This window comes from Podarcis liolepis (genome assembly GCF_965112155.1).
Source record: "Podarcis liolepis genome assembly, chromosome: 2".
In the NCBI taxonomy this organism is placed as follows: domain Eukaryota; kingdom Metazoa; phylum Chordata; class Lepidosauria; order Squamata; family Lacertidae; genus Podarcis; species Podarcis liolepis.
The window spans coordinates 110591456-110733649 of record NC_139555.1 but is presented as its reverse complement, the minus strand read 5'-3'; the positions used below and the strand labels follow the sequence as shown (position 1 = coordinate 110733649).

The 142194-nt window shown below is 44.6% G+C and overlaps 5 protein-coding genes and 5 long non-coding RNA genes across 23 annotated transcripts in view; 5 read left to right on the top strand and 5 right to left on the bottom strand.

Moving 5' to 3' along the window:
* Positions 1-3247: 3247 nt before the first annotated feature.
* On the top strand, positions 3248-14502 carry LOC310701962 (C-type lectin domain family 2 member D-like). Of its 5 annotated transcripts, none has more exons than XM_083493541.1 (8): positions 3248-3658; positions 5686-5742; positions 6564-6632; positions 8578-8670; positions 10433-10628; positions 11354-11457; positions 11851-11884; positions 11994-12110. In XM_083493541.1, the coding sequence occupies exons 2-7, from the start codon at positions 5724-5726 to the stop codon at positions 11868-11870; spliced, it is 501 nt and encodes a 166-aa protein (XP_083349667.1). In that variant the 5' UTR covers positions 3248-3658; positions 5686-5723; the 3' UTR covers positions 11871-11884; positions 11994-12110. The 5 variants fall into 5 exon arrangements, with proteins under 5 accessions (XP_083349667.1, XP_083349665.1, XP_083349666.1 ...); XM_083493539.1 differs by having other exon boundaries at positions 3254-3658; positions 10433-10617; positions 11994-14502; XM_083493538.1 differs by lacking the exon at positions 11851-11884 and adding an exon at positions 3787-4004 and having other exon boundaries at positions 3262-3658; positions 10433-10617; positions 11994-14502.
* A 2661-nt stretch (positions 14503-17163) lies between these two features.
* LOC310702138 lies at positions 17164-21964 on the bottom strand. Its single transcript, XR_014523284.1, has 2 exons — positions 21901-21964; positions 17164-17378 (listed from the first exon to the last, which is right to left on the bottom strand). It is a non-coding gene; the product is annotated as an uncharacterized lncRNA (long non-coding RNA).
* LOC310701935 (killer cell lectin-like receptor subfamily F member 1) lies at positions 17374-28438 on the top strand. Of its 3 annotated transcripts, XM_083493492.1 has the most exons (6): positions 17374-17623; positions 19339-19428; positions 23456-23581; positions 25976-26130; positions 26780-26889; positions 28226-28438. In XM_083493492.1, the coding sequence occupies exons 1-6, from the start codon at positions 17539-17541 to the stop codon at positions 28344-28346; spliced, it is 687 nt and encodes a 228-aa protein (XP_083349618.1). In that variant the 5' UTR covers positions 17374-17538; the 3' UTR covers positions 28347-28438. The 3 variants fall into 3 exon arrangements, with proteins under 3 accessions (XP_083349618.1, XP_083349619.1, XP_083349617.1); XM_083493493.1 differs by lacking the exons at positions 17374-17623; positions 19339-19428 and adding an exon at positions 21107-21952; XM_083493491.1 differs by lacking the exons at positions 17374-17623; positions 19339-19428 and having other exon boundaries at positions 22404-23581.
* A 6941-nt stretch (positions 28439-35379) lies between these two features.
* Positions 35380-36638, top strand: LOC310702100. Its single transcript, XR_014523234.1, has 2 exons — positions 35380-35869; positions 35980-36638. It is a non-coding gene; the product is annotated as an uncharacterized lncRNA (long non-coding RNA).
* Positions 36639-37601: 963 nt separating this feature from the next.
* Positions 37602-50490, bottom strand: LOC310701934 (C-type lectin domain family 2 member B-like). Of its 5 annotated transcripts, XR_014523130.1 has the most exons (7): positions 50338-50490; positions 47461-47980; positions 44178-44291; positions 43006-43196; positions 42803-42909; positions 41322-41771; positions 39153-40161 (listed from the first exon to the last, which is right to left on the bottom strand). XR_014523130.1 is itself a non-coding variant. In XM_083493487.1 (6 exons), exons 2-6 carry the CDS (start codon positions 47609-47611, stop codon positions 37652-37654), a joined length of 702 nt encoding a protein of 233 aa, XP_083349613.1. In that variant the 5' UTR covers positions 47612-47980; positions 50338-50487; the 3' UTR covers positions 37602-37651. The 5 variants fall into 5 exon arrangements, 4 of the variants coding, with proteins under 4 accessions (XP_083349613.1, XP_083349615.1, XP_083349614.1 ...); XM_083493487.1 differs by lacking the exons at positions 39153-40161; positions 41322-41771 and adding an exon at positions 37602-37790 and having other exon boundaries at positions 50338-50487; XM_083493489.1 differs by lacking the exons at positions 39153-40161; positions 41322-41771; positions 50338-50490 and adding exons at positions 37602-37790; positions 48447-48470.
* A 199-nt stretch (positions 50491-50689) lies between these two features.
* Positions 50690-63563, top strand: LOC310702125. Its single transcript, XR_014523271.1, has 4 exons — positions 50690-50852; positions 59657-59875; positions 62657-62922; positions 63122-63563. It is a non-coding gene; the product is annotated as an uncharacterized lncRNA (long non-coding RNA).
* A 5819-nt stretch (positions 63564-69382) lies between these two features.
* Positions 69383-82387, bottom strand: LOC310702155. The gene is made up of 3 exons (XR_014523303.1): positions 79360-82387; positions 71856-73787; positions 69383-70670 (listed from the first exon to the last, which is right to left on the bottom strand). It is a non-coding gene; the product is annotated as an uncharacterized lncRNA (long non-coding RNA).
* A 3585-nt stretch (positions 82388-85972) lies between these two features.
* LOC310702172 lies at positions 85973-90294 on the top strand. Its single transcript, XR_014523320.1, has 2 exons — positions 85973-86316; positions 89686-90294. It is a non-coding gene; the product is annotated as an uncharacterized lncRNA (long non-coding RNA).
* A 32159-nt stretch (positions 90295-122453) lies between these two features.
* Positions 122454-142194, bottom strand: part of LOC310701925 (killer cell lectin-like receptor subfamily B member 1B allele C) — a 50030-nt gene continuing 30289 nt past the window's right edge. For both annotated transcript variants that reach the window (XM_083493468.1, XM_083493466.1), the window contains exon 6: positions 122454-122928. In XM_083493468.1, the coding sequence (XP_083349594.1) occupies positions 122808-122928 (121 nt within the window). In that variant the 3' untranslated portion in view covers positions 122454-122807. The remainder of the gene's footprint in view (positions 122929-142194) is intronic.
* The window catches only part of LOC310701918 (C-type lectin domain family 2 member D-like), a 6550-nt gene continuing 1371 nt past the window's right edge, over positions 137016-142194 (bottom strand). The window contains exons 2-6 of one of the 3 annotated variants that reach the window (XM_083493453.1): positions 140847-140966; positions 139925-140115; positions 139716-139822; positions 138984-139139; positions 137016-137261 (exon numbers count right to left, since the gene is read on the bottom strand). In XM_083493453.1, the coding sequence (XP_083349579.1) occupies positions 139028-139139; positions 139716-139822; positions 139925-140115; positions 140847-140966 (530 nt within the window). In that variant the 3' untranslated portion in view covers positions 137016-137261; positions 138984-139027. Of the gene's footprint in view, positions 137262-137564; positions 138744-138983; positions 139140-139715; positions 139823-139924; positions 140116-140846; positions 140967-142194 lie in introns of those variants that run through there. The other 2 variants (XM_083493451.1, XM_083493452.1) reach the window with 2 other exon arrangements.

The window sequence follows — 142194 nt, the reverse complement described above, 5'->3', positions numbered from 1 at the left end:
AGAGAGGGAAAAATAGTGGAAGTGAACAGCTGGCTTCGCAAGTGGTGTAAACAGGAACGGTTTGGATTCTTAGATCACGGACTGCAGTTTCTTGAAGATGGACTTCTGGCAAGCGATGGGCTGCACCTCACAACGGTTGGGAGAAATGTTTTTGCCAAAAATCTCAGAAACCTCATCAGGAGGGCTTTAAACTGACTAATGTGGGGGAGGGAGACAGTGCTCCTGAAGGTAGGAGTCTATCAATTGATGAAGATGATCATCCAAATGTCATAGACCAAATGGAGCAAACAGCACGCAGACCTAGTGGTGGGAGGAAAAAATCCTTAAATAAGAGACACGGGGGAATGATTAATGGACTTCAATGTCTGTACACTAGTGCGCAAAGCATGGGAAATAAACAAGATGAGCTTGAGCTCTTGGTACAGCAAACTAAATATGACATAATAGGCATCACTGAAACCTGGTGGGATAAGTCCCACGATTGGAATGTAATAATGGGGGGATACAATCTATTTCAGAGAAACAGACCAGACAAGAAAGGAGTAGGAGTGGCGTTATATGTCAGGGATGTGTATACCTGTGAAGAGATCCAAGTTTTAGAACCTCAAAGCCAAAGTGAGAGCATTTGGGTCAAAATTAAGGGAGAGAAGAATAACAGAGACCTCATTGTGGGAGTTTACTATAGATCCCCAAGCCAAACGGAGGACATAGATGATGCCTTCCTGGAACAGATGGCCAAGCATGCAAAAGGAAGGGAGATAGTAGTAATGGGGGACTTCAATTACCCGGATATTTGTTGGATGTCAAACTCAGCCAAGAGCATAAGGTCAAACAGATTCCTCACTGGCCTTGCAGACAACTTCATTGTCCAGAAAGTGGGAGAAGCAACAAGAGGAACAGCCATTTTAGATCTGGTCCTAACCAATGTTGATGACCTGGTTAGTGGGGTAGAAGTGGAAGGATCATTAGGCGAGAGTGATCATGCTATTCTGAAGTTTACTATACAGCGGAAAGGAGCAGCCAAGCATACTAGGACTCAATTTCTTGACTTTAAGAAAGCCGACTTCATAAAACTTAGGGAAGTGCTGCGTGAGATCCCATGGACAGTAATACTAAAAGGAAAGGGAGTTCATGATGGCTGGGAGTTTGTTAAGAGGGAGATAGTAAAAGCACAACATCAGGCAATACCAATGAGACGGAAACATGGAAGGTGCTTAAAGAGGCCAGGGTGGCTATCTAAAGAACTTTTAACTGAGTTAAGATTAAAAAAGGATGTGTACAAAAAATGGAAAAGGGGGGAAACCACCAAAGAGGAATTCAAACAAATAGCCAGCACGTGTAGACACAAAGTCAAAAAAGCTAAAGCACAGAATGAACTCAGGCTTGCTAGAGAGGTTAAAAGCAACAAAAAAGGCTTTTACGGGTATGTTCGTAGCAAAAGGAAGAACAAAGAAACAGTGGGGTCACTCAGAGGAGAAGATGGTGAAATGCAAACAGGGGACACAGAAAGGGCTGAACTCCTCAATGCCTTCTTTGCCTCAGTCTTCTCCGATAAAGAAAACAATGCCCGACCTGAAGAATTTGGAGCAAATGATTCAGCAAAGGAAACACAGCCCAGAATAACTAAGGAGATAGTACAAGAATACCTGGCTAGTTTAGATGTATTCAAGTCTCCAGGGCCAGATGAACTGCATCCAAGAGTATTAAAAGAACTGGCAGATGTGATCTCAGAACCACTGGCAGTCATCTTTGAGAATTCCTGGAGAACAGGCGAAGTCCCGGCAGACTGGAGGAGGGCAAATGTCCCTATTTTCAAAAAGGGGAAAAGAGAGGACCCAAATAATTACCGCCCAGTCAGTCTGACATCAATACCAGGGAAGATTCTGGAGCAGATCATTAAGCAAACAGTCTCTGAACACCTAGAAAGGAATGCTGTGTTCACCAACAGTCAGCATGGATTTCTGAAAAATAAGTCATGTCAGACTAACCTGATCTCGTTTTTTGACAGAATTACAAGCCTGGTAGATGAAGGGAACGCAGTGGATGTAGCCTACCTTGATTTCAGCAAGGCATTTGACAAGGTGCCCCATGATATTCTTGTAAAGAAGCTGGTAAAATGCAGTCTTGACTATGCTACCACTCAGTGGATTTGTAGCTGGCTGACTGACCGAACCCAAAGGGTGCTCATCAATGGTTCCTCCTCATCCTGGAGAAGAGTGACTAGTGGGGTGCCACAGGGTTCTGTCTTGGGCCCGGTCTTATTCAACATCTTTATCAACGACTTGGATGATGGACTCAAGGGCATCCTGATCAAATTTGCAGATGACACCAAACTGGGAGGGGTGGCTAACACCCCAGAGGACAGGATCACACTTCAAAACGACCTTGACAGATTAGAGAACTGGGCAAAAGCAAACAAGATGAATTTTAACAGGGAGAAATGTAAAGTATTGCACTTGGGCAAAAAAAATGAGAGGCACAAATACAAGATGGGTGACACCTGGCTTGAGAGCAGTACATGTGAAAAGGATCTAGGAGTCTTGGTTGACCACAAACTTGACATGAGCCAACAGTGTGACGCGGTAGCTAAAAAAGCCAATGCCATTCTGGGCTGCATCAATAGGAGCATAGCATCTAGATCAAGGGAAGTAATAGTGCCACTGTATTCTGCTCTGGTCAGACCTCACCTGGAGTACTGTGTCCAGTTCTGGGCACCACAATTCAAGAAGGACACTGACAAACTGGAACGTGTCCAGAGGAGGGCAACCAAAATGGTCAAAGGCCTGGAAACGATGCCTTATGAGGAACGGCTAAGGGAGCTGGGCATGTTTAGCCTGGAGAAGAGGAGGTTAAGGGGTGATATGATAGCCATGTTCAAATATATAAAAGGATGTCACATAGAGGAGGGAGAAAGGTTGTTTTCTGCTGCTCCGGAGAAGCGGAAATGGAGCAATGGATCCAAACTACAAGAAAGAAGATTCCACCTAAACATTAGGAAGAACTTCCTGACAGTAAGAGCTGTTCGACAGTGGAATTTGCTGCCAAGGAGTGTGGTGGAGTCTCCTACTTTGGAGGTCTTTAAGCAGAGGCTTGACAACCATATGTCAGGAGTGCTCTGATGGTGTTTCCTGCTTGGCAGGGGGTTGGACTCGATGGCCCTTGTGGTCTCTTCCAACTCTATGATTCTATGATTCTATGATCCCTAGCTAACAGGACCAGTGGTCAGGGATGATGGGAACTGTAGTTCCAAAAACATCTTGAGGGCTGAGTTTGCCTATGCCTGATTTAGGGAGTGTTTTTGAACCCTCCCCTCCCCCTCTGCTCAACCATTTTGGATTCTAGACATACAAAATGATTGATTTATTCCTTTCCAACCTATTTCCAAAGAGGGTGGGAAGTATATGTTAAATGTTTTTAGATGCTTTCAATTGTTCTTCGGTGTTTTCAAGACCGTTTTCAGCGTTTTCATTTTGTTCTTTCGTTGTAGCTTTTGTATGCACGATGAACCTGGTTCAAACCATGGCGTCTCCAGTTAAAAAGACTTATGGCGGTGCTGGGAAAGACCTTCGTGAGATACCTTGGTGAGCTGCTGCCAGTCAGATCCTGCAGAACTGGAGTGCAAGGACCAAAGGGAACATACAGTCTTCTACAGCCAAAGGTAAGGCTCGGCAACTTTTCAAATCTGTCTCTGTGGCCACATTCTGTCAGTGGTCATCTGTTGGGGCAAGCACCCCTTTCCCTCTCTCTTTTTGTCCTCCTCTTTTTCCTTCTCTTTTCTACCTGCAGAAATGCAGGCCTTGGTCCAGGAGCTGTCCTCTTTGCAAGAACATGTCCAAGACATTTTTAAGCATGTAGAGTTGGAAGGGATCCTGAGGGTCATCTAGTCCAACCCCCTGCGATGCAGGAATATGGAGCCATCCCATACGGGAATCGAACTCGCAACCTTGGCATTATCAGTGGCATGCAGGGATGGGGGAGAAACTTGACTCCGTTCACCTTTAAAGGTAAACCTAGCAACTTTCTGAAGCAATAATGCAAGAACATTTTTGAATTTTGCAGTCCAGTTGAGTAATGTATACAGAAGTGTGTGTGTGTGTGTGTGTGTGTGTGTGTGTGTGTATATATATATATATATATATATATATATATATATATATATATAGTAAAGTGTGCATAAAAATGCATATATTAATGAATATAACTTATAATGTTTTATACTAGGGAAAATTGCTTAGCAAAAATGCACATTAGGCAACATTGCATATTTTGTCATATATTAGGAGAAATCAGCAATAAAATACAGGTACTTTTCATGCAGACTTTTTTTTTTTAATCACAAACTGACATGGAGAACTGAAGAGTAGAAAAGTGAGAAACTAAGAGAAACCCAAACTGGGTTGTGCCAGGATGCTGAAAATGGCAGCATAGCTTAAAAAGCTGTGTTGCAACACTGGAAACATGAGGGAGGTTATTCGAAATACAGGATTTGCCTGAGGAGTCTAGTTAAATAACTTCATTCACCTTAAGTCTCTAAAGTCACTTTAACAACAAGTGCCTAAACAACAAGGGTGTCTCTGGACCTTAAATTGAGGCTCATAAAACAAAAAATAATATTTAGAATATACTGGACCCCATTACGTTTGTTTAAAAAAGGGCTATCTAAGGTATCTAACTGTTGGGGATGCAATAGGGATAATGCTTCTCTAAAACACTTTTTTTTTTCATTGTCCTATATTGAAAGATTTTGGTAGAAGGTAACTGAAACGATCAGCAGAACTGTATGGAACCACCTTACATTTACAGAGCAAAATATCCTTTTGAATTATATGCCCAGCGCATGGTACCTTACAAAAGGACAATACGAGTGGACTCTCTGTGCCCTTAGCACAGCAAAAAGTCTGATACTGATGAATTGGAAAAATAAAAATGCGGCTCCCTTCTACGATTGAAGACTTATACAAACTCGCAACATGTAAACATCTTTCATATAAATGCAGACTTGCCATGGACAAATTCAATGATATTTGGAATCCATTCTTACAAATACTGTAATAGGTTAAGATCTGAAGTACAATACCAACTTCGTAAAGTATACAGTTTTGGGTCGTCCCCCTCTTCCCCCTTTACTTTCCCTTCTACACGGGTTCTGTTTTTCTTTTTCTTTTTCTCTCTTTTATTTACCTATCACCATGTTTAAAAAGATAAAGGACCCCTGACAGTTAAGTCCATTCGCAAATGACTCTGGGGTTGCGGTGCTCATCTCACTTTACTGGCTGAGGGAGCTGATGTTTGTCCACAGTCAGTTTTTCCAGGTCATGTGGCCAGCATGACTAAGTCGCTTCTGGTGAAACCAGAGCAGCACACGGAAATGCCGTTTACCTTCATGCCAGATTGGTACCTATTGAGCTACTTGCACTTTGATGTGTTTTCAAACTGCTAAATTGGCAGGAGCAGGGACCAAGCAACGGGAGCTCACCCCGTCATGGGGATTCGAACCGCCAACCTTCCAACTGGCAAGCCCTAGGCTCAGTGGTTTACACCACAGCACCACCCGCATCCCATGTTTAGTGCACATATAATTATGTACTTTTTAGCTTTCAATAAATATGTTTGGTTAAAAAAACCAAAACCCAAGTTGATTGATTAACACTGCTGGTAACAGGGACCTCTTTGTCTTCCCTGAAGGTTGAGAGCTGCTGTACTCAGCATGGAAAGATCCCAAGATGGCAGAAGATATCACAGGTGAGGCATAATAATCTTGTTTGTTTCACACAGTGGAGAACTAGAGGTGGCAGGGCAAAATCTTGAGGGCAAACCTCTCTCACTGACCCAAGGGATGAAACTTTTTCTATCCCAGAATGTTTTATCGGAGAGAGGATTAATTCTGGGTGTGGTGAAAAAGATACTTCCTTTCAGATACATTTGATGCCCCAGTATCTCTCTGTTACAATTTATTTACAGTCATACCTTGGTTGCCGAATGCCTTGGAACGCGTACATTTCAGCTCCCGAACGATCAAAAACCGGAAGTGAGTGTTCAAGTTTTTGAACAATTTTCGGAAGCCGAATATCCGGCGTGGCTTCTGATTGGCTTCAGGGAGCTCCTGCAGCCAATCAGAAGCCGTGCTTTGGTTTCCGAATATTTTGGAAGTCGAACGGACTTCTGGAACAGATTCCGTTCAACTTCCAAGGTACGACTGTATATTGTATAGAAACTCCCCAAGATTGCTTTGAGAACTTAATTGAGCCATTTCCCAAGAACCTATGACCATCTGAGACCCACTCGGACCTCCTGAAACTTCTCAACACAGGTAGTAAAATCCCTGAGTCAAGTCATAAAATCTGGGAGTCTTTGCTGTTCTCAGGCACCAGGTCATTTTCTGAACTGGCCCCAAACCTACCATAGTATACTGAATTTTGGTCCTATTCTAGAAATGCTTCCATCCCAGCTGGCACCTGGAGTTTTGTCCTAATTCAATTACAAAAGGTGAGGGGGATTTCATATGTGGTGCCACAGATGAGAAGATAACACTGGTTCTTGATGACTTATGCTTATTTTTACAGATAGAGCCACTGTCAACAGTGAACTGATGACTCCTGAGATACCTGCTGCAAGGGAAGCAGGGAATGCTGGTAGATGTGTTTTCTGATTGTATATATGCTGTGCTTTTCCTCTGAAGAAGCCTGGTCTGATTTCTTCAGCATGGGGCTGAGGGAAAGTCCTCTTGCTTGACATGCGGGAGAGTCCCTGCCAGTTTGCAGAAACTATACCAGCTTAGATGGAACTGTGGTCTGGCAGTCAAAGAGAAATGTGGGGGGGTGACAACTCACCATTGCTAAGAAGTAGCACAAAGAAAGAACAGGCAGACTTCATTAGTGGTGCATTGGGTTGGGTTGGAGCTGCAGAGCTTCTCTTCTGACACCGATGTTGCTTCTTCCTCGCGCAGGACTTCTGCTGACAGAACTTGTTGGGTGAATTCCACCACCATCCCTGGTATTTAAAGCATTTTAAAATTGCATGCCTTTCCCCAAAGAATCCTGGAAACTGTACTTTATCCTCTCATACAGCTGCAATGCTCAGCATGCTACAGTTCCCAGGATTATTTAGGGGAACCCGTGTGTTTTAAATGAATGGTATGCATGTGACCTGTTTCAGTCTTCCATCTTTTGGGAAATCCTCTTCTGGGAATCACCTCTTTCTCCACAGAGGAAAGCGAAGGGGGAGGGAGGAAGATAGATTGCCTGAGCCTCCATAATCACATGCCCCGCTCTTGATTTCTCCCCCTAGGGACAGGCCTGAGAGGAAAAACTACCCAAATAAAGATGACCTTGTGTGCTCCTTTAATGCATTAACATTTGTTTGTTTATATTTTCATTTATAACAAATAAACATTTTTTAAAAACCAAACAATTCTCACATATCAAACTTCAATTTCCCTCTCTCTCTTTCAGTGGTTCCATAAATTTGCCGTTTTTTTCTTTTTCAGCATATCCCAATTAACTAGTCTCCTATAAAAATCTGGGTTTTTTTTCTCATTTGGCGCATATACGCCAATTAAAAATATTTTTTCTCCCTGTGGTGTTATCTGCTTTACGTATTCTTCCTTGTTTGTCTTTAAATAGTTACTTGGAGTCCAACTCTGCTTTATATACATTACAACTCCTCTTTTCCCCCTTCTTCTTATGTCAGAGGTTACAAAGTCCTTCCCTAGCCTTTTATGAATCAAAATCCTTCTATGTTTCTTAGCAATATGCGTTTCTTAGAAGCAGATTACGTCCAAATGTAACTTCTTTGCTACATGCTCAATTTTACTTCATTTTGTTTTGTTATTAAGTCAATTTACATTCCAAATTAAGATTTTTAATGCCATCTTGTTTTTTTTTTTTAATTTCACTTTGACCTCTGTTGAGTCTACCTCTTCCTGTACTGTTCCAGTCCAAATGCCCTTTCTCCTGCTAGCTCTTTCCCATATTTTCTCCAGAATTTATCTGCTTCTGTGGATCCTGACACCTTTGTTTTCTCCCTTTATACATAAAAGATACTCCCTCTGGGTATTCCCAACGTTACGGGATTTTGTTGTATCTCAGTGCATCCATCAAATACTTATACTTTACTCTTTTTTTAAAACAATCTCATTTGTAGTCCAATGCTCTAGGACAGTAATGTTCTTGGACTACAAATCCCATCATCCCTGACCTTTGGCCATGTGGTTAGGTATGATGGAATTTGGAGTCCAACAACCACCAGAGCACATGATGTTTTGGGATGACTGTCTTAGAATACATCTCATGGAAAGCAGGCAGCTAAGGCAGGCATACCCTAAAGTCGTGGTTTGGAATGAATTTGCAGTGCCTTGTCTTGAATGTCAAATTCTCGCAAAACTAGCAACAAACAGACTGATTTGTTTGCTGTTGTGATCATCATTCACTTGGGTCCCCAATGTTGTTGAACTACAACTCCCATCATCCCTAGCCAGCAAGGCCAGCGCTCAGGGATGATGGGAGTTGTAGTCCAACAACATCTGGGGACCCAAGGTTGAGAAACACTGCCTCAGACCCTTTCCCTTCTGTTTTTCAGTTTTCATCCCAAAGTGCATTAAAGACAAAAAATATACATTAGCAGCTGTTGCCGTCATCACAGCTTTGGTCATTACTATAATCGCATTGGCTGGTGAGTAGAGAAAACCTTGTGCTTTAACCCTGACATAATTATTTATGATTTATTGCTTCTTTCTGCCTTTGACTTGTAGATTCATTCCCTCACCGAACTGCATTTCCTGCCTCATAATGATCCAATACAGTGGTACCTCGGGTTACAAACACTTCAGGTTACAGACTCAGCTAACCCAGAAGTAGTACCTCTGGTTAAGAACTTTACCTCAGAATGAAAACAGAAATCATGTGGCGGCAGCGGGAGGCCCCATTAGCTAAATTGGTACCTCAGGTTAAGAATGGACCTCCGGAACAAATTAAGTTTGTAACCAAGGTACCACTGTATAGAGTTCTACTTTAGAGTACATTCTCTGGCTGCCATTGAATTGAGGTAGGCTTTTCGTGTCTGCACTTCAGTAAGCACCATCGTGAGAATGGATTTCCCAGCCCTTATGTGCAGCTATTTATTTATTTTAAAAACTCTTCTAACAGGGTCAGTGCTGGATTTTACGTATAAGCTAAACAAGCTATAGCTTAGGGGCCCACTCTCTTGGGGACCCAAAAAGAATTTAAAGGGGGGGGGGGAACTGGATGTACATTTCCAAAATATAAAATAAAAAACAAATAAAATAAAACCTACATACAGCAACAGTGTTTTGTGTTGTGTCTGGACCTATGAGGTCCATAAATTACCATACAGCATATATTCACCACAAAAAACAGCGACAATTTGTTGTTGACAAAGGATAGCTGGACATATAAAGGGCTCCATTACCTTCAGTAGCTTAGGGCCTCATCAAACCTAAATGCAGCCCTGAACAGGGTATTCAGCTGCGTTCTGGAAATTTTGATGAAAAACACTAACCCCCCCCCCTGCAAAGTCGAGGAAGTAAAGGAGAGGAAAATGGCTCCCTAATGATATCGGATTCGATGTTCTTTGAGATTTATGTGCTGTCTCCAAAACACTGAAACATCCTGCTCCATAAAATTCATTAAAACAGGCAACAGATGAACTCTGCATTTTCTCGAGCTCTGCTCTCCGCAACATAGCAAAAATTAGGTTAAAACAAACTGATTAAAAATCAGTTAAAACTAAAGTTATAAATGAGGGGTCTGCTGAGCTGCGAGACTGGCTGCCTTTCCCAGAGCCATCTTGAGAACTGTTAACAGCAAGACATGCTACACGCTTGAAAGATTAAATATTAACTGAGAATACAGTGGTACCTCGGGTTGCATATGCTTCAGGTTACAGACTCCGCTAACCCAGACATATTACTTTGGGTTAAGAACTTTGCTTCAGGATGAGAACAGAAATCGTGCTCCGGCGGCGTGGCGGCAGCAGGAGGCCCCATTAGCTAAAGTGGTGCTTCAGGTTAAGAACAGTTTCAGGTTAAGAACGGACCTCCGGAACGAATTAAGTATTTAACCCGAGGTACCACTGTACTGAGCTAGATGGTCTGACTTGGTGCCAGGCAGCTTCCTGTGATATTTTTATCCTATTTTTCCACTCGTAAATTTGTATTTGCACTAAGCAATGTGAACCACAGCAGTACAAATACATAATCTTTTAGTATGGGCACGAAATCTACCTGCACCATATACATACATAGTAGTAGTTGTTTTAAAAAAAGAAAAAAAGATCATGGCTTTTCCAAAAGAACCCTGGGAACTATAGTTCACTGCTACCCATACTACAATTCCCAAATGTTTCCCAGCATCTGTCCTCAGTGTTACAGAATCATTGTGAGCTCTTACACTTGGGCAAATTGTTTCATTTCCAGTTAAAAAGCCTCAGCCCTGTCCGCTGTGTCCTCCCCCTGTCGATGCTGCTTGCCCAGATCGCTGGGTTGGGTACCTAGGGAAATGCTATTATAAATCAGAAGACAAAAGGAACTGGAGCGACAGTGAATCTAGATGTTCCTTCCTTGGTGCCTCTTTGGCTGTGATTGATACCAAGCCGGATCTGGTAAGGAACAAGTATGTATCCTCACTTGTGGGCTCATCGCCGGAAGCAAACAAGTACAGCTCCACCTGTAACTTATATTCTGGGTTTAATAATAATAATATACTAAATTTACAACAGGGTTCATGACACTTCGCAGAGCAACATAAGCAAAGTGCCCCAAGGAATTTGCAATCTTATCTCTGCGGCAGTGGGGAAGACAGCAGAAGGAGAGGTGGAAAGGGAGCAAGGAGAGGTGAATGGCAGTAAGAGATGATGTCAGGAACAGGAGGGAGGGGCATGGTGGTGGGGAGAGCAATGTGTAGCTGCCCCAACACAGTGGCGTAGCGTGGGGGGTGCAGGGGGGCCGGCCGCACCGGGCGCAACATCTGGGGGTTAGGGTTAGGGGGCGCAAATCCACAGGTTAGGGGGTGCAAATTACTTGCCTTGCCCCGGGTGCTGACAACCCACGCTACGCCACTGCCCCAACAGAGCCAGTCTGGCACCCCCGCTGCTGCCCTTGCACCCTGCCAGCCTCCCTGCAGCCTCAGCCCTCGCCCTCTCGATAAATGGCAAGGACACACATCCTAGGAAGTGGACATTGTAGTTCTGTCGTACCAGACAAGCTGCTACGGAACGGAAGGTCCCCTTTTTGCGGTATACCAGATACGATGATGCTGATAAAGATGAGATTTAAGTATTGAGTCCTAGAAGGTGGTAGAGGTATATAAACCACTGCTTGCCATTCCTTTCCTGCTAGGATTTTTTGTGGGATTTTACTCGTCCCTCTCATCATTGGATTGGTCTTTCAAGAGAAGCAGATCAGCCCTGGAAATGGCCCAATGGGACAGAGTTTGGAAACCAGTGAGTGATTTCCACCCCCTCTTTGCCTGCGAATACGTGCCTGCTTTGGGTTTGGATTGTAAAAGTTGTCTTTTGCATTAGTTTCCAGAGCTTATATACAGTACCCACAATGCACTGTGTGGAGCTATAGCTGGAGACACTTTTTTATTCTGAATTACCATGCAGGAATAGGGAATATGTGGACATGGGAGCGGGGATGAGTTTTGTTTAAATTAGTAGGTCAGAGTATTGCTTTGGTTATTGGATAGAGCTTTGCTAATATTTCCTGCTGCTGTTTATGCAGCCAGTGTCTTGTTTCCTCCCCATAAGTTGTAAGTTATGTGAAATATTGACATATTATATGATCCTCCCACCCCCCTGTGGTATAATGTATGGGTATATATTTTTCTTTAGTGTCACTTGGAGACCTTTGAGTGATAAGCAACTAGTAAGTTGAATAAATTAACAGATATTTGCTGTCATGTTTAACTCCAGCCCTGCAGATGTTGCTTTAATGAAGAACAATACCTGCTTCTTCTTGTTGTTGTCTGTTTCAGATTTACAGTGCGAGGAGAAGGCTTTTGCGCTTACATAAATGACCTTGGGGTCAGCAGCACCAAGTGCGCTGTGGTGAAGAACTTTGTCTGCAGCCTGGCGGATGCTTGCACCAAGAGGAAACAAAACTTGTGATCCTCATTTGTGTAAGGCGAGCACTACTGGCTCTTTAGAGTCTCACTGGTAGAACCACTCTTTCTGCAGCTAGTTCCAGATATAATGCTCCATTTTGTTATCTGCATATAAGAGAGATTTATCAAGAATAGCGGCAACAGTCTTGTCACCGTGTTTGAACCTCACCTATGCCATAAACTCACAAGATGGCCTCAGACTACCATTGCCTTATCAGCCATGGGCTGTTGGACTCCCAGCAGCCTCTGCCAGCACGACCGGTGGCATGGGATTATGGGAGTTGTAGTCCAAAGCACCTGAAGCTTGTTGTATGAATGAACTGAGGCCTGAAAGGCACAGTTCCTAAGCCAATCACCAGCTGAGAAGCTGCCCTCCATCTTGTCTGAGGAATAAACTGTGAGCAGAACACCCAGCGATTTGAGGCTGTGTGGACGCTTGCCCAATACACAGTGCTTTGGCCAAGGATCCAAACATGCTTGCCAGACCTACTTGAAAAGGAAGAATTACAGGAGACATGTAAATGATTGCTGACCCAGGCGAATGTAGTCCCTGCAAGCCTTGAATCGCCACCGTCCCATGGTCTTGATGTGCTCAGGGTCCATGTCCCAGGCAGCAGTGGTTGTGGCGGCCCCAATGTGGAACAACTGACCAGAGAAGTAACTGGGGTTGCGCCGCATGCAAAAACAACTTTTCTCAAAACTGCAGTGAATTGGCGCCTGGACACGGGTTGTGTGTTAGCGTGAATAAGAAGGCCCCCCCCCCCAGTGGGCTGGCCTGACCTTCAGGAACCTTCTCGTGTCGCAGACTGGGCGAGGGTCGCTGCGGGAGGAAGGGTCCAGAATCAGGAAGGTGCCTCGACACAACTGATCAGTTTTGGGGGAACATATTCTGAATTGGAGGGAGCCCACGTGGAAGCAACAAGCCTGCATGGGATGATGCAGCCGTACCCCCAGTGCGCACGCCAATACGCAGAGCCCCGAAGAATGCCAGAGAATATGCGGCCCAGAATAACTTCACCTCAAAACTGGACCAGGATACACTGTGCAACTTGCACCAAATAAGCCACCATGTCTCAAAAAGTAATAGGCTTTCTAGCATTTAGCAATGGCGAGTGCCTACAGCACCATCCCTCAATGAGCTTTTTCATGTGAAAATTATTATAAGGGTCGGGCAGCCAAAGAAAACATTGGCTGAAATAAGAAATAGCGGCCCTGTGAAGGGTCATGGTCTTAATGGCCAAGCCTTTCTGCTCGAGGAAGACCAGGTATTGTAGCACATCAGACTTTGCTGCTAGGTGCCTGTGAGAGGAGCCATGCCTGGCCCTGAATGCTTCAAATGTGGACCAAGCTCTTATATAGGCCCTTATCTTGTCCAATTGCCCATAGCTCTTCTGGGAAAGTATCTGGTAGCTGGGCAGCCTTGGGCACCAGGTCGCGGAAACTTTCCATCCAGAAGTGAGATAAAGCATCCGCAATGTCATTGTTAAGACCAGGAACAAATTTAGCTGAAAACGTGATGTTACGTTGAAGGCATTCTAACACAAAAAGGCGACACAACCTGCTGACGCAATGTGATTTGCGCCGGGTCACAACCATCTGTTTTTTTGGACCAACTCATTGCTCCATCTGCACTTCAGGATTTCCCCCTGAAGCTGTGACCACCGTCGCGGCCTAGAAAACATTTCAACAAGCTGAATGCAAGAGGGTCTTATTTATTCCCTTCAGCTCTGTTTGACTTTTCACATTCCTTATCGCACTGCTATTTACTTTCCAAGTAAGCACGTTCAGGCCTTATCACTTTCTTGCAGAGGGAACGTTACTCCAAGCTAGCGTTGCTTCAAAGAACAGTTGCCACCTTGTGGTTTGAACTTGCCAGTGCTGGTCTCAAGTGTGACTTTAAGGGTTAGGGGCAGGTCATTAATACGTGGGGACCAAAAAACTCTCTAATATGAATGTTAAAAACTGCTGTGTAAATATGTTTATAGAATCAGGTGAATGTGGGGTTGTTGTTGTTTTTTCCAGTCTTGGCAATGATTCCAAACCAGAAGTGAGCAGAACCAAAGTCAAAAGTAGGCAAGGCCATTCCTTCTTATTTTCATCCATTCCTTATCTCTTATACACACACACTACATATCTAATTTTCTACAGTAGCTCCCTATCTGTGGAATACTTTCCCTAAGGAGTCTCACTTGTTGCTGGGAAAAAACTTTGGTTTTCTCCTGGACACAATGATTAAATGCTTTTATTCTGTGTTTTAATATTTTTATACATTTTTTGCCTTAATGTTGCTCAGGTCTAACTTGTTTGCCTTAAGGTAAGAAAGATTAGTGCAATTCCCACACACCCCTTCATGAAATAACTCATGAGAGGGGTCATATGTGTAAGAAAAACATCCTTCCTTCAGTGTCTGTTCTGTTATGTTCCGTTAAGAATGTCAGTTAATAGGGACCAACTGCCACCTTTTGATTCTTGCCTCAGTGATTAAAAACCTATCTAGTTGCAAGCGGTGGTTTTTAAAAAGTGCAAAAGTGTGTTACATTTCTTTTAACGATCTGACACGTTTCGTTGAACTCTGCTAAGAATATTTGTTGTTGTTGTTGTTGTTGTTGTTGTTGTTGTTGTTGTTTTTGCTTTGTTTAATAATAAAAAAGGTGGCAGCACCACCACACAGAAAAAAAATCTCTGGTTTTATGTGTTGGCATTAAGCAAAGGTTAAAAGATTGTTTAGGACTCTTGACTAATCCCCAACAGTTAAGTGGCTGGATTAACTTCGTCCTTAAAACACTGGGTTACCCGGGTGGACTCCCAAATACGTAAAGCCCAATCAGAGGCCTGTTTAACTTCACACAGAGAACTATGTCAACACCTTTGGACCACTCTCCAAGCAACCCAGGAACAGAACGGAAGTGAAGTTGGTTGCTTGGTTTGGAATCCCCCTCTCTCTGCAACCGCTTGGAAGATATTTGGCAAGATCTCTTTCTCCATGATATTTTGCTCAATAACTCTGGGCAATCTCCCCCCATTTTCATCACGATCATCATCATCATCACTTTTAATTTGTATACCGTCTTTCTATCTTACAATACCCAAGGCAGTTTACAGACTGAAGAAACAAAGAATGTACACCTTATAACAATCTAATGCAATACAAAAATGTGATACTAAAACATAACTTTAAAATAAGCAACCTACATCAAATAAAGTAACATACAACAATCATTCGAATAGTATAGAATAATATTAAATATCAGCATATAAAAACAGAAAACTACTCTTAACAATCACAATAAATAATTTCAAAACTACAATCAATAAAACAACGGCAAGCCACAGGGCATAAAATAATACAAATTGAGAAGCAGAGACTGGAGGGTGGGGCAAGGCATTTTCTTTATTTTGAGTCCCCCCAAATAGGGGGCGTCTTATACACGGGGGCGTGTTATACACGGAAAAGTACGTTTTTCTTTTTCTTTTTGGTAGCTTTTATTTCTCTACTTTTTGCTAGTTTCTGAAGAATGAAATACAGTGGTACCTTGGGTTACAGACGCTTCAGGTTACAGACTCCGTTAACCCAGAAATAGTACCTTGGGTTAAGAACTTTGCTTCAGGATGAGAACGGAAATCGAGTGGCGGCAGCAGGAGGCCCCATTAGCTGAAGTGGTACCTCAGGTTTAGAACAGATTCAGGTTAAGAACGGACCTCCGGAACAAATTAAGTTCTTGCCTGCAGGGTTCTTGCTGCAAATCTAAAGCAATCAACACCTTCTTCTCCCTCCGCCTACAACCACATCCTCCCCCAACAAGACCATTATGTAGAAGACGCCGTCTCCAGTATTAACAACAGGGCTTGTCTATTTCCCTGTTAACATGTGCTAACCACTGCGGCCTATGGCCTTTCTGCCTGTCCACCAAAGGTGTCTGACTCATTTGTTCCACTGCAAACAGCATCTCCACTGCTTTTGCATATTTCGTGGTCAAGGTGTTTATCACACAGGTTTCCATTTCATGTTTAGCTTTCTGCTAAGGGGCATATTCCCCCCCCCCTTTATTATTTGAATTTTTAAAATAAGAAAGTGTTCAAGAAATTACAAAGTTTAGGTCACCTTGGCTCCTTTGGGAGGAAGAATGGGATATAAAGTAAGTATATAAATAAACAATCTAAAACGTCAACATAATTATGCCAAGATGCTCATATTCATAATTCTTTTAAGTCTGTTATTAACGCATAAATAATGACTATATGTAAGTTACATATTTCCTTCTGTTTTGTTTTTTGCAAAATATTACTTTAATTACTTTAACCATTTCCCCTATTTTTATTTGGCGAGCCAGCATTTTATGGCTCTCAGTCGGTTATAAATCAGTCTTTTAGACTAGACCACAGTAGCTATCGGCTGTATTTATATTGAATTTTGCATTACAGTGGTACCTCGGGTTAAGTACTTAATTTGTTCCGGAGGTCTGTTCTTAACCTGAAACTGTTCTTAACCTGAAGCACCACTTTAGCTAAGGGGACCTCCTGCTGTTGCCACGCCGCCGGAGCACGATTTCTGTTCTTATCCTGAAGCAAAGTTCTTAACCTGAAGCACTATTTCTGAGTTAGCAGAGTCTGTAACCTGAAGCATATGTAACCTGAAGTGTATGTAGCCCGAGGTACCACTGTACTTTCTATGGGAAAGCGCACCTTGGTTTTGGAACACTTTGGTTTTGGAACGGACTTCCGGAACGGATTAAGTTTGAGAACCAAGGTACCACTTTACTTTGCTTTTCCAAGGAATCTGGGTAAAAGCTGAATCCAGTAGAATTAATCTGAGCCTTGAAAAATACAGAGGGCTGAAGAAAAAGCCACCCTCATCACCTTATGTCCAAGAAGGTAGTGATTGGTGGTGGTGGTGGGGCTTAGAGACTTTGTGGCCACCAGGGGGAAAGGGAGCACCCCCATACTGGTGGCCCCTGCTCTAAGAAGATGCTTCACTCAGGAATGGGTTTTCAGCACTAGAATTAAGCTCCAAGTCCTTCCACATACAAAAACAATTTCTGTATTTTCTCCCACATTTTTCACCACAGAGCCTGATTTTTAGAAAGCACGCACGAACGCACACACATCCCTTTTTTGCTGCTGTTCTCGTCAAACAGTTGGGAGACAGGATCCCTTGGAGATCTATCTAAAGCCCTGCCAGGAAATCCAGATCCACCTCCTCCCTGCTCGTGCTTGTTCCTCTTGGTGATTCTAGCTCCACAAGACTCGGGTTGCCCTCTGAAAATTTACATGAAAAAATGTCAGCCCCGCATTCAAAGAGGTGTGATTAACACTTCCTGATTTTGGATTGCCTTGGTCAGGCTGGTTCGCACGCCACTGCTTGCAGGCATTTCCCCTTGTTACGGAGAGCTTAGCGGACTCATGCACCGCTTCCAGGATGGCTGAGGACATACTTTATGCTGATATAAATTTCACTTCTCAGACAGGCTCTTCAAGCCTGCACAGCCCATTGCAGCAACTTGGTGAGTGGTAGTGTCGCCTGATTGCTTTTAAATATTGGTGGTTGTCTTTGGGACATGGGGGCTAGAAAATAGGCACTTGAAACTTTCAGCAGGATGGTCAATTGAGCTCCGCTTAGACCCCCATGTTCCTGTGCCATTTCTTTATGGCTGCGATCACGCAAAATAGTTGGTGCAAGTGTGCGGGAAAATTGCCCCGGCATATGGAAGAAATAGAATCCTGTACAAAAGGTTGCATCTAAGCAATGAAAAGTTGCCCTAAGTTCTGCTTTAGGGCAAATTCATTGAAATTGACGAACCCAAATTAGATTCAGGTAGGTAGCCGTGTAGGTGTGACACAGTAGAAATATATATAAAAATAAAAAACTTGTCTAGTAGCACCTTAGAGACCAACTAAGTTTGTTCTTGGTATGCGCTTTCGTGTGCATGCACACTTCTTCAGGTATCCTAAATTAGTTATGTCCCTTAACTTCCATAAACATGAACTGGTCTGCTTTGAGTAGGAATAGCATTCAATGCAACCCACAGAAACTGAAGGGTGTATATGAACTGCGCCTTCGGTTGAAGTAGCAATGCATGCAGTTGTATTTTTGTGGGACAGAGGGAAGGATGAATGATGTGCAAAGGCTGGGGGTGTGTGCAAGTGAAATGTCAATCTTTGTTAGTAACTGCCTTGGAAAACGAGAATTCCACACGTATCTGCTTATTAACATAGATCAACTTATGCTGACAAAATTATCTCAGTTAATCCTTGGAATTCAGCGCACAAGCAGTGTTTGGAGCTCATACCATCTAAATGCTTTAGATTAAGGCAGTCTATGGCCCCTTCAATGTCTTGTTTTTGGCACTTGCTAAAAACTTTTTTATTTCAGCAAGCATACCCAGGCATGTAGTTTTATCATGTAAGTTCACGCCATGTAATTGTTTTAAATTTGCTTGTTTTATTTATATTTTGATTCAAAAAGATGTGTTTTAATGCTTGCCTTTACTGGTATTTTAATGAATATTTTAGATTGTTTTTGTGAACTGCTTAGAGGCTTTCTATTATATAAGCACTAATAAAATAAATCAGAACAAATAAAAATGGGGTGTTTTTATTTTTAAAAAGAAAAGCAACTGTGATCTCTGGTTATTGTGCTGCTAATATTTCTGCTTACATCTATAGAGCAGCACATTTGGTGACTATTTGGCATATTGGTGTGGTAATAAATTCATACGGGGGAAAGTGTTGTGTGCGTAACATTGCTTATGGGTGGGAATTTTGGCTTTCCCACACATCATATCACTGCCTTTTTCCTCATTCTGCAATCAGTTGGAGGCAAGCTCACTTAACACTGTATAAACACATCCTCCAATTTCAGGGGTCAGCAACCTTTTCCAGCCGTGGGCCAATCCCCCGTCCCTCAGACCATGTGGTGGGCTGGATTATATTTTGAAATGAAAAAAAAAAAGAACGAATTCCTACGCCCCACAAACAACCCAGAGATGCATTTTAAATAAAAGCACACATTCTACTTGTGTAAAAACGCCAGGCAGTCTCCACAAATAACCCAGAGATGCATTTTAAATAAAAGGACACATTATACTCATGTTAAAACATGCTGATTTCCGGACCATTTGCAGGCCGGATTTAGAAGGTGATTGGGCCGCATCCGGCCCATGGGGCTTAGGCTGCCTACCCCTGTCCAATTTCATAAATTAATCGTCACTCTTTATAGCTGCTCCCCAGCATTCCCATTGGAAACAGATCATTCTGTGGACGTCATGCATTGGGAATGTCATCCTCGTGATAGCTGTGATAGTCTTGGGTGAGTATGAAAGTATATGTATAAGTAGCTGTGCTTTTATTGGGGAAAAAGTACAGTGGCACCTCGGGTTACATACATTTCAGGTTACAGACGCTACATTTACAGACTCTGCTAACCCAGAAATATTACCTCGGGTTAAGAACTTTGCTTCAGGATGAAAACAGAAATCGTGCAGCGGCAGCAGGAGGCCCCATTAGCTAAAGTGGTACTTCAGGTTAAGAACAGTTTCAGGTTCCTAAGGTTTTTTATTATGAAATGACCACAGCATTTTTTGACCTTCAGAATGGGACTCCTCAACACATCAAAACTGCACATTTGTTTTCTGTTTTAAGACAGTTTCCAAGAAGTTGGTTAGAAATCATGTTCCTGATTAAAGGAAGGCATAGACTTCTTGGTAGGCTAGTATGCTAGTTTCTGAGATCTAATGTGACAGGAAGTCAATGTAGCCTGCAACTGAATCTGATAAAACCAATACATTTCCAAGTAGCCTTGAACTGTGGTGGGCTTAACTAACCACATGATGCAAGAAATTCAAAGCCTCATGCACACATTCTAATTCTCTTTTGAAACCCTGACCAATTTTATGCACTAATGTGGGATGAATCATAATGTGTGTTTTTTTAAAAAAAATTGTAAGTCATTTGCCACATATGGTATTTAATCACGGTGGCTGGAAACATTTTGGGAAATCATTGAAAAGTGAATAAATATTGAAAATCATTAGTGGGGCACAATGTTTAATTGTGTCCAAAATCCAGTTTTCAAGGCTCAGTAATTGAACAGTGGGAAGGTTATAAATTGTTTCTACTCAAGGGTATTGTGAAAAAATAGTGGTTTTCACTTGGGCTAACAACATTTTCAAAATCTTCATTCAGAACGTAAATTTAAATTCTAAATTGTAGTAGATGTTTCAAAATCCTACTCCAGTCATATTAACCATTAACTCAAGAAAATGTTTATCTTTGTAATTATCATCAAATGTTCTGAGCCGCTCAGCTTTTAATATTCATATAGGAGAACCAGCATGCCTCTCCATGGCCACTGTTGCTGGTCTTCTCCCTTGGGCAGGCTTGTAGAGGCTGCTGGAGAGCAGGTGAGGAGGAGGGGAGGCTGTGTCCACTGAGGCCCAGCCCTGCATGACGTGCCAGATCTGAGGTGCGGGGGAGTGAGAAATGTCCCCATTTGCATCTGAGGAATTTTCCTGATGAAAATAGGGACATAATATTCAATCATCACCATCATCATCTTACTTTTATTATTTATATCCCTCCCATCTGACTGGGTTGCCCCAGCCATTCTGGGCAGCTACCCACATATATTAAAACATAATAAAACATTAAACATCGAGGAACTTTCCCATACAGGGCTGCCTTTGGATGTCTTCCAAAGGTTGCATAGTTACTTATCTCTTTGGCTTGGTGGGTGGAATAACTCCACACCCTCCAACATTTCTCCATTTCGTCCTAAGGAAAAGTGGGACATTCAGGGATCAAATCAGAAACTGGGATGGCTTCTGTAAATCTGGGACTATCCCTGGGAAATACAGTGGTACCTCTGGTTATGAACTTAATTCGTTCTAGAGGTCATTCTTAACCTGAAACCGTTCTTAACCTGAGGTACCACTTTAGCTAATGGGGCCTCCTGCTGCCACTGCGCGATTTCCATTCTCATCCCTGAGGTAAAGTTCTTAACCTGAGGTACTACTTCTGGGTTAGCGGAGTCTATAACCTGAAGTGTTTGTGACCCGAGGTGTTTGTAACCCGAGGTACCACTGTAGGGGCAATTGGAGGGTCTGCTATCAGCAACGGTTGGGGTAACAGGATCCTTGCTGGTGGAATGACATTTCCCTCACCCTAGGGCTCCTCCACATTTTACTCTAAAGCGGGTGTGAATCCTCAGTTTTCTTCAGATTGAGTCACTGTAGTCCCCACATGTGTGCATTAGGCTTTGTAAAACGGTTTGAACCAGCTCTTTTGTGTTGATACTGATTTCCAATTCCCCGTTTTGATCTGGGCTATGTCTTCTTGTTTCCAGCTCTTTCTTTGTTAATAACCCTTAAACACCCACCCACCCACCTATGGAAGTATGCTGTCTCTCTGTGTCTCTGTTTGGTGCTGTGAACAATATTTCGGCGACTTACGCTGATATCAAAATGCAGCAACTGTCAAAATTTGAGGCATGGTGCTGTTTACCATTGCAGGCCTGTTTAGCATTTGCCGCTTGGCAGGGCCAGCTCAAAACATCTTGCCAATAGAGGCAAAATGCCTCACCCCCACAGATCTGGGTCCCTGCCTCAGCCCCATCACCGCAACTGCACCTTCACCTGTGGCTTCACCCATGCTGCAAGAGTGCCGTGGTGAGGGTGCAGTGGCAGGGGTGAGGGCAACAGGGCTGCGTTGGCAATGTGGGTGAAGCCCCTCAGGGCTGGGAGCAACACAAAGGTGGGGATGGGGTGGAGGACAGATCCATCACCTGAAGCAAATGGCTTCACCTCGCCTCATGCATGGGCCACCCCTGCTGCTTGGTAACAGCTTCTGAAAGGAGACAGAGAGATTATCGTACTTTTGATTTTTTTAAAAAATACTTATTATCAGTGCTTTCTTCTGGGGGGGATGCAGAAATACGCATACCCCTAAACATTTTGTGAATCTTTGTACTTTTGTCCCTTTAATGTATTTATTTCCCCCGATTTGAACTATAAAATGGTGGTTAAATATAAGCACTGCTTATTGTTAAACGTTTTACAGTGGTATCTTAGGTTACATACACTTCAGGTTACATACGCTTCAGGTTACAGACTCCGCTAACCCAGAAATAGTGCTTCAGGTTAAGAACTTTGCTTCAGGATGAGAACAGAAATCATGCTCCAGCGGCGCAGCGGCAGCAGGAGGCCCCATTAGCTAAAGTGGTGCTTCAGGTTAAGAACAGTTTCAGGTTAAGAACGGACCTCCAGAACGAATTAAGTACTTAACCCGAGGTACCACTGTATTAGTTTAGAAAAGTACATGTGTTGCCTCTTTTAATGTTTTTAGACAAAACTTGGACCAGGTAAATTCATTTTAAACTATGTCAGTGAAGCAACTTATTCCGATTGGCTGTCAGTTGGGAGTAGACTGAAAGGTGAGGAGAAGTAATGCCAGTTGGGAAAGTCAGTGAGGGAGGGAGGTGTGAGGCAAAAGCTGAGGTAAAAATGGGTATCTGAGGCCTGAACAAGAAGCTGTTCTTCCCGATTATGTTAATACTGTAATGGTTTGCTGGTAGATATCAGAAGAAGGGAGCTGGTGTCTGTGTTAGGCCAAGATGCAGCCCAGATAAAGATTTTGGCAGAAAAAAGTGGAAGAAGTGTGTCACCTCTGCTCATCCTATATATTTGTAAATAAATGCAACTATTACAATAACGCTGTAAGCCTGAAGGCACCTTCTTCCAAAGGAAGCTGAAATTAGGGAAGCACTGAATCTTCGGATCTTCTCAGTGCTTGGAGGAATACAGTGCAAAAAAGAGAAATATCTCACAGATTCCAAGAATGACAGGTTACTTATTTTTGCAGTATGCTTAAATTGCAAAGGACTCATCCTTTTTCTTGGCATCTGTGAGGTGTTTTTTTGCACCTTATTCTTGGATGCTTCCTGGTTTTGTGTTTTGGGGGGGGGGGGATAGGACAATTGCAACAATATATTCAGTTTTGAAAGCAAAAAGCTTCAAAATCTTTCTGTCCTTAAAAATGCTGATAGAAATCCCATTGCCACATATTTTTGTCTAAAGAAAGCAGGGATTCCCTAATGTTTGCATAGGAGGAATTTGGGCAGGTGTGTTTACTTACATCCCTGCATGATACTATGTTCCTCCCAAATTCCCTCCTCTGCACAATGAGTAAATATACAAGTGTCCTGATCTGTTTTGCAGCTTGCCCTCATTGTCTTATCATAGCCATCCTTTTCTCCCCATTCCTTGGCCTCCATAATTTCAATTTGTGCCTTAACATTATGCCCATTCATTTAAATGACTTTATTTGTTTTGCGGGGGCAGCTTTGCCATTGGGAGCTGAACAGGGAAAACTCCTACTGAACAATGGTGGATACAATGCCTCAACAGACAAGTTTCAGGCTTTCCTAAGATTCAACTTCTGCAATCAAAATCAGTATAGTTCCTCAGGTAGAACTGATATATTGTACTGCTGTCTCTTTTAAGCATAGCAATTGTATGTAAGAGCTTGCTTTCATTTCACATCTATGTTGTTTTGAGGCATAAAACCTTCTGTAAAGAAACTCATTCATTGTGGGTGAATCAAAGACTTACAGAACTGTAGAGCTGCAGGGAACACCAACAGTCTCCTTGTGTTAAGCTTTGGGTGAACATATCAGACGACACAGCGATTCTTCAAACAGCTCTTGTTTATTCACAGGCCAGAACAGAACTGAACTGAAGGGTTCAGTCACCCTGCTTATATAGAGCTCCAGTACAACGTAACTGTAACAATTTTCTAAAACTATCCAATCCCTGAACGTCACTTTCGATCCCTTATTTGCATAACTATCTACAGTATTCCCCCTGATGGCCCAGGGTGAGAACTTCAGTACATAACACCTTGCAATGCAGGAAACTCAGCTAAAGCATCCATGACAGATGGACACCTAACCTCTGCTTAAAAACCTCCAAGGAAGCAGAGGCTACAACCAGTGGCGTAGCGTGGGGGGTGCCAGGGGGGCCGGCCGCACCGGGCGCAACATCTGGGGGGGGCGCTCGCTGCCTCCGGAGTCGCCGAAGAGCCTCGGGCGCAGGCTGTAGCGGAGCCGCATGTCTCGCGGAACCGACGAGCTGTGCGCGCGTCCAGGCTGAAGGCGCCCGGCAGGCAGCGGCTCTCAGCGCTCGCCACGGAGGACGCGCCAGGCAGCCCCTCCTCACAGCCCCGCCTCCGCCGGTGCTGCTGCAGCTGCTGGGCCGTTGCATTTTCCTCGCCTCTCTGCCCCCCTCCTCCTCCGGGCAAGCGGCGTCGTTTGGGCGGCAGCGCCAGCGGCAACTCACAGGTTAGGGGTTAGGGGGGGGCGCAAATTACTTGCGTTGCCCCGGGTGCTGACAACTCACGCTACGCCGCTGGCTACAACCTCCCACGAGAGACCGTTCCACTGTCAAACAGCTTCTACTGTCATTTTTCCTGATATTTAGTCAGAGTCTCTTTCCTTGCAACTTGAATCCATTGTTTCAGGTCCAACCCTACTGAGCAGGAAAAAAACAGGCTTGCTCCATCTCCCGTGTGGCACCACACATTCCAGCTTGTCAAAATCCTACTTAAATTGTGGCACCTAGAACTGGACACGGTACTCCAGGTGGTGTTCTCATAGTTTGGTGGCAGAGCACTGATCTTGGATGCAGAAAGTCCCAGATTCAATCCCTGGTGTCTCAATCTGGTGCTGGGCAGTGTAGACAAAATTGAGCTATATGAACCCCACGGTCTCCCTAAGAATAGGGCCGCTCCCTATGGTCCTGAATGATCAAGCATTGGTGGTTTCATTCTAGAGCTAACGTCACACTCAACTCTGGCCATTGCCTTTCTCACTAAGAGCCAGGTGACTGAGGGGGACCTACCCATTTGCCCTCTGGCGCAAATCCACTTCCTTTGTTATACCAAGAACAGTATTTCAGGCTATTAACTCACCTGGCTAGTTAATATGGAATCCTCCATTAGATTTTAACCTTTTCTGGATCCAGGACCCCAGGAATTAGAAGGGACAGGTATAATGGAGACTGACAGCCCCCCAACCCCCCCCCCACCTCACCACAGTATTGTCGACACGGAACTACCATGAGACAGACTGTGGTGACCAACATGGACATGTAAGGCTGCAATTTGTCTTGTAAACTCCATCTCCATCTTTGTCCTCTAGAGGGCTCCAGTTTCCTCTCTCTGAACTCATTCAGATGCAAAAACTAGGCGAGTAATGAACTTGCATTTGTGAAAGGCCTAAACCAAGCATGATGTGAGAGATCTGTACTTTGATCTCTGTATGTTTTTATACTCAAAGGCATTTTGAGTGTGCGGGGAGGACTGAATTGGATCATGACTATAAAAGAAGCTTTAAAGGGGGCCAATCTGAATCAAGCTGCACGCCTGTTTCCCCATAAAAATTATCTCCTCACCTGACAGCTATTGTCTCGCCTCCCCCCATTCTCCCCTAAAAAACCCCTTCTGGCTCAAACAGAGGGCATGGTTTTGTGTGAGAAGCCAGCCCTGAGACCTGGTGGAAATTGGGAGCGTAATCCGGATCAGGGCTCTTCCTCCTTCAAAATAAATGTGGCAAATGTAACTACACTTTAAAAAAAAGAAAGAAAAAAAAAGAAAAGAAAAGAAAAAAGAAAAAAAGTGAATAACATAAAAAGTTGTTGGACCCCAACTTTGAGGAGTTTCAAAGAGCACCTTGCAAACCATCAATTTACTGGACAACTTCACTCAGCCGAGAGACACTGGGTCTTTACTGTTGCAGAGCAGTTACGTTTATACAATCGAAATGGAGGCCCAGTCATAATCATTAAGTGTCTTTTCTTCCACAGATAATTCTACTTGCAAAGTGTGCCCTTTGCAATGGCAGCTCCACAGGGACAAGTGCTACTGGCCATCAGACCATATTAAAACCTGGAATGAGAGCCAACATGACTGTTCAACAAGGGATTCTCAACTGCTGGTCATCCAAGACAAGGAGGAGCTGGTAAGGGGACAATTGCATATTTCAGGCAATGCATTCGCATGCAGGTTAATTCTTAAGGAAGCCTGAGTCCAGCTGAGCTTAACTCTAGCTTAGTAGCTCTGCAATGATATCATGGTCTTGAGAAGCATGTGGAGTATGGGGCCTTGCTTAGTGCTTCATCCCATTCCCACCCATAGCCAGTTCTTCAGTGTCTAGAGAAGGCCTTGGGGAGCTTGACTAGTGAGAACCAAAGTACCGGCTGCAAGCAAATCCCAAGTCCTCTTTTTATTTAGAAAGACTCTTTAGGAAGGTGAGGTTGGTGCTGGAGCAGTGGCAGAGGAGGAGCTGGTGTTCCCCTTGTTTCCCCCCCATTCCACACGACCTTTCAGCGGCTTTTCCCCATGGATGCTTTAAAGCGTGTTTGGAGGCTTTTTCAATGGTGTTCCCACTATATGCAATTTCACAGTTCCTTGCAACGTAACCCCTGCATAAATGGGGAGGCCTGCATTATAAATGCTTAATGCTGCTTTGATTACTGTTCTTGGTGAATGTTTCATTATAATTACTATCAACTTTCACATTTTACTACTTTATTTTATTTTAGTGTAAGATTTTTTCTGAAGTTATCAACTTGAACATATATAACATATATAATTTCTCTCTCATACAGGATTTCATAAAAAGCATTACAAAAGAATCAGTTTACTGGATAGGACTCTCACGATCAAAATTGGAGAAGAAATGGATGTGGATTACAGGCTCCCAGCTTGATCAGAGTCTGTGAGTTGTTATTGTTTTTAATCAAAGCAAAAATTCACACACTTTTTAGAGCTAAGATTATTTCAGTGTGCAATTGAGGCATTGATTTTTGCACTGGTTCCAATTAAGTTGCTAGCATTCTCATGCAAAGAGAGGGGTAGCTAGGGACTGATATTAGAGATGTTGCCAAATTTCACATTTAATTTGCACTGAACATTTTCTCTTACCTCCTTATAAGCTAAAATTTTAGTAGGCTAAGGGAAAAGATTGCAGAAGATATTTTTTTGCTTCTTCTATTGGCTGCTGAGAAGATTCCCTCACTTGACTCCTGAGAAATCGGGAAAGGTCTGGGGTGGCAAGTTTTCATTCCATGAAGACATGGGGGTAGTTCTATTTTTATTTTTATTCACTGGCCACTTTGCTCCCCACTCATGGTCTCAATTGAAGTGCCCCCCCCTTGCTCCACAGCACTGGTTCCTGGGGGGAAGGAAAGATTCTTAGGGGCATGAATGGAGCATTTCCCCTTACAGTGGTACCTTGGGTTACAAACACTTCAGGTTACAGACTCTGCTAACCCAGAAGTAGTACCTCGGGTTAAGAACTTTACCTCAGGATGGGAACAGAAATTGCGTGCCAGCAGCAGTGGGAGACCCCATGAGCTAAAGGGGTACTTCAGGTTAAGAACGGTTTCAGGTTAAGAATGGACCTCTGGAACGAATTAAATTCTTAACCCAAGGTACCAGTGTATTTATAAGTGCTGTATGGAACCACAGTGGCAGGAAGTGGAGGAGTAACAAGGAGTAACTCTTCCCACTTCGCTCACGATCTCAATAACTGCCTCCCCAGTATTGATAATACAAGGAATTCCGGAGGCTGTTGTGGAGAGTCTTGCACAGAGCAGCTGGTGAAGTTTTTGAAAAGTGAAAGAATAGTAGAAAATCCTTGTCGTAACCAGTGACAACACCCTTCTCCATGGAATTCTTTTAAAAAACCCTCACCCTGTTTCTATTTTCAGTTTTCTTTCTCTCTTAACACACACAAATGGTCAAAAAAAGTATGCCCCGGTCCCTGGTGGAGCATTCCTCACTGCTGCAATCCTCCTTCCCAGGCCCCAAACTAAATTACTTGGTCTTGGAGCAGGAAAAGGGGGAGATGCTGTTGCTCCCACTATCAAGCTCAGCATGACTTTCTTCACTCTCTCCACTTTGATGCTACTCATCCATGTTTGGAGGATTCAGATGCATACAAGCAGTTTATTGTACATTTCGGGAACACTCATGTTTTCTGTTAAGAACATGAAAAAATATTTGTAACAGACTTCTGTCCTGATATTCAGATGTACCCTCTTCTTCCACAGATTTCCAGAAGCAAACTATGCTAAAGGAAACTCTTGTGCTGCAATAAAACAAAAAGTCACCTCTGAAGGCTGCAGTGGTGAACTTAGGTGGATTTGCCAGAAAGACCCTCTCCTACTCTGATATTTTAGTTTGATAAATGCAATAATTATGTGGCTTTTTGCTATTTGCCAGGAACACAGAATAAAAATGTCATTGAGTGACTGAGAAGATTATGTAAAGGTATTATTCTGTTGTCATCAAAATACCTCTTTGTGAATTCCAGAGGTTGCTGTTGTTTAGTCGTTTAGTCGTGTCCAACTCTTTGTGATGCCATGGACCAGAGCACGCCAGGCACTCCTGTCTTCCACTGCCTCCCGCAGTTTGGTCAAAATCATGTTGGTAGCTTCGAGGACACTGTCCAACCATCTCGTCCTCTGTCGTCCCCTTCTCCTTGTGCCCTCCATCTTTCCCAACATCAGGGTCTTTTCCAGGGAGTCTTCTGTTCTCATGAGGTGGCCAAAGTATTGGAGCCTCAGCTTCAAGACCTGTCCTTCCAGTGAGCACTCAGGGCTGATTTCCTTAAGAATGGATAGGTGTAATGGTTCTAGGGGTTGCTCGTGCGTAAATCGGTGCCAACACCTGGCTGGGTTGCCTGAGTGAACCTTTTCAGTCCGGACAGTCACTCACCCATGACTGTCTCAATCACTGGCAGAATCCGTCAGTGGGCGTTTCTTGAACTTCTTCCAGCATAAAAGTTCTTTGACGCCTAGTCTCCTCCTACTCTCCCTGCGCGGAAGCCTTCTGTGCAAGAAGGGTGTAGGCAGCGGGAGACCCTCACTCTCCCTGCTGGTTCCCAGCAAGGAATCATGGGACTGCCTCGCTGATTCCCCCATCTGCCCCCCTTCTCCACTGGTGCTACGCTGCTTCCCTTCCCCAGAAGACGGGCTGCCTCTCCCCATCCCGGGACGCTCTTCGGAATCCCTCTGGAGCTCTTTCTCTCCCTCCGTCCCTGATGACAGTTCCCTGACAATAGGTTTGATCTTCTTGCAGTCCATGGGACTCTCAAGAGAAGTCAATTTATTTTGGTTACTAAAAGATTAATTTTAAGTCACAATTGAGGATCAGCTGTAGAATTTGACAGTGCAAAATAATAATAAACAGGGAGGGTGCCACTGGTGAGAAAGCCCTCTGGCTGGTTCCCTGTAACTTCACTTCTTGCTGGGAGGGAACTGCCAGAAGGCCCTCAGAGCTCAATCTCAGTGTCCGAGCTAAATGATGGGGGTGGAGACATCTCAAGGAATGGGTGCAGCTGTGTCAGGCTTCAGGGAATTGGCTTCCTCCCCCCCACCCCCGGCAGTAGATAAACAGAACAAAGAGAAAGGAGTCTCTTAGCAGTTAGAAACTTTAATGATCATAGCGAGAGAACAAAGAATCCATTACTAGGAATGAAGGTGCTCCCAGTTAAGGGTCCCTCCCACTTCCTCCCTAGTCACCCACATCACTACCATGTCTTGCAACCTGTTCTCGTAACCACTGTGCTTTCTGTGCTGCCACCTTATCTGCTCTTCTTGACCTCGGGCTGATCGGATGAACACTTTCCAGTGACAGTGAATCTGTTAACTCTCTTTCTCCCAGTGCTTCTTCTCTTAGCTGTTTCCCACCCAGTATTTCCCAGCTTCTGCCTTCTGAACTATGTCCCTCTTCTAACCACTGTTCCAAATCTATACTGTCCACCTGCTTCTGGGAAGATTCAGGAGCAGGGGGAGGGGGGATTCCACCATTCCTCCTCAGCACAGTCCCTGGCAAGCTGGTGCACTAGATTTAACTGTGCAAATGCACTTCTGGCCACACCAGAGACCTGGGCATCTAGGCACAAGGCTGAGTCCAGGAAGTTGCATATCTATATGACACCCAGATCTGTCTCTCTGTTCCATCTGAATGAGGAGAAGCAGCTGAGATGTTAGACTAGAGCTTGCATGTGGTGATGGGTTGGATGTGGGCCAATAAACTGAAGTTGAATCCTGAAAAGATGTGTGTCCCAGGCCTCAGGTCCAGGAGGTGGGACAATCTGCCCTTGGTATGCTAGCTATGACCCCTTTTGGATGGTGATGACTTGGCCACTGTGCTCCATGCTCTGATAGCTTCCAGAATGGATTATTGCAATGCACTGTATGTGGGGCTGCCTTTGAAGACGACGACTCAGAAGCTTCTTTTGGTCAAACATGCAGCAGCCAGATTTCTGCCTGTGGTTCTGTATGGATCTTATAGTAACTTCATAGCATCACTCAGAAATCTTGCCACGTTTTCCACAACGTCATTCCTACAATTGTTCAGCAGATAAGACACCCTGGAAGAGTCAGTGTGATAAATTTCCTCCTTCAATAAGGGGGCCAATTACTTATCACACATTTTTGCATAAAATGTGTATGATGGATTTGACATGTTTTGTGCCACAGGCATGATCAGTAGAAGTTAGAGGTCTGTTCGGTGCACATCCAGTCAGAGCAGTAGCTAGGTGATCTTGCGCCACTGGCAGAACTGTCCAGATTGCGCCCCCTAGGTAAAGGGACCCCTGACCATTAGGTCCAGTCGTGGCCGACTCTGGGGTTGCGGCGCTCATCTCGCTTTATTGGCCAAGGGAGCCGGTGTACAGTTTCCGGGTCATGTGGCCAGCATGACTAAGCCGCTTCTGGCGAACCAGAGCAGCGCACGGAAACGCCGTTTACCTTCCTGCCGGAGTGGTACCTATTGATCTACTTGCACTTTGATGTGCTTTTGAACTGCTAGGTTGGCAGGAGCAGGGACCGAACAACGGGAGCTCACCCTGTTGCGGGGATTCGAACCGCCGACCTCCTGATTGGCAAGTCCTAGGCTCTGTGGTTTAACCCACAGCGACACCCGCATCCCATTGCGCCCCCTAGCCACTGACAAATTAGCTCTTCTTTCTGCCTCTCCTCCAACCCCAAACCCATTCAATTCCTCATGCACCTTGTAATGAAGTCTTCCACAGAAAATCCAATATTTAATTTATTATTTCTTAATAAAAGGCTTCAGTCAAGAAAATTACATTTTTATGTGAGTAGACAGGGTTTTTATTATGTAATTCAGTTGTAAAACAATACACAGACAGGCCTAAATGAAACATACAAACAATATCTGATTTGTTCCACAATGATAACTTTACATTATAATACTATATGATTTAAAATGGCACTACTTTCACAATATCTGTGTTCTTTGGTTGATATAAAGTAAGAAAACTATTCTTCACAAGTCACAAGTTCTTATTCACATGAGTTGTGATTTGATTTTTAGTATTATTTTATTTTAAGCATAGCTGTCAACGTTTCCCTTTTTAAAAGGGAAATTCCCTTATTCCGAATAGGATTCCTTGCAAGAAAAGGGAAAAGTTGACAGCTATGATTTTAAGTCAAGTTAGGCCAACTCTCTGGCTTTAGGTAGCAATCTCCTCAATGAAGGAGGAGGCTCCTTGCGTTGTCATTAAGGTACTACTGTAACAGGAAAGGGCACTCTGTGCATGACTTTGCAATCCACAGCTGCAGGAGGCGGTTAGGCACTGTTATTGGTAATGTTATGTAGACGGGGGGGGGGGGGGAGAAAGCACCATCACCTCCTCCGCATATTGAAGGGTAGTCCGATAAAGGATTCCGAAGGGCATGACCCTGTCCGAAGCCTATGGAGGTGAGGGCCTAAGGCACGCCCCCGAGCGGTGACCCCGGGGGAGTTCCTAGTTCGGGGGTCGGCAACCTGCGGCTCCGGAGCCGCATGCGGCTCTTTAAAGCCTTTGCTGCGGCTCCGGGGCGGAGGCGCGGGGCGGAGGCGAGGGGACGGGGCGATGGGCGGGCGCGAGTGGAGGGCGCGAGGGAAGGAGGCGAGGGGCGGGGGCGAGGGAAGGAGGCGAGGGGCGGGGGCGGAGGCGAGGGGAGGGGCGAGGGCGCGAGGGAAGGAGGCGGGGGCGGGCGCGAGGGAAGGAGGCGAGGGGAGGGGGCGAGGGGCGGGCGCGAGGGAAGGAGGCGAGGGGCGGGGGCGGAGGCGAGGGGAGGGGCGAGGGCGCGAGGGAAGGAGGCGGGGGGCGAGGGGCGGGCGCGAGGGAAGGAGGCGAGGGGCGGGGGCGGAGGCGAGGGGAGGGGCGAGGGCGCGAGGGAAGGAGGCGGGGGGCGAGGGGCGGGCGCGAGGGAAGGAGGCGAGGGGAGGGGGCGAGGGGCGGGCGCGAGGGAAGGAGGCGAGCGGAGGAGGCGGAGGAGTTAGTTGCCTGAAGCCACTGTTCAAAACTGGTCACTGTTTTGAAGGGGAGTGAAGAACACACACTCAAAAAAAGGTAACTTGTTAATTTAATTTAAAAATTCCTTCCAGTAGCACCTTAAAGACCAACTAAGTTAGTTCTTGGTATGAGCTTTCGTGTGCATGCACACTTCTTCAGATACACATTAATTTAATGTTTATTATGTTTACTGATTTGTGCTTTGTGACTGTTTGAGGTGGGTTTTTTTTCTTGGGAGGCTGGGCGGCGCGAAGAGAGGGAGGCTTGTGGTAGCCTTGTCTCTAGCAAAGTAAGTCCTCGCTATTTGGTCACATGCGCAGTGGCTTCGGAGCTCCAACACTTGCTTTGCCGGCTGCTTTCAAAAGCGTCAGAATCAGCTGTGCTGTTGCTGGGTAACCGGATCTTTCCAGCAGCCATCTTATCTGCCCATGTGGTCTTCTGAGGCGGCCGCCATCTTACTATAGGAAATTCCACGTGGGAGTTAGTTGCCTGAAGCCCCTTTTTAAACTTAAGCAGGGGAAAGTTTTGGGGGAACGTTATGCAACAGCTTATTGCTGGTCTTTGTCGTCCCGCCTTTGTAAGCAGGCTGCATTGAAAGGGGGCGTATACACTGGTCACTGTTTTGAAGGGGAGTGAAGAACACACACTCAAAAAAAAGTAACTTGTTAATTTAATGTTTATTTCTATGAGGAGGAGTAATTCTGAGGGGTCAAACAAAGAAATAATAAAAAGTGTCAAAAAAGGTATTTTTATAATGATGAATGCCTCATTATTATATATTATTTACATCAGGCACTGATTTATGGTAGTTACACTGGGGCCCTGATTAATTTTCTATGGCATTTTGGGGCATTGGTTATTGGGCATAGCAAGTTGCGGTCGCGTGGAATTTGTGCTTTGTGACCGTTTGAAGTGGGGTTTTTTTCTTGGGAGGCTGGGCGGCGCGAAGAGAGGGATTATTTTTATAATGACGAGGATGACATTGGGCCCTCATTATTAATTATTATTTACATCAGGCACTGATTATGATTTATGGTTCACTGGGGCCCTGGTTAATTTTCTTTGGCATTTTGTGGCATTGATTATGCGGTCGCGGTCGCGTGGAATTCCACGTGGAGTTAGTTGCCTGAAGCCCCTTTTTAAGCGAAGCCCCTTTTTAAACTTAAGCGGGGGAAAGTTTGGTGAAAGTTTGGTGAATTGCTGCCAAGGAGTGTGGTGGAGTCTCCTTCTTTGGAGGTCTTTAAGCAGAGGCTTGACAACCATATCTCAGGAGTGCTCTGATGGTGTTTCCTGCTTGGCAGGGGGTTGGACTCGATGGCCCTTGTGGTCTCTTCCACATATGTATGTGAGCAGGTCTTCTCCAACATGAACTATATTAAAAACAAACACCGATCACGCCTCACAGATGACAGCTTGCAAGCCTGTGTGAAAATGAAGGTGACGTCTTACAGCCCTGATGTGCAGACACTGAGCACTGAGGTTCAGGAGCAAAAGTCCCATTAACCTGGTTACCTGGTTGTAAATTAAATATTTTAATTAGCTATTAATTTGTCCTTTTTTCTTGAGATTGACAGCTGACTGCACGATCCTGTATATATAGCATTAAGGCCAGAAACAATATATGCAGTGTTATATTTGTTTTAAATGTTGCAATGTTTTTGCGGCTCCCAGTTGTTGTTGTTTTTTTCGGAAACGGGTCCAAGTGGCTCTTTTTGTCTTAAAGGTTGCAGACCCCTGTCCTAGTTGATGTGCATCAGCAGGACTCCCCCTACTGGTGGTTAACCCTTCCCGGACTTCAAGCGAACAGGCTGAAGCCGGATAGTCGGTTAGGACCAATGCCTAAGCCAATACCGCTCATCCAATAAACAATGTAACCAATAAAGTTGTGGCCATATTTAGCCCATTAACCTTAAATATCTGTGTCATGTGTCTTTATTTCCCCTGGGGGGAGGCAGGAACTCGCCACGCAAACAGGGTAACAGGAAAAGGCACTCCGTGCATGACTTTGCAATCCACAGCTGCAAAGATGCAAGGGAACTTTCATGGCTCGTCCAGCCACCTTGCCCTTTTTAGACAGGTAGGAAAATAAGCACCTATGTGGAATATGGATACCGCCCCCCGCCCCCCCAGCAATGGGGGAATAAAACGTGCTCTTCTGGAAGATTAGTATGCTTTCGAGCGGGACGGAGTCCTGGTGAAAAGTAAAATGCGAGCTGGATCGCCACTCCGGATTCGGATTGCTTACCTCTCGACCCTGGACTCTTGGGGCCACTGAGTAGCACAACTTTAAAAGTTAAACTCAAGACGCCCCTGCTTAGGTCTACAAAGGTGGGAGGGAGGAAGCACACAAGTCTGCGTTTTGAAGAAGAATGTATAAAATTGTTCTATGATTCAAATGCTTCTAATGATGAAAAAAAATGGCCAGAATATACCGTATTTTTTGCTCCATAAGACGCACTTTTTCCTCCTAAAAGGTAAGGGGAAATGTGAGTGCGTCTTATTGAGCAAATGGAGCCCCTTCTGTTCCTCCTCCCGCTTCGCTGAAGGGGCGCTGCGCAGCTCTCCCTCTTTGCGCAGCGCCTGTCCTGCGAAGGTGGAGCAGGAACAGAAGGGACTCCATTCGCTCAATAAGACGAATGCCAATAAGTCCCTTCTGTTCCTCCTCTGGCTTTGTGGTGACGCGCCTGTCCTGGAAACCGGAGGAGGAACAGAAGGGTCTCCTTCTGTTCCTTCTCCAGCTTCGCTGAAAGGGCGCTGCGCAGTTCTCCCTCTCTGTGCAGCGCCTCTCCTGTGAAGGAGAGGCGCTGTGCAGAGAGAGAGAACTGCGCAGCACCCCTTCAGCGATGCGCCTGTCCTGGCTTCTGCCTTAGCTGTGCGCAGCCTCTTCGGGCAGGGGGAGACTTCATCCCGCTGCCCTGAAGAGGCTTGGCACGGTTATCCCAGAAGCCAGAACAGCCACACGGTATCCCAGAAGCCAGATCCCTCTTGCTGTTCTGGCTTCTGGGATTCAGAATATTTTTTTCTTGTTTTCCTCCTCCCAAAACTAGGTGCGCCTTATGGTCTGGTGCATCTTTTGGAGCGAAAAATACAGTACATTTGGTTTATCTCCTGCTGTTTAACACTGTCCACATGTAGGACAAATATTCCCTAGTGCTAAATGGCCTCTAGCATTCTGTTGTTGTTTAGTTGTTTAGTCGTGTCCAACTCTTCGTGACCCCATGGACCAGAGCACGCCAGGCACTCCTGTCTTCCATTGCCTCCCATAGTTTCGTCAAATTTATGTTGGTAGTTTCAAGAACATTGTCCAATCATCTCGTCCTCTGTTGTCCCCTTCTCTAGCATTCTACAAACTCCAAATATATATCCATTCTTATTAATAACAGTGATGGTGATAATATTTGTTAATTGCTTGTTGCACATAAAACAACTTGCAACATATTTAGAAACATAAGCATAAATAAAAATTCACTATGGGGATAAAGTCAAAAAAAGCACATGCAATTTATATAAATACTCAAAGCCACCCTCTAGAACAGCAGCAGAAAGCTTTTAATGGTCTTTTATTTAAAACTTAATAAATGCACACGATAATGTTCACTCCAAAGTTGTATCTTATGCATTGTTAGGAATGATTATGCCCATTTATTTAAACTAATTTACTGATGCCTAATTCTGCAGAGGATCAGACTGTAAAAGAATTACCATAGGTGTTGTCAGTGCTCAAATTATTATTGCCCGCAACAGAGAGATTTGATGCAGGTGCATTGGGAGTTAGGTCCATAGCTGTGACACCACCACAGAGAAGGACCCCTCCCTGTAGCCACCTTTCTTGACACAGGGTGGGCATGCCAGCAGAGTGTCCAAAGCAGAGTGTCCTAAGGTATAGGCAGGATTGAACAGGTGCACGTTTTTTTTTAGTACTCTCTGAACTTTTTGTACCCAGCTGTTGGAAAGCGTCTTACCGAGCTGCTTGGCATACTGATTTAGCTGAAAACTCTTTTCATGGCAACAGCAGAATAGCACAAAGACCTTTTATAAAGTCAAAAGTACAACAAAGAATTCTGGATAACTCCAAGGCTTTCCACAATTTTGTAACACTCTGGTTTGTCCTAATACAGGTTATTTACATAACTCTGCATTTTGGAGGGTTTTTTAAAAAAATGAACTAACAGGGCTCCCTTTGCTTTTTTAAAGTGCCGTCCCCCTCACCCCACCGGCGTCAAGGCTATGCAGTGATAAACTCTACCAGTGGAATTTCCAGCCCATCTTGCTGTAGTTAAAAGGCAAAGAAGCCTGGCCGGCAGGGCAGAGGCTGTTGGGGGAGAAGAGGGGGCAGCAGAACACAAAAAAGGAGGCGCATATATACTTGCTCAGCCTCAGGATCATGAGGCAAAAGATTTCTAGCACTGCAAGTGGGTTGGACTAGATGACCCTCATGGTTCCTTTACCACTCAACCATCCTACGAATTCCCACCAAGGCCCATTCAAGGGATGCCTTGCCACTCTCCCTTCCCACTTCCTCTGAAGCAACACAGCCTGCCTATTCAGCCGGCACGGGCAGGGGAAAGGGAGCCGAGGAGGCCGGTGGGAGGAGACGCACTGCCACTGCTGCCGGCTGCTGAGTGAGCTTCTCCCGCCACCTTCTGCCTTGCTGCTGTCTCCTCCTCTCCTTTCTCGGCTTCCCCAGCTGAGCCCTGTCTCTCAGCAGGGCTGCGTGGAGGCCGAGCCTGCACAAAGGGACTTCTACTGGGTCTGCTCACTTGTCGTGGGAGCTAAATACAGAACAATCTTCTTTATTTGGTGGGCAGGGATAATAATAATAATAATAATAATAATAATAATAATAATAATAATAATAATAATATTTTATTCATACCCCGGCCGGAGCCGGGCTCAGAGTGGGTAACATCATAAAACTAATGCAGTATAAAAAGAACATAACATAAAACAGGCAATCAATTAATTAAAATACATCTTAAAATGAGTTAAGAGCAAATTAAAATCTCGACAGATGGCAGTCCATGGGTAAAACTGAGAGTGGTTAATTTTCTCCAGGGCCAAATGTTACCACTGGTCTTATAAAGGATAGTGGTGGCAAGCCAATTTTGCACACACACCCTCTCGCTTGCAATCCCTGGTGGGGGCCCACCCCACCACCCCATAGCTATAGCCCTGCATCTGCTGTCCTTTCTGATTTGTGAAATGGTTTGCTGCAGATCCAGGGTTCTTCACGTTGGCCGCTGGAGCTGGCAACACCTTCATGGTTCATGTAAGCAGATTTTTCTCCTCCCCGAATTCCAAACCTAAAATTTCAAACAGAGCATATGTTGAAATAATCGTAACAATAATTTTTTGTTATTTGTTAAATCATTTTTATTAATTTTCCAATAAAAAACATCCAATTAACATAGCAAATCATACTCCAATAAAAATAAAAAACTTAAATAAAAAAGATCAAATTATCTTCCACATTATAATTATTAATTTTCGGGACTTCCCATAGTCTAGACCTTGAAGCATATCTCCAAATCTCAATCCTGCCTCTCGTCGTCGTTTCCATATTTCCATATCTCAGTTTTAACGCTCTGAGCTTCTTTGTCTCTGGCTCTGTGATTCTCAATCATGTCAGAAATCGTATATCCTTTTGTCCGTCGAATACAGCTTTGTTTGTGTATATATACTTTTCCAACTGTCTTTTTACTAGCGCCGCTTCATCTGGTTCCATTCCAATCTGGGCTGTTATCCAACTCTGTTATCTGAGGTCTCTGAAGTTTGATGACGCAGCAACTCCCAAATCGTTAATCCTTCCAGTCTGGGCTGTTGTCCAAACCTTCCTTTTGAGATTTAATAATACAGTACCTTCCACATTGTTGAGTTATTCTTCATAGTTATTAAGCAGACTGTTTGCTATATTTCAATGTAAATAAGCTGTTTTCCACAGATATCAGTCACTTGGCGATCGATCAGCCTTCCTGGAAACCACCCAGTCCCCCCTCCGGGCCCTAGAGGGGGGCTGCTAGACATCCATTTAGCCTTCTCTCTTGCTCATAATGAAAAAATATTTTGCAAACAGCTGCACTGTATATTATCCAAAATATTGTCTCAAATCATTGTAATCAACCAGGAAATAGTTCCTGTTTCTCTTAATGAAGGGAGGATTTCAAATTTTCCTGTAGTACTGATGAGCGCCATCTTATTCCTTTCTTCTTCTATCTCTAATAATAATAATAATAATAATAATAATTTTTTATTTATACCCCGCCCTCCCCAGCCAAGGCCGGGCTCAGAGCGGCTTACAAGCAATAATAAAAACAAGAAGAATGATTACAACTTAAAAACAAAAATAAAATACAACATTAAAATAATGGAACATTAAAATATTAAAATGTAGCCTCAATTGCAGGAGGAGAAGGAAAAAAAAAAGAAAGAGAGGGAGGGAGGGAGGGAATCAAATTGATTCTAAGCCAAAGGCCAGACGGAACAACTCTGTCTTACAGGCCCTGCAGAAAGAAATCAGATCCTGCAGGGCCCTGGTCTCATGAGGCAGAGCGTTCCACCAGGTCGGAGCCAGAGTTGAAAGGTTAACAAGCGTTCAAAGTCTAAAATAAAGCTGCGCATAAATCCCCAATTGTAAATAAAAGTCCATCTGTACTCTTTTTTTAAAAAAGCAATTTAAGTTCTTAACGAGGCTTGGCACTAAAAACCAATTGTAGATGTTAAGAAAAGAGAAAAAAACCCCCACACCAAACAGCTCTGCAATACACACACCTTGATGAGAATCTTTTTGAAGTCTGAGCTTATATACCAGAGACTGTACACTTCTGCAGGTTTTTTTCTTAAGCTTCTTTGGTCCAGGCCATTTCTGTTATAGATTATCAAAATCTATTCATTTTCCCAAACAGATGTTCCCGGCTATAAGAATGGTGTCAGAGAGTGCCAGCCGTCCCATGCTCTTTTGACCAGTGTCCTGCTGGCTGCACCTTGATGCAATCTCGGACAATCCGGGGGTCTAGGAGACAGTCCTCCCCCACTCCGGGGAGGCTGTCAGGGCTAATTAACCCCATATCAGCCCAGAATTACCAGCACGGCTGGGGTCTGGTCTTGTGGGAGTCAGCCATTTCCCACGGCCGGAAAGAGGAAACAATAATTTTATTATTAATATGCCAGCCATCTGACTGGCTTGTCCCAGCCACTCTGACCGGCTCCTAATAAAATATTAAAAACATAATAAAACATCAAACATTAAAAACTCCCAATACAGGGCTGCCTTCAGAAGTCTACTAAAGGTTGTACAGTTCTTCATCTCCTTGACATTTGATGGGAGGGTGTTCCACAGGGCAGGGGCCACTACCAAGAAGGCCCTCTGCCTGGTTCCCTGTCACTTCTCGCAGTGAGGGAACTGCCAGAAGGCCCTTGGAGCTGGACCTCAGTGTCTGGGCAGAACGATGGGGGTGGAGATGCTCCTTCAGGTATACTGGGCCGAGGCCATTTAGAGCTTTAAAGGTTTGTTTCCTGCTTGGCAGGGGGTTGGACTCGATGGCCCTTGTGGTCTCTTCCAACTCTATGATTCTATGGTTAGCATCATAGGAGCCAACTCCTAGCTTCCGAGATCCCTTTGGCCCCCCCAATAAAATATTTGAGGGGGCTGCCCCCCAAAGCTAATGGGTATTGCCACTCAAATGGTGTGCATGTGGGGGGGCCACTAGGGGGCGCATCGGAAGATAGCTGACAATAACATCTCTCCGACCCACACGAGGTAATTTGGAGGCTATTATGGGAGTAATTAGCCTCCCTACCCCCCCCAGGATGGTGGGGGGGACTGCCCTTGCCTGCTGTGCCCTATACCACCCCCGAATTTGTGGGGGTGGGGGCACTAGGCACAAAGCCCTCCTGTGGGATTCCGGCGCTCCTGGACGCCGTCCCTAATCCGCGCCACTAGCTGCAAAAACTTCAACAATTTGGATGAAGGAATGCACATATTTCAAGGAAGGAGGGGGAGTAAAGACTGCTAACAGAAGAGATCTCTGACAAAACAAGACAAGAATAAAACATGAGAAGATACGCCAAGACACGGTATGGCAAATGACTGATGGGGGAGGGGGAAAAACTTTCCTTTCTTTCCTTATGTGATAAAACAAGAATCCCCTCCCCTCACGAGTCAGAAATGCCGTTTTAAGGACTTAAGCTGTGGATTTAAGGCTGTGTGGAGATAAACTTTCGAACCAAAGCATGTTTTAAGAAGAGCGTGGAATGTATAAGAGCTTGGGAATGACGCAGTTAAAAATGCCGTCGCCATATTGGGAAGTTCTGTCGGAGGTCTTGAGTTTGGGAGGAGAAAGAGAGAAATAGAGCTATTTATATATTGTGGGTGAAACTCCTCAGAGCGACTTAAGAGCGACAGTTTTGCGAGATGGAAAGAGCGATGTTATCTATGAAGGCGATGATATATGGAAACCATCTCGATTTGAGGAATGGAAGAACGGAAAATTCACACAGGATTATTATTATTATTATTATTATTATTGGTGTTTATCGGCTTAAGGAGACTATCAGAAGAGATCATAAAGAAAAAAGAGAAAATATATAAACAAGATGTGATGTGGAAACAGCAAGATAAGACTGGATAGAATTATGAACTTTGTTTGGACTGATTTGGGCATTAACGCAGTAGCAAGAAGACGATCAGAATCTCCCTTCGGATCTTGAAATATGGGTCCCCCCAACAAAATTTAAAATTCGGCTTTGTAATTCGGAATTTATGTAATGTGATTTAATTTGATTTGATTGGCCGGTTAATAAAAAATATTTTTTAAAAAAACAACAACAAAAAAAACCACAAATGGTGTGCATGTGTTGCATCTTGTGATCAGTTATATGAGGCAGGTCCAAGCAGGAGATAACCAGAGCATGCAGCACTCTGGTGAGACAGTACGCAGGCAGGTAGGGTCTCAGCCGGTGTACCAGATAGAGCTGGTAGACAGCTGTCCTGGATACAGAATTGACCTGCCCCTCCATGGACAGCTGTGAGTCCAAGATGACCCCAAGGCTGTACAGCTGGTCCTTTAGGGGCCCAGTAACTCCATTCAGGACCAGGAAATCCCCCAAACATGCCTGTGCCCTGTCCCCCAGAAACTGTACTTCTGTGTTGTTGGAATTCAACCTCAACCCATTAACTGCATTCCATAGAAAATATCCATAGAAATATCCCTGGGAACCAGCAGAAGACCAAGCAGAAGAAGAAACACTAGGCATAGGTGCAGGGAGGCCTGGAAGCAAATTTTCACCTGAAGAAGGCATTTTCATTCATATTCATATACAGTGGTACGCTTCAGGTTACATACACTTTAGGTTACAGACTCCGCTAACCCAGAAATAGTGCTTCAGGTTAAGAACTTTGCTTCAGGATGAGAACAGAAATCGTGCTCCGGCGGCGCGGCAGCAGCAGGAGGCCCCATTAGCTAAAGTGGTACCTCAGGTTAAGAACAGTTTCAGGTTAAGTACGGACCTCCGGAATGAATTAAGTACTTAACCCGAGGTACCACTGTAATACAAATATTCATAATTCTAGGCAGCTTTTCCACCAAAATATTTTCTTTAGAATCTGGCCTAGAAAGAAAACATCAAACTCTCGCTGCACTGTTACTGAAGATGAACTTCTATGTGTGCTGCTCACCACAAGGCGGAGCTCTGTGTATAATAAGCGAGAAGGCTTCTGGTCAGTTCCTCAACTACTACTAACAATTGTGAAACTACAAATGTGCATTTGACAGTGGCGTGCAGTGAATTTTTTCGTAGGGGAACCGTTAGGGCAAGTGGCGCCAGGTTGTGATTGGAGCAGGGGTGAGGAACATCTTGCAAGTGATGTCGCGACACTGAGATGTCCAGCATCACGTCTCCCTCTCTAAGCCAGGTAAAAGTTTCCCAGGCTTTGGGAAGGAGGTGCCAGGCTTTTATACTTCAATACTCTAATTTACTGGGAACATTTAGGGGACTAGCCTCGTCCCCCTAGTCCACTGACCACATGTCACTAGGTTAGGACCAGGAGATTTGTAGCCCTTGTGGAATATATGCAGTTTCTTTTTCCCCAGGGGTACTCAGTACCTGTATATTTTCTTTTGCAAATGTTAAAAGTGTGGCACTTACTAAAATAATTTTGTGCTGAATACTGGCACCTTATTTTCTATATATATTAAAAGCACTGCATATGTGGCTTCTCAAAACACATCTGTTTGGGTAAGAATTCCTTGAGTCAAACTATTTTAACTGTTACACTGTTTTAAAGGGCTTATTACACATTTTCATTGTGGATGCTCACCAGTTATTGAAAATGGTGCCATCGATCCATTTCCAAGGCTCCTGGTCATTTATCCTTTGGAGACCAATCCAGTGGTCAGCAGGGCCTTTGTGTCGTCTCAAGAAGCTCTTAATAAAGAAAAGAAGTGTGAATACATTTCCACCCCTCATCCAATAGAGAATCAACTCTATTTGGGGCTGCAGACTCTGTATCTTCCCACTCACCATCTCTTCTTGGGAGTCAATCACAACCAAAGAGGCATTGAAAGAGGCACAGTAATTCTGGCTAGAAGTCCAGTTTCTGTCAGTGTCTGAAAAATAGTAACATTTCCTTTGGTAGCCAATCCAGCCGTCCGGACAGCATTCAGTTGGGGTGGAAGGAGAATGTAGAGCAGTAGGCAATACTTCGCTTGTCCCTAGAAAGGTATCAGAAAGTGAGACAGATCACTATCTATAGCTTATAAACAGTCCTACCCAAAATAAAGGTCAGGCAATGTACTCCACTCATCAACATTATATCTGTGTGCTGCCTTTCCACGAAAGGAATCCTGCTCAAAGCAGCTTGCAATAAAGAAAATGGGAACACATCTTAAGCATCATAAGGACAATCGCATAAAAATACAGTATAACAACGTAATTGCAAATACACCACACACAAAAACTGTGTGCAGGAGGTCTCCGGTCAACCCCCATCATCTTCAGGTGGGGCTGGGTAAGGGTGGGGAAATGAGGGTAGGAGGGAGGGCAGACAGCCCAGTGCCCATCTCTGCCCACAAATTCAGGAGGTTGCAGGACATAGAGCAGCTTCTCTTGTGGCTCAGGCATAGATGAAGGTGAAGGTACCCCTGTCTGTATGGGCCAGTCATGTCCGACTCTAGGGTTGTGCGCCCATCTCACTTAAGAGGCCGGGGGTCAGCGCTGTCCGGAGACACTTCCGGGTCACGTGGCCAGCGTGATGAAGCTGCTCTGGCGAGCCAGCACCAGCACAGCACACGGAAACGCCGTTTACCTTCCCGCTATAAAGTGGTACCTATTTATCTACTTGCACTTAAGGGTGCTTTCGAACTGCTAGGTGGGCCATAGATAGTCAACTTCAATTGACTAGCCATGAAATACACAGCCAGGGTCTAGTTGACTCTCCCTGAGAAAGGCCTTTGATTAGAATTGTATCGTACAATTTAAATCACTTGAAATTGTGTGTGTATTATGTGTGCATATTGGTCTATTATTACAGCACACAAAGTCTACCTATGTGGGCCCCCATCCGCAACTGCTTCCAGGCTACCTCAAATGAATGCCAATAAAGCTATTCTAGCTGCTGAGGAGAGGAGATCTGTGAGAGCAGGTGGCCTGTTGATAACCTGGCAGAAGTTACAGTAAAATGGCTCTTCACTTACCTGATAAAGCAGTTCTGCTGATGATGATGATGGAAATAATCAGAATGGCATTAAGCATCAAGCTCACAATTATGAAAGTAAAAGCGAGTTTCTCTTTTTCTTTATTGCGCAAACCTGCAGAGGGAAATAAAGTGTTAATGTGTCCTTGGTTTCAACAAGATGCCGGACAAGTCCTTCTAGAAACTCCAAATATCTGGGGGCTCCAAGTCTACCCAGGCTTGGGTATTCCACCCACATTGAAGGTGTGAGTTCAGGTTGCATCACACTAAGATGTCATACCACTCAACAGTCCTGATTTATGCGGGATATCCTGGAATTACAGAAGCCAATCCTGACTTCTGATTGCATCCCAGACTGTCCCATTTTTTGGTCTGAGTCTGACTTGTGGTGCAAGTCAGCTGGGGACCAAAAAAAGAAACGTCCCACTTTTGGTCAGTGAGATGTTGGAAGGGTATGAGATGAACAAAGTTCACCTGTGGCATCATGAAGCTCATTGGTTTGGTACCTCCCACCACAAAATCAGCCAACTGGTAGGCCTCTGCGAATGGCTGGTGAGTCACCAGTTATTTATTTTATTAAAAAGTATTTACATGCCACCATCTCCTAAACTATCAAGGTGCTGCACAATAATATTTTTACAATAAAACAAAAATCACCAGAAGAAATAGTAAAATAAATATATAAATCATGAAAATAACTGGGAGATCAACAACATTTTAAACAGCTGTATAGGATTGCTGGCATAAGAGGTCTTCAAGAGATGCTTAGAAGTCAAAAGTGAAGATGCCGGATGTATCTCTGCTGGAAGAGCCTTTCACAGCTTGAACTGGTGGTGCTAAATGCCCAACTTCTACCTGAGGTTATTTGGGCTTCTGAGATGTGCTCCTGTGGATGATCCTAATAATGAAGCTGTGATATAAGGGCTCAGGTGGCCCTTAAGGTACCCTGGACCAAAGTTCTTCTGGTCTTTGTATATGTAGACCAGGCATAGGCAAACTCAGCCCTCCAGCTGTTTTGGGACTACAACTTCCATCATCCCTAGCTAACAGGACCAGTGGTCAGGGATGATGGGGATTGTGGTCCCAATCCAGCTGGAGGGCCAAGTTTGTGCATCCGCTGCAAACATTTTAGCAGAGCTACCACGTACTGTCAACCATCTGCCTCCATCAGAGGTCTAGGCATTCTACAAAATCTGGAGCTTCACAGCTGGGCTGGAGGGCAGCCCCACATAAAGCACTGTAGTAATCCAGTTTCTTTTTAAGAGCAAAAGTTGAAGGGACTGCAAGAACTGAATGGAATGTGATACATGCCAAATGCCACACGGACAATGCCAGAAGACAGAGGGCAGCACAACCCATTGTATGAATCATTAACGGTTAGCTAATGTATGTACACAAGTGCAAGGAGGGAAATTTGAAATGTAACTGTTTGTATAAACTGAGCAGTTGCTCTTTTAGAGGGATTGTAATCCCATCCAGAACAGGTAAGTAGCCTACCTCCTGGCAATGCAGCTGTTGTAACATCTGTCCTGCTAAGGTGGACTTCCAGAAGTTATGCTTGTCAGTGTAAATTGCCTGATAGTGGCAGCCTTGTTAAATCCACTGGCTGCCAAGATTGTTCCCAGAAAACAGTGCCACTCAAGAGAGTTGCAGTGTCATATACTGCTATATTATAACTGTGTACACAGAGCAGGGGTGAGTAACCTGCAGCCCTCCAGATGTTGCTGGACTCTAACTCCCATCAGCCCCAGCCATCATCGCCAGCGGTCACAGGTAATGGGAATTGTAGTCCAACAACATCTCAAAGGTCACAGTTACCCATCCCTTTTAGAGCATCTGAATTATCCTCAAAACAGAAGTTGGAAGTTTTTGTTGCTGGCAGCATGGAAGTGACAGGAGATCTCTGTCCTATGTAGAAACAGAATGGGATATTTTGTTCACACATCTCAGGCTAGTGCAGCAACCTCAAGCAAATAACCTGAAACCATCTTAATCTTTATCGTAAAACAAACCATTAAGGGGATACAGTTTAAGCCCTTGCACATTTCTGTATAACATAGGGTTGGTTCCAACACATCACGGGTAGATCCATTAATGTGCAAAACAAAATGCATTAAAATGAATTGTTCAACCAAAGAACATTTTCCTGTGCAAGAAGCAGCTTTATTCATTCAATGCAGGATATTGAATTTTCAAGCTTGCCTCACCCAAATAAGTCAAAATAGCAGTTTGTAGTACACAGGCTAGGATTAACAGATGGACTAAGGTTGCTATATTAATTATATGATAAGGATGGCATAACTGACAGTTAAAAGAAAACCAGGTCCAAATGTAAGGACTAGCCAGCAAAGTGGTTCGTCAGCAATATGCAGCTCTGAGTGTCTGCTTTCAGCAGATAATTTTTTTTCCAGTTAATGCCATGTCACCAGCATGTAAACATGCCAACACTTGGTTGGTCAGATTGGGTTCCTGGAAGAAGGAGGAACCAATATGTTTTGAAAGATATGTTCTGAAATAGTGTTGCATAATGCAAAATTGTGAAGTCAGTCTAACAGGGGTTCTCTGCCAGGGGATTTGCACAGTATCGTTTGCTTCTCAATTTGCTGAGAATTTTATTTATTTATTTTTTAAAAAATTATACATCACCCACTCAAATATAAATTTCAGTATGGTCTACTGTAATGCATATCATTCAACCCAATCAGATACAACAACACATTAAAGTGCCGTTGTGCTAGTAAATGCTGTGGACCATGTGCCTGCACTTGCAGATTCTTGGTCTCTTCGCTTATCAGTGACTCTCCAGGTCTGTGTGCAGCAGGAATGGGGACCGTGTGATCAGTGTGGGGACCAGATGGTTTTGGTCTACAGATGTTTTTGGTCTACATTGGCCAAGCAGGCAGAGAGTGATGGGAGGGAGTTGGAATCCAGCAACATCTGGCGAGAGACAAGCTCTCCATTCTTGGTGTACATGGAAGGGGAACTGGAAGAGCAGCCAGGAATCTCTCTCCTCAAGGGCAGCCTCACCCCCTTCTCCTTATGCATGCCTGCGTGAGGAAGGATAGTTCCATCTGAGAGAGGAACTAAGAAGAGACTGAGAAGCCTTCCTTGATTTTCACACAAGTGTCTATGCACCCATCCCTTTCCAATGGTTTTTAATTGCCTGAATAAATTAGCGTCTCCATGAATTTGATTAGTTGGCCTGCATTCTGCAGCTCTCATCCCAGCAGCAAATCCATAACTTTTCTGACAAACTCATGCCTTTCTCATCAGAACTCACTTACCATATGGAAAATGGCCTGGTTTCGGAGAGAAGAGTTCTCTTGCTTGTTTGGTGCTTTCATGAATTATGATTCCACTACATTCCCCATTCTCTGCTGCATCTGGATTCATGGAGAGCCTTTGCTCCGTCTTTTCAATTTCAGAGAAACCCATCTTTTCTTTTCCCCAGGAGGATCCACAGACCTCACAGTAAATGCTACTCAGCTCTAGTTACACAGAGTTTTGCAATTTCTTGAGATATGTTCAAAGCAGACCACTGGATTGCAGATTCAAGCACAGTATGGCTACGTGATGGGGTGAGAAAACACCCTTTTTAAATACCACTTAATTGTGTGCTTTAATCGGATACTTTGTCCAGCCAAGCTGTACTTAATATGTTTTCCACTTCCCTGTTTTGTCTTCGTGACTGCTTTTATTCCCAGTGCCTCTTCAGAGTCTGAAGTACCAATTCTGTGCTTTTGCCAGAAAAAAAAATCACCACAACATCAGTTTTTGCCATAGCATCAACGTCCCAAGATTCCTCTATGGAGACAAAATTACAGGGCAGAGAAATAAATCATCTCTTCTTGAAGTCTTTAAAAGGTGCAGTTTTGCTTCCATACTAGTATAGCCCCCCCCCCCAAAGCCCTGAAGGTGGTCTTACACATACCAATTTACAGGTCTGGAAATTCAGGTATGAAATATTGCTTCTTTTTAGTCTAAATGATTATAATTATGTTTCTACATCTTCTTGATGAAATGAAAGCATTGAGAAAAGTGAAAGGGAGCAGCCCTTGAGATAGTTGGAAGATGGCTAGTGCATTATATTTCCTCCCAGTCTCCTCCTCCTCATGAAGTCTTATGAGGAAATGTCACTCTCCTCCATTTTGTCAACATCCTCCTTAAATTGCAGTGTCCAGAAATGGACACAGTTGGTTAATCAGAGTCATCATTGTAGTCACAACAGAAAAACCTGTTTTCCCCTTTTCTATTTCCTTTGCAATCTCACCATTTCAGCTCTTCAGGATTGAGGGTCGGGAAATTCTACCCTTTCCAGAGAAGAGCTGTCAATCCTCTGCCTATCTGGTTGCCTAGCATCTACGCCCCCTTCTTGGAAACTCTCTGTGCTTGCTCAAACTGTCTCAGTAAACCAATATCTTGGTAGGAATGCGGGGGGGGGGGGGGGCTGGGTCTGCTTCCTCCTGCAGCCTGTCAGAGCCTGTCTTCCATCTCCTTCCTCGCTTGACTCCGCCAGGCTCCCGACCCACACTTAAGGGGCCATTACCAAGATTTTAGCCCTTGCTGGATCTAGAAATTAGCAGGGTCTCAGGCATGCAGCCTAGCCCCCCCCCCCCCCGATCTCCTCTGCTAAACTTACAACAATATCTAATTGGGAAGCTATTATGCAAATATAGGACCACCCACTGGCCTGGCATTGAGAAATAGAGAGTAGCAGATGGCTACTGTTAGCTCCCCTCAGTCCAGTGGCGTAGCTTGGGGGGTGCAGGGGGGGGCCGGCTGCACCGGGCGCAACATCTGGGGGTTAGGGTTAGGGGGCGCAAATCCACGGGTTAGGGGGCGCAAATCCACGGGTTAGGGGGCGCAATTTACTTGCCTTGCCCTGGGTGCTGACAACCCACGCTACGCCACTGCCTCAGTCTCCTCTTTCCCAGGCTAAACATAGCCAGCTCCTGCGCCTCATTAAGCTTGGTTTTCAAGCCTTATAAAGAAATGTCGCTCTCCTCTGGACACCTTCCAGCTTGTCAACATCCTCCGTAAATGGTGGTGCCCAGAAATGGACACAGTGCTCCAGGTGAGTGTTATGTATTGAAGTTCTCACCCTGGCCACCAGGGGTATTGTGTATGTAGTTTTCACTCAGGTCCACTTCAGTTAATTTAGGCGGCAAACCCTGGGGTGTTGTTGACAGCTGGCTGCCTATAAAAGCAGGACGGCTGAGCTGTTTGAGTTCAGTTCAGTTCCAGCTTACTACTGTATAAAGAACCTCTTGGAGAAATCTCTGTGTCGTCTGCTATGTTCACCCACAACTTAATAGTGAGGTCTGGCCCACTTTAATAAAGGTGTCTGGCACAAAAACCTCCGAACAGGTCTGCCTAAAATTTGGCAGGCTTAATCCAGAGAGGCTCATATTTCTGCAAATTTCTTCCACTTTTCTCTGAAGCCTGAACAACAGTATAGCCATTTTTTATTCCCCACTATATTGAATGAGGGGGTGAGAACTTTGGGTTGTATTCCTAGCAGTGCCGAGAGAACGTTCTGTCAGCACCAGGATTTCTCCTTGTACAAGGGAACATTCTCCCCCTCTCCTCCCTCACAACCACCAAAAGGATTCTAGGAGTCTCCCCAATCAAACAAAGCCGTCCTTATATTATTGTAGAAATGTTTTTTCTTCAGCCATCAACCCTTCCTCCTCCCCTCCTCCTTTCCCCAATCTCCCTCTCCCCATCTCACTCTCTCCCTTTCCTCCCCCTCCCCATCTCCCCCCCCCCCATACATTATAGATTTTTTTCTATTTTGGCAGAACCACAAATTTTGGTCTGAGGATTTGTGTTTTCCCCTCTGGGTTTCCTTAAAAAATAAAAAGCCACCTTTTGGACTAAGTCTTCTCTGTCCTGTCCTGTTACTGTATTTATTTTTCCCGATTTTAGCTATAAATTGGTACTTTTCTAGAGTCAAAATGAGAGTACCCCAAAAGAGTACCCTCTTTTAGAAAAAGAGCACTGCTTATTTTATTTTAGAAATGTTTTTTCTTCAGCCCCAAACCCTCTCCCCCTTCCTCCTCTCCTCCTTTCTCCAGTCTCCCTCCCAATCTCACCCTCTCCCTTTCCTCCCCCCTCCCAATACTTCTCCCTCCTCCAATATATTATAGAATTCTTTTTACCTTCTGGCAGAATCAATCCAGCGCCAGGTTCTGCAGTGCAGGAACAAGTATCTGCTGCCGACCAAGCCCACAAGAAGCAAAATAGAAACTGTTTTCAAAGCGACTGGTCCCTGCTACTCATCGCCTCTTCCTCCCCTCCCCCTCCCCCGCTTCCTCGTTATCGCCAGCGAAGTCCTAGTCAGCCATTTCTGGCTCCAGCTCCTCCCGCCCAGCCTTTAATCTCACCCCCCAGCTTGAATCTAGAGATTGTTTCAATTGCCCAAGGTCTTCTCCCCTGCTTCAGAGAGCAGTGCAACCCTCTCAGGGGCTGAATACATTCTTAGGCATGAAGTGAAAAAGAATTTTTAACATGATTTAAAATCAATCCCACAAACAAAGGGCAGAACCTCCCAGCGGGGAATGTGATCACCCTCAATGTGCAGAAAGAGAAACAGCTGCTGAAGTCCCGGTGCCAGTTGGCAACTTGGCGATTGCTGAGTTTGAGACTAACAAATGACAAGCTTGGTTGAAGCAAGGTACGTATTATAGTAAAAGAAAATTAAATGTGTTATAATGGCAGGAAAATGCCTGTGGAAAATTAAAAAGAGCATTGGTTTCTATAATTCTATAGAATTATAAAGCAACTGGCAGACTTAGCTACACAATAATGTTTTTAGCTGGCACCAAACTTGTTTATTCAGACCGCTTTCCAGCAGTTGCAACTAAAACTGATTCCAGTACAGTAATGTCTGTTAGTTGATTGAAGCCAACAGGGCAAGCCAGAACTAAAAAGGGTGGAATTGTCCTCCTCGCCTCTTCTTTCATTGGTCCTTCTGGCTTGGCACAAAGACTGATATATATATTTTTTAATCTCTTATGTCTATTCTTACTTGCCTTTTCTCCAAAAGAAATAAATGCTATACAGGGGCAGAGGAAGAGGGGTGTGGTGGGTGTGAGAGGGGTGACAAAATGCCGGGCGGCACTCACCAAGGGGCCTGTAGAGACACGATGGCTTGGGCACCCGCAGGCTCCACACTGCCTCTAACGGTCTGCCCGCTGCCTCTCCCACACCCTCATGAGCAGCTCACCCCACCCTCAGTGTGGTGTAGTGGTTTAGAGCGATAGACTCGTAATCTGGTGAACCGGGTTCGCTTCCCCGCTCCTCCACATGCAGCTGCTGGGTGACCTTGGGCCAGTCACACTTCTTTGAAGTCTCTCAGCCCCACTCACCTCACAGAGTGTTTGTTGTGGGGGAGGAAGGGAAAGGAGAATGTTAGCCGCTTTGAGACTCCTTTGGGTAGTGATAAAGCGGGATATCAAATCCAAACTCTTCTTCTTCTCACCCCACCCCTATAGCGGCTCACCCCACCCCTATAGTGGCTCACCCCACCCCTATGGGCAGCTCACCCCACTCTCACCATGCCCCTATAGCGGCTCACCTCACCCCTATGGGCTGCTTGCCCCGCCCTTAACCCAGCCCCAATATCAGCTCACCCCGCCCCTCACCCCACCCCTATGGGCAGCTCACCCCATCCCCATCCTCATCCTGCCCCTATAGCAGCTCACCCTGCCCTTGCCCCACCCCTATTGGGCAGCTCACCCCGCCCTCACCCTGCCCCTATAGCGGCTCACCCCACCCTCGCCCCACACTTATGGGCAGTTCACTCCGCCCTTCCCCGCCCCTATGGGTGGACTGCCCTGCTTCCGGGCGCGCCACCCCAGGCGCCTGAGTGGCTTCATCATCTGCTGACGCTATGTAAAAATCGCAAAGAATTTCTTTTTGCTCTCTGGCTGGCTCTCCTTCTCTTCCTCTTTCTGCCATGGAGGGGAAGGAGGGTCAAAGTAGACTCCCGCCAATGATAGCGGCAGGAGGAGCCACTGGCCATTGAAGCCTTGCAGCTGCTTCGTTCAACTCCCCCCCCCCCCATGTCCTAACGTCATGCATGCGATGCTGGGAGACTATATGTGTGACGTCATTGCCCTCGCAAGCTGGCACCTCTGCTTCTCATCTTGGGATCTACACTGCCAAAGGTAGAGATATCTGAATCCAGGAAATTTGGCTCAGGGCAGGTACCAATGCTGGGAAATACTTGCAACAAGCCAAGTATTCGTTCTGGGAAGGAACAGTTCTTTCCCAGAATATGAAAATGAAACAGGTTCAAAAACAAAACAAAAAGCAAGCAAGCAAACATCCAACACAACAACCCCCCCACCTACAGAACACACACACACACACACACACACACACACACGTACTTATGTTACAGAAAACTCTGAATTTCTGTTTAAACATTTTAATATTGTTGCAGGCTGCCCCAATCTCTGAGTGGAATGAGATTCCAAAGGGGTCCAGGTGTCTACCCAGACATCGGTTTCTTCCAAATGAGGAACAGTGGAGACTCTGGTGTCTTTTGGATATCTCATTTATTTACACAGATATATACAACCTGAGCCAACGATGGAGGGGTTCCCATTGTTAACACCCCAAGAAAGACCTGCTTCTTCCATAGCCACAGCCTTGGATCCCAGCAGAAATCAGGCATGTTGTACGTTCAGTGGTCTGTGTTTGCCTGAGCTTGAGTCTGGAATAAAGATTATGAGCTCCTGTGTTCTGATTTGATACATGATGTCCAATCACAGAACATTTCAGGATTTGGGCCTCTGCCATTGGCCCTTGAACTCTGAGTTGTGATTTGCAGCTTGGAAGTTTAGACAGCCAGTCACGGTGGGAGTGGGAGTGGCCCAGGCTTTTCAGGAATGTATATAAGCAGTTGCTTTGCCCCTGTTTCCCAGTGGTGTAGTTCAATAAAGGTTCTTCCTCCGACATTTCTATGGCAACAACATCTAAAGAACTCGATGTTGATGACAATCTGGAGAAATCCAGCACCCAATCTACATCTGTTCCCTGTTCTACATCTACATCTCTCCCTGTTCAGGGAAGTTTTTAATATGTAACGCTGTACTGTTCTTAACACTGATTGGGTGCCGCCCAGAGTGGCTGGGGAAACTCAGCCAGATGGGCGGGGTATAAATAATAAATAATAATAATAATTATTATTATTATTATTATTATTATTATTATTATTATTATTATTATTACATCTGGACCTTTGCCTAATGCTCCAAACATTTATCAAAACGATCAACCTTCTCTACTGGTGAGACAGGATGAACAGATCTTCTGAATTCGAAGCTGGCTCTTTGTTGGCCAGTGATCCATATTTTATAGCACATGCCTCATTAATACTCCCACAGCCACAGATGGAACCAACAGTCCTCCAATCAATCCAGGAGGGAGAGGGGGATTGACAGCTAACAAAACACTGTGAGACCGCCCTTCCCGCTTGGGGTGCGGTTGGTTGGGTTTTATCTTCTAGGGGTACTTACCCTATCAAACCTTCACCTCTTCCCCATATCATTTTGACCCAGGAGTCCTGGCCTAGGGACGACTTGTTAGTGAGGGGATGCTACCCCTCTATTGGGGAGGCTAGTATGGGGTCTGGGATTTCCACTGGAATGGCGGTGGGGCTAGATATCACTATCGACAAAGAGTTTTGAGATGCAGTGATGCACGAACCCCTTCCAATCTATGCCCCATCCCAAGGGACGAGGGTAGGGCGAGCAGCGTTTACCCACCTCCGTCATTGGTGCTGTGCAATGCCAGGTCCATAGGCAACAAAACCGCCACCATGCGTGACTTTTTGTCTCGCAGGGGGTTGACCTGGCTTGCGTGACGGAGACCTGGGTATGGGAAGGCGAAGTAGTCTCCCTACATGAGATAACACCCCCAGGTTTCTCTGTCCTCCATCAATCGCGGACTGTGGGTCGGGGGGGAGGAGGAGCGTTGTTAATCCGGGAGGATTGCTCTTTCAGAGCTCTGCCATCACCGGCGATCTCCGGCATTGAATGTGTTGGTCTTGTGTGGGGCACTAAGGAGAGTTTGGCTGTCTGGCTGGTGTACCAACCACCCAGCGCACCAGCAGCCACCCTGTCAGACCTGCTGGAGGTGGCGACGGGCTGGGCCTTGGAGTTCCCAAGCCTATTGGTTTTGGGAGACTTCAGTGTCCATGCCGATGCCGCCCCCTCCTCACAGGCTCTGGACCTAGTGACTTCCATGGCAACACTAGGGCTCTCCCAATTTGTTTTGGGCCCCACTCATCAAGCAGGTCACACGCTGGATTTGATCTTTGGTGCTGGCATAGATGTGATGATGCTCCCCCCTGTGGAAGAGCCATGGTCTGATCACTACGCTCTGAAAGCCAAGATTGACTTCCCGCTCCTCCCCTGCTCGGGTGGCGAGCCTATTTGGGCTTGCCCGCGAAGGCTGATGGATCCTGATAGATTCCGTCGGGCCTTGCGGGACCCTGCTCCTCCTGGCGACTCATTAGATGACCTCATCAAGGACTGGAATAACCAGCTCTTGCTGGCCATAGATGAGATCGTGCCTAAGCACCCTCTGCGACCCCATCGAAACCGGGCCCCTTGGTTTACTGAAGAGCTCCAGAAAATGAAGCGGGATCGGCTAGAGCAAGTATGGCGACGGACTCGTGACGGAGTTTCAAGAACATCTTATAGAACACTTATGAAAGCCTATGAGATGGCTATGAAAGCTGCTAAGAAATCTTACTTCGCAGCTTCCATTGCATCCGCTAGCTCTCGCCCGGCACAACTTTTTAGAATAATGAGGTCGATAACGTCCTTAGGAGGACAACCAAATTTAAGCACAAATTCGACCCACAGCTGTGAGGCATTCGCGAGCTTTTTTGCGGAGAAAGTCCTGTTGCTCCGCCGTGACCTCCCTGCCAATTTAGATACATTGACTGAACTGGAGGCCACTTGACTGTCTTCGAGTCCAGTGTTGTACCATTTCGATCGGATACTCCCTGCTGATGTGGATAGATTCCTCCAAGCTGGTAGGCCCACCACCTGCCTCCTCGATCCGTGCCCGTCTAGGCTGATTAGGGCTTGTCTAGATGTGGCACGGACCCCCCTGGTTGAAATTATCAATTTGTCCCTTGGCACTGAAAGAAGCAGTGGTGTGTCCGTTCTTAAAGAAAACTTCACTAGATCCTTTAAAGGTAAAGCTAAAGGGACCCCTGACCATTAGGTCCAGTCATGGCTGACTCTGGGGTTGCAGCGCTCATCTCGCTTTATTGGCTGAAGGAGCCGGCGTGCAGCTTTCGGGTCATGAGGCCAGCATGACTAAGCCGCTTCTGGCGAACCAGATCAGCGCACAGAAACACCGTTTACCAAGGGGGCCACTAGGGGGCGCATCGGAAGATGGCTGACAATAACATCTCTCCGACCCACACGAGGTAATTTGGAGGCTATGATGGGAGTAATTAGCCTCCTTAACCCCCCCAGGATTGTGGGGGGGACGGCTCTTGCCTGCTGTGCCCTATACCACCCCCGAATTTGTGGGGATGGGGGCACTAGGCACAAAGCCCTCCTGTGGGATTTCGGCACTCCTGGACGTCGTCTCTGATTCGCGCCACTAGCTGCAAGAACTTCAAAAGAAACAATTTGGACGAGATGAATTGCACATACTTCAAGGAAGGAGGGGGAGTAAAGACTGCTGACAGAAGAGATCTCTGATAAAACAAGACAAGAATAAAACATGAGAAGATACGTCAAGATACGGTACGGCAAATGACTGAGGGGGGAGGGAGGAAAAGCTTTCCTTTCTTTTTATGTGATTAAACAAGAATCCCCTCCCCTAATGAGTCAGAAATGTCGTTTTAAGGACTTAAGCTGTGGATTTAAGGCTGTGTGGAGATAAACTTTCGAACCAAAGCAATGTTTCCTGACGAATCTGGAAGGCATAAGAGTTTTGGAATGATGCAGTTAAAAATGCCGTCACCATTTTGGGAAGCTCTGTCGGAGGTCTTGAGTCTGGGAGGAGAAAGAGAGAAACAAAGCTGTTTATATATCATGGATTAAACTCCTCAGTGGGACTTAAGAGAGACAACTTCGTAATATTATGATGGAAAGAGCGATGTTATCTATGAAGGAGATGATATATGGAAACCATCTGGACTTGGGTTGGAAGAACGGGAAATTCACGCAGGATTATTATATTTGTGTTTATCGGCTTAAGGAGACTATCAGAAGAGATCATAAAGAAAAAAGAGAAATTATATGAACAAGATATGATGTGGAAACAGCAAGATAAGACTGGATAGAATTATGAACTCTGTTTGGACTGATTGGGACTGATTTGGACATTAACGCAGTAGCAAGAAGATGATTGGAATCCCCCTTTGGATCTTGAAGTATGGGTCCCCCCAACAAAATTCAAAATTTGGCTTTGTAATTCGGAATTTATGTGATGTGATTTAATTTGATGTGATTGGCCAGTTAATAAAATTTATTATTAAAAAAAAGAAACACCGTTTACCTTCCTACTAGAGCGGTACCTATTTATCTACTTGCACTTTGACGTGCTTTCAAACTGCTAGGTTGGCAGGAGCAGGGACCGAGCAACGGGAGCTTACCCCGTTGTGGGGATTCGAATCGCCGACCTTTTGATCGGCAAGTCCTAGGCTCTGTAGTTTAAACCACAGATCCAATTACCGCCCAGTTTCAAATCTTCCATATCTGGGTAAGGTAATTGAGAGAGCGGTGGCTGAACAGCTTGGTAGGTTTCTGGAGGAAACATCAGCTTTAGATCCATTTCAGTCCGGGTTCCGTCCTGGTTTTGGGATTGAGACGGCTCTGGTTGCCCTAACAGATGATCTCCGTCGACAACTGGATCGAGGCAGGTCAGGACTGCTGATCCTTTTAGATTTGTCAGCAGCCTTTGACATGGTCGATCATGATCTTCTGGACCACCGCCTCGCTGAAGTGGGGATACAGGGCATAGCCCGTAAATGGCTGTGCTCTTTTATCTCTGGTCAGGGACAGAGGGTGGTGCTAGGGAGGGAGATGTTGTCGCGCCACTCCTTGGTGTGTGGAGTGCTGCAGGGCGCAATCCTCTCCCCGGTGCTTTTTAACATCTTTATGCGCCCCCTTGCCCAGATTGTCCGGAGCTTTGGACTGGGCTGTCACCAATATGCTGATGACACTCAGCTCTATCTGTTGATGGATGGCCACACCGACTCGGCCCTGGACACACTGACCAGATGCTTGGAAGCTGTGGCTGGATGGTTTCATGGGAGCCGATTGAAACTAAATCCTTCGAAGACAGAGGTCCTCTGGCTGGGTCAGGATGGCATGGGGATGAGGGACCAACTCCCTTCTCTTGCGGGGGCCCAATTAGTGCCATTGTCTTCTGTTAAGAGTTTGGGTGTAATCCTTGACGCCTCCCTTTCCAGGGAGGCGCAGGTTACAGCAACAGCCAAGGCGACATTTTTCCACCTTTGCCGCATCAAGCAGTTGGTCCCTTACCTTTCCCGCCCCGACCTGGCCACAGTGATCCATGCGATGGTCACCTCCAGGCTTGACTACTGTAAGTCGCTCTATGCGGGGCTGCCCTTGAACCTGTCCCAGAAACTCCAGTGGGTGCAGAATGCTGCAGCGAGGCTCCTCACGGGGTCTCTGCCATGGGAGCATATTCACTCAGTGCTTTTCCATCTGCACTGGCTCCCGGTGGAGTACAGGGTCAGATTTAAGGTGCTGATTTTTACCTTTAAAGCCCTTCATGGCCTAGGACCCTCGTACCTACCGGACCGCCTCTCCTGGTATGCCCCACAGAGGACCTTAAGGTCCAGAAATAGCAACACCTTAGAGGTCCAGAGCCCCAAGGAAGTTAGATTAGCCTCAACCAGAGCCAGGGCCTTTTCAACTCTGGCTCCGGCCTGGTGGAACGCTCTGCCTCATGAGACCAGGGCCCTGCAGGATCTGATTTCTTTCCACAGGGCCTGTAAGACAGAGTTGTTCCGCCTGGCCTTTGGCTTGGAGTCATTTTGATTCCCCCCCCCCTTCTTTTTTCCTTTCTCCTCCTGTGATGAGGCTTTTAATGTTTCAATGTTTTAATGTTGTATTTTAATCTTGTTTTTAAGTTGTATTCATTTAACTTGTTTTTATTATTGCTTGTTAGCCGCCTTGAGCCTGGCCTTGGCTGGGGAGGGTGGGGTATAAATAAAATTTATTATTATTATTATTGCTGTTATCACTGTGTCTTGCCTCGTGGAATCTACCTACACTTCAATGTATATCTCTTTCTCTTAGCTGCCCAGCCTACTTCCTGCTTTTGGTTTCTAATTCTCTCACACCACTCTGGCCTTTGCCTTTCTAATAGTTGAGAGAGGTGGGGTACCCATTTGCTGTCTGGTACAGGGCCACTACCTTTGCTACCTTAATGACCCATACTTAGAATCATAGAATCATTATAGGACCATTGCCAAGAAGCTGGCTGGCTATTCCAGCAATTGAACCTCCTTTAGATTTTGTCCAAGATTTGTGGCCGCCAAGAGGGCCAACATGGAGTCCTGCACGCTTTCACTGTGCACCCCAGCTCCCTCCGGAGACGGCAACGTCCTCTGTGCCCTCTTTGGCTGGCTTAGCAGAGCGATCACAGCGGTTAGAAGCAATTGCAGAGTGTGGGTAATAATTCAGAACAAACACAAGGCTTTCCTTATCTTCTTAGCCTTTAATCATGTAGTATAACAGCATAAATCACACCCGGCGAAACCTCGCACATTCTTCCTCTGTACGAGACACAGACAGACTGGAACACTCAGAGCAAACCACTCCCGTAAGTGTCTGTGACCACGCCTCAGGAATGTGAGACGTCACTCAGAACTCTTTAACCCTGTGAGTTCTGAATGTCTTAACAGATTTCAGCCCTTGCTGGATCTAGGAAGGGTCTCAGGCATGCAGGCCCCCTCCCCGTCCCTGTCCACCGCTAAACTCACAACAATATCTAACTGGGAAACTACTATGCAAATACTGTGCAAACATAGTTGTTGACAGAAAGGGTGAGAGTCCACAGTATGATAACATTTCACCCTGAACCACCCACTGGTGTAGATGATAAACATTGATATAGCTATGAAATGTTTTGACCACACAGTTAAAAAATGTATGTGAGGGATCCATCTGCATGTGATCACCCCCACCTGGAAGCACTTCACTGGTCTGCAGCCCCAGCCCAGACCTTCCAATCTTTTCAGCTGAGAGAGACTAGTCACACCACTCTCACATCATGAGTGTAATATTAATGATATATTTACTTTTACACATAAATCAAAAGAGGACAATGGAGGCTAGTGAAGAGCAATTGTCTGCCATTTCTCTGCCCTCCCCTCCCCACCCATTTGCACCTGCACAGAGCAAGGTTCCTTCAAGGGCTGGGTGATGGAACACTTTGGGGAGGCAGCTGCTGTTTTCTCTCCTATAGGTCCCTGCACCCCCATTGGAAACCGGCTCTCCTCTATGCACATCAAACTGTTCTTTAAGCTAGACTATGCTGTACTATGATGAGTGGAGGAAAATGGACAATGTTCTCTGGAACAGTATCTGAGCAGCAATCAATCAGAAAAGCCACACCAGATTGGAGGAAGGGGACAAAGAAAACTGACCCTACAACAATCATTCCTCTATTTCCCTCAGTCTGAAGGTGAGCTGATAAGGCTGAACATTATGAGAACATGGAAGATAGTAAAAGTTAAACATTGACATGCTCTGTGCAGTGGTGCAATAAGGAGATTTTTGCCTTTGAACTTGAAGGTCTTAAAGGGACACGAACTCTTAAATGGCAATGTGTACTAACTACAGTGGTACCTTGGGTTAAGAACTTAATTTGTTCTGGAGGTCTGTTCTTAACCTGAAACTGTTCTTAACCTGAGGTAACACTTTAGCTAATGGGGCCTCCTGCTGCTGCCATGCCGCCACGGCACAATTTCTGTTCTCATCCTGAGGTAAAGTTCTTAACCTGAGGTACTATTTCTGGGTTAGTGGAGTCTGTAACCTGAAGCGTTTGTAACCTGAAGTGTTTGTAACCAGAGGTACCACTGCACTATCATATCACTTTTGCTTCTGCTCATTCTGCTGCGTGAGGCCCTTGACCTCTGCCCCAACATGGAACAAACAACTTCAACCTTGGTCAGGAGCCTGAAAAAGCTGTTTTGATCTCATTAATCTTAGCAAATATAAATATTACCAGTAAACATCAAGCTTTTAACCCAAGGTACACTTTAAGTCAGTACAAAACACTATGGTTTTTCCGTATAGGAAACTCTCCAAGACACTCACAAGAATACTTAGCAGCATTTTTGCTTGAGTAGCACCTGAGTAGTTCTTCCAGCTCAGCACTGCCCTGAAAAGTTGATCTGATTTCTTTCTGCAGGGCCTGTAAGACAGAGTTGTTCCGCCTGGCCTTTGGCTTGGAGCCAATTTGATTCCCTCCCCCTCTTTCTTTTCTCCTGTGATGAGGCTGCGTTTTAATATCTTAATGTTTCAATATTTTAATGTTGTATTTTAATTTTGTTTTTAAGTTGTAATTATTCAACCTGTTTTTATTATTGCTTGTAAGCCACTCTGAGCCCGGCCTTGGCTGGGGAGGGTGGGGTATAAATAAATATTATTATTATTATTATTATTATTATTATTATTATTATTATTATTACTATTATTATTATTATTACTATTATTATTATTATTATTATTATTATTATTATTATTATTATAGGTGAAACACAGTGGGTAGAAGTGAGTATGTGTCAAGCTGATCACTCCATCAGCACAAACATTTTCAGATGGAATTCCCCCTCCCCAGATGGAAATATCTCCCCTCCCCTCCCCCATGCACAATGTTCTAGTGTTCTCTTGACACCCCAGAGCTGATTTGGAGTGGGGGGTCATAGGGGGTATGCAGGGTGGGGGCGGGGAGGAAATGCCTATTTTAAAAAGAAGGGACATAAGCCTCTTCCCTTGCTCCTCAGATTGGCTGAGACCTCACTGCAGCAGTGACACTCAACTCTGCTACTTTCTGGGCAATTTTATTTTATTTTTTAACTACAACCAAATTGGGGTGTGTGTGTGTGTTTCCATTCCCTTCAACATTTCTCCGATGAAAATAGGGACGTCCCATTCCATAATGATAATTTTACTATTTATACCCCACACATCTTACAGAGTTGCCCCAGATACTCTGGGCAGCTTCCAACATGAATAAATAATTAAAAAAAAAGAAGAAATATTAAACATTAAAAAAACAACACCTCCCCTATACAGGATTGCCTTCATATGACTCGGGGGTCAAACAACTCCATACCCTCCAATATTTCTCCAGTGAAAATAGGGACATCCTAAGGAAAAGTGGGACATTCTGGGATCGAATCAGCTTTTCTAAATCAGGGACATCTCTGGAAAATAGAAACACTTGGAGGGTTTGGGTTTCACAGGCCACCAGAAATCACCTTGGATTGGGTGGAGCACCAATTAGACAGTTGGAGGCTGCTCAGCCAGATGGGCAGGGTACAAATAAATAAATTAATAATAATAATAATAATAATAATAATAATAATAATAATAATAATTGACACCCCACTTCATGAGATTGCACCATTTCTCATGCTTTTTCTGCAAGACAGGTCCAATGGTTTATGAGGAAGTTGGCATACAGTAAGTTGTTCTTCCTCAGAAGGGAAATAATGAATAAATGAAGGAAATTTGACTCATTCTATATTATTAAGAAGGAACAGGAGTCTACATAGAATGAGTAAGGAGATGGTGGTGGGTGGGGGTTATTGAGTTGTTCTTTTATATTTTTATATCATGATTTTATCCTGTGAACTGCCCTGAGACCTGCAGATAGAGTGCGGTACACAAATTTAATTAATCTATCCAGGAACCACCTGGTTCTGGAAAACACCAAATCCCAGCTCTCCTAGGGGTTCAAGATGGACCTCCTACCACTCTGCCTAATGGTAGGGTTGGGGCAGGTAGGCTCCTCTTCTTCCTGCTCTGCTTCCTTTCTCCAGTCAAAGATGGCTTTTCTTTCCATAAGACAACATCCTGTCTTAGTGGCGCCTGCCCTGTGGAACGCCCTCCCGTCAGATGTCAAGGAAATGAACTTTTAGAAGATTTTTAGAAGACTTCTGAAGTCAGCCCTGTTTAGGGAAGTTTTTAGTGTTTGATCTTTAATTGTGTTTTTAGTATTCTGTTGGGAGCCGCCCAGAGTGGCTGGGGAAACCCAGCCAGATGGGCGGGGTATAAATAAAAAGTTATTATTATTTATTATTATTTTCAGACATAGGTTAGTGTTGCCCTGTGTCCGGGATTTCCTGGACATGTCTTCTTTTTGCGGGGCAACCTGCCCATCTGGGCGGATCTTTGCATTCTACACGAAATGTCCAGGTTTAGGGATATACCATATATATCTAGGGGTTCTTTTGAGGGGCACACACATGCCCCTGAAGAGTCGGAGAGAGCAGGCGCTCTTCAGGGCCTGCCACTCTCCACCCCCTTCACGCGCCACCCAGAAGTGCCACAGCAGGGTCTGCAACACCACCACCGCCAGTGCCACCATTCTGCTGCCAGCACCAAGCCTCCAAGCCACCAAATCGCCCAGCATGTGCCACTTCTGTCGAGGCGGTGGAGACCATGCCATACCGCTTCTCCCGACGCTCCCAGAGGGCTGTGAAGGAGGATGACTGGAGAAAGGTAGGTTAGGTGGGGCAGGGAGGGGGTGGGGGACAGAGATTTGGGATAGTGGGGGGGGATGCCCCTTTTTTGCAGCTCAGAAGATGGGAACCTAACATAGGTTTCTCAACACCTGCAATCCAAGCCCAGGAAGGAAATCACGCATCATTGCATGAACAGGTTCTGAAATCATGCTTCTATTTTCATCCTTCTCTTTCAGCTGGGCTGACCAGATTATGCGCACCACCTGGAGTACATCAGTGTTAGTTTTGATCTCTTTGTTCCCAGACATCTGTTTAATTTTGAGGTGGGTAGTCTTGTCAACGCTAACATCATCTGAACATAAAGCAGCTTTTACTCTGTTTGCTAATGCTTCATATGTAGACACAGGAGAGAATAAATACTCAACTAAGCCTCCCCCAACCCCATGTTGCTGGGAGAGATAATGAAGGGAAAATATTACACACCCCTCCTGACATTAACTCCTCTCCTGATTCTCATCATTGTGTGATAATGATACCATCTAGTAATACTGAGAAACCAGTCTTATAACTGATTACGATAAGTAGGACTAGTTTCTCGGCAGCCTTATGAACGCATCATGTATTTTTGAATCTATAATGTGATTATTATTTTTAATTATAAATTTTTATTAGTTTTCAGTTTTGTTGTTGTTGTTGTTTAGTCGTTTAGTCGTGTCCGACTCTTCGTGACCCCATGGACCAGAGCACGCCAGGTACTCCTGTCTTCCACTGCCTCCCACAGTTTGGTCAAACTCCTGTCTTCCACTGTCTTCTACATTTGCTTATTTAAAGGGTCTGTGTAATTTTAAGGCAGGGGTAGCTAACCTTCCAGCATGGTCAATATTCGTTGATGGGAGTTGGAGTTCCACGGGGTTTTTTGTTGTTGTTTAGTCGTGTCCGACTCTTCGTGACCCCATGGACCAGAGCACGCCAGTTACTCTTGTCTTCCACTGCCTCCCACAGTTTGGTCAAACTCATGCTGGTAGCTTCGAGAACACTGTCCAGCCATCTCATCCTCTGTCGTCCCCTTCTCCTTGTGCCCTCCATCTTTCCCAACATCAGGGTCTTTTCCAGGGAGTCTTCTCTTCTCATGAGTTGGCCAAAGTATTGGAGCCTCACCTTCAGGATCTGTCCTTCCAGTGAGCACTCAGGGCTGGTTTCCTTCAGAATGGAGAGGTTTGATCTTCTTGCAGTCCATGGGACTCTCAAGAGTTTCCTCCAGCACCATAATTCAAAAGCATCAATTCTTCGGTGATCAGCCTTCTTTATGGTCCAGCTCTCACTTCAATTACATTCCAATAATTGCCTCATTATAACAGTACCAATTTATAATACAATTATTAATGCTAATCGCTCAAACTTGGCACAAAGACTGTAATTTTATAAACATCTCTAACGTCTATTCTTAATTGCTTTGTCTCCAAAAAAATAAAAACAAAACCGCTATGTAAAAATCACATAGAAATTCTTTCTGCTCTCTGGCACCATCTGGTGTTGCATGTTTATAACGCATTCAAAACATTGTTTCTTGACTAATGTAGCTGAGTCCTTGGTCTCTTCAAAACTCTTAGCGTTTTTGTACAGCCTAATTTCCGGCCTGTCTCAGCCTAGGAGCAGGGGCGGAGGAAGGGGTGTGTGGTGGGTGCAGGACGCTCCGGATGTCACCACTGAGAGGAGTGACAAAATGCCAGGCGGCACTCACTGCGGGGTTAGGGCTACAGCTTAGAGCTTCATTGTCTTGGGGGCCCCAAAAAAATTTAAAGGGGAAAAACTGGATGCACTTTGATAAAATACATATTTTGTTATGAACAAATGGCTTTAGACACCTATTAGGTCCATAAATTAGCATACAGCATATATTCAACACAAAAAACAGCAACAATTTGTTGTTGACAAAGGACTGCTGGACATATAAAGGGCCCCATTACCTTCAGTAGCTTAGGGGCTCATCAAACCTAAATCCGACCCTGTTTGCAGCAAGCCAAATGTTTATTCTGGAACTGCTGTTAGTTTCAGTAGTAGATAGGTAGCCGTGTTGGTCTGCCATAGTCAAAATAAAAAATTCCTTCCAGTAGCACCTTAAAGACCAACTAAGTTAGTTCTTGGTATGAGCTTTCGTGTGCATGCACACTTCTTCATGCACACGAAAGCTCATACCAAGAACTAACTTAGTTGGTCTTTAAGGTGCTACTGGAAGGAATTTTTTATTTTGCTGTTAGTTTGTTTGAAACCAACAGGGCAAGCAAGAACAAAAGGGGTGGAATTTCCCTCCTCCCCTCCCCTTCTTTTTTCTTTGTCTCGCCTTCCCCTCTGGCTTGGCATGAGGGCTGCTCCTGGGAGCAAAATCCTTTTGGGCCCCCTAAATATTTTTAGGGGATCAGGACCAGGTTCTCTCAATGTCCCAAAAGTGTGGAAGCAAATCACGGAGGGGCTGAAACACTGCTTGATTGTAAAAAGAAAAACCCTGAGAGCGGTTTACAAAAAGATAAAACAATCAAAACAGGGGACGGGGGGGGGGGGGACGGCGATGGACAGCCCTCATTTAAAACATATAAAAGCAGATGGTAATTACATAACCTTTCTAACCAACTGTTTTTAGCTGGCGCCAAATTTCCGTATACAGGCTCGTTGGCAGCAGCTGCTACTAAATTTCCTGGATTTCTGGAATGGAACTGATTTCCTGGAATTGTTATTGCAGTACTTGGTTTGAAGCCAACAGGGCAAGCCAGAACTAGAAGGGGTGGGATTTCCTTCCCTGCCTCTCCTTTCATTTTTCTTTGTCCTGCCTTGCCCTCTGGCTCAGCATGAGGACTGTTTATTAAACTGATCTTCATAAGAATATAAGAACATCAGAAAATCCTGGCTGGATCAGGCTAAGGACATATGGAGTCCAGCACCCTGTTCTCACAGGGGCCACTCAGATGCCTGTGGGAAACTCACAAGAGCGCTCTGCCTGCCTGCAGTTTCCAGAAACTCAGAAGGAGTCAAAGCACAGACCTCATGGCTAGTAGCTCTCAATAGCCCTCTCCCCCACGAACCTTTCTCACCCTCCTTGAAGCCATCCAAGTGGGGAATCATCACTGCCTCCTGGGCGAAAGAGCACCATACTTTAACCATGCGCTGGATGAAGACGAACTTTGTTTTCTCCTGAATTTTCCAATGTTCAGCTTCCATGGATGTTTCCGTGGAGTTCTGGTGTTATGAGAGAGGGAGAAAAACTTCTTTCTCTCCACTTTCTATGAGGCTCATTCTATCTTGCATAATTATTCTTTTTGCCTCCTTTTGGGATTAATCCAGCAGCCAGTTTCTGCAGTTTCTGATGCTGGCAAAGCCTTCAAGACGACTACTCCTTGGGAGAAAGGTGATGGCAAACCTAGACAGGATCATTAAAAGCAGAGACATCACCTTACCAACAAAGGTCTGTGTCGTTCAAGCCATGGTTTTCCCAGTACAGTAGTGATGTATGGAAGTGAGAGCTGGACCATAAAGAAGGCTGATCGCCGAAGAATTGATGCTTTTGAGTTATGGTGCTGGAGGAGACTCTTGAGAGTCCCATGGACTGCAAGAAGGTCAAACCTCTCCATTCTTAAGGAAATCAGCCCTGAGTGCTCACTGGAAGGACAGATCCTGAAGCTGAGGCTCCAATAGTTTGGCCACCTCATGAGAAGAGAAGACTCCCTGGAAAAGACCCTGATGTTGGGAAAGATGGAGGGCACAAGAAGAAGGGGACGACAGAGGACGAGATGGTTGGACAGTGTTCTCGAAGCTACAAACATGAGTCTGACCAAACTGCGGGAGGTAGTGGAAGATAGGAGTGCCTGGCATGCTCTGGTCCATGGGGTCACGAAGAGTCGGACACGACTAAACGACTAAACAACAACACAACAATACCAATTTATAATACAATTACTAATCGTTCAAATGCCAAATTGTATAATTTAGATAAAGTGCCGCCCCCCATGTGCTGGATTTGACGGTTTGATGATTTTCTTTATTTCTTCATTCCAAAATCTTATTAGTTTCAATTACATTCTTGTCATAATAATAATAATAATAATCCCATATAATGTGATTTTGAATCATGTGAAATCAGCAGGACCCCAACATTTTAAGAGGGCAAATTGGGATACCCCACACCATCTCACCACCCTACTGCTCACGCCCACCAACACCCACCCCTCCCTTCCCTGCCCACATACTCGCTCCCTCCACCTTCAAACCTTTGCTGTCCTCCTCCTCTGTGGCTGCAACCTCCTCCTCCATGGCCATGGCCTCGGCCTCCTCCCCATCCCCGGCCAGCATGGCCTCCCAGAGGCGCTTTGGCACGACCCTTTGATGACCCTTTGATGATTGCCAAAGCAATCCTAGAAGGTGGTCTGATGCCCATCCGCAGCCTTCCTGACTCATGCCAAGGTGCTAGTCTTCATGGGATATTCCAGGATCAAAACAGAAGCTGGGATTGGCTTCTGTGATCCACAATATCCAGCTTAAAATGTGTCAGTTGTGGGGTAAAAGGTAAAAGACCCCTGGACGGTTAAGTCCAATAAAAGGCGACTATGGGGTTGCGGTGCTCATCTCGCTTTCAGGCCAAGGGAGCCGGCGTTTGTCCATAGACAGCTTTTGGGTCATGTGGCCAGCAGGACTAAACCACTTCTGGTGCAGTGGGACATCGTGACGGAAATCAGAGTGCATGGAAACACCATTTACCTTCCTGCCGCAGCGGTACCTATTTATCTACCCATGCTGGTGTGCTTTCAAACTGCTAGGTTGGCAGAAGCTGGGATGGAGCAACGGGAGCTCACCCCGTCGCAGGGATTCAAACTGCCAACCTTCCGATCAGCAAGTCCAAGAGGCTCAGTGGTTTAGACCAGGCACATCCAACTCCCAAGGGACTGCGTTCTACTCAAAGTATAAAAAGGCTGTGATCTACCCATTGTCATTGCCAGTAGTTAAGTTGTTATGATTTTGGGGAGGGAAGCCAAAGTTGTTGAGCTTCTTTTGGAAATTCACCAGGTTGGTTTTAGGAGAAGGAGTGTGTTAAATCAGTCACTCAACAGTCAGCTTACCTCCTGCCTTCCCAAACTCTGCCACCCAGGCAAGGAAATAAACCTCTCAAAGTGGGGGCGGAGTGCGTCACAATCGCTTAAGAGCAACAGGGAGATCACTTACAAAACTACAGTGATCGACCTGGGACACCCCCGCGATTGACCAGTAGATTGCAATCATAGAATCATAGAATCATAGAGTTGGAAGAGACCACAAGGGCCATCGAGTCCAACCCCCTGCCAAGCAGGAAACACCATCAGAGCACTCCTGACATATGGTTGTCAAGCCTCTGCTTAAAGACCTCCAAAATAGGAGACTCCACCACACTCCTTGGCAGCAAATTCCACTGTCGAACAGCTCTTACTGTCAGGAAGTTCTTCCTAATGTTTAGGTGGAATCTTCTTTCTTGTAGTTTGGATCCATTGCTCCGTGTCCGCTTCTCTGGAGCAGCAGAAAACAACCTTTCTCCCTCCTCTATATGACATCCTTTTATATATTTGAACATGGCTATCATGTTCAATCGACCTCTTGGACATCCCTGGTTGAGACCACAGAGCCATCCGCTCCCCTAGTTGTGGGGCATGCCTGACTAGCCCTCAGGGCTCTCCATAGGCCATCTCCCCCCTCCAACCCACACCACTGTCGCTCCACACCTTCCTCAAGTCTGGCTGAAATGTTGGAGTGCAGCTGTCAGTCAGTGTGGAAAATACTGAGGTAGACGGATCAATTTGCCTGGCTCTGTAAAAGTCAGCTTCCTGTAAGCCACCTCACGCTGCTCCTTTCAACTTCCATTTTCGAAAATTGCAATGGACTGCGGAGTCTGCTTCTGAGAACAGCTGTGGGGAGGAGAGGTGGCTTCCGTGGGACGCAAGATGGAGAATGCAAGACCTTTTCTTAAAACAGACAGAGGCAAGACAGACACCATTTTGATTTGCTTATGCAGTGCTTGCTATGGCTAGTATGAGCCATAGGCAAGAGCGAAAGAGAGAGAAGGAGGGGGAGGGAACTTTTTTTAGTTTATGGAAAAAAGAGAGAGAAGTGCTTTTGCCCTGGCTGTTTTTTCTACAGGAAGTGTTTATGCAGATGTTTCCTATGTAATTGATATGAAGAGCCTCGTGGTTAGCTAGAGTGGTTAGAATGACATGAAAAGAGTGGTGTTTATCTGCATGTTTAAAACTCTGTGGAGGCACAACACAGGGTGCAACCCTCAAATAACCCTTTTGTTTTGTTTGTCTTGTCTTGTTTGTCAGCTGTCATGATGCACCTTGAAATAAAACCTGAATCTATTTAAAAGCAGCGCTTTCTGGTCATTGCTGGGACTGAGTGACTCCGTTGTGCTCGAACCTGGCGTGGGCTTTTGCCCACATCAGATGGAAACCACTCTCCCCTCCTTGAGTGGTTCTGTTTAGGTTTTTTTTTTAAATAGTATTTATTAAGGTTTTAAGTTTACAAAAAGGCAAAAGGAAAAAACACCAAATGAAACAATAGCAAAACAACGCATCACAATAAAAAAACAGAAAAATAGAAACAATTAAAAAAACAAAAACAAATCGAGCCTTCCCATAACTTATCTTTCATTTGCTTGTTTCCCTGACCTCCTCACACCTCCCTTTTTTGTATTCTAAGTCAATTATCCATTTCAGCAAATCCTTTCCCTCTCTTCAAAATTTTTATCCTGAAAATTTATCTTGATCTTAATATAAGTTTACTTTCCCTCTTTTCACCAATTAACAGTCTATTTTTCTTAAATCTTTGATAGATTTTTGCTAAAATCACATAGATTCATTCCAACATCATTCTAACATTAATTAATTTTACAATGTTTCTGTAAATAGTCTTTAAATTTCTTCCAATCTTCCTCCACCGACTTTTCTCCCTGGTCTCGGATTCTGCCAGTCATTTCTGCCAGTTCCATATAGTCTATCACCTTCATCTGCCATTCTTCCAGAGTGGGTAGATCTTGTGTCTTCCAATACTTTGCAATAAGTATTCTTGCTGCTGTTGTGGCATACATAAAAAAAGTTCTGTCCTTCTTTGGCACCAATTGGCCGACCATGCCCAGGAGAAAGGCCTCTGGTTTCTTCAAAAAGGTATATTTAAATACCTTTTTCATTTCGTTATAGATCATCTCCCAGAAAGCCTTAATCCTTGGGCATGTCCACCAAAGGTGAAAGAATGTACCTTCCGTCTCTTTACATTTCCAGCATTTATTATCGGGCAAGTGATAAATTTTTGCAAGCTTGACTGGGGTCATATACCACCTGTATATCATTTTCATTATATTCTCTCTTAAGGCATTACATGCCGTAAACTTCATACCTGTGGTCCATAACTGTTCCCAGTCAGCCATCATAATGTTATGTCCAACATCTTGTGCCCATTTAATTATAACAGATTTCACCGTTTCATCCTGAGTATTCCATTTCAACAGCAAATTATACATTCTTGACAAATTCTTAGTTTTGGAGTCTAACAGTTCTGTTTCCAATTTTGATTTTTCCACCTGGAAGCCAATTTTTTAATCCAAATTATATGCCTCCGTTATCTGATAATAAGCCAATCTCGCACTCTATTTTTTATTTTTCAAAACTCTGCAGTTTTAATCTGTCTCTCTCTTGTTCCAAAATTTCCCAATATTTCGGCCAATTAGCCTCCATATTGAGCTTTTTCTGAGCCTCCACTTCCATTGGTGACAGCCACCTTGGGGTTTTATTCTCTTTTTTAAAAAAATAATTTTTATTAACAGGCCAATCACATCACATTGTTCAAATCACATTGGTTCCAAATTATACTGTCAAATTTTAATTTTTTTGGGGGGGTACCCATATATCAAGCTCCGCATGAGTCCAAAATTCCGGATAAGTCCAGACATCACTTATTTTACTGCATTAATTAATCAGTTCTGTCCAGTTCACTCCGGATAGTCCTTTATTATTTTTCTTCATCTTGTTGTAGTCGTACATTCCTATCTTTGCGATCTCTGATGATTCTCACAAGCAGACCGAAAGCTGGCTTCTCTGTGTGGGTTTTATACCCTTCAGAAGCTATATCAGCCCAGGACAGCCTCTGTTTGACACCTCCGTAGACAAAATTCATCTTTGTTTTGTCCTTTGTTTTTCCAGGCAAGCCAAATAAATCAAATAGATCAGGGGGCTCTGTCACGTCAAACTTTCAATTCCATACTCCTTCTCTTTCCAGCATTCCTGATTCTCCTCCCCCTTCTCTCTTTCTCAGGCAGCCTGTCTTGGCGAGATGCCATTTTTTAACTGCGTCATAAAAATTCTTCACCGTTCATCAATCTTCTCTCCTATTATATTCCACCTCCCACACAGTTCTTAAAATCCTGCTTATGTTTCTTAAAAGACGCAACAATCTTGTTTCTTTCTGGGGTGGAGGGTTGTTTTTGTCACATCATATAAAAAAGAAAAAAGAGTTTTTCCTCCACCCCCCCCCCCTCGTTCCAAACACACAGTCTCTTGGTGGTGGCACATCAAAAGATTTACTTATCCTTCCGTCGCTCTCGGTCGCAGAGATCCATTATTCAGCAGCCTTATCATCGAGCTTTACTTGATATATGTGCTTCAACCTCCTTTCCAATAATCTGTTTCCAATTATAATTCCAGGCTGAAGCAACTAGCACGCGCTAATTAGAATCGGCGTCGGGAAGAGCTGACTTCACCGAGGGCTCGTGCCAAGTGTTCAGCACCCCCATCTCTCGGATCAGGGGGTGCATTGTGAACACCGCTGGCAAGACAGGGCCCCACCACATCCTGGTGGATCGAGGGAAGGCTGCCTACTTCCCATAGCAGCCCCTAAATTACCTCGTGTGGGTCAGAGAGATGTTATTGTCAGCCATCTTCCAACGCGCCACCTAGTGGCCCCCACCTTGGGGTTTTATTCTCAAGCAAATCCTTATCCAAACATTAAACAGTGCTTTTCTAACAATATGGTTTTTAAACGCTTTATGTGCTTTGACCTTATCATACCACAGATATGCATGCCAACCAAAAACATTATTAAAGCCTTCGAAGTCCAACACATCAGTGTTCTCAAGAAGCATCCATTCTCTCAGCCAGCAAAAAGCGGCTGATTCATAATAAAGTTTTAAGTCTGGCAGCGCAATCCACCTCTTTCCTTAGCGTCAGTTAATATCTTAAATTTTATTCGAGGTTTCTTGCCCTGCCAGACAAACCTAGAGATATCTATCTGCCACTTCTTGAAACACTCCATTTTATCTAATATTTGCAATGTTTGAAACAAAAACAACATCCTTGGCAATACATTCATCTTTATCGCAGCAATTCGGCCTAGCAATGATAACTTCAGATTTGACCATATTTCTAGATCCTTTTTCACTTCCGTCCAACATTTTTCATAGTTATCCTTAAACAGATTCACATTCTTAGCAGTCATGTTAACCGCTAGGTATTTCACTTTCTTAACCAATGTTAATCCTGTCTCCTTCTGAAACCTTTCTCTCTCCGTCACTGTTAAATTTTTCTCTAAAACTTTAGTTTTCATCTTATTCAACTTAAATCCCGCTACTTGTCCAAATTCTTGGATCAGTTCCAATACTCTTTTGGTACTAGATTCTGGCTCCTGTAATGTCAATACCAGATCATCAGCAAATGCTTTCAGTTTGTACTGTTTAGCTCCAACTTGTATACCTTTAACTGTTTGGTCCCTCCTAATCATGTTTAAAAGAACTTCCAGGACCGATATAAAAAGCAATGGAGAGATTGGGCAACCTTGTCGTGTTCCTTTCTCTATCTTAAATTCTTCCGTCACTACATTGTTCACAATTAATTTAGCCTTTTGTTCTGAATAAATTGCACCTATACCATTTTCAAAACCTTGACCAACCCCCATCCCCTGTAGATTTTTCTTCATAAAACTCCAAGAAATATTGCCAAAGGCTTTCTCCGCGTCCACAAATATCAAAACTGCTTTAGTATTAATATTCACTTGTAACTTTTCTAGAATGTTAATTATATTCCTTGTGTTGTCAGACAAGTGTCTACCCGGGAGAAAGCCGGCTTGGTCTTTATGGATTTCTTCTACTAGTAGCTTTTTGAATCTTTTAGCCAAAATATCTGCAAAAATTTTGTAATCCACATTAAGCAAAGATATGGGGCGGTAATTCTTAAGCTGTGTCTTCTCAGACTCTACTTTCGGTATAAGTGTAATGTAAGCTTCCTTCCACGACTCTGGCACCCTTTTCCCTTCCAATATTCCATTACAAACTTCTTTTAATGGCTGTATTATCCATTCTTTCAGGGATCTATAGTATCTTGAAGTCAGTCCATCCGGACCTGGCGATTTACCCAATTGCATATTCTGGATGGCCCCTTCTATCTCTTGCTCCGTTACTTTGTAGTTCAACATTAGCTTATTTTCTTGAGAGATTTTTTGTAATCCATTTGTTTTCAAAAAAGAATCAATGTCCATTTGTTTCTGAGTTTCCTGTGTATATAGTTGTTTAAAATACCTCTGAAAACACTTTCTAATCTCCACTGGATTCTGTATATTTTCCCCTTCTACTTCCAAATTTGTGATAGTGTTAAGTTTTTGTCTTTTTTTCATTTGCCAAGCCAGCAGTTTTCCACATTTATTTGCCGATTCAAATGTCTTTTGTCTCATCTGTTTAATTTTCCATTCTATTTCCTGGTTCATCATTTTCATATATTGTACTTGGTATAACTTTATCTCTTTCAAAATCTCCTGCGACTTTGCTTTCACTCTCAGTTTCTTCTCTCCTTCCTTTATTTTCTCCAATATTTTATCTTTTTTTCTCATTTTGGACTCTCTTTTGAATCGCTATCATGGGAATTGGGGTTGCTTGTGTGTAAACCTCCAGCCGTTCCCAACTGCTTGGGGTGGTTGCGTCTTTCCCCGGCTGAGCAGCCTTTCTGCTCTGCTGCTCAATCACTGGCAGAATCCGTCAGTGGGTGTCTCCTACATTTCCTCCAGCATAAGAATTCCTTAACGGACAACCTTCGCCTCGCCTCTCTGCGCGGAAGCCTTCTGCACCGAGTGGGCGTGCCAAGCGGTGGTCCTCCACTCTCCTCACTGACTTCACTGGAAGAGCCTCGGAGCCTCCCCTCCGAAGTGCTCTCTGCCACTCGCTTCTTCCTGGTGTCACCTGGACTTCTTTCCCCAGAGGACGTCCTCTCTCTTCCCTTACTCGTTCCCTCTCCTGCAGAATCTGGGAGCCTAGCCTCTCCACTCTGCTCCGATGTCAGTTCCCTGACATCCACCTCCCTCCCAGGACCCTCCCCCTCTCCCGTCCTTTCCTCAGACGGTGATGCAGGAAACCCCCGGAAGGAACTCTCCCCTCCATCTGATGATTCAAACACCCCTCTCCATTCGCTGCTGTATCTTCTCTCTCCCCAATCTCCCCAGTCGGATTCTTCTTCGGATAACAGCCCTTCCTCCTCTTCGGAGGAGGGAAACCCCACAAACTCTTCCTCCTCATCGGTGGTGCCAAATTGCTCCCCCCAGAACCTCTTTGGTGGTTTGGGCTTTCTCGGATACCTGCTATGAAACTCCTCCTGCAGATACTCATCCCTAATCTCTTCTGCTGGGACCCATGTGTTTTCCGCTTCTGACTCCCCCTCCCACGCCACCAAGTATTCCACTCGCCCCCCTCTCCACCTGGAATCGAGGATTTCAGCTGCATGGCCACTGAGTTCCCTTTCCTCCATCTGTGGATGCAAGGGTGTTTCACTTTGCTGACCCAGAAATTCCCTCCCCTCCCTGAACGGTGAGAGTAAGGACCTGTGGAACACTGGGTGCAGTTTCATGTGAGATGGCAATTTGAGCCTAAAGGCCACTGGATTAATTTGCTGGGCTACTTCGAACGGTCCCAATCTCTTTGGCCGCAGTTTCTTACACCCTCCTTTGAACGGTAACCCTTTGGTAGACAACCACACCTGGTCCCCCACTCTTATGGTTTCCCCCTCTCTGCGGTGCTTGTCTGCCTGCCTCTTGTACTCTTCCTTTGCCCTTTCCAGGTTGATCTTAAGCTGTTGGTGTAAAGCCTCCATTTCTTCCACAAATTGTTCAGCTGCGGGAACACTCCCCCTTCCCTCCCCCTCCCCTGGGAAAGCCCTGGGGTGACACCTGTAATTCGCCATAAACGGGCTCATCCCTGTGGACACATGTTCCACGTTATTGTATGCAAACTCAGCCAGCACTAATTTGTCCACCCAATCATTCTCCCTCTCGTTGACGTAGCAACGTAGGTATTGTTGAAGTATGCTATTAGCTCTCTCTGCTTGTCCGTTGGTTTCTGGGTGTCTGGCCGTCGAGAAACTAACCTCGATGTCCAGTAGACTCATCAGCTTCCTCCAGAATCTGGACGTGAATTGCCGGCCTCTGTCGGATAAAATCCTCAAGGGGGCTCCATGCAACCTGAAAACATGCTCTACAAACAGTTTTGCTGTTTCTTCTGCAGACACCGCATGCGAGCACGCAATAAAATGTCACATTTTGGTCATTAAGTCAGCTACCACCATTACTGCCGTTTTCCCCCTGGCTTTGGGTAAATCAGTCATAAAATCAATTGATACCACCTCCCATGGTCTCTCTGGTGTAGGTAAGGGCTCCAGTAACCCCGCGGGTGCTGCCCTCTCCCCCTTCGCTCTCTGGCAGCGCTGGCACCCGTGTACATATTCCTTCACATCTTCCCTCACCCGTGGCCACCAGAACTGCCTGGTTACCAGTAGCATTGTCTTGTGTTGGCCAAAATGTCCAGCCGTGGGGTTGTCATGTAGTTGTTTGAGTATTCTGCTCCTCAAGTCCCCCTCAGGTATGTACAATGCCCCCTTATAGTACAATGCCCCGTCCTTTACTTCAAATCCCCCCTGATTTTCCTCGGTACTACCCATTTCCCTAATCTTGGTTTGTGCATACTGGTCATCCCTCGTCAAACCGGCCAGCTCTTGCCTCCCTACGAACACTCCCCCACACACCCATCTGTCCTCGGATATGACATAACGTGCTTCTGGCCCTCCCTCCCCTTCTGCGTATTCGGGCTTGCGGGAGAGGGCGTCTGCTCTGACATTTTCCTTCCCAGGCACGTATCTAATCTCAAAATTAAACTTGGAAAACTCCTGCGCCCACCGCACCTGTCGTTGGTTCAGTACTCTCCCCGTTCTCCAATATTCCAGGTTCTTGTGGTCAGTACACACCTGGACTTTGTGTTGTGCACCTATGAGAAAATGTCGCCATCGTCGAAAGGCCTCGTGAATGGCTAGCAGTTCCCGATCATACACCGTATAGTTTTGCTCTGACTTGTTCAGCTTCCTGGAAAAGAAGGCACACGGCTTCCACTGTCCCCCATTTCCCGGCTGGAGCAATATGCTTCCTACCGCTCTGTCTGACGCGTCCGTCTCTAGCCTCATCGGCTTCCGCAGATCCACATGTAGGAGCTGCTCTTCTGCCGCGAAAGCCCTCTTAAGCTTTTCAAAGGACCGCTGGGCCTCTTCCATCCATTCGAACTTCTTCTTACTGCTGAGACAATCCGTTATGGGTGCCGTTAGATGGGCGAAGTTCTTGATGAACTTCCTGTAGAAATTTGCAAACCCCAAGAACCTCTGCACGTCCTTCCTGTTCTTGGGAGCCTTCCATTCTAGCACTGCCTGCACCTTGCCCGGGTCCATGGCCAAGCCCTTGTCCGACAACCTATAGCCAAGGAATTCCACCTCTCGAGCGTGGAATTGGCACTTCTCCAGTTTGACCCACAGCTGGTGCTCCTGCAATCTCCTCAGCACTTCCCTGACGTCTTTTACATGCTGCTCCTCATTCTCTGAGTAGATTAGGACGTCATCCAGGAAAGCTACACAATTCTTGTAGAGCAGGGACCCCAACACATGGTGCATGAAGCTTTGAAATGTGGAGGAGCCTGATTGGAGTCCGAAGGGCATAACTAAGTACTCAAAGGCTCCCAGAGGGGTGAACATGGTGGTTTTCCATTCATCCCCCTCCCTCATCCTTATCAAGCTGTACGCCCCCCGAAGGTCCAGCTTGGCAAAAATCTTCCCCTTCCTTACCCTGGCCAAGATGTCATCAATTCTGGGCATTGGGAAGGTCACTGGTTCCGACACCCTGTTCAACGCGCGAAGGTCCACCACGAGCCTGGGTTCCTTGGAATCTCGCTTGTCCACAAAGAACACTGGACTACCCCCCACCGCCCTCGATTCCCTTATGAACCCTCGCTTCAGGTTCTTGTCAATAAACTTCCACAATTCCTGCATCTCCCTATCTGACATGGCGTACAGCTTACCCACTGGCAGCTGAGCGTCTGGGAGTAAGTTGATCTGGCAATCAAAGGGCCTGTGGGGGGGTAGCCGATCCGCCTTCTTCTCGCTGAAGACTTCTTCCAAGTCCGCATACTGAGGTGGTACCTTCCCTCTTTCCCCTACTGCCTTCCCTGCCACCCTGGCTACTGCCATCCTCGGGCTTTCTCCTCCATGGCAGTGCTCTACGCAGTAGGCCGACCCAAAGGTGACTGTCTGCTGGTGCCACCCTACTACTGGATCGTGCAGTGACAGCCAACTCATTCCCAGTATGATGGGTGGTCCTGCTAAGGTGGCTACGTGAAAGGCAATTGTCTCTGTGTGTCTGGAAACTGTCATCTTCATAGGAGGGGTCTGGTGGGTCACTTCCCCTCCCAAGAGTTCTCTCCCATCAATAGTGGTTACTTGCAGGGGATGTTCTAGAGGCACCACCTGTAGCTGGTGTTCTAGCGCAAAATCCTTGCTAAAGAAGTTGCAAGAGCTGCCTGAATCCAGCAGCGCCTTCACTTTGATGGGGTGTCCGTTTGGGAGTTCTAGCACCACCTCTATGACGATGGCTGCTCGGGGAGGATCTGGTTTGGGCACTTCTACTGGTTGCTCGCCTGGCTGCTGTGCCCGCCTTCCTGCAGCCAAGCACTGCCATTTCCCGACGCCTCTTTCCTTTCCTCCTCACTCCCCACTGCCCCCACCATTCCTTGCCACGCCTTCTTCTGAGGGCATACTCTGGCAAAATGTCCCGGCTGCTGGCATAGGAAACACTTCTTACTTGTTTTCCCCTCCTTCTTCCGCACCTCGCTGGAGTTTGAAAACCCGCGCACGCTCGCTCCTCCAATCTCCATTGGCTCCTCGGGTGGCACCGTAGATGCTGGCATGTCTGGAATGCGGTTGTCACGCCAACACTCTGCTCTCCCTTCCCGCCTTTCCAGCGCGCGCGTCTCTTGCCTGACTCCTACAGCGAGCACCAACTTGGTCAGCTGGTCCATCGATTCCGGGTGGGGTGAGTGGGAAAGTTCGTCTCTCACCCAAGGGGATAAGCCTTCCTCAAATAACATTTGTACTGGTGGGGAACTCAGATCCCACCCAAGTTTATGGATCAACATCGCAAATCTCGACCAGTACTCTCTCACTGACTGGTTCCCTTGTTTGCACCCCATCAGTTCTTTACGAGTTATACTTTGTTGAACATCACTTGCGAACATGTGGTCCATGGCGCTAAAAAACCTTCTCACGTCCTTCAGAGCCGCGTTCTCCGCTGCCATTAAGGGTCGGACCCAATCTCTGGCCCTCCCTTCCAGGTGCCCCACCACGAAAGTGACTCTCCCCGCCTCGTCGGCAAAGTCATCATGCTGCAGATCCAGCGCATACTGCACTTCTGTCTTAAAAGCGTTATAATCTCTGGGGTCGCCCCCAAACTTCTGCACTAGTCCCGGTACCTTTCCTGCGATGGGGGTAATCTTCCCCTGGGCATCATGGATCCTCCTTTCATGCAGCCGCGCCGCTAGTAGAGCCAGTTGCTGTTCCAAGTCTCGGTTTCTCTCCTCCAGACTCTGCCCTCCTTTGGCTCCCTCTCCTGCGCCGGCTCCTCCGGTTTGACTCATGACTGTGCCCCTGTCCTCTTGCACACAAGCAACGTAAAGGACTAACGGATTGCTATCATGGGAATTGGGGTTGCTTGTGTGTAAACCTCCAGCCGTTCCCAACTGCTTGGGGTTGTTGCGTCTTTCCCCGGCTGAGCAGCCTTTCTGCTCCACTGCTCAATCGCTGGCAGAATCCGTCAGTGGGTGTCTCCTAAATTTTCCCCAGCATAAGAATTCCTTAACGGATAGCCTTCGCCTCGCCTCTCTGCGCGGAAGCCTTCTGCGCCGAGTGGGCGTGCCAAGCGGTGGTCCTCCACTCTCCTCACTGACTTCACTGGAAGAGTCTCGGAGCCTCCCCTCCGAAGTGCTCTCTGCCTCTCCCTTCTTCCTGGTGTCACCTGGACTTCTTTCCCCAGAGGACGTCCTCTCTCTTCCCTTACTCGTTCCCTCTCCTGCAGAATCTGGGAGCCTAGCCTCTCCACACTGCTCCGATGTCAGTTCCCTGACAATCGCATTCTGTTGTATCAAAAACCCTCTCATAACCGCTTTGCTTGCGTCCCAGATTACTCTTTTTTCTACAGTGGTGTTCATATTTATCTCAAAATAGTCTCTCAGAGTTTTTTTGGCCTTCTTAGTCGCTTCTTCATTCCTAAACAATATGTCATTCATCCTCCATCTGAAGGAACCAGTTGGTGTTAGTTTCAATTCCATCTTTACAGCATTATGGTCGGAGCAGATTTTCGGGCATATTTCCACCTTTCTAGTTTTTGGAGCCAGTCCTCTAGTTACCCAAATTTGGTCAATTCTTGTCCATGTCATTTTGACCTCAGAGAAGAAGGTTCCCTCTCTTCCCAAAGGGTTTTTAATTCTCCAAATGTCAACTAAGTCCATATTGTCAGTCATATCAAAGAAAGTCTTTGGCAATCTGCCATCCTTAGTGACTACCTGTCTCTGTGCTTTATCCATATTTGTAGACACTACACCATTCATATCCCCCATCAAGATCATTCTATAATCCATATAGTCCATCAGAGTCTCATGTAGCTTCTTAAAGAATTCCGGTTTTCCCTCGTTTGGTGCATAAATACCTAATATCAAAAACTTCTCTCCTTGCGATTGGATTTCAATTGCTACAAATCTTCCTTGATCATCTTTAAAAAGAAATTTTGGTGATAAGCTCTCCTTTGCATAAAGTACTACTCTTTTTTTTACTTTGTCTGATGAAATAAATTCTTGTCCCAATCTTTTATTTACCAGTAATTTCCTATGTAGCCTTATCCCATATGTTTCTTGTAAGCAAATCAAGTCCAATTGTTCCTTTTTTAATACATGAAAGACTCTTCGTCTTTTCTCGGGGGAATTCATCCCATTAATATTCCAGCTTAATATTTTCAGTGCCATAATGTAATTACCTTAGGTCACCTCCAACTGTGCCCAGTGCTTCTTCTTGTTCTGACGGTAGTTCTGGTATCCCTTTCACTGGGTAGTCCAATCCAAAATTTAACTTTGCTAAGTCCAGTATAGGTGATCTTTTGTCCAGTACTCCTTGCTCTAGTACTCTGTCTGGTGATCTTCTGTCCGGTACTCCTGGTTCTTTTCCAAGTCCCTTCTGTAGATCCTCTTCGTGGGTGCTCAAAAATTTGTCTTTATCTTCAACTGATCTTATTTTTATTTTTCTTCCTTTAAAACTAAAGGATAGGCCTTGAGGAAATTCCCACCTAAAGATGATACTGTTCCTTCTCAGCAGAGCAACCAAATCTCTGTAATTGGCCCTAAGGTCCAAAAGATATTTCGGGATATCTTTAAATATTTCCTCTCTTGACTGCAATATTCCCAAAGGCTTCTGAAAATGCCAGCCCAAAATTCTATCTCTCTCCTCTTTGGATTGGAGGGTAATCAAACAGTCTCTTACTCTATTCTTCTTCCCTCTTCTTCCAAGCCTGAAGGCACTCACGATTTTCACTCCTTCTTGTTCCAAGTCCAACTTCCAAAACTCTGCAAATTCCTGCATAAGAAATTCTATCAAAGTATTTTTCTCCAATTCGGGTACATCTCTAATCCTCAAGTTCGTCTGTTTTTCCTTAAGCTCAATCATAGAAAGAATCAGCCTGTGATCCTCAACCTGTCTCTGAATATCTGGAACTCTCTTTGTTTCCAGTTGTGTTACTTTGGCTTCCACAACTTCCACTTTACCCTTTGCTTCCTCTGCAATTTGACGGGTTGAGACAGACTCCTGTATCAATTTCTGTATTGCTTCTATATTAGTATTCACCTTTTGTCCCAGATTATTTATACTTTCTGTATTAATGTCAATTTTGGCATTTGCGGCATCCACCTTCGCATTAGATGCATCAACTTTTATATTTGTCTCATCTACTTTCCTGCTGAGTTTTTCCAAAGATTCATTTATTTTACCCAGCACCGCCACTAAAGCCTCTTCTGATGACATTCCTCTTTGTTTAGATTGAGTTGGCACAGCTGCAGATGGTACAGAAGGACCAGGTGCTGACGCTCTTCGCTGCCAAGGCTTCCCAGATCTCGTTGTTGATAAATCTACTTTCTCTTTCCCATTTGCCATAACACTCAAAAAGTCCAAGGTCAATCCCACAGTCAGACAATTTTATCTTTCTAATGGAAAATTCCCCTGGTCCGGCTCTTACAACAGTTTCCACTACTACCTCTAGGGGGAAACAGTTGCAATCTGTGCTTATAATTATCCAAAATAACTCCTTTTAAAACGTAGCTCAAAAAAGAAATTTAGTTTCAATTTTCCGTTACTTTTTCTCCCCCTTAAGAGTCAGAAGGGCAGTTAGAAACAATTAAGCAGAATGTATCTCTCTTTTGATGCTAACAGAGCGCATTCCAGATACGGCAGCCTTATTGTCTATTTGCAGCCCGTTCCCAGGGTCTGAGCAGTGGAGTTTTAATTTCCTTCCCTCTCTCTCGCAGGTATGAAAAGTCCAAAACTTCTCCCCCCTCTTCTCCTGCTTCCAGGGGGGAGTTTTCTAATTTAGAAATTGAAATTTTAATCCTTTCCAGTCGGCTCTTCAAGACTAGCTTGCAGCCTCTTTGCTTTGTTCTGTCTACAAAAGCGGAAGGCAGACTTCCTGTTTATGCCTCCCTGCTACAGTTCCAAATTACAATTTTTTTCCTTTAAAAAGTTCCAATATGATTGTTCTTAAATAATATCTTTGAAATCCAATTGTTCTACTCACGGGTAGTGTCTTTTTAAATCCAATTGTTCACAGGAAAAAGTCAGCGCTCTCCGGCAACGGCTATGCGGCTTCACTCTGTGGAAAGAGCAGTCGATTCACAGCACCGCGCTGCTCACCCCACTTCGCTACGGATGCCGCGAATGGGTTTCCCCGCGAGTAGGGGAGGCGCTGAGGGTGCCCGCCAAATCCCGCGTTCACAGGCTTCACCCGCCTGTGATTTCTGAAGGGTCTCCACCTTCGCCGTGGTGGCCAGACCCAATTTCCATGGAGCAAATTCCTCTTAGTCAGAGGAATTCAGCCATTACCGATGGCGCCAACCCAGAAGTGGTTCTTACCTCTCATCAGTTGATGGGCAAGATGGGAGCCTGCCTTGCCCCAGGAAGGCAATAATCAGGACTCCACTTTAAGCTAGGGTTACCAGACGTCCCCGTTTCCTGGGGATTTGTAAATAAGTCCCGGGACAAATTCCATCCCCGGAATGTCCCTGGATTTCATCTAATGTCCCCGGGAAACGCAGCAGCGGCAGTCTCAGCAGCCCAGAGCAGTTGGCTCTGGCTGGCTTCAGGAGCTACTCAGAAGTTCCCATATGATGGTGGTGCAGGGGCTCAAAGAGGCAGCTTCCGGGCTGCCTCCACCTTCCCTGACCCCAGCAACTGAGCTGTGAAGGGAGGCTTCATGCTGCCTATCAGAGCAGCCTCCCAACTCCTACTTGCGTGCAAGCAGGAGCGGGGCGGGGATCTCTCATTTAGGCAACGGGAAGCATCCCTTCCCAGCTGAGGGATCCCCGTTCCCTCCTGCTTGCACACAAGTAGGAATGGGATTGGGGCTACTCCGATGGGAAGGAAGGCATCTCGCTGCCCGAGCCTCGCTGCTGCCGCCACTCTTGGCCCTCCTTCTCCGCCTTCCATGCCTGACCCACCGCGCACCGCTTCCCCACCACCACCAAAGAACCAACAACTCAGGGGCTGCCCAGGCTCATGGAGAAAGGAGAGAGAAGCCTCAGAGGAAGGGGAAACATGGCGGTTGAGGTCAAGGTGGTGGCAGCAAAAATGGAAATGTGTAATTTTAATTAGAGAAGTGGTGGGGTTTGGGAGAGCTTCCAAAACTTTCCCCACTAGCTGTGTCTCTTTTTCACATCACACTTCCTCCTTTCTTCTTCCTCTTCCCTGTAGGTTGCAAGTGAGTTTGATGAAAAACACAAAACAGGAACTCCTTTCGTAACTTATCCAACTTATTTTCAGAAAACAAAACTGAGGAATAATGTTGTTGAATACAGTCATACCTAGGGTTACAGGCGCTTCAGGTTGCGTGTTTTTGGGTTATGGATGCGCCGAAACCTGGAAGTACTGGAACGGGTTACCTCTGGGTTTCGGCATTCGTGCATGCACAGAAGCGCTAAATCGTGCTTTGCACATGCGCAGAAGTGCCGAGTCACAACTCATATGTGCTCAGACGCAGCATTGCGGGTTGCGAACATGCCTCCCACATGGATCACGTTCGCAACCTGAGCATCCACTGTATTCCGGGGGGGACGGGACAATACGCCAAACCTAGCCCCCACAATGATCCAGAGCTAGCCCCGTTCCAGGGCATTGTGGGGAAGAATCAGCAGCTGCACGGAAAGGCTGAGAACATTTGGAGAATATTGATCAAGGTGACTTTTTGGGGTTAGGGGAATGAAGGTGCAATACAGAACATTATCAAAGCATCTTTTCTGAGAAATTTATTCTCAGCTCTGTATCTGAGCTGCTTATCAACACCCACAAGTGTCAGCTAACCGCATGCGTGACATCCTTTTATTTTTTAATTTGACTTTTGTACGGTAAGTTTAATTCTAAGCATTATCTTTCTACTGCACCAAGCAGTCATTGCAGAGGTCACCCCTGAACATTTCATAAACAAAAGAAAGAACATGGAAGAAAAAATAAGATATTTTTTTTGAGGGGGGGGGGATAACAGGAAGGAAGGAAGGAAGGAAGGAAGGAAGGAAGGAAAACAGGAAAATTGGGGAAATGAAGGATTGAGAGGACCAAGAGAAATAGAAGTGCCTTCAAAAGAATGGAAGAGCAAGTAGTTGGCACCCCCTCCTAATTACTTGGGGGAAGAGATTATCTCCTTTCTTAATCTATAGTTGCGTACTGAGATTCCCTTCCCACACAAAGCATAATTCTGAAGCCAGACTGGCCAATCATGAGGGATGATCCCCACTTCTCCTCTACAGGAAACAATGCAATAAAATGTAAATATGTCCTTTATTGCATTTATAATGCAGCACTGCCCAACCTTCTGCTTCTCTTTACAGTGGTACCTCGGGTTACAAACACTTCAGGTTACAAACTCCGCTAACCAGGAAGTAGTACCGTATTTTTCGCCCTATAGGACGCACTTTCTCCCCTCCAAAAATGAAGGGGAAATGTGTGTGCATCCTATGGGGCGAATGCAGGCTTTCGCTGAAGCCTGGAGAGCGAGACGGGTCGGTGCACACCGACCCCTCTCGCTCTCCAGGCTTCAGGAAGCTATCCGCAAGTCTTGCAAGCCCGGAGGGATGTCCCGCGGGCTCGCAAGGCTTGTGGGCAGCAGCCTGCAGCCCCATAAGCTCGGGGGATAGCGTGGTGGCGGAGCGCTGCCACCCCGCTATTCCCCGACCTGATCTGGAGGCTGGCGGGGGGGGGAGAAGCAAGGTTGCTTCTCTCCCCCCACCAGCCCCACAAGTTCAGGGGATAGCGGAGCGCCACCACCCCGCTATTCCCCGACCTGATCTGGAGGCTGGTGGGGGGGGGGGAAGAAGCAAGCTTGGTTCTCCCCCCCGCCAGCCGCACAAGCTCGGGGGATAGGGGGATGGCGGAGCGCCGCCACCCCGCCATTCCCTGACCTGATCTGGAGGCTGGCGGGGGGGAGAAGCAAGCTTGCTTCTCTCCCCCCGCCAGCCCCACAAGCTCGGGGGACAGCGGAGCGCCGCCACCCCGCTATTCCCCGACCTGATCTGGAGGCTGGCGGGGGAGAAGCAAGCATGCTTCTCCCCATCGCCAGCCCCACAAGCTCGCGGGATAGGGGGTGGCAGAGCACCGCCACCCCGCTATTCCCCGACCTGATCTGGAGGCTGACGGGGGGGGGAGAAGCAAGCTTGCTTCTCTCCCCCCCGCCAGCCCCACAAGCTCGGGGGACAGCGGAGCGCCACCACCCCGCTATTCCCCGACCTGATCTGGAGGCTGGCGGGGGGGGGGGAGAAGCAAGCTTGGTTCTTCCCCCCGCCAGCCCCACAAGCTCATGGGATAGGGGGGTGGCGGTGCGCCACCACCCCGCTATTCCCCGACCTGATCTGGAGGTTGGCGGGGGGGGGGAGAGAAGCAAGCTTGCTTCTCCCCATCGCCAGCCCCACAAGCTCGGGGGATAGGGGGTGGCAGAGCGCCGCCACCCCGCTATTCCCCGACCTGATCTGGAGGCTGGGGGGGGGAGAAGCAAGCTTGCTTCTCCCCCCACCAGCCCCACAAGCTCGGGGGATAGGGGGGTGGCAGAGTGCCGCCACCCCGCTATTCCCCGACCTGATCTGGAGGCTGGGGGGGGGGAGAAGCAAGCTTGCTTCTCCCCCCGCCAGCCCCACAACCTCAGGGGATAGGGGGACAGTGGAGCACTGCCACCCCGCTATTCCCCGACCTGATCTGGAGGCTGGGGGGCGGAGAAGCAAGCTTGCTTCTCCCCCCGTCAGCCCCACAAACTCGGGGGACAGCGGGGCAAGCTGTCCCTGAAGGCAGAAGAGGGAGACGGAGCGCTCCGTCTCCCTCTTCTAGCTTAGGGATGGCTGCACAAACCTGGGGGGGGGAAAATAAAAATTTCCCCCTTGATTCCCCCCCAAAAAAACTAGGTGCGTCCTATGGGCCGGTGCGTCCTATAGGTCGAAAAATACGGTACTTCGGGTTGAGAACTTTACCTCAGGATGAGAATGGAAATCGTGCGCTGGCGGTGCGAAGGCAGTGGGAGGCCCCATTAGATTTATTAAAGGAACATGATGGAAAATGGAAATTAAGAGATTATGATGAGATCAAAGACCGCTTTCAGAGTTGGTTGCATCAACAACTATATGAAACGCATAAAGAAGACAGCAATAAAGGATTTAGTTATACAAGATCTAGGTTTCAAACGGAAGTTATTGAAGTGAAAGTGAAATTACTGAAGGCTGCATACAGCATACTATTAGAATGGGAGACAAAAGATGAAGAGGTAAAATCAGTTATGATTAAATGGGCACAAGATGTAGGTCATAATGTTGTGATCTACATCTTGTGCCCATTTAATCATAACTGATTTTACCTCTTCATCTTTTGTCTCCCATTCTAATAGTATGCTGTATGCAGATGTAGGTCACAACATTATGGACTTCCGGGGTGGCACCACCCGCAATGGCGGACTCCCTCTGAACTGGAGGGACTGGCTCCGCGGTAAACAGGGTCTTCTCCGCTATGGTGCAGTGGGGACCCTTTTAAAATCACAGGCGGATGAAGCCTGTGACCGTGGGACTCGGCGGGCACCTCTAGCGCCCCCCCAATCCACTAAGGAACCCACCAACGGGCTCCAAAGTGAGGAGGGGGAAGCGGCGCGGTGCTGTGAGTCAATCGCTATTTCCGTGGAGCGAAGCCGCATAGCTGTTGCCAGAGAGCGCTGCCTTTTTCCTGGGACAATTTGGACTTTAAAATAAGCACCTGTGAGTACCTAGAATTTGAACAATTGGATATCAAACAAAGATTTGAGAGTAGGACAGAATCGGACTTTTAAAAATTTAACTTGAATTTGGTACGGAACAGAAAGGGCTAAACAGGAAGTCACCCTTCCGTTCTTTTGTAAACAGAACAAAGCAAAGGCAATTTAAACTAGAGCTTTGAAAATCGTCTTTAAAAGATTGGATTTCAACATTTTAAATTGTGAATCTTTTTTTTGACTGTTTGAAGTGATTTTAAAGGGAAGTAATTTTCCTCCGTCCTGATTCTGGAGCGGGGTGTCAGGACTGACGTGGAAGCTCATTGACCAAAGACAACTGCTTTTTGACAGATAGTTAAAAGAAGAGAAATTTTGCGATTCCACTGCTTCCTTTCGCATTTTAAAGGAATATATACGGACAAAGTATCTCAAAAAAGGAAACTCTGTAGCAAGAATAAACATAAGTCTTCCCACTAGGGGAAGTTTGGGAAATTGTAACTAACGCCAGGGAACAGACAGCTGTTACAGAATAACCGTGGGAACAAGTACGAGACCTTGCAGGACAATGCATTCAGAAGCCTTGTTGTGTGCTTTTTACAAAACAAATGCTCTACTGGAAGAATTACATGAAAAGGTGAACTGGATGGTGACTTCGACTAGAAATCTTCAACAGGCAGTGGAACATTTTGACCAGACAGTGGGAAAATATGTGGAGCCCACTCAGGATTCAAACCAGGAGTGTGTTTTGACAGAACAGGAGGTTGTGGCATTAAATCAGGAGTGTGTTTTGACAGAACAGACCCAACAGGAGTATGATCTTTTGGATTGGACAAATGAATTTGGAAAAAGCCAGATTTGGAAAGGAAAAGTTTGGTGTGGTTTGGAAATGGGGGGCTGGATTGACCCCCCTATGTTGGGATGTCTGGACTTTTTAAATATGGTAATGGGCTGCGAAATGTTTGGGACTAGGGGTCTCTCAATTTTGGAGGGCCCTTGAAACATGCTTTTAAATTCTACATGGAATGCAGCAATGAATACGGAAAAGGGTCTGATCTGTTGAGAAGGGTTAAAAATATTGTCAAGTTGGAGCTACCACGAGCAAGAGACATTGTCAAGCTGGAGTTACCACGAGCAGGAGATAAGGGAAATTACAGCTACAAATATGAAGAAGAGCTGCTGAAGGGCCATGGAAGTGACTTGAGGGCCTCGGACATAAGGTTACCAGGTTAATGGGCTAGCCTGATGGGAATAAGGACTGACAAAACCCGGAACCAGGAGGAAGGGACGTTGGGGAAAAAATAATTGGATTTGTTTGTACCTTTCTTTTTTTTCTTATTACTAGAATGTTTTGTAAAGTTGATGAATGATAGGAAAACGTTGGAAGAAATTACCTGGCTTTAGCAAAGATGCTTAAAGAATTATGAAAGAATATTATGATTATAAGAAGCTGGTAAGGTTAAGACTTAAGTTTTAATTTTTTTATTTTTTATAAATATTTTATTGCAAGTTTTAAACAAAAGAAAAACACCAAACATATACAATACCTTCAACAAAGAGTAACAAACAAAGGAAGCATAAGAAGACAAAAACATAAACATAAAATAAAAAAAAATCATGACTGTTCATACCTCATTTTTTCATAACTATCTGGACTTCCTCACATCTCCCTTTCCTGCGTTCTCCGTAATAAAGTTATACCCAGCAATTTATTACCTTATTTCAATTCTTATTTTCTAGTTTTCATTTGTTATGCCTCGGACTTTAAATATTTTTATCAAATGCTTAACTATTTGAATTAGACATAACCTTACTTCAAATTTCATCTTTATCATTAAATTCCACTTATTCTCATATATCTTTCAACTAAATTGCTGATGCCATGTTATTTCCTTTCGTGCACTTTCTTAACATTCATACAACTTATAATGTTTTTGTAAATAGTCTTTAAACTTTTTCCAGTCCTCTTCCACTGTCTCTTCTCCCAAGTCTCGGATTCTGCCAGTCATTTCGGCCAGCTCCATGTAATCTACCAGTTGCGTCTGCCATTCTTCCAGTGTGGGCAAATCTTGTGTCTTCCAATAGTTTGCAATAAGTATTCTTGCTGCTGTTGTTGCGTACATAAAGAAAGTTCTGTCCTTCTTTAACACCTTCTGGCCGACAATGCCTAAAAGGAAGGCAAAATTTTAAGGTTTATGCTATTATAGAAAGATAAGAGCAAAAGAGTCTAGGGCAGGGGTCTGCAACCTTTAAGAGAAAAAGAGCCACTTGGACTCGTTTCCGAAGAAAAAAAAACCTGGGAGCAGCAAAACCTAGAAGGTGACGTTGGGATGGTGCGTGACTAACGCATGCACCGCCCCCATGCGACGACACAGCCAGTACAGCGCCCGCCACAGTGGGGAGTGTCGGGGCGCACAATGCGCCTCCTCCCCTCGCTAGTATCCGCCCCGGAGCCGTGGCAAAGGTGTAAAAGAGCCACATGCGGCTCAGGAGCCATGGGTTGCAGGCCCCTGGTCTAGGGTAATGTAATGACAGAATTTTATGAAACATGGAAAGGAAAGGATTTGCTGGGATAATTAATAACTAGGATACAAAGGAAGGGAGGATGAGGAAGTCAAAGAAAGAAGGCTATGATAGTTAAGGGTCTGAAAACAATGAATTTGTTTTTAAATGTTTTTAAAGGTTAGGGTTTTTTGTATTTTTGTCATTTTTTTGTTTTCTTATTTTGAATTTTTTGAATTTTTTTTCTTTTCTCTTTTCTTTTTCTTCTTTTTTACACGGTGGGAAGGGGGTTGCTTTTTTCTTTTTCTTTTTACTCTGTTAACCATTTTTATTCTTTTCTATTCCCTTCGGACTCTACTTTATTTGTTTGTTTTTCTTTTTGTAATATTTTGAAAACTTTAATAAATATCTTATAAAAAAAAACAAGATGTAGGTCACAACTTTATGATGGAAGATTGGGAAAAATTATGGAAAACTGATTTAAAATTTACAGATTGTTCCCTATTGAAGGAGAATTACATGAAGATGATGTACAGATGGTACACAACACCAGTGCAGTTAGGGAAAATGTACAAAACTAGTTCAAATATATGTTGGAAGTGTAAGGAAAAGGAGGGGACATTTTATTATATGTGGTGGGATTGTAAAGTAATTTTAAAAATTGGGAAATGATATACAACGAATTGAAGAAAATGTTCCATTTAACATTTATTTAAAAACTTGAAGCATTTTTATTAGGGATTGTAGGGAAAGATCTGCCCAAAAAGCTGAAAAACATCTTCATGTATGCGACAACGACCGCGAGAGTTTTAATAGCACAAGGATGGAAGACTGAAGAAACCCCAACTAAAGAATCATGGCAAGAAAAATTGATGGACTATGCAGAACTGGCAAAATTGACATATAAGCTACGGGACAAGGATAACTGTGACTTTAAAGATGAATGGGAACCCTTTACAAAGTATTTGAAGATGCAACAAAGCGAACTGGATTTCTTGGCTGGTTTTGAATAAACATTCACAAACTTTTTTATTGATAATAATCAGCTAAATAGTTTGAGGATCTATACAACTGTGTAACATGCAGAAAACAGCATTTTTAGGGAAATCAAGGATTGGAACTGAGGGAAGTTGGGGGGTGGGGTGGGTGGGTTCTGTGGGGGAGGGTGGGGAGGGAGGAAAAATGGGGGGGAAATAAGGATGATATGTTTCTGGATAATAAGTTTTGTTTTAATTTTGAATAAAAAAGTTATTTTTAAAAAAGAACAATTTCAGGTTAAGAACGGACCTCCAGAATGAAATAAGTTCTTAACCCGAGGTACCACTGTATTTCTAAAACAAGCACACAGCAGTCTTGGCATTTGTTGAAAAGCTTCTTACGGATGACATGGGTTGAATTATACCTTGGAGCATAAGCTCTTAATGAATGTTGGGACAGCGTGCATCCTGCCTAGGCAAGTCCAAATGAGCTGGTTTTTCCTCATAGCCCCACCACCTTCAGCTCCTACAAACTCCTGGGGATTGGTAACCAAGATTATTATTTTTACCCTTCTCATCTTTATATTCGGGGCCTGTGAGAATTTGAACTCCTGCCGGACATCAGGGGCAGATTTAGGGGGGCATGGAGCCTTGGGGGTGCAGCAGAGGCCACCACAACTATTTTATAGAATGGAGGGCAAGGGACACCAAATTTTGAGGCCCCAAGATATTCCCCACTGCTGCCATTCCATGCAGACAGTGCTCACATTCATGAGGAGTTTCAGACAAGTCCATTTTTCCTTTGCCTCTCTTCTACTGGGTTGCTGCAGCCATTTCACGAAGAAACCATGACACATGGTATGTGTTTTTCTTCATGTTTACCACTGCAAGTCAGGGAATGGAAGGCGGAGGGCTTCCCCTTTGTCCCACAGCTGCAGTTTCCTGCCCTGCCTTTGCTGATTATGAGGTCTTGGGCTGAGTGCCCAGACTGTGAGACTGCCTTGACCACGACTTGTTTGAGAAACTTGGAGGCAGAGAGGGAGAGGCTTTGTGGAAACGAAACTTAAACAAGAAACTTCAAAACGAAACTTTAAGAATTTGTAAAGTACCTAGAACTGTTAAAACCAGGAACGGGGTGGGGGTGGGGGAGTTAAACGACTCCCCCAAAATCCCAAGTCCCCACCACAACCTCTAAAAAGTAGTCTATAAAACTGTAGCAATAAGTGGATACCAGGTATCATACTGTTTCCTGCGACTATCCAATACAGCAGCAAATAATCGCCAAAATTCAACAGTTTGACCCATTTCCTTGGTTCCAGTGGCTAATGACTTCTCTGGAAGAGGGGTATCCAGGGCTTTCCCTGCCTCCATAATCCCTGAGGCATACAGTCACATTCCTCCCCAGAGAGTGAGGAAAAGATAACAATGGACCACACAGATAGCCTTTGATGGAGTTTGCTGAAGCCAGGTGTTCACAAAGCCCATCTTCAGGAAAGCCCTGAGGGCAAGGATAGGTGTATATAGTTTAATTCTTCTCTTGATGGTGGGTACTTAGAAGGTGTCTGAATCTGATATGGGGATGAATGATGGACTCATGTTACCACGCAAGATCCCCTCCTTCTTGGTGACTTCTGGTAGATGAAGGGAACGCAGTGGACGTAGCCTACCTTGATTTCAGCAAGGCATTCGACAAGGTGCCCCATGATATTCTTGTAAAGAAGCTGGTAAAATGCGGTCTTGACTATGCTACCACTCAGTGGATTTGTAACTGGCTGACTGACCGAACTCAAAGGGTGCTCATCAATGGTTCCTCTGCATCCTGGAGAAGAGTGACTAGTGGGGTGCCACAGGGTTCTGTCTTGGGCCCGGTCTTATTCAACATCTTTATCAATGACTTGGATGATGGACTCAAGGGCATCCTGATCAAATTTGCAGACGACACCAAACTGGGAGGGGTGGCTAACACCCCAGAGGACAGGATCACATTTCAGAACGACCTTGACAGATTAGAGAACTGGGCCAAAATAAACAAGATGAACTTTAACAGGGAGAAATGTAAAGTATTGCACTTGGGCAAAAAAAATGAGAGGCACAAATACAAGATGGGGGACACCTGGCTTGAGAGCAGTACATGTGAAAAGGATCTAGGAGTCTTGGTTGACCACAAACTTGACATGGGTCAACAGTGTGACGCGGCAGCTAAAAAAGCCAATGCAATTCTGGGCTGCATCAATAGGAGTATAGCATCTAGATCAAGGGAAGTAATACTGCCACTGTATTCTGCTCTGGTCAGACCTCACCTGGAGTACTGTGTCCAGTTCTGGGCACCACAGTTCAAGAAGGACACTGACAAACTGGAACGTGTCCAGAGGAGGGCAACCAAAATGGTCAAAGTTCTGGAAACGATGCCTTATGAGGTACGGCTAAGGGAGCTGGGCATGTTTAGCCTGGAGAAGAGGAGGTTAAGGGGTGATATGATAGCCATGTTCAAATATATAAAAGGATGTCACATAGAGGAGGGAGAAAGGTTGTTTTCTGCTGCTCCAGAGAAGCGGACACGGAGCAATGGATTCAAACTACAAGAAAGAAGATTCCACCTAAACATTAGGAAGAACTTCCTGACAGTAAGAGCTGTTCGACAGTGGAATTTGCTGCCAAGGAGTGTGGTGGAGTCTCCTACTTTGGAGGTCTTTAAGCAGAGGCTTGACAACCATATGTCAGGAGTGCTCTGATGGTGTTTCCTGCTTGGCAGGGGGTTGGACTCGATGGCCCTTGTGGTCTATTTCAACTCTATGATTCTATGATTCTATGACACGTTGGGGATGTATCTGGAAATGTATTATGGGAAGGGGGAAGGTCTTAAAAGTCTTAAAACTCCACAAAACCCCATGCTCAGGGTTCCTACTCCATGTGTGTGAGAACCTTGTTGCAACAATAAAGATCAGGTCTACTGACCACTGATTTGCTTCTTTACTTGGTTGGGGATTTCTTCTTTTGCTGACCAGGAGAGACACGCAGGGATTGGCACCCTGACCAGCTGGGCAGCGGAGTAAACCTGCACCCAGAATTTTTCCGTAACAGCACTAAATCACTCAGTTTGTGCAAGGAAGAAGAACACAACTCACTGCAGCAAACAATGTGCAGTGCAAGATGCATTGATGCATTGACCACTGACACGTCAAACACATCTGTAGCCCTGGGTTCCTCCTGGGGCTGCACCTGCCTGAGCATCACCTGAACATCAGTCGTCCATGGGTCCCACCCACATTGCCCCTCTGCGGGTGAAGTGGCAGACCGGGGCAATGTTGGGGGAAGGATCCCTTGAAGGCACCCTCCCTTGATCCCTCCTCCCCAAACAGGGCCTTTGACCCCCCTAAGTCCAGACTCAATGCCCTGGACTGGCTTCCTCCAGTCCACCTGTAGCATGAGGTTGCCTTCCTCTCCTCTACAATCAGCCCCATCCTTCTGGGGTGAATCGAGCTGAACCCTTGACTAGCCCATGAGGGGGCAGTTGAGTGTCCAAGCAGAAATAATAGGCACAAATCTTTCCAACTTAAATCTTATTTAATGCACACACCCACATTGATTTACTTCATTGGTATCCAAGAATAAAAGCAGAAGTAAAGCACAAGCACCTTATTCTGAAACGAGAAGTAAATCTACAGAAGCGGATCTAAAGAAGAATGCCTCAGCATTAGCAATTCCCCATGTTGACCTCTTGTTTTTTTGTATACGCTCCCTCCCATCAGCTGACTATTTTTGCAGCCTTAATCACTAACATGCTTACTATTAGTCTATGGGTTTTTTTTTAAATGACTGTGGTTAAAGGCAGCTGACAGGGTATCATCTTATCTTCCAAGAGTCCCAATTTTCCAGGGACACTCCTGGAATTACGAAAGCCACCCTGGCTTCTGCTTTGACCCTGGAATGTCCCTGTTTCTCCCGCCAGTTCTGCCACCACTGAGCTGAGGGAGGAGGATGAGCCGGTGCTTCTCCCGAGCGAAGGTGGCAAGGGACCACCCTGTTGCCTCTCCCCGGCCTCTTCCATGGCCACTGCTGCTGGCCTCCTCACTTGGGGAGAGGCTGCCACCACTGAGGCCCAGCCCCACATGATGCGCCCCCTCTGAGGGTCAGGCAGGGGGCAGGGAGGGAAGAAAGAAAGGGGTCTTGATTATTATTATGATGCTTTGTGCATCCACGTCTAATCTTGCCCCTTTCTAAAATGTATTTATTGGCGCGTGCTTTTCTTTTTTTGTAAATCTACCAAAGTATAAAATAAGAGAAAAATCAGGAGTGAGGGGTTTCCTCAGGATGGTGGAGGGTGTGTGTGCCGTGTCCCCGTTGGTGCAATAGGGGGGGTGGCAGCCACCCTTCTTATGATAGGAAATGCTGGGTGGGGGGCACAAAATTGGGAGGTTGAGGAGAGTCAGTTGTGGGGTGGGGAGTGAGAAATGTCCCTATTTTCATCTGGGCTATGTTGGAGGGTATGTATCTGGCCGCAAGCCCCATTGGGAGCTGGGGGCAGGCCTACCCCATTCCTTGAGTGCACGGAGGGTTAATCTGAACCCCACCCCACCCCCCCTTTTCAGGAAATGCAGTTGGAGAATGTGATGGCAGGAGTCATAGTGGGAGGCAGGAATGAAGGGATTGAAGGCTTCCATGTAATCATCTTCTGAGACCCTTCATTACAGACATTTGGCGCCAGGCAAAATTGTTTTCCTTGGGCTGATTGAACTTTCTATGGTCTTTGAAACGTGTTTCTGGAAAGATACTGGTTTCTGTTTTGTGTTCTCATTTTTTTATCTGGAGAGCCGCCCTGTGATCTTTGGATGAAGGGCGATACACAAATTTACTGTATTTTTCGCTCTATAACACGCACCAGACCATAACACGCACGTAGTTTTTAGAGGAGGAAAACAAGAAAAAAAATATTCAAAACGAAATAGTGGATATATGATTTTTGTGGTTCATGCTGTGGCCACAGACATGTGATCTGACAGTGAGTTTGGAGTAGCCCAATGCAAAAATCCTGAGGATCCATGTGGATCCATGCTTTGTAACCACGGAGGAGGGAAGGAAGGGGAACCATGGATCCTCTGCTCACGACTGCAGCAGATCCCCCCCCCCCCCGTCACCCACAGGCATTCACTCCATAACACGCACAGACATTTCCCCTTACTTTCTAGGAGGAAAAAAGTGAGTGTTATGGTGCAAAAAATACGGTAATAAATATTAATAATAGTGGGATAGTTGAATGAGTTTCATGTGAGCAGGGTGTGCTGAGAAGGCGATTGCACAAGGGGTTTTCGGGAGAAAATACTGATTGCAACAGAAGCAACAGATTGCAACAGGGTGCCTTTGTCCTGCATTTAAAGTTCTCATGACTTTCAGTATTGCAACACTATGATCATAAGAACATATGGAGGGTCTGCTGAATCCGGCCAATGACCCATCCGGTCCACAATCCTGTTCTCACAGTGGCCAACCAGATGCCTGTAGTTCCTGCAGTTTCTAGCTAGTATTACATGTATTCAGAAGAATTATTTCCTCCTTCTGTGGAGACAGAGCAGAGTCATCACAGCTAGTAGCTAATTCCCCATAATCTGTGTGGTAGAACACATGACTCATTCCTGTGTCACAAACATGAAAGATGCTTAAGTAAGGCGTTCTTTCGGCAGCCTGGGATTAAAAAGTGCTCAAAAGTGAGACACTCTTTGCCAGCTCTTTTGCTGATTCCGCACTATGGGGAAATATTCTACTGTACAAGGTTTTTGTTTCAGGGCTATAAGAAGCCCTGTGTGGGAGACGTGCAGGAGGAGTAAGACGGGATGCTTCACTTGGGCTATCCTGCCCTAAGGTGGGCTTGGACCAGGGGACCTTCAAAGCAGGGGTGGAGGAAGGGGGTGCAGTGGGGGTGGTCCGCCCCGGGTGTCACCACTGAGGGGGGGTGACAAAATGCCGGGCGGCACTCATTGTGGGGCCTGCAGCGCGCCTGAGTCACGCGTCCACCTGCCGCCTCCTCCTCAGTTATAGGGCAGCTGAGTGGGAGGAGGCAGACATACTCCTCGGAGGCCCCACGGAGCATCCTGCCCTGGCTTGCCCTGCCCCATGGATGGATGGCCCTGCCCCTGTGGGCAGCTGGCCCCACCCCTGGGCGCAGGGCACACGCACCGCCCCAGGCGCCCTATCAGCTTGCTCCGCCGCTGCTTCAGAGTCCCTTGCAGCTCATTCTATGTGGACGGACTTAGTTGCCACTTGGATATTGTAATACAAGATGAAGAGCACTGGCAGACAGACTGCACATGGCAGCAAACTAAGGCTGATGGAATCTCTTGTGGTTCTTCCTGGTTGCAAAACAACGGCCTCCTGGTTGCAAAACAACAGCATTATTTTTTTAAAGGCCCTTTTTTAGTCTGACCCCCTATCATTGCTATTCCTACCATATATTTATATTTTGATTTTGTTCTGTGAACCGCCTTGAGACCTCCAGGTATAGGACAGTATAGAAATTCAATGAAATAAAATAAAATAAAATAAAATCAGAAAGCATGACGGAATGGAAAAGTTCTCAGTGGCTATTTAAAGGCTGGCACAGAAGGTGCTTGCTGGCAGGATTATCACGTAGTAAACGGTAAAAGGTAAAGGACCCCTGGACAGTTACGTCCAGTCAAAGGCGACTATGGGGTTGCAGCGCTCATCTCACTTTTCAGGCAGAGGGAGCTGGCGTTTGTCCACAGACAGCTTTCCAGGTCATGTGGCCAACAGGACTAAACCGCTTCTGGCGCAATGGAACACTGTGACGGAAACCAGATCACACGGAAATGCCATTTACCTTTCTGCTGCAGCAGTACCTATTTATCTACTTACACGGGTGTACTTTCGAACTGCTACGTTGGCAGGAGCTGGGACAGAGCAACAGGAGCTCACCCCATCATGAGGATTCAAACTGCCAACCTTCTGATCGCCAAACCCAAGGTGCTCAGTGGTTTAGGCCACAGTGCCACCTACGGCACATTGTACTGGGCCAAGGACTCTGAAGTCTCGGTTTCATGTTACTGCCAAATGAGCAGTACAAACTCTCCACTACCTTTGCCATTACCACTGGTGCTCCTTGTTAGGGGATGAGATGCAAAGCAATGGAATTTAAGCAAAGGAGAAAAACTATGGCGCTGGAGATGCATGAAGTCAAGTCAAATTTATTTGTTTAAAACCATTAGCGATTGCCAAGCTAGGCAAAAGAGGCCTCTGGTATACAAATCAGCTGGGAAAATATAGCACGGAGGAAAAGGAAAAGGGAAACATTAACATGACGGTATCAGAAATGGCCCCCATCGTGTCCATTATCCTTTTCTCACCAATGGCCAACCAGTTGCATGGGAGCAGGACAGGAATGGGTCCATTGGTGGAACTCCCCTCCAGACAGAACCAAAAAAATATATTTTAGCCATAGACTACATTGCAGGAGGGCAATTTTGGGATGAACAAAGGTGTTAAGTTGTGGGTAAACATATCAGATGACACAGCGATTCTTCAAACAGCTCTTGTTTATTCACAGGCCAGAATAGAACTGAACTGAAGGGTTCAGTCAGCCTGCTTATATAGAGCTCCAGTACAACGTAACTGTAACAATTTTCTAAAACTATCCAATCACTGAACGTCACTTTCAATCCCTTACTTGCATAACTATCTACAGTATCAGCCTGGGCCAGAACTTCAGTACATAATGAAAGGGAAACAACCTGACATTAAATCCTGGTGGTTATTATCATTTTTAAATTACCGTATTTTTTGCACCATAACACTCACTTTTTTCCTCCTAGAAAGTAAGGGGAAATATCTGTGCGTGTTATGGAGCGAATGCCTGCGGGTGGCAGGGGGGATCTGCTGCAGTCGTGAGCAGAGGATCCATGGTTCCCTTTCCTTCCCTCCTCTGTGGTTACAAAGCATGGATCCACATGGATCCTCAGGATTTTTGCATTGGGCTACTCCAAACTCACTGTCAGATCACATGTCTGTGGCCACAGCATGAACCACAAAAATCATATATCCACTATTTCATTTAGAATATTTTTTTTCTTTTTTTCCTCCTCTAAAAACTACGTGCGTGTTATGGTCTGGTGCGTGTTATAGAGCGAAAAATACGGTATTTATTGGGTTTCTTTTTTTAATTCTGCCCTTCTTCCTTAAGGAACCCAGGGTAGCAAGCAAAAAGGTTTTATAACAGTTAATACATTCTAAAAACCATCTCAGTCTTCCATCCAGTGATCTAGGGCTTGTCAGGATCAGGAGGCCTCAGCTGCCAAATGTCTGGGCATTCTTCAGCCACCATCAAGGTCTCACTCGCTTGATCACAGGGTCCATGGTGGTTGGAGTTGGGGGAAGGCGCGCTGTTAGGTACTTGGATCCCAAGTCATTTAGGGCTTCATAGGCCAGTGCTAACACTGTTAATCGGGCCCAGTAGCTCACTGGCAGCCAGTGCTATGCATACAGAGCCAGTGTCACATTGTCTATGAAAGAATGTCTATGTACTCGTACCTCTGTTAGGTCAGATTCACACCAATACTTGCATCACCTGCACTCTAGCTGATGTCCAGCCTCTTTAGTAAGCTAGAGCAAGGAGCCTCCTGGACTCCCCTGGCCAGAGAGGTGCTTCGGCCAGTGATACCTCAGGTTAAGAACTGAATTTGTTCTGGAGGTCCGTTCTTAACCTGAAACTGTTCTTAACCGATTAGTCCTAGAAAAAGATAAAGACAAGCCTACATTGAAAAAAGTCACCTAACAGATTGGTTACAATATTTTCAGTTACACCAAAGATTGGCCATGGATTTAAAACAAGGAATTGCAAAAGAAACATCTGAATTTGAAAGAGAATTCATTTTTATTAAAGGAAAAAATATTTCACGAATCTATGGTTACCTTTTGGAATGGGAAACAAAAGAGGAACAAGTCAAGGCAGTTATGGTGAAATGGGCACAGGATTTTGGATACAATATATATCTATGGATCAATGGGAAAGATTGTGGAAGGTAGATATTAAATTCACAGCATGCTATAACCTTAGGGATATGATAGGATTTTGAGGTCTTAGATATATGGTAATGTTCATAAGTGTACCAACCAAGCAGGTACATAGATCAGCACAGGAAGACCGACCTGGAACCATTTTGATCCCTAAACTGAGTAAATGTTTTCTCTGCAAGGTCAAAGTGGGAAACCTCCCCATTGTCTCTTTCCTCACAAATCCTGTCTTAAGGGTATGTTTGTGTTTGAATAGGGTGTGAGCCTGTGACTTGGCCCAAAAACTAAGTATTTATCACTACAAAAGACTGGCCAGGCTCCCCAGGAAATCCAATCAAGTAACCTGCCAGACAGGAACCTGCCAGACAGGAGATAATTTCTGTTTAGACCGCCTTTTTTGTGATGTAGGTGTGATGTATCTGAGGGGTGGTGGTCTTAGGTTACCCCCCTCCTGTGATGTATGTATGATGTTTCTGGGGGGTGGTCTTGATCTACAGAGTGGCAATTTCAAAAGTCTTTATAAGGCCTTGCGCGCCATTTTTCTGGGTCCCTCCTCTCTCCTGCGGGTGAGGGGAGCACCCTGTTGTAACAGATCAATAAAGATCAAGCTTACCAGCTGCTTTGCTTCTCAATATTCTCTGGTTGGCCTCTGTTATTCAATCCTACCAATAGGGAACCTATGTAAGGACTCTATATGGGCTCTTGGATACCCCATACGGGAAAAGGGCAATTTTTGTTTACAACAAGGAGAACATCATGAAGATGTTATATAAATGGCATCATACACCCTTGAAACTAGCAAAAATGTATAAAGGAGGGTCACCGACTTGCTGGTGATGCAAAATAGATGTGGGGTCATACTACCACATGTGGTGGACTTGTGCAATCATTAGGGAATTCTGGGATAATATCTATAATGAATTCAAGAAATTATTCAGATTCACTTTTTTAAAAAAAACCCCAGAGATCTTTCTTTCAGGCATTTTACCATTAAAAATTAAAAAAAAGACATAAGACCACTGTTCATGTATGTCACCACAACAGCAAGAATTCTTGTGGCGAGGAAGTGGAAAAATGAAACAATACCGACAATTACAGATTGGCAGATACTCATGTTAGAATATTTACAACTAGCAAAACTGACAGGAAGAGTTAGAGGAGTATTGAACCAGAAAATATTTGGAGAATGGAGAATATTTAAGGATTATATAAGATCATATTGTACCAACCACATCATATTAGCAGAATTTGAGTGATACTTGTAAACACAACAAATACCGTTCGTGGAGTAGACGGGAACAATATTAAAGAATATAAAACTGTGTGAAAAAAGCAACGACAGGTCCTGGAGGTTTTGCTAAACATGATTAGAAGAGACCAATTGGTAAAAGGTATACAAGTGGGAGCCAAACAGTACAAATTGAAAGCATTTACTGGGAGATGACCTTTAATGAAATGAAAAAGGTATTTAAATATACCTTTCTGAAGAAACCAGAGGCCTTTCTCCTGGGCATGGTCGGCCAATTGGTGACAAAGAAGGACAGAACTTTCTTTATGTATGCCACAACAGCAGCAAGAATACTCATTGCAAAGCACTGGAAGACACAAGATCTACCCACCAGGGAAGAATGGCAGATGAAGCTGATGGACTACATGGAACTGGCGGAAATGACTGGCAGAATCCGAGACCAGGGAGAAGAGTTGGTGGAAGAAGATTGGAAAAAAATTAAAGTATATTTACAAAAACGTTGCAAAATTAATGAATGTAATAAAGTTTTAAGTAAAAGTTGATTGATAATGGGTAAAAATGGAAAAATTAAAGGTTAGACCGTTAAGATAAATTATAGAACAAAAATTGAGAAAGATGGAAAGAATTTGCTGAAATAGTTAACTGAACTAGAATACAAAAAGGGAGGTGTGAGGAGGTCGATGAAACAGGTAAATGAAAGGTAAAGATAAGGAATATTGGATGTGTTTTTAAATGTTTTTTGTTTTTAAATGTTTTTGCTTTTTTGTTTTTATTGTTGTGCTGCATTGGTTTTTTCCCCAATCTGGTTTTTATTTTCTTTTGATGTAATGTATTGTAATTTTTTACTGTTTTCTTTTTTTCTCTTCTTCTGTATTTGTTAAATTTTTAATAAATATCTTTAAAAAAGAAAAGAAAAAAGCAACGACAGTATAAACAGTACAATGAAAATGATTGGAAGACTCATTTTGTCAGAAGTCTTTTTTATTTAAGTGTTTATTTAAGCATTAATTAGGAAGATTAAGGTTTTTTATGCATGTAAATCTGTTTCTTCTTCTTTCTTCTTTCTGTATTTTCTTTTTCCCCTTTTCCTTAATTGTTTTTTCTTTAATTTTCTTTTTGTAGTATGAGATTGTAAATTCTTTATATTTGTGTGTAATTTAAATTAATAAAGATTATTTAAAAAAGAAAAAAAGAAACTGTTCTTATCCTGAGGTACCACTTTAGCTAATTCGTTCCAGCCTCATTGCCTGTTGGCTGTCCCAAAAAGAATTTGCGAAGACGGCTAGATTCATTCCTTTCACTTCTCTCTCCATCCTGACCAGCTTTTTTTTGGGTCTTTGCTAGCTCCAAGGCTCTGGGAATAACTTGGCGCATAATTTCCCGCTGCTCCCGTTCTGCGCTGTCCTGTCCTGCGAGGTGCTGCCAAGTTCTCAGCCTCAACGCGAAAGGTAAGCAGTCGCTCGGGAAGTCAAGCCTCGGCTTTTCTTCTCCCCTTGGAGAGGAAACTCAGTAGGCACTCCCCTCTCCCCCCTCCCTCCCTCCTTCCCTCTCCCTGCCACTCCACTCTTTCAGGCAAGTTCTTAGAAGTGCCCCAGCCGCAACTCTGCTTCAGCTCTCATGCAAGACAAGGCGTCCCTCCCCTTTGCATCTTATTTTGTGTTCACTTCAAACACTACGCAGAGGGCCTTCTTGGCAGAAGTGGAATGCCCTTCCATTAGATGCCAAGGAAATATACTTTTAGAAGGTTTCTTCTTCTTTCTTCTTTCTTTTTTCTGTATTTTCTTTTTTTCTTTTTCCTTAATTGTTTTTTCTTTAATTTTCTTTTTGTAGTATGAGATTGTAAATTCTTTGTATATGTGTGTAATTTAAATTAATAAAGATTATTTTAAAAAGAAAACTGAAACTGTTCTTAACCTGAGGTACCACTTTAGCTAATGGGGCCTCCTGCTGCTGCCATGCCACCACCGCGTGATTTCGGTTCTCACCCTGAAGCAAAGTTCTTAACCAAAGGTACTATTTCTGCGTTAGTGTGGTCTGTAACCTGAAGCGCCTGTAACCTGAAGCATCTGTAACCCAAGATACCACTGTATTGACGGTGCTTTCCATCTGAACATTACACAGTGAAACCAGGGAGATATTTTTCTGTAACAACAGAGTAATAGTCACACAAACACCTGTCCAGGAGAACAGGTGGAACGCCCTCCCATCAGATGCCAAAGCATTCAACAACTATATAAGGTATAGAAGACATCTAAAGGCAGCCCTGTTTAGGGACGTTTTTAATGACTGATGTTTTAATGTATTTTTAATCTTTTGTTGGAAGCTGCCCAGAGTGGCTGGGGAAACCCAGCCAGATGGGCAGGGTATAAAATTTTATTATTATTATTATTATTATTATTATTATTATTATTATTATTATTTCTAATACCCTCTGTAGTGAAAATTAGATCTAGTGGGGATGACCTGCATTATGCACTGTGTGGATGATGCATTGAGACAGCGCTGTGGTTGTCAAGACTGCCATGAAGTCCATAGCTGGCCTAGCTAAGGCAGCATCAAAATGGATGTTGCCCAGAACTAATGTCCTTGGTTTTTCCAACACCATGCCAGGGACCGCCTGTGGCGGCTCAGGGAGGTAGTTGAGCTGTGGCGTGGATGGTCCTCCAATGAGATCCCAGTCCTGTGTTTGCCTCCCAGCACCAAGTACAAACCATCACATCCAACTTCCAGCTGGTTTACAGCTGGTCCAAGATGGGGTGACCCCCGCTTTCCACAGAAAGATCACGTCCACAGCTTGGGAGTTCTTTTAGACTGGTTTTATCAGGGGAGTCAAGGCCCAAGTCAGCTGAAAGACCCCTTCAACCCACATTGTCCTTTCTGCTCTCAAAGATCTACACAGAGACCATTCTCGTTTTACTGTCACCAAAGACAGTGAGATTGGTGGGAAGAGGAGGAATGTTTTTTTCTGCACAGCTCTGGAACGCCTCACCTGTTGATGTCGGCAAGTCCACCACATTCAAACCATTTCAGCAACCTGTGAAAATGTTTTCAGGTGGCCTTTAGATAGGCAACATTATTCAGAAGTGGGGACCTTTTACTTCTGATTTTTTAAATGAACCATCTGTTATTTAATTGATTTATTTGTATTTTCAGGGCTGGTTATACTGGCATCGTTTATATACTTTCTTTTAACATGTAAGTTGCATTAGGATTTCCCCCCCCCCCAATTCAGAAATGTGGCATATAAATGTCTTAAAACACCTCAGTTAATGAAGAAGTACCGAAATGGAAAACTAAGCTAGTCAAGTTTCCATTTCACCATGACTTAGTTCCCCCTCTTGCTATATCTGATTGTGGGTGAGGATGACCAAAAGAGGAAACCACCAACTATTAGGAGAGTTTCAAAGTCAAGAGATATAACAGACTCATCTAGAAACCGTTTAACTGTCACAGCTCATATACGAAGACAACCACACATGTCCATATATGACTAGCAAAGAAGCAGAGCAGCATAAGCATAAGCATAAGCAACATGTGAAAACCCAAGCCTAGTGTAGGAGTCCTGGGGTTTTTTTACAGACTAAACCAAACAACAGAATGACAAATGTCTCCACTGCCCTTATTCCTTGGGGCAGCCCCTCTTGGGGCAGTCCCTTGCTTTCTTTTTTTTAACTGTCCCTGTTTTACGTTTGTGATTTTTTAATGAGATCATTTAAAAGCATTATTAGCTTAGAGGACAACTCACCAAGAAGTATGGCTAAATAAATAGACCAATTTGTAAAAATTTGAAAAGCAATGCAATTTTTTTTTGCCAAAAAGCCCCAAAACATTTTGGCTCTTTTTAATTTTTTTTCTAGATGTATAACATCCCTTTTTAGAGGAGGCATCCAGAACTGTACATATTATTCCAAGTGCACTTGCAGCACAGATTTGTACAACTCATTATATAGACCAGGGGCAGTCAACCTTTTTATACCTACCGCCCACTAATGCATCTTTCTTGAGGGTAAAATTTCCTTACCGTCCACCAGTGCTCGATAGAAGGAGGATTCGGCTTGTGCCGTAGAACCCCTTACTGCCCACCTTGAACCCTGAAACGCCCACTAGTGGGCAGCAGGGACCAGGTTGACAACCCCTGATATAGACTGTTTTATGTCCAGTCCCTTTCCTAATGATCCCTAGCATGGAATTCACTTTTCTCACAGCTTCAGCACACTGGGCCGACATCGTCATCAAGCTCTCCACCACGAACCCATGGTCTAGTTCCTAGTGAGTCACCACCAGTTCAGACCCCGTTAGCATATTTGTGAAATTAGGATCTTCTGCTTTAGCCTACACTGAATGAGCATTAAAATGGAAAATGCAGTTCGCCCAGTTTTGGATCTCCATAGAATCCCTATTTCTTCTAACCACCGTACCCATTTGGTGTCATCAGCAAAGCTGGCTATCCCCCTGCTCACTCCTAACTCTAAATCACTTTTTTAAAAAGCATGGGTTCCAGTACTAATACTTGGGGCACCTTGGGAGAGGTGGTAGGTCAGGCATCGGCAAACTAGGCCCTCCAGATGTTTTGGGACTACAACTCCCATCATCCCTAGCTAACAGGACCAGTGGTCAGGGATGATGGGAATTGTAGTCCCAAAACATCTGGAGGGCCGAGGTTGCCTGTGCCTTTAGTAGGTCTTCAGTTTCTGTTTTCTCCCCTCCCACTGTGGAACTGCATCTTAGCCCCACCTGGTGGGGATGCAGGATAGGGCCTTCTTGGTGGCTGCTCCCAGACTTTGGAACTCCCTCCCTAGGGAAGCCAGACTAGCTCCCTCCATGTTGTCCTTCTGCTGGCAGGTGAAGACTTTCTTGTTCAAACAGGCTTTGGGAAACCGATTGCTTCTAATGAAAAGGCTGGTGCTGTGCTATTTTAATTTTTATTAACACACACACACACACAAACAAACAAACACACACAATATATGTACAGTGCCTTTTTCTGGGGGGACACAGGGGAGCACCCGTAAATATTTTGTGAATTTAAGTTTGGCCTCTTTGAGGGGCAGTATTCAATATGAGTAGGAAAATGAGAGTACCCCTCAAAATTTTTTAAGAAAAAAAGCACGGTGTGTATGTATGTGTATGTATACACACACACACACACACAATTGAGGGGGCTAGCGCCCCGCAATGTGCTCATGTCACATGTGCATGCTGCAACATGCTGACATGTCACACACATGCCACACAACTTGCATGTGTGGTGCACACCTGATGTGCAAGCATCCCCACAGAATACTGAATTTCAAGGGGCCCCTGGTCCCTTGCCCACCCCAATGGTGCCCCTGTGTGTGTGTGTATATAGATAGCTAGTTTTAATCCTATCAATTCTTAATTGTTTTTAATGATCGCTTTTTCTATGTTTTTAGCAGTTCCTTTTTTTAATTATCTATAAGCCACCTTGAGTCCTGTAACGCAGAAAGGTAGGGTTTAAATAAACAAACAAATTAATAAAAGCATTGTTACTCTACTTTAAAGGAAGAGTTTATCTACCGTATTTTTCGCTCCATAGGGCGCACCTGACCATAAGGTGCACCTAGTTTTTAGAGGAGGAAAACATGAAAAAAAATATTCTGAATCAAATGTTGCACTAAACTATTTAAAGCAGCAAAGCGGGCGGCTCCGGTCCGCTTTGCTGCTTTAAATCGAGCCTCAGAGGAGGGAAGGAAGGGGAACCATGGCTTATCTAAGTCCAGTTAATAATGCTGAGCCTGATTTTATATGCATCTCAAAGCCCTTGACATATATACATTATAATGACAAGCTGAGATAGGCCTCCTGCATAGGAGGAGGGGAGGAGAAGAGAGGGAGCCATCATAGCTCAATGGGGAGAGCATGGAGAAGATCCCAAGTTCAGTCCTTGAAAGCTTCTCCGGGTAGGGCTGAGGGTGTGTCTCCTGAAACCCAGGTGAGCCTCTGCCCATCAGTGAAGACAAAACTGAGCTAAATGGGCTCAGGGGTCCTGACGTGGTGCAGGGAAGGTCCCTCTGTTCCTGTTTAAATTAGCCCTTTCTTCAGAACCATGGGGACTACAATCTTAGTTTGTTTTTAAAGGGAACAGCTGTAACCTCAGTGGCTTTGCATGCAGAACACCACACGTTCAGTCCCCAGCCTCTCCAGGCCTGAAACTCTGGCAAACTGCTACCAGTCAGTGTTGACATTACTAAGCTAGATGGAGTAGTGGATCCGACTCCTTATAAGGCAGCTTCCTAGGTTCCCATTAATGCTTCAGATCTGGGTGTGAGGCTTGCTGTCACGTTTAGTGTGGCGAGGGTGGTTCTTTGCACATCTGGAAGATGACTGTGTCACCTCCCATCACCCTTTTGAAGGTGCTTTTACAGCTCAAGGAAAAGGGCAGGCAGCCACAGCATGTGTAGACTGTAGCATCCTGAATTAAGGGAGGGATTCCCCTTGCAGCCAAAGGGTTGTTTGAGGCCACCACGAAAGAGCAGATCTTAAGCTTGAAACCAGGACTTGCTCTTTCACCATGCTGCTCCTCCAGTTGCCAATGCCATCCATGTAACCTGTGTGAATATCAAGTGTGCGTTGTGTCCAGGAACCTGGGAGGATTTCTTTCACATGAGTGCATGTTTTCGTCTTTAAATAAACAGCCCATGCAAGTTTCTAGCTCTTATGGCCATGCCTGGCTGTCTCAGTGGAAATCTGGGGAGGCTGAGGTGGACTTTCCACTGGTCAAAGTCTTCCTGCCCAGCATCTATTTCCTGCCCTCTTTCCCCACTGAACCCCCACACCCTGCTTCAAAGCAAGCCACGGAGGGGATTCCCTACGCTTTTTACATGGGTGTAAGCTGCTCCCCTCCCACTTTCCTGCTTCAAAGGGAGCCCGGGAGGAGGGAATCCACTGCAGCCTCGAGCAGCGAGAAGGATCCATGGGTCCCCTCCTTCCCTCCTCCGTGGTTGCTTTGAAGCAGGAAAGTGGGAGAGGAGCTGCTTACACAAGTGTAAGCTGCCCCCTCCCACTTTCCTGCTTCAAAGCAATTACGGAGGAGGAATCCGCTGAAGCCTCGAGCAGCGGAGGATCCATGGTCCTCTTCCTTCCCTCCTCCATAGTTGCTTTGAAGGAGGAAAGTGGGAGAGGAGCTGCTTACACGAGTGTAAGCTGCTCCCCTCTCACTTTCCTGCTTCAAAGGGAGCCCGGGAGGAGGGAATCTGCTGCAGCCTCGAGCAGCGAGAAGGATCCATGGGTCCCCTCCTTCCCTCCTCCGTGGTTGCTTTGAAGCAGGAAAGTGGGAGAGGAGCTGCTTACACGGGTGTAAGCGGCTTCCCTCCCACTTTGCTGCTTCAAAGGGAGCCACGGAGGAGGGAGGGACCAACGGAATCCCCTTCCCTCCCTCCTCCCCGGCTCAGCTCAGCAGCCATGGCTCTTGCTGGGTTTACAATGAGCCGTAAGGAGGGACAGACGGCAGTCCCGCCTCCCGCCTCCCTGTAAACCCAGCCAGAGCCGCAGACACAATCTATGCAGCTCTTGCTTTAAAGGGAGAGCTGCGCAGAGCTTGTCGGCAGCAGCGGCTGTTGCTGGCTTCACTCCATAAGACGCACAGACATTTCCCCTTACTTTTTAAGGGGAAAATAGTGCGTCCAATGGTGCGAAAAATATGGTATATGGCAAGTTTAGCAAACACAAGATGAACCTTAAACCCTGTGCAGTGTTTAGGAGTTACAGCAGGGCAGCAGCTGTGTTACAAGAACCGAAAGTATCTCTTCCCATCAGTGGTGCCTTGAGGGTTTGGCAGAAAATAAAACAGGGCCAACATGTTGACAACTAGAAAACGAAACAAATGTGGAAAGGCGATCAAAGGCGTAACTCTCTGCTCATAGTTTCAACTCCTTTTTATTGTATTGTATCAGAGCAACCAGCCATCACACAATTTCAGGGAACAATGCCCTGGGATCAGTGCTTTTTTCCTGGGGGTACACAGGGGTACACATACCCCTAATCATTTTGTGAGTCTAAGTCTGGCCTCATTGAGGGGCAGTATTTCAATATGCGTAGGAAAATGAGAGTATTCCTAAAAAAATTGTTTTATAGACAAAAAGCACTGCCTGGGATCATTGAGTTTCATATCGGACAACAATCAGGAAAACAAAAAAGTCATATGAGGAAAGAAGGAAATGAAATCAAATGAATATAAGAGAAAAGAAGCTTTGCAGATGTATCCTTTACTACAAACCTGCTAACATAATTTTTGTTTTTCAGAATGGTATGATAGTACATTAATCTCTAGTATTTGGGCTTCCTTTTGAATTTTAACAATAACAGCAAAACACACAGAAGACTCAGTGCTAGGTCCTATCCAGGGAGAATTGTGAGAATTGTGAGGTTACAATAAAAGTTTCTATATGCTCCCTTACCTGGTTGCACTCTGTCCCAACGCCTCACCAAAGGTGTAGGTGAGAGTTCCCCTTTTAGAAAGCAAAGCTCTATTTCCCTCAAGGGAGCAGGCCGCTTGCCGTTCAGAATCCATCAGGAGGAGTCTTGTAAGCATTGCAAAAATCACACAGTAGAAAAAGTCTCTTCCTCTTTTCAAACCAAGATATGCCAGTCGATGGAAATATCCTTAGAGTGAATTCAGAAGAACAAAGAAGGAGCACAACCCTCGCCTTCACCAGCTTCGCAAACGGACTGCTGCACCCAATTTGGTGCCCAATGTATAAGAAAGTAATGCAATGGCATCATTCCTCAGGAGAATCAGATCACCTGAGGAGCTCCTTGGAACTTCGGAGACAGAAAAAGTACCAGCAGCTGCCATCTAGTGGGAGGTCTGCAGAATTGTGAAAGGAATACACAGAAATTTGACAATTCGCTAGCTGGCTAAGACGTTTGGTGTCTGGAGGCGGTTGGAGGATGGATGGCGGCTAACAGATTGAGGTTGAATCCTGACAAGACTGAAGTACTGTTTTGGGGGGACAGGGGGTGGACAGGGGTGGGGGACTCCCTGGTCCTCAATGGGGTAACTGTGCCCCTGAAGGACCAGGTGCGCAGCCTGGGAGTCATTTTGGACTCAAAGCTGTCCATGGAGGCACAGGTTAATTCTGTGTCCAGGGTGGCTGTCTACCAGCTCCACCTGGTACGCAGGCTAAGACCCTATCTGCCCGCAGACTGTCTCGCCAGAGTGGTGCAGGCTCTAGTTATCACCCGCATGGACTACGTGGGGCTACAGTTGAAGGTGACCCGGAAACTGGAATTAATCCAGAATGTGGCAGCTAGACTGGTGACTGGGACTGGTCGCCGAGACCACATAACACCGGTCCTGAGAGATCTGCATTGGCTCCCAGTATATTTCAGAGCACAATTCAAAGTGTTGGTGCTGACCTTTAAAGCCCTAAACGGCCTCGGTCCTGTATACCTGAAGGAACGTCTCCACCCCCATCATTCAGCCCGGACACTGAGATCCAGCGCTGAGGGCCTTCTGGCGGTTCCTTCATTGCTAGAAGTGAGGTTACAGGGAACCAGACAGAGAGCCTTCTCAGTAGTGGCGCCCGCCCTGTGGAATGCCCTTCCTTCAGATGTGAAGGAAATAAGCAGCTATCCTATCTTTAAAAGACATCTGAAGGCAGCCCTGTTCAGGGAAGTTTTTAATATTTAATGCTGTATTGTTTTTAACATTTGATTGGGAGCTGCCCAGAGTGGCTGGGGAAACTCAGCCAGATGGGTGGGGTATAAATAATAAATAAATAAATAAATAAATAAATAAATAAATAAATAAATAAATAAATAAAATAATTGGATCAGGATACCTGAAAGATCGTCTCTCCCCTTATATACCCGATTGATCGCTGTGCTCTTTAGGCAAGGGCCTCCAGCTGATATCATCTTATTAGGAATCTGCACAATGCAGGAATCGGGTCTTTAGTATTGTGACAGCTACCTTTTTGGAACCCCCTCCTTCTCTGAGTATTTGACAGGTGCTTTCTCTGTTGTCTTTTCGGCTCCTACTGAAGACCTGCCTCTTTCAACAAGTCTTTAAAGCTAGAGCTTTCCCAGTCCGCACTGGGAATTACTTTTAACACGCTTTTAAAGAAGGCTTTAAATATGTGTGTGTCCTCCCCCCCCCCCATTTAATTGCTTTTTGGGAGGAAGGGAGGATATCGTAGAATCATACAATTGTAGAGTTGGAAGGGACCTCGAGGGTCATCTAGTCCAACCCCCTGCAATGCAAGAATCTCAGCTAAAGCATCCATGGCAGATGGCCATCCAAGCTCTGCTTAAATAACTCCAAGGAAGGAGAGTCCACAACCTCCCAAGGGAGTTCGTTCTACTTTTGAACAGCTCTTATTGTCAGAAAGTTCTTCCTGATGTTTAGTCAGAATCGCCTTTCTTGTCACTTGAAGCCATTGGTGTGGCGTTCTCAAAGCAATGGAAGACTCTGATAATGAAAATACACACAGAGGCTTGAACCAGCAAGACTCTGGGAAGGGTGCGTATAATAATCTGTCCCTCCACCCTCTGGCCCAGGTCGTTTTATTCACAAAAGAACTTTTTACAGAGTGTTCGTAAGAGCCAATCAGATTTCTTCTGAGCAGTTCAACAAACCCCACTTGGGGACAAAGTTAAACTACGAAAACTAATGAAGCATGCATACATTCTGGGGTAAATAAAACAGAACTACAAAGGAGTGCATTTGGCAACCCCTGAGGTCATAAACAAGCAATATACCTGATAAGAAGGAAGGCCAGGAGGACAGCGATCATTATCACCTTCATGTGAGATCTGTTTCCTGGCCCTAAGATTAGCAACCTAAGATTAGCATATCAGAAAAGCTACATCAAAGAAACTGCCCACTATCTTTCTTTCTTTCTTTTTTTAATAAAATTTTTATTGGTTTTACAAAACAAACAAACACTTAAAATGACAAACATACACGTATAGTTTCAAACCTATTTTCATAAACCTCTTTTCTTGGACTTCCCCATACCCCCCCTCTCTGCATCCCAATGTCCATAATTCAACTAGCAACTCCCAATTGTTACTTTCCAATCTCTGTCATCTTAGTCCTCTTTTATATTCTAACCTTATATCCCTGTACCCCCTTGTTTCTGGAAACCACAACATTTTAGCATTCATTAAGTTTATAGTATTCCTTAAGATAACTTTTAAATTTTCTCCATTCTTCTTCCACCGTCTCTTTTCGTTGGTCACGGATTCTGCCTGTCATCTCAGCCAGTGTCATATAGTCCATCACTTTCATCTGCCATTCTTCCAGAGTGGGTAAATCTTGTGTCTTCCAATACTTTGCGATGAGTATTCTTGCTGCTGTTGTAGCGTACATGAAAAAAGTTCTATCCTTCTTTGTCACCAATTGGCCGACAATGCCCAAGAGAAAGGCCTCTGGTTTTTTAGGAAAAGTACATTTGAGTACTTTTTTCATTTCATTATAGATCATATCCCAGAAGGCCTTAATCTTCGGGCATGTCCACCAAAGGTGATAGAAGGTACCTTCAGTCTCTTTACACTTCCAACATTTGTTATCGGGCAAATGATAAATTTTTGCCAGCTTGACTGGGGTCATGTACCACCTATAGACCATTTTCATGATGTTTTCCTTTAAGGCATTACATGCCGTAAACTTAATGCCGGTGTTCCATAACCATTCCCAGTCAGCTGACATAATGTTATGTCCAACATCCTGTGCCCACTTGATCATAGCCGATTTAACTGTTTCATCCTGTGTATTCCATTTCAGCAACAAGTTATACATTCTAGATAAATTCTTAATGTGGGGTTCTAACAATTCAGTTTCTAATTTTGATTTTTCCACCTGGAAACCAACTTTCCTATCCTGTTTGAAAAATTCCACTATTTGACGATATTGAAACCAATTTTGTACTTTATGTTTCAGTTTCTCATGACTTTGTAGTTTGAACTTATCTCCATCCTGTTCTAAAATTTCCCAATACTTCGGCCATCCGACCTCCATATTGAGTTTTTTCACTGCTTTAGCCTCCACTGGTGACACCCATCTAGGGGTTTTATTTTCCAATAGATCTTTATATCTTATCCAGACATTAAACAAAGCTTTTCTAACAATGTGGTTTTTAAAGGCACTGTTGACTTTGTCGTACCACAGATATGCATGCCAACCAAAAGCATTATTGAAACCTTCCAGATCCAAGATGTCCGTGTTCTCGAGGAGCATCCATTCTTTCAGCCAGCAAAAAGCTGCTGCCTCATAGTACAGTTTTAAGTCCGGCAGGGCAAATCCCCCTCTTTCTTTAGCATCTGTCAATATTTTAAATTTAATTCTGGGCTTTTTGCCCTGCCAGACAAATTTCGAGATATCTTTCTGCCACCTCTTAAAACACTCCATCTTGTCGAGAATCTGCAAGGTCTGGAACAAAAATAGCATTCTAGGCAATACATTCATTTTGATCACTGCAATTCGGCCTAACATTGACAATTTCAAATTTGACCATATGTCTAGATCTTTTTTAATTTCTGACCAACATTTTTCATAGTTGTCCTTGTACAAATTCACATTCTTAGATGTTAAGTAAACCCCTAGGTATTTCACCTTCTTGACCACAGTCAAACCTGTCTCCTCTTGAAATTTCTCCTTTTCCATATCTGTTAGGTTTTTCCCTAAAACTTTAGTTTTTTGCTTATTCAACTTAAATCCAGCTACCTGGCCAAACTGTTGTATTATTTCTAAAACCTTTTTCGTACTAGTGTTTGGCTCTTGCAAAGTCAATACTAAGTCATCTGCAAACGCTCTTAACTTATAATGTTTAGCTCCGACCTGCACTCCTTTGACCTGCTGGTCATTTCTTATCATGTTCAGCAACACCTCCAGAACTGAAATAAAAAGTAATGGGGAAATCGGGCACCCCTGTCGTGTTCCTTTTTCTATCTTAAGTTCCTCAGTCACCACATTGTTTACAATCAGTTTAGCTTTTTGTTCAGAATATATTGCAGCCATACCATTCTCAAAACCCTGGCCTACCCCCATCCCATGAAGATTCTTCTTCATAAAACTCCAAGAAATATTGTCAAAGGCTTTCTCCGCATCCACAAAGATCAGTACTGCTTTAGTGTTTATGTTCACCTCTAGCTTTTCCAGAATGTCTATTACATTCCTTACATTATCTGCCAGGTGTCTTTTAGGGAGAAAGCCTGCTTGGTCCTTATGAATCTTCTCCATCAACACTCTTTTAAATCTTTTTGCCAAAATGTCTGCAAAAATTTTGTAATCCACATTAAGCAATGATATTGGGCGGTAGTTCTTGAGTTGGGTCTTTTCAGTCTCTGACTTTGGTATGAGTGAAATATATGCCTCTTTCCACGATTCAGGTGCCCTTTTTCCCTCAAGGATCTCGTTGCAAACTTCTCTTAATGGTTGAGTCAGCCATTCCTTCAGCGATTTGTAGTATCTGGAAGTCAGTCCATCTGGTCCTGGAGATTTGCCCAGTTGCATATTCTGAATGGCAGCCTCTATCTCTTGTTCTGAGATTCTCTGGTTCAAATCCATCTTACTTTGGTGAGAGATGTTTTGTAATCCATATTTTCCAAGGAATTTGTCTATATCTTCTTCATTTTGCGGGCCTTGAGTGTAAAGTTTTTTGAAATAACTTAGAAAGCAGTTTCTAATTTCATTGGGTTTAGATATGTTCTTTCCGTCCACCTCTAGGCTTGTAACTGTATTTAATTTCTGCCTTTTCTTCAATTGCCATGCCAAAAGTTTGCCACATTTATTTGCTGATTCAAAAGTCTTTTGCTTCATTTGCTTTATCTTCCATTCAATCTCTTGGTTCATCAATTCCATATATTGTGTTTGATATAACTTAATCTCTCTTAAAATGTCCTGAGACTTTGGTTTTGTTCTTAATTTTCTCTCTCCTTCCTTTATCATTTCCAAAATCTTTTCTTTTTTCTCATTTTGTTTTTTCCTCTTTATTGAGTTTTGTTGAATCAAAAATCCTCTCATCACCGCTTTACTTGCATCCCAGATCACTCTTTTCTCCACGTCGGTCCTCAGATTTATTTCAAAATAGTCTTTTAGGGTTTTTTGGGCCTTCGTGAGAATCTCCCTATCTCGGAAGAGGGTGTCATTCATTCTCCATCTAAATTGACCAGTTATTGTGAGTTTCATCTCCATCTTCACAGCGTTATGGTCGGAGCAAGTTTTTGGGCAGATTTCCACTTTCTTAATCTTTGGGGCCATTCCACTAGTGACCCAAATTTGATCGATTCTGGTCCAGGTCATCATTGCTTGGGAGAAAAAAGTTCCCTCTCTCTCCAGAGGGTTCCTTGTTCTCCATATGTCTATCAAGTCCATATTTTCTGTCATTTCAAAGAAAGTCTTAGGGAGTCTCCCTTCCTTACTAACTGTCAGTCTTTGTGCCTTGTCCATATTAGTGGAGACCACGCCATTCATGTCTCCCATGATTATCATATTGTAATCCAAATAGTCAGTCAGGGTTTCATGGAGTCTCTTAAAGAAGTCAGATTTGCCTTCATTTGGTGCATAAATTCCGACCACTAAGAATTTTTCTCCTAGTATTTGTATCTCCACTGCCAGGTATCTCCCTTGTTCGTCCTTGAATATCATTTTTGGGGCCCATTTCTCTTTCACGTATATTACAACTCCTCTTTTCTTGACTTTATCTGATGAAATAAATTCTTGTCCTAGCCTTTTATTTATGAGTAATCTGCTGTGGGCTCTGGTTATGTGAGTTTCTTGTAGGCATATCAGGTCCAATTGTTCTCTGTTCAATATATGAAATACTTGTCTTCTCTTCAAAGGCCCATTGAGCCCATTACAATTCCAACTAAGGAATTGCAGAGCCATCTTATTATTTTTCTAAACTCCTCCAACAGCTCCAAGTTGTTGCTCTTCTTCTGATGGTGGTAGCTTTTGTCCGGTCGAGAGATTCAAAATCTCTAGTGCTCTCCTCTGTTCTGCAAGTGGGTCCACAGTCCCCTTCTGCAGGTCCTCCTGATTTCTTGCCAGAAATTTGTCCTTGTCTTGAATTGTCTTTATTTTCACCTTCTTTGCCTTGTAGTCAAATGACAGTCCTTGTGGGAACTCCCACCTAAAGCGAATGGAATTTTTCTTTAGCAGAAGAACCAAATCCTTGTAGAAGTTTCTTAAATCCAAAATGTATTTTGGGATGTCTTTAAAGATCTGTACAGCTGAATTTCCGATTTGCAAGGCCTTTTCAAAGTGTAGTCCTAGTATTTTGTCTCTTTCCTCCTTGGATCTAAGTGTGATCAAACAGTCTCTCGGGGTCTTTCTGTCTTGCTTTTTACCCAATCTGAAGGCTGTCGTAATTTTAATTTCGTCTTCCTCAAGGTCCCAACAATCCGCAAACTCCCGTGTCAGATATTCCACAAGATTGTCTCTTTCATTCTCCGGAATCAGTCTTAATTTCAAGTTTCTCTCTTTTCTCTGTAAGTCCCACAAGGCCAAGGTTGCATCATGCTCACAAAGCTTCTTAGCAATCGGCTCTAATTTCTCCTGTGTCTCTCCAGCAGTAGCTTTGGCATCTTCAGCAATTTGGCGCGTGATAGCGTTTTCCTCCACCAATTTATTTATAGATTCTGTATTCTGGTTTAATCTTACTGATATTTCTGTTAATTTTTGTGTGTTCTCTGAAGTCTGTTTTGTCAAAGACTCCAGAGTTTGGTTTATCTTGAGCAGAGCATCTGTCACAGCTTCCATAGAGGCGGCCGTTCCTTTATCTTGTCCTGTTGTTCCTGCTGATCCGGCTGTTGCGCCTGAAATTGAGCCTCTTTTCTTTGTCTGTTGCTGCTGCAGCTGTTGTTGTTGTTGTTGCTTGGTCTTAGCTCTTGTAACTATTTCTTCTTGTGAGCCACTCATGTCAAGGTCAATTCCCACGGGATTTGTTCTCCGTTGGAAAATTCCACTGTCTTAAGCCGTGCCGGACTTTACTTTATCCTCTAGAGGGAGCAAATCAAAATGGCCATAGAACAAAATATCCAAATACAAAGACAAAGGAGACTGTCCAAAGATATAAAAAAGGAGATTAACACAGTCAAAGTCAATGTTACTAGAAGCTTATAACTTCGAGTTGCCACAGTTGCCCAATTTATACTGTTTCTTGTTATAGTATACTGTAGCCAGGCACTGCGAAAGCTTTGTATCAAAGTATCACTTTGCAGGGAAAAGTCAGTTCAGTGTCCTAAGAAGGCAGACCGTTTCATGCTTTCAATAGGTGAGACAGCAGAGGTTTTTTACTTCAAATAGATTGTGAAGTTATTGATCTCATTCACCTCCCCTCTGCCCTACTAGCTAGAGGGGAGATCAAAGGTCTAAATGTCCGGTTTAGCTGATCAAAGAGCGGGTTTCAACGGATGCAAGTTTAGAGTTCCGTTGCTTTCACTTTCATGCAGTCGGGGGGAGGCAGACTTCCTTGATTTAAATCTCCCCGTTTTTAGTCCAATTTTCAAAATTTAAAGGGTCCCGATTATTTTCCAGCTCTTACTCACGGGAATTCAGTCCAGATTTTCTTTTCAGGAAGGAATCGGCGCTCTCCGCTTATGGCGACGCGGCTTCACTTCGCAGGCTGGGTAGCGACTCTCAGCACTGCGCTCACTCCCGATGTCGATCCGTAGCCTTTAAAAAGGCTCTTTCACGGTACCGGGGGGCGCAAAGGTGCCCACCGAGTCTCCTTGTTCTCAGGCTTCAGCGCCTGGGATTTTAGGGGTCCCCCGCTCGCCGTAGCGGGTAAGACCCGAACTTGCGAAGCAGTCCTTCTCCGGAGCTCGGAGGTAGGACCGCCATTAAGCGCTGGCACCGACCGGAAGTCCGGCACCGACCGGAAGTCCGAAACTGCCCACTATCTTTCACAGCCCAGGATGCATGCTTGGCGAAGCAACTGGCACTGAGCTATGTATGTGACTTGTCAAGCAGAGAGAAATGGACAGTAGAGAAAATGGCCAGAGATGCAGAGGGTTGTGGGATTTGATCAGAAATTATTGTCAGTGAATTAAACCCAGTCCACGCCACGCTTTCACAGCGGACACAATAGCTTGATGCATATTTTATAATTCCTCTAGTAATCCCACCTGACCCCACACCCTGGATATTTGCACTCCTACATCTGGTTCGAGTCCTACCCTCAGGAGCAGGAGTAAACAAGCTTCCAGTCTAAAAGCAACACCAGTGAACACCAGCTATATTTACTGGATTTATTTCTGTTCTGGGCGTAGGACGAATAAGTGACCATGACTGGTAATTTCCTCTCCCACTGAAATTCTCAGGCCTCCCTCCTCACAAATCTTGGCCACTTGTTGCTCCCTCTCCCTCTTATTTCAACAGAGTGAGTGCTATTTATACTACCTTTGGACTGAGCCAAACTGACTCCAGTTCAGCAAGCCCAATAAACACACTCACTGGTTCTCTTCCCTCACTGAACTAAGAGATGAAGAACTACGTTAAATGTTAAACACTCTCTGTGAGGAAACCTATTGGCACACCCACCATCTTGCAAAATGTTCATTTCTCAAATTCCATTGCCTAATCTTCTGCAGACTTCGTTTCGCAAAGCCCAAACTCTCAGAAGGCACGAAAAGGTGAAAAGTGATGGCTGGAATTTGAGCCGAGGAGGAGCAAAGAAAAACCTAGCTCATCACTTTCTGCAGGGAGCCCCAGCATTCGTTGCCAACTCCTTGCAACACTAACAGAGAAATGCAATAGTCCTCCCATGCTGGTAGGTCTGCTGACGTTGGCATGATGTGACAGTGAAGCTAAGCTAGGCTCTTAGGTACTCTCAGGATCATGGCCGTCTTAACCATACGCGTTACTGGTGCGGGGAGCCAGGGCGCCAGGCTCTCAGGGGTGCCTGGCTGAGAGCCGGGTGCTGAAATTAGGAGTCCGGGGAAGAGCCTGTTGGAGCGCCGCAGGCTGTTCCGCTACAGCCGGCTATACTCAAGTTCAGGGCGGGGGCGAGCGAGGCACCGAGGTGGCCAGCCGGCTCTGTCCTGGGAGGGCCGGAGGAAGAGAGAGGGCCGGTAGTAGGACTCTAGCCCTTTAAGTATGTAAAGCAGCGAAGGGAGGGACTTAGCCTGTCGCTGATTTAACAGGAAGGGGCGGAGCTGCCCAGTGGAGCATCCAATTGGTTAGGGCGAGGGAAGTACTGAGAGAATCCTGCTCTGATCTGAGGTGGAGGGGTGTGTGTATTGACTTGCCTCACAGAGTAAGTGATTCAACCAGCAAAAACATGCAACCAATATGTCAATAAGTGAGCTGATCCAATAATAAAACAATGCAAAGGCAAGATTGGTTGGTGGTGCTGATTTGCTTCTTCCCACACCTACCCGAATCCATTTTCCTTCTCTGCTTCATGATCAGGCTGTCCCCAAGGAACCACCATGATGGGAAACACAGACTAAAGTCCCATCTCTGGGAATTGTGGAATCAAGACCAAACTCATATTTTTTCACCAGCAGCATACGAAGCACTGAAGATGACAGACGTGGGAAACAACGTACTTTCTGTGTTGAAATAATTTGCACTGAGGACTAAATGAAAACTTTTTTTTGCAAGAGCTTGAAGACTTCGTGAAATACACTTGCTTCATGAAGGGACCAGTGAGACCCGAGTTCAAATCCAGTGACCGTGAGCCAACCGCTCCCTCTCAGCCTAACCTACCTCACATTGTTGTTGTAAGGGTTAAAACAGAGGGGGAAACCCTGAGCTCCTCGAGGAAAGGCAAACTATATATGTAGGAGATAAATAAATAAATCTGTAGTGTCTACAGGTAGGGTAAGGAAAAACCTCTGTCTACATTTTGGAAGCTGCAGACAATATTGAGCTAGCTGGAGCAATAGATTGAGATAAGGCAGCTTCCTAACAGTTAGTTGCTTCCATTTACTCAGTGGTGTAGCGTGGGGGGTGCAGGGGGGGCCGGCCGCACCGGGCGCAACATCTGGGGGTTAGGGTTAGGGAGCGCAAATCCACGGGTTAGGGGGCGCAAATCCACTGGTTAGGGGGCGCAAATTACTTGCCTTGCCCCGGGTGCTGACAACCCACGCTACGCCACTGCATTTACTTCTCCTTTGGATATTTACTCAGATGTAAGTACTACTTTGTTCAGGGGTGCTTACTCCCACTTAGGCATACAATTGCAGCCCAAATTTATTTAACCAGTCCACTAGTCTTCTACATCCTCCTCCCAGTATTTAATGGTTTAGTGGGTGTCTTATGTGCCACTATAAGTCATCTATATTGCAAATTTACAGTCAAATCCAGGTTTGGATAACTTATGAGGGCACTTACTATAACGAAAGAGAGATAGGTGAAGTTATCTAATTTACGAGGCCCAAACCGCACCTATGCTAAGAGATCTGGCTGCCTATTAGCCACCGCGATAGACATTTAAGGTTACAGTGGTACCTCGGGTTACATACGCTTCAGGTTACATATGCTTCAGGTTACAGACTCCTCTAACCCAGAAATAGTACCTCAGGTTAAGAACTTTCAGAAATTGTGCTCTGGTGGTGTGGCGGCAGCAGGAGGCCCCATTAGCTAAAGTGGTACCTCAGGTTAAGAACAGTTTCAGGTTATGAACGGACCTCCGGAACGAATTAAGTACGTAACCAGAGGTACCACTGTACTTTCATATAACCCTCCATAGAGTTACCAAGTTACCTAAAAGAATGACTTCTCCTCCATTGCCTGGTCTGAACAATAAATCAACAAGTGAAACCTGATTAGTTCTGACAAGGCCTACCGCTTACACAAAATTCAGAGCAGTGCGAAATTTGAAGGATAGCTGTCTTTTGATTCTCCTGTTGTGCAAATTAGACAGGTTCACTTTTCAGTATCAACTGAATCTCATTTCTCCTCCATCCCTAACTCATGCCATTCAAGTTCACAAATTACCGTACTGGCCTGAATATAAGCCTCACTTTTTTCCCAGATTCTGACCATGAAAAGTTAAAGTGTGGCTTAAATTCGCGAACTTACAAAAATGGACTTTCACGATATCGCGGCTGAAACAGACATACAGTAACACGAAATGGGTGTGAGTGCCTGCAGAATTTTAAGGGAGCAGCTTATATTTGGGTATTGTTTTTCTTTTCCCTCCCCCCCCCCTTAATTTTAAAGGTGCAACTTATATTTGGGTGCAGCTTATATTCAGGCCAATACAATATCTTCCACTCTTTCACATATACTTCCTAGGTTCCCTGATGACATGAGAGTACCCCCTGAGTAGCAGACTTTGTGACTGTCATTCTGGTGGTAGTCTTGGGTGAGCATTATTATTTTATTTTATTTTGTATTTAATGTTTATTTTATTTTATTTTATTTATTTATTATTATTTTTATTTATTTATTTATTTATTTATTTATTTATTTATTTATTATTTAATAAGAGTGCTTGCTCTATCTGTCTGCCTGCCTTGGCCAGCTGTCTGCTGTTCTGTTGCTATGCTGCAGTTTGCATGGCCACCTGCTGGTGGCCATACGAATTGCAGCATGACAACATTCTTTCTACTACTACTACTGCTGCTGCTGCACACATCTCTCTTCCTATAGACATAAAAATGTAAGGCAGTCGTCATCCATTGCAGGATTTGTAAAGCTTTGCTGTGATCCTGGATTTGCATGAAGTCAGGGTGGGGGAGGGGAACAAAAGAGAAGGTGGGTTGCACAACACCAGCGGTTTTAAACAAGAGGTTCAAGTACTGCTGGGATGTGGGGAAACTGAGTGAGGAAAGTGGCAATTTTAAACAATGGCAGAGGTTTGAGCAGAATGAGCAGGAGGGTGACACTTGGAGCGAGTTTAAAACAATGTATGAGCATTTAGAAAAGAACGTAGGAAAGTGCCTGTCAGTTTCCTACCTGAAACATAACAATCATTTTCAGTGCTTTTTAAAATGGGCTACTCAAGGGCACACAGTACCGGCAACTCTTTTTATTTTGGTTTAAAAGTGTGACACATACTGTAACAACTTAATGGTGAGAACCAGCACCTATTTTTTAGGGGGGAAAGCATTGGTCCTTTTCAACTGGGATGGCATAGCAGCATAGCCTAATTTAGGTATCAGTGTTTAGGGTGGTTATCTTATTCCTCAGTGTGCAAAAAGTCACTATAATAGGTGACTCTGTTCCAAAAGACACAGTACTCCTATCTAAGAACTCTTGATGAATGTAATATCCACCAAGCCCAGTTTTTCTCATCGCTGTGTCACTGTAATGAGGATTCACATCCATAAGATGCTGAGACCACAAAGAAAGATGAACAAGAAGAGGAAACATTGCTCGTCTCCTGTACGGTGGTGCTGTCATTATCATGTGAAGGCTATTTTATGTTATTATAATACAGTGGACCCTACGGATACGAACCTAACTCATTCTGGGGGTCCTTCTGCAACCCCAAAAGTCCATAGGCAGAGGCACCACTTCTGTGCATGCGCGTGTCGCGATTGAGTGCTTCTGCGCATGTGCACGCGGCAAAACCCGGAAGTATACACTTCTGGGTTTGCCGTGTTCGCAAACCTAAGTTTACAGATCCAGAGGGATACGTAAGCAGAAGAAGAAGAAGAAGAGGAGGAGGAGGAGGAGGAAGAGGAAGAGGAGTTTGGATTTGATACCCTGCTTTGTCACTACCCTAAGGAGCCTCAAAGCAGCTAACAATCTCCTTTCCCTTCCTCCCCCACAACAAACACTCTGTGAGGTGAGTGGGGCTGAGAGACTTCAGAGAAGTGTGACTGGCCCAAGGTCACCCAGCAGCTGCATGTGGAGGAGCGGGGAAGCGAACCCGGTTCCCCAGATTACGAGTCCACTACTCTGAACCACTACACCACTGGTACGACTGTATTATTTTATTTATTTATACATACATACATACATACATACATACATACATACATACATACCCTGCCTTTTCCCCTGACGGCTTACAGAGAAAAAGAAGAACAGCTAAAAACAAATAAGAAAAACAACAATTTAAAATAAACAAACACACACTGATAGAATTAAAATTACGCATATACATATATTTAATCTATTAAAACCATACAAATGATCACAATAAAAACAGCATGGCACCCGCCCTTTCGTTAGAAGCAGTCAGTTCTCCAGAGCCTGTTGGAACAAGAAAGTCTTCACCTGCCAGCAGAAGGACAACATGGAGGGAGCCAGTCTGGCTTCTCTAGGGAGGGAGTTCCAAAGTCTGGGAGCAGCCACCAAGAAGGTCCTTGAGGGTTTTTTTAGGACGGAGAACAAGATGTCTAAAGGAGAGTGTGTAGCCGATTACGAATGGGGACACATGAAGATACTCAAAGGAGTACAGATTCCTTCTGACAAATCCAGTGAAGCTCTGTGCTGCACAGCTCGGAATAGATTCCATTCTCTTGAAGGGCACCACAGCTGCCTTCCTCAGGCTGCATTGCTGGAAATCTGTGGCGAGAAGGAATGAAACAGCGGTCAGTGTATGTATACAGTGGACACTCGGGTTGCGAACATGATCCATGCGGGATGCACGTTCACAACCCGCAGTGTTCGCAACACGGGTCTGCGCATCTGCACACGTGTGGGTTGCGATTTGGCGCTTCTGTGCATGCACAAAGCGCGATTTAGTGCTTCTGCACATGCGCAACCACCAAAACCCGGAAGTAACCTGTTCCGGTACTTCCGGGTTTTGGCGGTCCGCAACCCAAAAAAACGCAACCTGAAGCGGCTGTAACCTGAGGTATGACTGTACAGTGGCACCTCGGGTTAAGTACTTAATTTGTTCTGGAGGTCCGTACTTAACCTGAAACTGTTCTTAACCTGAAGCACCACTTTAGTTAATGGGGCCTCCCGCTGCCGCCGTGCCACCGGAGCACGATTTCTGTTCTCATCCTGAAGCGAAGTTCTTAACCCAAGGTACTATTTCTGGGTTAGCGGAGTCTGTAACCTGAAGCGTATGTAACCTGAAGCGTATGTAACCTGAGGTACCACTGTACATTGAAATTCCTCAGTATGCCCTGAAGGTCTTGCTGAAGCTAGGCAGGTCAAGGTCTGGTCAATACCTGGACGAATGACTGCCTGGGAACCCCATGTGATGGAGGAATGGCATCTTCCATGATGGAAGAAAGATGGAACAGTAATATAAGAAAATGAAAAGGAATGAAGTGTTGAACAAGGTAACCCCACTGAATTCAACAGGGCCGATGTATCAGGAGGCAATTTTGGACTGGGCTCTTAGTCTTTCAGGTGCTATAAGACCCTTTGCTATATGCTTTATGTAATAAAGATGAGCAGAGCTGCAATACCTTTAAGAAGTGTACAGTCATACCTCATGTTACGTCTGCTTCATATTACATTCTTTCAGGTTATGTCCCACGGCGACCCAGAAGTACCAGCACTGTGAGAATCGGGTGCATGGAGCACAAGACAAGGGTTCTTCCTGGTGAGAATCTTGCCCCTTTAATATATTATTGTTGTTGTTGTTGTTTAGTCGTGTCTGACTCTTCGTGACCCCATGGACCAGAGCACGCCAGGCACTCCTGTCTTCCACTGCCTTCCGCAGCTTGGTCAGACTCATGTTTGCAGCTTCGAGAACACTGTCCAACCATCTTGTCCTCTGTCGTCCCCTTCTCCTTGTGCTCTCCATCATTCCCAACATCAGGGTCTTTTCCAGGAGTCTTCTCTTCTCATGAGGTGGCCGAAGTATTGGAGCCTCAGCTTCAGAATCTTTCCTTCCAGTGAGCATTCAGGGCTGATTTCCTTCAGAATGGATAGGTTTGATCTTCTTGCAGTCCATGGGACTCTCAAGAGTCTCCTCCAGCACCATAATTCAAAAGCATCAATTATTCGGCGATCAGCCTTCTTTATGGTCCAGCTCTCACTTCCATACATCACTATTGGGAAAATAGTGCGGCGCAAAAATGTATAGGACAAGTTCAAATATCTGCTGGAAATGTAAAGAAAAAGAAGGTACCATTTATCGTATGTGGTGGACTTGTCGGTACCTACATAGAATCATAGAATCATAGAGTTGGAAGAGACCACAAGGGCCATTGAGTCCAACCCCCTGCCAAGCAGGAAACACCATCAGAACACTCCTGACATATGGTTGTCAAGCCTCTGCTTAAAGACCTCCAAAGAAGGAGACTCCACCACACTCCTTGGCAGCAAATTCCACTGTCAAACAGTTCCTAATAAAAACATTTCTGGTTGTTGTTGTTGTTTTAAAGGTTATTTTAAACATTTTCTTCATTTCATTATATATCATCTCCCAGAAAGCTTTTATTACCTTATAAGACCACCAAAGAAGCAAAAAAGACTTTTTATGTATGCGACAACAGCAGCAAGGATTTTATTAGCCCAGAGATGGAAAGAAGAAAAAGTCCTTACCAGAGCGGAACCGCAAACCAAGCTGTTGGACTATGCCAAAATGGCAAAGCAGACTGGAAAACTCAGGAACCAAGAGGACAAAAACTTTATAAAAGAATGGGGGAACTTTATAAGTTATTTAGGAGACCACTGTAAGCAGATGGAAACACTGGCAGGATTTTGATTCCACTTGTATTGTAACAATTACCATGGACAATATGGACTGATGGGTTTGGAAGTATATGCAGTTGTAAAGATTCAAAATGGAACCCCATGGGAGGGGGTGGGGGGAAGTCTCTGCATATGGATATATATTCGGATTATTATAATTTTGTATTTGTAAAATTAAAAAAAATCAAAATAATAAATAAAAAAGTAATAGTGTGGCATACATACACCATTCCACAGAAGGAAAGTCATTGCGGTGGCAAACTCCTTTCTTCACCAACACCTACATTTCAAGAGAGCCCCTGCATAGGCAGCTGTAGCATGTGGTGCTGTGGTCTGAACCACTGAGCCTCTTGGGCTTGCCAATCAGAAGATTGGCGGTTTGAATCCCCACGACGGAGTGAGCTCCCATAGCTCTGTCCCAGCAATTTGAAAGCACGCCAGTGCAAGTACATAAATAGGTGCCATTGTGGCGTGATGGAAAACAGCATTTCTGCACACTCTGATTTCCATCACAGTGTCCCGTTGCACCAGAGGAGGTTTAGTTCTGCTGGCCACATAACCCAGAAAGCTGTCTGTGGACAAACACTGCTCCCTCGTTCTGAAGCAAGTTGAGTGCCACAGCCCCATAGTTGCCTTTGACTGGACTTAACTGTCATGGAGTCCTTTACCTTTAACTTTTCCTCCTCCCACTCATAGAATCATAGAGTTGTAGAGCTGGAAGGTACCCCAAGGATCATCTAGTCCAACCCCCTTCAATGCAGGAATATGCAGCTGTCGCATACAGGGATTGAACCTGGAATCCTGGCATTATGAGCACCACGCTCTAACCAACTGAGCTATCCAGCCTCATTCATCGAAGCTTCAGTCACATCCCTATATGGTTTAGCTATAACCCATAACTGTAGATGGCTTAAGCGTCTTTCCAAAAGCCAAAGTCCATTCTAAAAGCTGAACAATACAAACTGAACAACACACAAAAAGTTTTTCAAACAAGAACAGCAACCCTGCCCCCCACCCCCTGCCCTAACCACCTAATAAGGCTGCGAATGTGTGACTGGTATTGTGGTTGAAGAGAAGAGCTGCTCCGGAAAGAGATCTTTGGCCATCAACTCAGGCTATAGCAGCAAACCTCCAGTGCTCCTTCGACAGCCCTGCAGCCCTGAGAGGCTTCTCTGCAGCCTTTGCTTGCCAATGGAGGGCGAAGATGGTTATACTGCTTTGAACTTCCAGTCTAGGAGGGCTGCATCAGGAACTGCCGCTGGGGCTCAGAAACAAGGTACTCCGTTCAGACCCCTTCGTATCTTCCAGTTTTTGTCTGATTCCACTGTAATGTATCAGTTGACAGACGGACATGATTTTCATGATTTTCATTTATCTTGATCATAGAAAGTTCATTTGTACCGTTATAAGCAGTATTTTTGTTTGACTAATGAGACGGAATTACAGAAGGGTGCATGGCACGTAGGGATGGGGAAGAATTTCAGTTTTGTTTGCATTTTCATGAGAAACTACCCAAATTGCACTATTCGAAACAAAACAAAACTGTCTTTCAAAATTCGCACTTGTGTTTGAATTTTGCAATGCAGTTCTTCAGCCACAAAATATACACAAATATGCATATACTGGTGTCTATAAATAATATACGAAATTTAAATTTAAATAATATAATCATTTAAATAATATACAAAATTTCAGAGGAAATCGCTAGCAAAAATGTGTATACATGAAAACTGCATATAAAAATGTGGGAGAAATCTGAAGTAAATGCAGATGAATTTTCATTAAAAATAAATAAATGGTTGCAAGCAATTCTCAAAGTTAAAGTTGACTTTTTAAATGATCAGTGCTACACAAGTGTGAAGGGTCTCTGAATAGGTAAAGGGAGAGGGACTTGTCATTTGAAGTTCACATAAAAATGAAATCAAGATTTGCCTGCATGTTTTTAAACATGAAGAGAGCAGAAATGTTCCAGTATTCAATTTATTCATTGTAAAGAAACCTGGAGTTATTTCTGATCATCAACAAGTGCATTAATGTACCCAGTAATACCTCTATGATTCTCAGCACAATTTCCTTCTATGTGGTATTTGTTATTTTGTACCCCCCCAAAAAAAACCCACAAAAAAGCAGAAACAAGACCAAGGATGTCATTTGTTCTTTTATAACAAGTTTGTTGTCTTGATTTCTTATTATGCCGGTGAGTTTTGCCATTTCTGCATAGTCCATTATTTTCTGTAACCAGTTTTCTCTCTTCTGGACTTCATTTCATTTGAGGGCAAATAACCTTCTTGCAGCTGTAGTTGCATACATAAATAAATTTCTATACTGTTTAGCTAGTTCTAATCCTATAACTCCCAAAAGAAAAGCTTCTGGGATTTTTTAAAACAAATATATTATCTTAAAGATTTTTAGAAAGCAATGGAAATGGTTCAGTAAATATTTACAAATAAATTGTAAACAGACATTAAGACATGGGCAAGATTATTGTAAATCCCTGCAGTTGTTTTTTTTTTAAAAAATGAGATATATATGAGCATAAAAGAATAAGTGAAGATAATTTGGAGTATGCAGGAAATGATGAAAATAAATGTAAGGAACTGCAGAAAAGGGGGGAAGGTAGCCGAGGTTTGATATGTTAGAATTATTGTTGAACTATTCTAACGTATATAAATGAAAATTTAAAGATTATTTTTTTAAAAGGATGCAGAATTGAGGACAATGCAAATAAGATTAGGTATGCTAGTTAGCTTGGAAAATAATAATAATAATAATAACAATAATAATAATAATAATAATAATAATAATAATAATAATAATAATTTATTTATACCCCAGCCACTCTGGGCGGCTTCCATAAAAACCAAAAATACAGTAAAAATAAGATGTGCTTTTATTTTATTTATTATAAGATGTGCTTTTTATTATTTTATATGCTTTTATTCAAATTCAAAGCATGCATGTAGGATGAAGCGTGCACATAGATGGGTTTTTGCTTGTTGCTTCTTCTGCAACATTTCACACTCCTTCCCCCAGCCTAGCGAAGAAAAAGCACTTCTATAGATGCTGCCCCCAATGTCCTGGCCAAGGCACAGTTTAAAGGTGTGAGCATGTTGCCTGACCACCTGCTCCACCCACATCCTTTTCCTATGCACCTACTGAGCCACGGAGGCGACTCATGGTGAAAACTACAGCGCCTGCCTGTCCTTTTTTCTGCTAACACCTGTTCCCCACTGGGCCTGCCCAACAAAGGCTGGTGACTCGTTTGTTTCACTGCAACCCAGGACATGTTTTCAAATGCACCTCTGGTCCACTTCCTGCTTAAAGAGAATGCCTCATGTTTTAGCATCTGGCGCTCCATTTCTTTTTGTCAGGTTAATGAGCAATATTGGTAGGCAACTAAATTGCGTGTCGAGACCCCAAGACCACCCCCTCGTTTATGAATAAGACACAAGGACACAGATATTAGGTTAAGGTTACTGGGCAAATTTAGGCCACAACTTTATTGGTTACAGAATGTGAGCGGTATTGGCTTAGGCAGTGGAATTGACCCGGCTATATCTGACTCCTGCCCGTTATGCAGGGAGTCTGGTAAGGGTCAACCACCGGTAGGGGGAGCCCTGTCAATGCAAACCAACTTGAGCTCCCCCTGGATTCCCAACAGGGACATGGCATGGCCCTAGCCCAGCCCTGGACTTCAGACAAGATCCACACCCCCGGATTCCTTTAACAGAATATCCTTAAACTTGGAGGGGCAGGTGATGGCCACACCTCCCCTCCCCCATCATAAGATCAACCAATGCCTAAGCACCAAACCTTACAAAGTTGTGACAATTGCTGTGAGGTAGGCAAAAACCAAATGGCCCATGCCAATTTGCGAAGTGGAAAAAATCCTACCAGGCCCCTCAACGGTGACCAACTGAGATCCATAGCAAGGCCAAATTTGAAACCTGAAAATAGGAAGGAAGGGTGGGAGATCGAGGAAGTGAGCCAAGAGGAAGCTCTGTGGCTCTCACCTCAGTTTAAATGGGGCCCAGCTATGCCCCCCCAGCCAGCAGATTGGCTGGCAGGTGAATGACATGGCTGGGAACCTCCGGGGGACACAGGGCTTCGTCCCCCACCCACAGAGGGGAGAGGGTGGCCACCCTGGAATCACCGCTGCAAGGGGGGCGTGGGTCACTGCTACACACACACACACACACACACACACACACACACACACACCATTTAGGAAGATAGACTAAAGGATTCTGCCCAAGGCCTGAAACCACCAAAGTTGTGACGTTTTGCTATGGGGAAGGCAAAACCTGCCAATGCAGGAAAATTCCTTTCCGGCCCTTCAACAGCAACCATGACGTAGCAGCGCCCGTGTACCTGTGGAGAAGAGGTTAACCTCCAAAAGAAGGCTTAATTGAGGGAGGGCAGGGTGGGAGAAGCTCTGGAGCCAACTGACGCATCACAGGTAAGATTCACCTTCTGTTGTGTGGGCAGGACGGTCCCTCCCCCTACCTGGCCAATCCCCTGGCAACACCTCCCCACATGGGATTGGGCAATTGGCTCCGGTAGGCAGAGACCTCCAGGTATCCAGCCTGGGGAGGGCGAAGCCAGCCCGTACTACTGGGAGCCGCACTGGGATCTGGGGGGCTGCGCGTGACCACGCAAAATGCTCCCCCCATTTGATGTGGGGAACGGTCATTACTAAACAAATACCATTTGCCTGTTGTCTCCTGAAGGGATTTTTTTGTGTCAAAAAACAAAACAAAAACAAATCACCCAGCATTATTTCCCTGCAATGAGTTGCAGGAGACTCTAGTCTAGGCACTGCTGACTCGCATTATTCAAGTTTTTCCTCTCCTCACAGATGCTTCTGGGCTTCCCTGTTGGTACCGGATCACCCTGTGGACAGGAGGCTTTGTGATCATCATCCTGGGGGTGGCTGTGACAGTCTTGGGTGAGTATTATTTATTATTTCATTTATGAATTGCTTTTCATGTGGCATCCTGAGGTGGTTTACCGTACAATAAAAGCACATACAGAATGATTGTCTAACATCTTCCATCAGCTCCAGCCCAGTCAGCAGGTTATAAACATTTGGTCTGGCCCAGTATGGCAGCTCTCAGAACAGCTGCAGAAGATGAGACTCCTGACTATCAACCCCAGAGTCTCCGAGATTCAGCAGAATCATCCAGCAATTTACCAAGCAGTGGGATAGAATCCCTCAAGGAATTTAAAATGCGGAAAATTAGAGCATATTATCACACGTTAAAAATAAGACTACTTGTTAATACATAATCTTCTAATGTCCCAGTCGTTATCTGTCTTGGATTTGAATTGATTCTATATATGTGGTATTCTTGTTTTTAAATTGTGTGTGCTTCATCCACAAATATCGAAGTACAGTTGTACCTTGGAAGTCAAACGGAATCTGTTCCAGAAGTCCGTTTGACTTCCAAAACGTTCAGAAACCAAAGCACAGCTTTCGATTGGCTGCAGGAAGATTCTGCAGCCAATCGGAAGCCACAGATGCCCCATCGGACATTTGGGTTTCAAAGAACCTTCATTAACCAGAACACTCACTTCTGGGTTTGTGGCGTTTAGGAGCCAAAACGTCCGAGTACCAAGGCATTTGGTATCCAAGGTACGACTGTGGTTTCATTTGGGATCTAAAGCAATCGATTGAAATGTAATTTGTTCCCTATCCTGAAATACTTTTAACCAAAAGTTTTTAATCTGTGGACATTCCCAGAGATATGTATAAGTGTTCCATCATTCCCACAGCTTCTCCAACACTGTGGAGAGTTATTTATGTCTATTTTGTTTAGCAACCAAGCAGATAACATAAATACTTTTATATTCATAAAGATGCTGCCATCATTCCCCTTACTATGTGATTTTCTGAAGAAGGCCAAGATGGGAGGAACTGTGGCAGGTCTCTTTTGCAGCTTGTTTTCCGAATCTAATTGTATCCATCTTCTTTTTCCATTCCTTGGCCTCCATATTTTGATTATGTATGTTAACATGATGCTTATTTATTTAAATAAATGTGTTTGTGTGTTTGTTTGTTTGTTTGGTGAGGAGTAGCTTTGCAGTTGAAAACTGAGAAAGGAGAAACCAGAGTACATGCTGGCAGATGCAATCTCTGTTTAGACAAGTTTCAGGCTTTCCTCTGCAACCAATCCCAGAGCAAACCCTCAGGTAAAAATTTATATATTGTACCTGTTTTCCCCTCTCCAGGGAATACCAGGCCTATTTTATTATTATTATTATTATTATTTTACAAATATAGGTCACTGTGGAATCCTAATGAGCACAAAATTCACTTTCACCCCGCAAGTTCCCCCGTCACGAATAAGTTTTGCAGTAAGGAAGCAACAGTCAGAATAAAGTTACCAATGGATGTATTGAAACATGTGGTTTGGTCCAAATATATACAGTCGTACCTCAGCTCCCGAATGATCAAAACCCGGAAGTGAGTGTTCCAGTTTTTGAATGTTCTTTCGGAAGCTGAACGTCCGATGGGGCTTTTGCAGCCAATCAGAAGCCAGGCTTTGGAAGTTGAATGTTTCGGAAGTCAAACGGACTTCCAAACGGATTCTGTTCGACTTCCGAGGTACGACTGTACTTCAATTGGCTTTAGACTTTTAACTCATTTTCTGTGACTAGCTGCCCCTTTCCCTCTGCTACAAGCGTTATTTTGCTACCCACCCACCCCATCTGATCAATCACCTTTTCAGTCAATAAATAAAGCAAAAAGATGAGTGAAATAACCCACCACTTTGGAGGGACTACTATAGTTTAGCTTATTGAGGTTGTGGCTACTGAAGCACCATTGGCGTCAGTAAACCTAAAGCCACTGGGTTTCTGCAGTTGCAGAGTACATAATGTTTTTCTACATTGGAAATGGTGAGCCAGTCATAATCATTAAATTATGTGTCTATCTTCCTTTCCACAGTAAATTCCACTTGCAAAGTGTGCCCTGTACAATGGCAGCTCCACAGGGACAAATGCTACTGGCAATCGGAAGATACTAAAACCTGGAATGAGAGCCAACATGACTGTTTAACAAGGGATTCTCATCTGCTGGTCATCCAAGACAAACAGGAGATGGTCAGGAACAATGATATATTTCATGCAATGCATGAAGGAAGCCTAAGTCCAATTGCGTTTAATTCTAACTTAGTAACTCGACAATGGTATCATGCTTTGTGACTTGAGAAGCTTGTGGAGTGCAGGGCCTTGTTTAGTACTTCACCCCATTCCCACCCATGGCCAGTTCATCAGTGTCTAGATAGGGCTTTGGGGAGATTGACTAGTGAGAGCCAAAGCAGTAAGTTGCAAGGAAATTCATGTAACTGTAGCCCAACTCCTCTTTTTATTTAGAAAGTCTTTCCAGGAGGGTGAGGTTGATAGTGGAGTTTATATTAATCTTTGTTTTGATGCCATCCGTTTGAAAATCAGCAAATATCTTTTTCAAAAATGCATTTTCTCTGATACAGGACTTCATAAAAAACATTACAAAAAATGCAAAATTCTGGATCGGACTCTCACTATCATTAGCAGAGAATAAATGGATGTGGATTACAGGCTCCCAGCTTGATCAGAGTCTGTGAGTTCTTCTCATTGTTTTTAACCTAAGCAAAATATCATGCAATTTTTAGAGTTCAGATTATTGGGATGTGCAATTGAGGCACTGGTTTCTGCACCGGTTCCAATTAGGTTGCCAGCATTCTCATGCAGAGAGAGGGACTGGTATAAGAGATGCTGCCAAATTCCATTTATAGGTGGTACTTAACACCCACCAAACTAGCAAAGATGTGCAAAATGAAAATAAGAACTGTTGGAAATGCACTGTAAAAGAGGGAGACCTTTTTGTCACTCTTAACACACACACAAACATTCAACAAGAACTGGCCAGAAGTTCATTTTCGGTCCTAGAGGAAAATCAGAGGAGAGAGAAAAAGGGAGAACTGGAAGGTTATTAGCAGTTAATGATGGGTGCCCCATCCCATCTCATTTAATTTGGGGTGACCAACTGACCAGTTGGGCTTTGTAAAGTCTTAGTGTGGTTGAGGTGAGTCACAGACTAATACAGAATGTTGCACATCCATTGTTGCTGGGAATGTGCTGAGCATAGCTGTCAACTTACAGATTTGAAAATAAGGGACCAGCAGCCAAAATAAGGGATCAACAATTACTTTTATAAAATACATATTTTGTTGCGTGAAAATGGCTTTAGATACCTATTAGGTCCATAAATTACCATATAGCATATATTCAACACAAAAAAAGCAACAATTTGTTGTTGACAAAGCAAGCTGGACATACAAAGGGCCCCATTACCTTCAGTAGCTTATTTAAGAGTCATCATCAATAAGGGACAGCAGTGGGACATGGCGCTGGAATAAGTGACTGTCCGCCAAATAACAGCTATGGTGCTGAGGTCCAAAAACCGACAAGGAAGCCAGCTCTGCTCTCAAGCTCCTATATCCGCCCCATTACCCCAATTCACCAACTCTCCCTTGGTGGCAAATTGGGCTGGTCATTTTTAGTTCCCGGGATGTAAAGTATGCCCAGGTCCCTGGTGGATTCTCCACCACTGCTGCAACCCTCCTTCCCATGCCCCAAAGGAAATTATTTGGTCTTGGGGCAGGAAAAGGGTAAGATGGCTGGGTCCCATTATCAAGCATACATGACTTTTTAATTCTGTCAACTGCCCTGAGACCTGCGGGCATAGGGTGGTATATAAATTTAATAAATAATAATAATGTCTTTCTTCATGCTATCCAATTTGATACTATCCATGCATGTCTGAAGGATTCAAATGCACACAGCCAGCTTATTACACATTTTGGGAACAACCCTGATTTCTATTAAGAATATGGGGGGGGGGGGGAATAGTTGTAACAGTCTTCAGTCCTGACCTTCAACTCTACCCTTTCCTTCCACAGATTTCCAGAACCAAAGTTTGCTAAAGGGAACTATTGTGGCAAGATAAAGTCTGAACTCGTCGCTGAAGCCTGCAGTATTGAACTTAGATGGATTTGCCAGAAAGACTCTCTTTTACTGTAATATTTTAGCTTCATACAGATAATAATTATGTGGGATTATGTGGGATTATGTTATTTACCAGGAGTGCACAATTTTTAAAAATACCGAATACCGAGAAGATTGTGGAAGGCATTTCTCTATTTTCAGCAAAATACCTCAGGGTAAAATCCTGAAACTTTACCCAAATCATGAATTGCTTTCATCAAATTAGGAATACTAGATTGAGTCTTCGAAATAAGCCGAAGGATACCATCTGCAAATAAAACCAAAGAAAGAGCCCAGAACAAAGGCCAGATAATAATTATGTGGAATTTTGTTATTTGCCAGGAACACAAATATTTAAAAGATATTGAATACCAATAAGTTTCTGTTTTCAGCAAAATACCTCTACGTGAAATCCAAAGATAATAAGGGAATTCGAAGTAGATATATTTTGGCTACTGAAAGATTGGTTTGAAGTGAAAGTTGAGGATCAACTGTAGAATTTGACAGCACAAAACAGCAAACCTGGCCAATAATTACAGTACAAACAGCACCGTCCCTTTCATTCAAAGCAGTCAGTTCCCCAAAACCTGTTGAAAGCAAATTTCTCGTCCCTCTCCAGACTAACAAGCTTTCAAACTACTGAATTATCGGACTGCTTGGACAAAGTCATTGATTACTGGGTATATAAAACCTCCCATGATATAATTTCTTTTAATGAGATGTAGCCATGACGACTAGAGCGAAATGAGAGGCAGCTTCTTCAACAGTGTCACTAATCGGTTGGGCTGCGGAAAATGGCGGTAGAGGACACTAATACTAATTTACTGAAATTTACTGGCTCAAGTACAAGTTCTGAAGCCGATCCAAAAGGACTTGGCAGAGCTTAAAAATGATGTGAAGCAGATGCAGGATAGAATGGTTCATTATGGAGATGGTTTGAATGGTCATGAGACCATCATACAAGCTAGGCCACTATGCAGCCCTACTTTGTGGAACTCCTTCCCCATCCTGGAACCATTCTATAGCTTATGGTGAATGCTGAAGAGGCACACTTTACACTGAACATTTGAGATGAGGTTGTTAAAAGATGTTGTATGGAAAGATGCAGATATTGCCATTGGGCCTCATGTGACAGGTGATATTTTTTCCTCTTAGAACATCATACGTGTAACGTTCATATTCTTCATCTATCAAGGTCAATACACCTGCTTCCATCCAGTTTTTCCATCTTACCATCTTCTATTCAAATTTTTAGAGTAGGATATCCCCACAGAGTAAGTTTTGCATGGGAAAATGGATCAAAATTGCTTTTATTAGCTACAACAATCCAGTTTTCTAACTGAATTATTTCAAGAGTCATCTGAAATTTCAAATATTTCTGAAATATTTTTGATTCTAATGCTGTCCAAGCAACCAAAAGTGCTATATATGTATATTCTAAGGTTGCCCATGTCAGGAACTTAAGATCATCAGGAGGTCTCCAATATTTCCAAATCCACCTTCTTTCATTTGTTATTGTATTTTCTGCATAGATATCCTCAGTGCTTTTGAACTCCAAAGACATTTCCTAAACAGGGACTTTATCTTTTGAAAATATGACCCAGGTATAAAAGCTGGAAGTCTTCTCAGGACATAAAGAAATCTGGAAGTAATGTTCATTTTGAGAGCATGTACCTTTTCCCCAAGAGTAACGTTTAATGGTTCCCGCCTGGCAATATCTAGTGAAGACTCTTTTATTATTTCATTTATGTTTACTGTTACTAACTGAGTTATATCTCTTGGTATTAACATACCTAGGTATTGAATAGATTTGGTACAATTCTGGAATTGGTATTGTTTAAATGATGAGTAATTAGAATTTCACCTATTGGCATCCATTCCAATTTGGACCAATCACTTAATTGAGTATCCTGATATTTTACCCAAATCATCCATTGCTTTCGTCAAATTAGGAATACTAGAATGAGGCTTTGAAATAAGCATATTCAACTCCTTCATGAATCTCACAATGCTATCTAATGCCAGGAGTTCTAAACACATATTAAAGAGCAAAGGTGGAAGTGGACATCCCTGTCTGGTTCCTCCTGGCCCTCTGTTCATCCTTAATGGCCCTAGCTTCAACAGGTCGTTTCCCAAAGGCTAACTCAGGAATTCCTCTACAGTTTATATTTCCCCCTTCACATCCCAAATATTGGGGTACACTACTTAAACCATTTCCCAACTTCGCTAGAGTCTAGCCCTGCAAATTCTGTATCGGTCAGAGAAAATAAGAGACTACAGCCAAGCAATGAAAAAGAAAACCAGCAGCCAATAGGCTTGATCTTTATTTGTTGCAACAAAGGTTCCAACCTTTAAGGCAAGCAAAAAAGAAAGAGCCCTGAACAAAGGTTATATGAGTTTTTTAACGTTCTCAAATTTTCCCATAACACATTTCACACAGTGTCATCAAAACATCGCACACACCATAGGAGTGGTGTCTTTTTTAATGTTTATCTTTTATTTTATTTTATTAATGAGTTTCAATTTTATACATGTCAATAATTTTACAATCATTTGAACATTTCAGAACTTGACTTCCTTCCCCTTCCTTCTGCGGTTCCTTAAATTTATTTTTAATATTTTCTTCATCTCCAAATTAACTTAATTTACACATTTATTCATCTACTTTTAATATATACTCTTATAAAACTGCAGGTTATTACAACAATCCTGCCAATGTTCTTTTCTGTTTACTGTTTGTTTGTAAATATTCAATGAACCATTTCCTTTCTTTTATTAAAAAAAAGTTTGTTATCTTGATTTCTTATTCTTCTGGTAAGTTTTGCCATTTCTGCATACATTGGTACCTCGGGTTACGTACGCTTCAGGTTACATACGCTTCAGGTTACAGACTCCGCTAACCCAGAAATATTACCTTGGGTTAAGAACTTTGCTTCAGCATGAGAACAGAAATCGTGCTCTGGCAGCATGGCAGCAACAGGAGGTCCCATTAGCTAAAGTGATGCTTCAGGTTAAGAACAGTTTCAGGTTAAGAATGAACCTCCAGAACAAATTAAGTACTTAACCCGAGGTACCACTGTATTCCGTAAGTTTTTGTATCCATTCTTCTTTTGCTGGCATTTCTTATTCTTTCCATTTGGGGGCAAGTAACATTCTTGCCGCTGTAGTCGCATACATGAATAAATTTCTATACAGATTTGGTAGTTCTGTTCCTATAATTGACAAAAGGAAAGCTTCTGGGGGTTTTCCCCCACCAACGTACCACAGGAGTGAAGTCAGACAGAAATCTGAGATCCAGACATGCCCTTCTCACTCATACATATCCCTTTGTCGTGAAAATACGACTTAGCACCTTTATTTGTTCAGGCCAGGTTGCATTCCATTCTGGAGATGGGTTTTTCACGTGGGGTTTTGTGATTCTGATAACACCTTCCTCACCCTACCTGCCCTCCTTATCTTGACTGGTTATATCTGGTCTGACATCTGGGAGGTGTATCTGGTGTATGTGGTGGCAATAATAATAATAATAATAATAATAATAATAATAATAATAATAATAACAACCCTTTATTGTCACTACACCACCAGTGTGCAGTGAAATTAAACAAGCCCCCCTCCCCCCATCCACTCAGTCTTGTTCGAACTCTTTGTGCTTGTCAGAAGTCATTTGCACCACATCTGAAGGATAATGGCAGACTGCGGACTGGCCGCATCGTGGTTCCTGTCCCCTCCCCTCCCCCTCCCTGAGAAGAGTAAAGCACCATTGAAATGAGGAAGATAAGTGAAACGGCTGATTTTTAGTGATTATCTGAAGTTTTCCCCATAGGATAGCATTGTGGCACTACTGGGTGATATTGTTAATTGAAGATTTCCCTTTAAGGCACCAGCTGAACCTCCCGGGGGAAGCATTGTACAAATGGGGAGCCACTGCCTGCCGATGTCTTCTAAAAGTCAGATAGTTATTTATTTCCTTGACATCTGATGGGAGGGCAGGCACCACTACTGAAGAAGGCCTTCTGCCTGGTTCCCTGTAACCTCACTTTGCGCAGGGAGGGAACTGCCAGAAGGCCCTCGGAGCTGGACCTCCACCCCCTAAACGATGGGGGCAGAGACGCTCCTTCAAGTATACTGGGCCGAGGCTGTTTAGGGCTTTAAAGGTCAGCACCAACACTTTGAATTGTGCTCAGAAACACGCTGGGAGCCAATGTAGGTCTTTCAGGACTAGTGTTATATGGTGTCAGTGGCCACTCCCAGTCACCAGTCTAGCTGCCGCAGTCTGGATTAATTGTAGTTTCTGGGTCACCTTCAAAGGTAGCCCCACGTAGAGCGCATTGCAGTAGTCCAAGCAGGAGATATTACAGGGGTCAGCAAACTTTTTCAGCAGGGGTCCAGTGCACTGTCCCTCAGACCTTGTGGGGGCCTGGACTATATTTTGGAGGCGGGGGGGGGGCGGGAAATGAACAATTTCCTTTGCCCCACAAATAACCCAGAGATGCATTTTAAATAAAAGCACACATTCTACTCCTGTAAAAACATGCTGATTCCCAGACTGTCTGCGGTCCCATTAAGAGAAGGCAACCATCCATCCAGCCCTCTAACGGTGCCTCCATCTTATCTGGATTAAGCTTCAGTTTATTGGTTCTCACCCAGTCCATTACAGAAGCAGGGCCAGACTAGCACTTCCACTGCCACACCTGCAGATACAAAAGAGAAGAGGAGCTGTATCACATCACAGAGGGACATGTTTCCTGTGTCTCTCTCCCAACATTGCCCAGGAAAATGCAAATCTGAACCAAACCCAAAATCTGGACCGCCCAACGAAATCAAGTAAGGTTTTTCCTCCATCAACACCTACAGATTCAATAGCTAGGGTGGACAGCCTAATCACTCTCTTTGGTTGTGGAGGCTACAGGGGGCCAGCACATTATGCATACCTCATTGAGTGTGATCTGCATGACTTAGAAGCCTGTGCTGTTTCTCATTTACCAATTGGTTTGCTGCAGATCCAGCGTTCGTCGTTTCCACTGGTGCCGCTAGCAACACCCAGATGGTTTAAGTAAGCACCTCTTCCTCCTCCCCGGATTTCAAACCTAAAAAGCAATAGAATGTAGAAATAGTATCCCTAAGAACAAGTATAAGACCATGCAACTGAAAAGAACCCCCCCCCCAATGTATGTACAGGATACCCTGGAAGCTAATTTTCACCTGAAGAAAACTGCAGAAGGCAGCTTCATTTATATTAATTTAATACATTTACATTTTAGACTATGTGATCTTGGCTCAGGGCCTCAGCAAATGGTATAAAAACCTCTGACTTCAGAAGAAGAGTGGAAATATCGACACACACTCAGGCTGGATGACTCAATGACACCCCTATGAAGGCTTCACCTGGGGCAAAATCCTGGCCCCCTGCCCCTAGGCCCCCACCACTGTAGCTATGTCTCTGTCCTCCCTCCTGAATAAATTCAAAAGTGTGTGTGTGTGTGTGTGTGTGTGTGTGTGTGTGTGTGCGTTGTGTGTGGAGGGGGGGGAGAGAGAGTTTTTCAAAAGCAAAACATTCTGCATAGCCCAGACATTTAAATGGCTGGTTCTGCCAAATTTCTAGTTTCTGGACTTTGACATTTATTTTTTGACACACAATTGGGGGGGGGGGGGAGAGATCTCACCATTTATTGAAAATGGTGCCATCGATCCATTTCCAAGGTTCCTGGTCATCCACCCTTTGGAGACCAATCCAGTGGTCAGCAGGACCTTTGTGTCGTCTCAAGAAGCTCTTAATAAAGAAAAGTAGTGTGAATACATTTTCAACTCTCATCCAAGTGGAGAATCAACTCCATTTGGGGCTGCAGACTCTGCTCTGTATCATTCCACTCACCATCTCCTCTTGGGAGTCAATCACGACCAAAGAGGCATCGAAAGAGGCACAGTAATTCTGGCTATAAGTCCAATTTCTGTCACTGTCCGAAAAATAGTAACATTTCCTTTGGTAGCCAATCCAGCCATCCGGACAGCACTCAGTTAGAGTGGAAGGAGAAGGTAGGGCAGCTGGCAATACTGCACTTCTCCCTAGAAAGGTATCAGAAAGTGAGACAAATCACTATCTATAGCTTATAAATAGTCCTACCCAAAATAAAGGTCAGGCAATGTACTCCACTCATCAACATTATATCTGTGTGCTGCCTTTCCACAAAAGGAATCCTGCTCAAAGCAGCTTGCAACAAAGAAAATAGGAACACATCTCAAGCATTATAAGGACAATCACATAAAAATATAGTATAACAACATAATTGCAAAAACACCACACACAAAACCTGTGTGCAGGTCTCTGGTCAACCCCCATCATCTCCAGGTGGGGCTGGATAAGGGTGGGGAAATGAGGGTAGGAGGGAGGGCAGACAGCCCAGTGCCCATCTCTGCCCAAAACCTCAGGAGCTTGCAGGACATAGAGCAGCTTCTCTTGTGGCTCAGGCATAGATAGTCGACCTCAATTGACTATCCATGAAAGACACAGCCAGGGTCTAGTTGACTCTCCCTGAGAAAGGCCTTTGATGAGAATTGTATCGTACAATTTAAATCACTTGTAATTGTGTGTGTATATTGTGTGTGCATATTGGTCTATTATTACAGTACATGAAGTCTACCTTGCCTGAATGTGGGCCCCTATCCACAACTGCTTCCAGGCTGCCTCAACTGAATGCCAATAAAGCTATTCTAGCTGCTGAGGAGAGGAGATCTGTGAGAGCAGGTGGCCTGTTGATGACCTGGCAGAAGTTACAGCAAAATGGCTCTTCACTTACCTGATAAAGAAGTTCTGCTGCTGCTGATGATGATGATGAAAATGATCAGAATGACATTAACCACCAAGCTCGCATTTTTTACATTAAAAGCGAGTTTCTTTTTTACTTTATTGCGCAAACCTGCAGAGGGAAATAAAGTGTTAATGTGTCCTTGGTTTCAGCAAGATGCCGGACAAGTCCTTCTAGAAACTCCAAAGTATCTGGGGGGCTCCAAGTCTACCAAGGCTTGGGTATTCCACCCACATTGAAGGTGTGAGTTCAAGGTTGCATCACACAAAGATGTCATACCACTCAACAGTCCTGATTTATGCGGGACATCCTGGAATTACAGAAGCCAATCCTGGCTTCTGATTGCATCCCAGAATGTCCCATTTTTTGGTCTGAGTCTGACTTGTTGTGCAAGTCATCTGGGGACCAAAAAAAGAAACGTCCCAATTTTGGTCAGTGGGATGTTGGAAGAGTATGAGATGAACCAAGTTCACCTGTGGCATCATGAAGCTCATAGGTTTGGTGCCTCCCACCACAAAGTCAGCCAACTGGTAGGCCTCTACGCATGGCTGGTGAGTCACCAGTTATTTATTTTATTAAAAAGTATTCACAAGCCACCATCTCCTAAACTATCAAGGTGATGCACAATAATGTTTACCGTATAGGCCTGAATATAAGCCTCACTTTTTTCCAAATTCTGACCGTGAAAAGTTAAAGTGCAGCTTATATTTGCGACCTTACAAAAATGGGCTTGGAGCGAGCATTTTCTCTCCCCCCCCCAATCTTTAATTTTAAAGGTTACCCATCCCTTTTAGAGCATCTGAATTGCCCCCAAAACAGAAGTTGAAAGTTTTTGTTGCTGGCAGCATGGAAGTGACAGGAGATCTCTATCCTATGTAGAAACAGAATGGGATATTTTGTTCACGCATCGCAGCAACCTCAAGCGAATAACCTGAAGCCATTTTAATCTTTATTGTAAAACAAACCATTAAGGGCATACAGTTTAAGCCCTTGCACATTTCTGTATAACACAGGGTTGGTTCCAACACATCACGGGTAGATCCATTAATGTGCAAAACAAAATGCATTAAAATGAATTGTTCAACCAAAGAACATTTTCCTGTGCTAAAAGAAGCTTTATTCATTCAATACAGGATAGTGAATTTTCAAGCTTGCCTCACCCAAATAAGTCAAAATAGCAGTTCGTAGTTCACGGACCAGGATCAACAGATGTACTAAGGTTGCTATATTAATTATATGGTGAGGATGGCATAACTGACACTTAAAGAAAACCAGGGCCAAATGTAAGGACTAGCCAGCAAAGTGGTTCGTCAGCAATATGCAGCTCTGAGTGTCTGCT

Coding starts and splice junctions, on each gene's coding strand:
- LOC310701962 (XM_083493538.1), top strand. Junction 6,633..8,577: donor AAGGGAAGCAGGGAATGCTG/GTAGATGTGTTT, acceptor TCTGTTTTTCAG/TTTTCATCCCAAAGTGCATT. Junction 10,618..11,353: donor TTGATACCAAGCCGGATCTG/GTAAGGAACAAG, acceptor CTTTCCTGCTAG/GATTTTTTGTGGGATTTTAC.
- LOC310701935 (XM_083493491.1), top strand. CDS start 23,266: ATGTTCCTCCCAAATTCCCTCCTCTGCACAATGAGTAAATATACAAGT. Junction 23,582..25,975: donor AAATCAGTATAGTTCCTCAG/GTAGAACTGATA, acceptor TTTCTTCCACAG/ATAATTCTACTTGCAAAGTG. Junction 26,131..26,779: donor TCCAAGACAAGGAGGAGCTG/GTAAGGGGACAA, acceptor TCTCTCATACAG/GATTTCATAAAAAGCATTAC.
- LOC310701934 (XM_083493487.1), bottom strand. CDS start 47,611: ATGGGTTTCTCTGAAATTGAAAAGACGGAGCAAAGGCTCTCCATGAAT. Junction 44,292..47,460: donor ACCAGGCCATTTTCCATATG/GTAAGTGAGTTC, acceptor TTCCCTCTGCAG/GTTTGCGCAATAAAGAAAAA. Junction 43,197..44,177: donor CAGCAGAACTGCTTTATCAG/GTAAGTGAAGAG, acceptor ATACCTTTCTAG/GGACAAGCGAAGTATTGCCT.